Source organism: Diabrotica undecimpunctata, chromosome 6 (assembly GCF_040954645.1).
Source record: "Diabrotica undecimpunctata isolate CICGRU chromosome 6, icDiaUnde3, whole genome shotgun sequence".
NCBI lineage: Eukaryota > Metazoa > Arthropoda > Insecta > Coleoptera > Chrysomelidae > Diabrotica > Diabrotica undecimpunctata.
In genome coordinates this window covers 143174676-143318854 of record NC_092808.1, presented here as the reverse complement: position 1 = coordinate 143318854, position 144179 = coordinate 143174676, and the positions used below count along the sequence as shown (strand labels likewise).

At 33.1% G+C, this 144179-nt stretch overlaps 5 protein-coding genes and 1 non-coding gene across 9 annotated transcripts in view; 3 read left to right on the top strand and 3 right to left on the bottom strand.

The window, feature by feature from the left end:
• The window catches only part of LOC140444024 (uncharacterized), a 53011-nt gene extending 8475 nt beyond the window's left edge, over positions 1-44536 (bottom strand). The window contains exons 1-7 of one of the 2 annotated variants that reach the window (XM_072535606.1): positions 43989-44536; positions 31210-31683; positions 8753-8925; positions 8582-8644; positions 8177-8357; positions 7374-7518; positions 5661-5873 (exon numbers count right to left, since the gene is read on the bottom strand). In XM_072535606.1, the coding sequence (XP_072391707.1) occupies positions 5661-5873; positions 7374-7518; positions 8177-8357; positions 8582-8644; positions 8753-8925; positions 31210-31654 (1220 nt within the window). In that variant the 5' untranslated portion in view covers positions 31655-31683; positions 43989-44536. Of the gene's footprint in view, positions 1-5660; positions 5874-7373; positions 7519-8176; positions 8358-8581; positions 8645-8752; positions 8926-15316; positions 15589-31209; positions 31684-43988 lie in introns of those variants that run through there. The other variant, XM_072535607.1, reaches the window with a different exon arrangement.
• Positions 34904-34975, bottom strand: TRNAT-CGU (transfer RNA threonine (anticodon CGU)). The gene has a single exon. It is a non-coding gene; the product is annotated as a tRNA-Thr (tRNA).
• A 6374-nt stretch (positions 44537-50910) lies between the features above and the next one.
• On the top strand, positions 50911-52619 carry LOC140444655 (uncharacterized). Its single transcript, XM_072536417.1, has 2 exons — positions 50911-51125; positions 51385-52619. The coding sequence occupies exon 2, from the start codon at positions 51387-51389 to the stop codon at positions 52617-52619; it is 1233 nt and encodes a 410-aa protein (XP_072392518.1). The 5' UTR covers positions 50911-51125; positions 51385-51386.
• Positions 52620-58131: 5512 nt separating this feature from the next.
• Cdk4 (Cyclin-dependent kinase 4) lies at positions 58132-70770 on the top strand. 2 transcript variants are annotated; one of them, XM_072535605.1, is made up of 7 exons: positions 58132-58343; positions 61192-61259; positions 64649-64869; positions 66154-66399; positions 67253-67413; positions 70338-70476; positions 70570-70770. In XM_072535605.1, exons 2-7 carry the CDS (start codon positions 61211-61213, stop codon positions 70657-70659), a joined length of 906 nt encoding a protein of 301 aa, XP_072391706.1. In that variant the 5' UTR covers positions 58132-58343; positions 61192-61210; the 3' UTR covers positions 70660-70770. The 2 variants fall into 2 exon arrangements, with proteins under 2 accessions (XP_072391706.1, XP_072391705.1); XM_072535604.1 differs by lacking the exon at positions 58132-58343 and adding an exon at positions 60307-60362.
• A 5506-nt stretch (positions 70771-76276) lies between these two features.
• Positions 76277-106808, bottom strand: LOC140442888 (uncharacterized). 2 transcript variants are annotated; one of them, XM_072533848.1, is made up of 2 exons: positions 106513-106808; positions 76277-77404 (listed from the first exon to the last, which is right to left on the bottom strand). In XM_072533848.1, exon 2 carries the CDS (start codon positions 77390-77392, stop codon positions 76421-76423), a length of 972 nt encoding a protein of 323 aa, XP_072389949.1. In that variant the 5' UTR covers positions 77393-77404; positions 106513-106808; the 3' UTR covers positions 76277-76420. The 2 variants fall into 2 exon arrangements, with proteins under 2 accessions (XP_072389949.1, XP_072389950.1); XM_072533849.1 differs by lacking the exon at positions 106513-106808 and adding an exon at positions 106395-106452.
• An 18546-nt stretch (positions 106809-125354) lies between these two features.
• On the top strand, positions 125355-143111 carry LOC140444022 (uncharacterized). The gene is made up of 5 exons (XM_072535603.1): positions 125355-125869; positions 133587-133804; positions 135982-136209; positions 137542-138125; positions 138399-143111. Exons 1-5 carry the CDS (start codon positions 125573-125575, stop codon positions 138629-138631), a joined length of 1560 nt encoding a protein of 519 aa, XP_072391704.1. The 5' UTR covers positions 125355-125572; the 3' UTR covers positions 138632-143111.
• The last annotated feature ends 1068 nt before the right edge of the window (positions 143112-144179 follow it).

The window sequence follows — 144179 nt, the reverse complement described above, 5'->3', positions numbered from 1 at the left end:
GTTTCTCAGACGGTTATCGTATTTCTGGAGAACAAGATACTGGTACGTCACGAGTGAGGGTAATGTAATAGGCAGATTAAGACCCCGAATTAGAACGGAACCATGTAATGAAACGAATTATTATGAAGTTCGAATGGAATGGTAATTATATGTCCTATAATCTCTTGTATTAATCTCTTGTAATATGTAGGTCCCCCCCTTCTCAAAAAGTGGTACCAATTTTTATAAACAATTTTTTTATAAATAAATTTTCAATTTTGAATATGTTAATTTAGAAGTAGTCTTATCGTAAAGTTACCAACTCTACCTGGAGTCCAAAACCTGAAAAAAAAAACACTGTTAAATTAACATGATTAACAAAATTTTTTAGCAAATTTTTACAAATGGCTCATTATCATGATTATCATCGTATTCCCAGCATTATATTTTGGATACAGTTTCAGAACCTATTTATTCACTGTAATGATCTTCTCTAAAAAGAGTAATTATTAAATAAAACTCTTTAATTGAGTCTTGCATTTTAATATTTTGTTTTTTTTATACTCCATGTTTGGGTGCTTAACCCACCAATACAAATAGTTATCTTAATGCCTAATCACATCATCACCCCGCCCAACTCAATTCAGTTATCAACACTCTTGTTTCCTGTTCCATAAGACTTAACGACAACAATCACAGATCATACGAAATCAATTCAAAAGGAAAACACTCTTACAAAACGGTTCCCATAAAACCCATATCAATAAGAGCATTCAAAAACATCTAAACCCCATTCCATCCAAAAAAGAAACCTTGCTGCCCGATCAACCCAAAATATTTCTTCTTTTATCAAAGATCTCACTGACAAGATCAGTAAACTCTTAACCCTCTAAACATCAAAACCATCACTATTCACTCCAAGTTGTTCAATCTTGTCAAAATCCTTAAAAGACCAAACCTCAATGAAAACCATGGTCTCTACGAGATACCTTATTCCAGTTTCCCACTAACATATATAGAGCAGACAAACAGACGAAGTCACAACCGTATTTACGGCCATTCTATATCTGTAAAACATTCTTCTTCAGCCCAGTCCAACAGGTCACAAAATACATAGATTTCGAAAAAGCAAAAGCTATCGCTTCTATCCGCTCCTTAAAATCGAGAATTATCCGTGAAACGAATAATTCTCGATTTTAGCGATGACGCTAAAAGAATAACCGGGCCAACCGATCCCGCGCATACCTTTCCCGCGCATACTGAGGGTATAAAAACCCAGCTGCACAGGATAAGACGGATCGTCACTCGATACTAACGAGTATGCTGATTAAGACCTGAGTGCCGTTTCTCAGACGGTTATCGTATTTCTGGAGAACAAGATACTGGTACGTCACGAGTGAGGGTAATGTAATAGGCAGATTAAGACCCCGAATTAGAACGGAACCATGTAATGAAACGAATTATTATGAAGTTCGAATGGAATGGTAATTATATGTCCTATAATCTCTTGTATTAATCTCTTGTAATATGTAGGTCCCCCCCTTCTCAAAAAGTGGTACCAATTTTTATAAACAATTTTTTTATAAATAAATTTTCAATTTTGAATATGTTAATTTAGAAGTAGTCTTATCGTAAAGTTCGGTTAAAGTAAAAATACATTAAAAATATTGGACCATTTTTCTATGAGGAAAATTTAAATTCAAAAAAGTTTTTAGACTTGCTACAAGAAGAGATTTTACCCAGACTTGCAGAAATAGCTCCAAATGAACAAGAAATTTGGTTTCAAATGGATGGACTATTTGAGTGGACCTGACTGTAATATTAAGTTGCCCTCGAGATCGGGAGATCTAGCTCCAAACGATTATTTTATCTGGGGGCATCTAAAATCAAAAATCTATTCTGATCAAAAATTTACAGATATTGAAGCATTAAAAATGTTAGACGAGAATTTTAGATTCGAGTGGGATACTGCTTAGTACAAAATGGCTTATTGTTTGAACATTTTCTATATTTTTATGTTTAGAAATTATCGTAAATTATTTTTGAAAATTATAGTAAAACTATATTGAAATGCTTTGAATTGTATAACCTGTTATAGTTTATTTTTATGAACGAGAGAGTAATTGGCATAATTTTAACTGGTAGCTCCGACCACTCCATGGGCGTGCTCAAGATTAATTGAAAAATTACTTTGAATAATTGTAAAAAATAAATGAATTATTTCAGTGTTATAAAGTGTTATGTGTATGTAAACAAAAGTGACCTCTTTTATCACACACTATATTAGAACTGACTGGCCTACATTAAAAAGGGTTTTAAAAAATTCACATTTTTTTTAATTTTTAAAAATTACAAAAGAGAAAAAGAGTTTTTAAAACCGTCTAAGGTATGTTAAATAGATGAATAAAAATATTAATATAAAACTTACAGCTACTTGTTATAAATCCAAATCAGATTCAGAAGATGAACTTTTAGAACCAAGATTTATAATAACTGGCTCGATCATTTTATCAGTAATATTGTCCAGCTTCCACATTTTTTCCTCTTCTTTAATAGTGTGATTTACTGCCTTTTCCCAGTTTTCAGGTTTTACATTATTTACGGCCTCCAAAAACAACTGTTTAACATCATGAATTTTAAAAGTGGTATTTTTTCTTGAAACTTCACTCTTTATCTGTGCCCATACCAGTTCAATCGGGTTTAATTCACAATGATATGGTGGGGATCTAAGTACTGTCATTCCACGATTTTTGGCAATTTCATCAATTTCGTATTTTTTAAATTTTTCTTTATGAAGGGCACACAACGAATAAAGTTCCTTTCTTATAGATCCGGGATGGTACGTAATATTTTTTGAACTCAGCCAATTCTGCAAGTCTTTTTTTAACCACTTGGTTGTGGGCAGTCCTTCTATAAGTCTGGAGTGATAACTTGCATTATCCATTACTATTACACAGTTCTTAGGAAGAAGATCTATCATTTGTTAGAACCATTCTTGAAAGACATCAGCGTTCATGTCTTCATGGTAGTCACCGGTACGAGTTGATTCAAAAGTTAATAAACCACCTTCAACAAAACCGTCTGAACTGCCCATGTGTACTATTATCCGCCTGCGTCCCTTTTCTGATGGTGATGATGGTTAAACCAGTAGATAAGTTATTTACAAAAGCGTGCCTTTGACTTGTAACAGTTTCATCCTGCCAAAATTTATTTGGTGTATGACCCTCGTTGATCCATGTTTCATCAAGATAAAATATTTTTCTTTTTTGGTTTCTCATTTCCTTTATGGTTCTTAGAAAATGTCTTCTCCATATGACAATATCGCTTCTTTCTAATAAAATAGACTTTCTGGGATTCTTTTTCCAGCGGAAGCCTATTTCTTTTAAAAGTTTCCATAACGTACTTCGACTCATTTCTGGGTAATCCTTATCATCTCGAACTGAGACAAGAACTTTATCCAATGTTGGAAATTCTTGTCTAAAGAAGAATTCATGCACTTTCCGAAGTCCTTCTTTAAAATGATATTCTATTTGAAATTTTGGTTTCCCTGGAGCATTACGTGGCATTTGAAAACTACCACATTTCTCTTCTTTAATAACTCTGTAAATCGTAGATTTCCCAACACCAAGTGTACTGCTAACTAACTCAACGGTCTCATCAACACTTTCACATAAACGTTTGTCTGTAAATGATTTAAAACAATTAAATATTAATGTTTTTTCATTAACTGTTAGAGGACCAATTTTTCGGCGTTTACACGGCACTTCCAAATTTTCCATAACACTAGTATACACAATAAATTGCACCTTGCAACTGAAGTACCTACTTTTAGTGAACTGTTAAGAATTTTGAATACGCCACTTGGACCTTCCTATATACAAAATGGAAAAACCCACTATCACATTTTCTGTGGAATAAGTTTAGAAGGTAATTATCTAGTCAATTACTGTCGTAGATTCCTGGAATTAAAGAATTAAATCTTTGATTGTTGAAACCCTTACTTCGTGGAATGCACTCATTTCAGATAAAATAAAACGTTTTATTTTATCTAAAGAATTAAACTTTATTTTGCAAATAGGTAGGTACTTATTAAACTTTTATTGGTTATATATAACCAATAAAATAAACATCTTACATTTCTTGCAAATTCATTAGTACCTGTTAACCTCCATCACTCCGACACTGGCAACCTTATTTAGGGATTAGTAACCCTCACAACTATTGTATTCTATTCTGCTCCAACCTTTATACCTGGTGGTCATACTCAATTTAAAATTGTTTTCCTATATACTTCTGTAAACTTGTTGACAAATATCTGTTTTTCATTGAGTCACCCGTATCAACAGTTTAGGGATTTGCATACATAATTTATTGTTTTATTACTCTCTCATACATAAAAATACACTATAAATAAAGATCTGGCAGTACTCGCACTATTGCCTGAATACAACATTATTGCGATTATTCGTGAACTGAGTAGGTACATTTCATCAACTTTATTGCTTTGTTAACAATATAATTTATTGTTTACAAAGTACTATTTATTGTTCACTAGTAGTAGTAGTATTTGTGAAAATTTGCTGTTTATAATTTAATCATAAAATAAAAATATTGACAATTCGAATATTGTCAAATAATATCAGAATCATCAATATGACCAAACGCAAAATTTTTGTACCGCGTGTGGTGGCCTGAAAAATGTATATTTTTGCAAAATTTTGGAGTAATTCGTAGAATAATTTTAACATTTGTTTTTAATAAAGATTTAATTCCTCTACAAATAGCTTCTTATGACATTTGATGTAAAATAATTAGGAAAGCAGGAATTCAATAATTTAGAATTTCCTATTGGGTTTCCTATGGTCCGTTTGGCGATTCACCATCCGGTATATGTATATATGTATATACATATAACCGAGAATGAATATAAAAGAGATCTCAAAATTAAGAATCACACTAAGTACTCCTTCAAATTCAATAATATGGGCGGTACTAGAGATGTGTTTATTTGACCACCCACTGTACCGTAATAATATTTTAATTAGTTACCTGCAAAGAAGGAGGTTGTGTTCTACTATAATAGCACTGTCTATAAATCTTCGGATTGGTTACTGTTATCAGTAAAGTGGAAAACAAGTTATTTAGGACCAGTAATGGTGATTGATATGTGTAATTAGTAGGTATGATACATTTGTAGACAGTTTTTATTTACGACACCGATAAAACAAGAATATTGAAAGTGTTTTTATATAAATACGTGTAATTTAGTAAATAAAGCAAATAATAAATATATAGTTTCATTTAAAAATTACTTAGTTGTTTTAAAATATTAAAATCACATGCTTCTGTTTTTGATTTCAGTCTGGAAATGGTTTTCAAAAACATTTAAATCTAAAAATTTATACAACTTCGTATTCTGATACAGTAGAAGTTTATAATAGTGAAATTCCTGATAAATTGGCAGAAACTGACGACGAAAACACAGTGGCACAGATAATTAAGACATATCAAAGTTTATTTTACTTAATAAAAATGTTAAATTACAGTTTTTTTCTTAAATTTATGTTTTTTTATGTACTAATTTACCATAGTTTAAAAAACTTTGTTTAAAAAAAATGTGCGCTTTGTCGCTTACGATGTTTTGTTAAAAACCCATAGTCTACATTTATTAAGTAACTTACCTCTCGTTAGTAATATGATTATCCCACGGATAAACCTGTGGACCAGTTGTAATGGATGGATATCGACATTCCTCGCAGCAACTGCAATATGTAGATGGAGGCATGGGAGGGCCCCTTACAGAGCCATGGTTGCTGGGCGGTCCAGAATGCTGTTGATAGAACGATCGGCATCGAAGTTCAAGTTGTTCCCAGTACATTTTCTTTTTCTCGTGACTAGAATAAGTCACAAAATTTACAATAATTAAAAGAAGCTGAGAGTGTTAAAACGAACAACAATATTAAAATGTGAATAAAACAAACAAAAAATAAAAGAAGCTAATGAGTTATCGTGGCCATCAGGAAAATGTGCCGAAGTAGAAATATTAGAAAAAAACATGACAGATTGACATACACAGGAGAATTAAAGAGGCAGCTGGAACATTTAAGAAAAAGGTATTGGAAACATAATAGACAAAAATAACAAAATATTAATTGAAAGTACAGAGAAAATAAATAGACGGGAAGAATATAAAAAGAGCTATTTGAAGACGACGAAAAAATGGAGACAATAGAACTAAGATGAAGAATAAATAAATGAAGATAAATAACGATAAAGTCATGGGACCAGATGAAATGTCTACGGAAATCTTAAGACTACTTGTCGTCTCCGGTGTAATTAATAAACGTATGAAAATGTGTTAGCAACTTGGTGCAAGTTTCCATGTTTATTAATTGTTCTAACTATTGCGCAATATGGTGTAATATTGCGTAGTTAGCCGGTACGCTCTTATTGTGGCATTGTCTTGAAGAGACAATGCCTTTATGATTTTATTGGTGGTGGAAATAAAACACAGTCTTTCTAAGAAGAAAAAAACTCAGCTCCAGAGTCTTAGAAAGTTTGCTGAGCCCTTCGAGCAAAGTGCTCTAGGGACCTACCCTACACGGGTAAAACCATGTACTAGACACTACTGACACTACTCGCTACTGACTTGAGATCCGAAAATGTCCCATATTTAAAGATAAATTAACTTTTATATGAAACTTTTTCATTTCTCAACCAATTAAATTTAATTATAAGTTCCAGAAGGAAGGGCGATGCACATCGAGGTGCGTGATTGGTGGCACCTGGATGACCTAATAGATTAACTGCAGATGCTACATTTATAGCCAGGATAATTAATGAGAAAGCATTGGAACACAACAAACATGGCTGTATGTGCTTTGTAGGTCTGACAAAAGCCTTTTTACTGCGTTAGATTAGAAGATGTGTTACAATCACCTACTAAACTAATAAACCAGTCATATAAATACAAGAGAACAGAATGCTAAAAATAAAAAGACATTAACACTAACAACAAAATGAAAATTAAAGTCGGGAATAACTATCATCTGAAGTAAATATCTTAGGAAACTGACCAATAAATAGCTTAAATTAACTACTCTTCAATCTAGTAATAGATAAAATGAAGAAAAAAGATTTAAAAAGGTAGGAAAAGGACACAAGGTGGATAGAAAACCATTAAAAATCATTTGTTAAGCATACGACGCATATCCTAATCTCAGAAAACGAAGATGACCTATAGTGTATGGTACAAACATTCAAAACTCTGGTTAAGACATAAAATAAATGTGAAAAATAAATTAAATTAATTATCATGTGCAGTCCAGAGAGAAAGAGGTTTAAAAAAATTTAGAAAGCAATCCATCGACCAAAAAATACATTTGTTTACTCACCTTAAAAGCTGGTAGACTAGCATACAGGAAAAAATACAAACTAATATCCCACTAACGGATAATCCAAACATGGCTCTAAGGCATGAGTACAGTGCACCATGGATGACTTCACAATCAGGAGTTGAATCAAAAACATATCTCATTCCTGAAATAAAAATAAAGTTGTTAAGGTATACAAGGTGAGTACAAAGCCTATCAACACTAGGATTACTATCAAAGAAAATTACAAGTGTATTTGTGGAGCGACGGGTTATCGGGCTACTGAAGTGAAGAAAAACTAAAGGATATTGTTTGTTTATTTTGTAGTATGCAAACTCAATTTTAGCAAATTACTGTTTGAATATGTTTTTCATACTATTTTTTATATATTTTTTTAAATATTTGCTTTTTTTTCCATTGACTCAGAATTTATATCAGCCCGAGTGACTGAAGAGATAGGGGCACCGAAATAACAGTTCAATTACTCTCTTATTATGTAAACACGTTTTGTGAGACTGTAACCGCGAATTAATATCTGGCCACTGATCACGGTTATCGACGTTAGCAAGGAACGGTAGTTCCGGTGATTTATAAATCACGGTAACTGAATCACCGGTAGTGAAATCACGCTCCATGACTACTGCCATTACATGTTTGACGTAAATGTCCGCAAATATCGTATTATTGTCTATGAGTCTCCCAAAACAACACACAAAACATATATTGGACTGAATGAACTTTTAGAACTTCCTAGTTGTTTTCATTAATTTCTCCAGAAATCGTTAAGTTAAATCAACAATCAAAATATTAAACATTTTACTTACCCTCATCAGCAACCGCGTGAGCTTCTAACAATACAGAATAACAGGTACATGTTCTGGTCTTTTGAGTGTAGACACATTCTCTTAGCGTTTGTAATCTGTTCATGTGGATGACCGTTGTTGTAATTGTCACTAATACGCAGGTTAAGGCACATACCAAGCAACAAAGACCACATACTTTAATCTAAAAAACAAGGAAATGTATCAGTAAAAAGGCCCAGTGCAAAAATTCTTTATGTAAAGAAACAAACGTATCATCTTAGAACATGATATTAAAAAAAGATATCCTAAGCAAGTACATTCCACAATGGGAATTGAAACAAAAAGTAAAATCGCACAGGGTGTTTTTTTACTAAATCAAAATTTTACCATTACATACATTATTTTCCAAAAAAGAAAAGTACTTACCAAATAACTATAACGATTTTTTCTTCTGGCTAGACTCATCACACAAATTCCTGTTAACATTAACTGAAAAAGAACAAAATATTTAAGGTACACAAACATATAATAAGATATAAATAAGGATAATAGGAGAGAGAGAGAGAGAGAGATTGTAAATAAGATTGTTGTACTTACCATGGTTGCAGGCACAAACGTTGGTATCGTTTCAAAATAACCAAGAGTGGAAGTATAGGACCGAAGAAGAAAATAAACAGCCAAAAATAAAGCTCCCAAAATTGTAGATAATCCTCCGCAGGCACAGCACCAGAAGACATATTTTCTGATACCCCCTCCACCGCCATGATTTGCTAAAAAATACACAAATATACATCTCTGTGACAAAAATAAAGTAAAAAAGTATTTTTTATGTTGGTAGTTGTATTAACTCAATTATGTTACAGTTTACCAAAAACTAGAAGTAGGCTAGTTTTTTGCAATTGATAATAAATAATTTATTTTCTAAGCGCACATCTTTCAAATTATAGCCATTAGACCCGAGTATTATACTTTTTTGAAATCAGCTCTTTTTATCGATCTAAAAATGTCCTTAAATACAGGGTGTTACTTTAAAAAAAAAGTGCCGATGACGTCATCACTGTAATGTGTATCACCTTATGTAATGTGTATAATGAAATTTTATTGTAAAATGTAGAACATTAAATTTAAAAATCGACGTGTTTTAGATTTTTTTAAAAAGGCTTTGCATTTAGGAAATATCGAATTTATTTCATACTTTACGGACACACTGTATATTAGTTGACATGATTATTGTTTTCTTTTTTTAGTCAGGTATTCTACAAACTGTACATAATAGGTGAAGGGTAACATAGGTTAAATTAATTACAAATTGTATATTTTTTTATAACAAAGTAGAGATTAAAGTGGGTTGTACATAATATCTGTGTTATAAGTATCATTGTTTTCGTCTTATTTTCATAAATTAGTTAAAGCAACCATTACAGCAATATAATATACTTTGGAAAGTAATTTACTGGCGCCCACAATTTTCTTTTTAGTTCGTTCTTTATTTCAGTACTCTCTTCTGGTTCAATTCTCCTAAATTATATCAGTCTGTCATATTCATTTCCAGCTTACTGTCTTTTAGAGGCATGAAAATTGGCCGAATACTTCCTGAGTTTAATTGGTCGTTCTCTGGCATAGCCTACTAGCCAAGCTGCCTCACAATAATGTGTTGAAAGCTCTTCTCTTCCATTTTTGTTACTTTGGCCACTACATCCGCCATTTATTTATAAATAAAAAATTAGGATATTTTTGTAAAAAAAGTTGTTTTTCAATAATAAATATTTTTTTCTTGAATTTTTTTATTATTTTCAAATACTCTCTCATTTGGACTTATGTTATTGCAAATAACAGCTTTCTGGGATTAACAAATAAAATAAAATTTAAATAATTAAACGAATCGTTTTAAAATATTTATCACTAAAGCTCGGATTATAGGCAAAATGCCTTTTTTGCCTATTTTGCCTATTATAATTGTTTTTTGCACTTTTTGCCTTTTTTTCGTAAATTTTGCCTATTTGTGCCTTTTTTCAAATTTCATGGTACTACCCATGATATTATTCTATTACTAAACCATTCTATAATAAAATTTTGGGTCAATAATAAAATATCAATGGTTTGTTTATATAACAGATTTCTAGGAAAATGTACCTGATCAAGACTTGAGGGTTAACTATTTGGAAATCCCTAAGCTTTATTAGTTTATTATCTATCAGTTGTAAAAGTCGGTTACTGTATCAGAGTTTAGTCATAAATTGCTATATCCTAGTTTAGTTTTGTTGCGTATACCGAAAAGCAAAGAACACGTTTTAAAACGTTTTAGACATTTGTGTGAAAATATGACATCTAAATTAAGGCTATGGATCGCACCTTATTCGGAACTTTCTCTAGAAGCAGATGGAGCATTTTGTAAACCATGCGGCAAATCGGCAAGTTTTATTTTTTCTCTTTTTCTCTCGTCCCACAACATAACTAAATTCTAAAGCGGTTTTAGAATTCTAATTATTTTTTTTTTAATTCTCAGATTTCGAGTGAAAAAAAGTACTTTATTGACCAGCATTGTGGAACCCCACTTCATAAACGTAATTTGGAAAAATTAAATTCTTCTAAGTTAGCCCAAATATCTCTGCGGGATAGTTTAAGCAGTTCAAAAAAAAGGAGGAAGACGCATTTAAATTTGATTTATGTCAGATGATGATTGCATCCAACATTCCTCTATATAAAGTTAATAACCCTAGTTTTAAATGCTTTTTCGAAAAATATCTTAATAAATCCTTACCCGACGAGAGTACATTGAGAAAACATACTGTGGAAAAATGTTATGTGGAATGTATTTCAAAAATTAAGCGGGAGTTAGAGGGCAATTTTTTGTATATTATCGTGGATGAAACGACAGATGTATGCGGCAGGTATATAGCTAATTTAATGATTGGAATTTTGAACGAAAACTTTGCGAGAAAACCTTATTTAGTTGCCGTTAAAGAATTGGAAAAAACAAACAATTTAACAATAAGTCGATTTATACAAGATAGTTTAACAAACCTCTTTTTATCCAACGCTATACCAGTGAATAAAATAGTTTTAATGGTTTCAGATGCTGCATATATGTTATGTTAAAATGTTATGCTGCATATATGTTAAAAGCTGCTGTTAATTTATAATAATAATAGTCTCCCATTTTATACCGCTTCGCGGCTTTGGGAGTATAGCAGGGTAGTCTGCTATATCTAGGGCCTACGGTATACAAGGAAGGTAACATGGCCAGTGCTACGCTTCAACCGCCTATTATTACCCCTGGTTTTACACAAGGTACTCATTTTATTCAGGCTGAGTCGACTTGGGGCCTATAGACATTTTTTAAAAATGTCTAGTTATTCTTGCCGGCGGTAGGATTCGAACTCCGGACCACCATCGAACTTTAAATTGCTGTTAATTTAAAGATTTTTTATCCTAATTTAAGTCATTGCACTTGTGTAGCCCACGGGGTAAATAGAATTGCTGAAGAAATAAGAAATCTGTTTCCGTTGGTAAATAATTTTATAAATTTTATGAAAAAAGTTTTTGTAAAGGCTCCGTTGAGAGTGCAAATATATAAAGAAAGACTTCCCGGTGTCCCTTTACCACCTAAACCAGTAATTACAAGGTGGGGAACCTGGCTTAAAGCAGTTTTTTTTTACTTTGAACACTGCAATGAAATAGAATTAGTTATGTCAGAATTTGATGATGATATTTCCGAAGCCATTCGAGAAGCAAAAAAAAATATTAAAAAATCCCAAATTGAATCAGGAACTCACTTATATCAATGACAATTATAAATTAATAGTTACCACAATTACCTTATTAGAAAAACAAGAGATAAATTTATGTGAGTCAGTAAAATTAATAGATAATTTAAAGACGAAAATTAAATCGGCACCTGGAAGTAACGGTCAATTAATTTAAAAAAAAAATGACATATGTTTTCGACAAGAATGAAGGTTTTTCGTTTTTATCTAATGTTGCTAAAGTTTTGAATGGGACATTTTCCGAGGAATTTCAAATTATGCCAGATTTATTATCCGCTCTGAAATATGCTCCAATTACATCTGTCGATGTCAAACGTTCGTTTTCAATGTACAAATTAATTTTAAGTGATCGAAGACATAGTTTTAAGACCGAAAATATTGAAAAACATTTAGTTGTTTCTATTAATGATAAAATTTTAAGTGGTTACAATGTTTAATTATTAATTTACAGTTATTTAGTTACTATAGATAAATTCACATTCAGATGGCAGCGTTCCAGAGATAGGCCTGTACTTTCTATATGCCAGAAATAACTACATTGTTGTCAGTTTTTAATCGTACCTACAATCGTACGTTATGGGCCGGCTCCTATAAAAGAATTATAATTTCGGAAATATTTATGAATGTGAAACGGAAAAATACTACATTTTTTTAATTATATAATTTTTCTGTTGGTATTTTAAAAATAGAAAGTTATATTTCGGAAATCTGGTCTTTTCGGAATTATATCTTCTGTTCAAAATTGTTTACAATTCGTGGAAATGAAATAATTATTTGTATTATCCGTTTTTGATCTTAATGTCCTTTTAATGACACACTTTCTCTACCTGCATTTACGGTTACAGACATTAAAAAATAATTTAGAATTAAAAAAATATACCTATTTATAAATTCAAAATTATTGTCTAATGCCAGCAATTATAAATTCAGGTAAATACTTGAGAGTCATTAAAAGAATTTTCAGTTGATATCAGACGTTTGTGTCGTGTCAGTGTCAAAATGGCCGCGAGTGTAATAAAATTCAAAAACGGTAATTTGTTAAATAGTGAATGCAAAAAAATAGTGTTAAATGTTTTTAACTATTTATCAAACAGTAATAATGATAAAAGTGTATCAACAATAGTGCGGGAAGTTTCTGCTATGACTGGAGTCTCTGAGCGAACGATATTCCGATATAGAAGTGAAAGTAAAAATGGTCCACTCGTAACTCCTATAAGAAAAAAAAGAACCGGTTATTTGAATAGTCGTGAGAATAGATATGATGAAGCAACTCGGTCTAGAATAAGACAAGTAGTGCACGGTTTTTTTATGGACAATATTCCTCCAACCCTTGACGTAGTACTAGAAAAAATTAAGCAAATGGAGCATCTTCCAAATTTTTCCAAGAGTACGTTGAGAAGACTATTGCACGACATGGGTTTTATATATGGCAAACAAGGTAGAAATTCAATATTAATAGAAAAACAAGAAATAGTCGCTTGGAGGCGTCACTATCTCCGGGAAATAAAGAAACTGAGGAACGAAGGAGCCAATATCATTTATATGGACGAATCATGGGTTAATACTGGAATAACCAATGGGCAAGTATGGCAAGAACTGAAGCTCTGAAGATGAACTAGATTATGAAAATGAAGATGATTGAAAATTGTTTTTCGGGGGTATTCTTTTCTCAGTAAAGGTAATAAAATATTTAGTTGATCTGGTTGAAATGTAGCACACTTAAATAACTCATTAATCGACATAATTTCAAGTAGTTATATTAGACGTCATTATGCAAAAAATAAAGTTATGAACATTTAATAAATTAGTGCACAATTGAGGCCCCTAGAACACAAGGGGTGTAAGTGCCAAAAACAAAGTTTTGAAAAATCTTTGTTCAAAGTTCGATATAAATTTAAAAACCTAGATAGCACTTTTTCAGTTTTCAGCATGTTTTCAATGACATGTAATTTTTGATGGTGTTATTGTTGTTAATGTAGAAAGTTTGAAGCCAAAAGTACGTGCCTGTTGTTAGATATCAGTTGCTAAGTGATAAGCAACTGCACTTACACCCTTGTGTTCTAGGGGCCTCAATTAGGGGTTTTTTGCAATTATCTCAGTCATTTGTTTATGTATTTTAATTTACAAACTAAAAAATTAAAAAACTGTTTAAGATCTGCAACATTTATTTGAAACATTTTTCTCTAAAATGCACGAGGAACAAAATAGGCAAAAAAATGATTTTTTCCAAACTTCATCTTTCTTTAAAAAATAAACAAAGCAAAATTGGCTGTAATTCTTCAAGGAATTATCATCAGTTATCCCTTATCTACCGTTTAGAACATTAAAAAACCTGTAGAATATTTTTCATATTTTTTTCCCTATTAATTGCGGTACTATGTATGAAAGCATTTTAGGAATTATTACCATTTATTTCATTCACGAATTTTCTATTAACAACTTTAGCTTACCTAAACATATCTTAGTTTACCGTGAGTTTGGCCCTGCTTATTTTACAAAAGTAGCAAAACTTACAATGGCAGTAGAATTGGCAACGCTGTTATCCTATATCCGTACACTGCCATCTCAACGTGACTTTATCTATAGTTTATTTATACTAATGTTATGATTATGTTGTGTAAATATACCTGCCTTAAGTAAATATTACGTTAATTCACTTTGTACAATAAATAATAAGTTATATTCCTTTATTGCCTATATTTTGCCTAAATGTAATATTCCTGCCTTTTTTAATAAAAATCTTTGCCTATATAGGCGCCTTTTTCTTCAATTTTTGTTGCCTATAAATCCGAGCTTTATTTATCACATATTAAACGCTATAAATAAATTAATTTTTTTTTAATTTTGTCCTTTTTGCATTTAGTTAAACAACAAATAGGTATAGACATTTTTACAAATCGTCATTTTGAAGCTTTTTGTATGCTGTAAAAGATGGTTATACCAATAAGCTTTCGAAAGCTTATGTTTTTCAAGGATAAAATAGAAGCGCCAAAAACAACATGTTTTCACACTAATTTGGAAATAAAAATAATATCAATCAATAAATCTCACGTAGGAAATGGTTAGAATATGTTTGTATAAGAAGTATTATACATCAAAAAAACCATTCAGTACCCTGGCTTTTTGAGTATTACCAACAGGGTATATTTTTCCTTATTACGCTGGACTATAATATAACATGTAATTACAACAATGATTAATTTAATAAATCTTTTTTTTTAGACGTCACCTGTCAAAATAATATAGGGTTTCTTTTTTATGACAACATAATCCTATATTAAAAATTATGCTCCACACTACTTCAACTAGGTTCACTAGACAGTTTCAATATTATTCTTAGTTTAACCTTCATCAATCTACCTGTAGATTTATTTACACAGATTTATTTTCTTACCTGCATGGGGTAAATGATGAGGGTAAGGTTGTAAAGTAGGGGGTATGTGGTACTGCACCACTTGCATTACAGGATAGCCGTGCATTTTGTTTAATTCGCATAACCGTTCACAAGAGCATTGCTCCGCGTAACCTAAGACGTAAGGTGCACACTATTATTGTCGCTTTTGTTATTTTATCACAAACACGATAACACCACATTTTATTATTTTTAACAAAACAGCCCCAAAAAAAAGATGAGCTGCGGATCTTGTCAGCTTTTTACAGAAGCTGCGAATCTTATATGAATTTTGATTTTGGAGGGACATCAATTCCGTGTTCAGGGCAGGACTCACATTCTAGCGTCGCTCTTCGCGTTGACACATACTATTCAATAATAATTCTCGAATCAATATTAAATTTTGACAATCTATTAAGACAGTACCTCTTATTTTATATAATACATGCAATATTCTCTTCTCTTGCACTTGAATATTTTGTTATCTGTTGATTTATTGATGCAAGGATCCAGTGCGATAGAAAGGAATACTTAAGAAAATTATACATACAAAAAATATCTAAAGGTTGTGTAATATTACAACATTGTTTTTAACTACAGTAGAAACCCTCAATTCAGAAGAGTGATTTCATAGTTTAAACGCCGAATATCCTCAAATTTAAATGTACACAGCGGCCCTCGAAAACTGCCTGTTTTCTCGATTGCAATTTGGGTTTCCTCATAAGAAATTACAGAATATATAAAGTAGTATATTTATTTGTGCTTCTCTATAGTAGACTTGACCAGAAGTTGTCGTACAGTGTAGCCAAATCTTGTTCACAAGTAGTAATTATGGTCATATAAAACCTGTATTCTTCCACGCAGCGATTATTACCGTCATAAAAATACCAAAAAACATGATTTTTTCAGTAGTAAAAATTAAACACAAAATTGTAATAAAATAAATTTTATTTATATGTTCCGTTTCGTTACGTATTTAAATTTATAAAATAAAAATCGATATTTTAAAACATTTTTTTTCAATCGTTTGGCAATGTTGGAATTAGCGAGGGAACTCGGTTTTACAATTCGGATCCAGACATGCAGTAAAACTAGTTTTTATTATTTTTTGCCGAAGAAATGAACGAAGAAAACATTGGTGTTTCTATGGGTAAATAGTGCATGTGTTTTTGTGAGTATATTTTATGTGATAAGTTTGTAAACTTATTGTTGTCAATACTGTTTTATCAATACTGTATTGTAGTATTGATAAAACCTGTTATTGATAATAAGAGTGTTATAGTTTGTCGTTTTATAGTAAATATTTAGTTATATTGTTAATAACAATAAACGTTGAAAATGTTAACGTCCGAAGAGAAGGTAATGATACGAAACGTTTATGAAGGAATTGTCGGCAGAAAAATGGCATTAAACGTTAGCCAAGCGGTCGACATTTGTAGCAGTTTAACAAAAGTATCCGTTAGCTGTATTTATCGTATACTTAAAAATACATCGGAAAATAAAAAGCAAGAAAAAGGTAAAACTAGAGGTAGGAAAAGCATTGTTTTGGATGACGAGACAAGGAATATTATACGTCGAAAAATTCATTCATTTTATTTTCGGAGTGAAATTCCAACACTGAAAAAAGTTTCTCAAGAGCTCGAAAATGATGATTCTTTACCCAAGATATCTCGTAGGGTCTTAATCAGGACCATGCACGAAATGAACTTTCGATACGTAAAACGCAACAGAAAAAGTATGCTATTAGAAAAAAATGAAATTATTCTGTGGAGAAGAAAATATTTAGAAGAAATACGAAAAATTCGCAGCACTGGATGCAAAATATATTATTTGGATGAAACCTGGATTAACGAAGGTCATACAGTTGGAAAAGTTTGGCAAGATTTAAATGTAAAAAGTAAACGCGAAGCATTTATATATGGCTGGTCTACAGGATTAAAGGCTCCATCAGGAAAGGGACGGCGTTTAATCATCACCCATATAGGAAGTGATACAGGGTTCCTTGATGATGGTTTGCTTCAATTTGAGTCGAAAAAAACAGGTGATTATCATGAAGAAATGACTTCTGAAGTATTTGAGCGCTGGTTTAAGAGAATCTTACCAAAATTGGAATCTGGGTCTGTGGTTGTTATGGACAATGCGCCATATCATAGCCGCAGACTAGAACAATTACCGACGACGGCATGGCGGAAAGGGAGAATTCAAGAATGGCTTACAGAAAAGGGGATTGCATACGAAGAATCAATGCTCAAAATTCAACTACTTGACATTGCACGGTTAAGGAAAAGTGAATATCTTATCTTGTTGTGGATGAAACTGCAAAAGATTATGGTGTTAAAGTTCTGCGTCTACCACCTTATTATTGCGAACTTAATCCCATTGAACTTATCTGGGCGCAAGTGAAAGGAGAAGTAGCACGCAATAACAAAACCTTCAAATTAAACGAAGTTGAGGAACTTTTGATTCAAGCAATCCTCCATGTAACTCCAGAGAAATGGGCTAAATGTATAGGCCACATAATTAAAGAAGAATATCGTATTTGGGAACTTGACACTCATGTCGAAGTTTTACTAGAGCCAATTATAATTACACTAGGTGAAGATAATGACAGCGATAGCAGCACTGCATCTTCAGATTTAGACAGCGAATAATATTTTTTAATAGTTTAGTAGGAACATCAGCATAAAAAAACCAAAAACAAAAAAAAAACGAGAAGAACATAGTAAGTGTGTATAGTGTTTGTGTTAGAATAGAACAATGTTTTGTTACATCCAAAATTATTTTTATTTTGTTTTTATAGAATTTTATTTTGTTTTATAGGATTTTATTTTGTTTTGTTTTATACTGTTTAAGTGTTTTGTTTATTTTATTTAATGGGAAAATATGGCTTTTGGCGAACACCCATTTAAAAAAAAGTAACGCGCCACAAGACATACCTATCGGGTGGTGTGGAAACTGTCTTAAAATTTGTTTTAAAAACATTTCATTGTGTAACTCTTTAAGGGCGGATCACGTCAAAATACGTTTTAGCGTAACTTCCGCGGCAACCAGGTGGCATCAGTAAGCTTTCTGCAAAATTACTTGTTTTTTATAGCTTTTTGTTTGTGGCATTCTGTATTTTTAGGAGACAGTAGGGAATAAGCCACAAAATATTTATTCATAGGTTTAATTTACTGACGTTTCGATCTCTATATAAAGAGATCGTTTTCAAATATACAAATGATAGCAATATTTATTTTTTTTGTGGCTTTTTGCTTGTGGCATTCCTATTTTTAGGGAGAATGTTGGAAATAAGCCACAATACATCTATTTACATGTTTATTTTACTGACGTTTCGATCTCTATTACAGAGACCGTTTTTAAAGTTAAGAAAAAAAAGAAAATAATATAAGAATATATAAATATATAATAATAAACAAATAAAATAAATATAACTATAATTTATATCTTTGAAAACGGTCTTTGGATATAGAGATTGAAACTTCAGTAAAAACCAGATAAATATATTGTGGCCTATTTTGAACAATAATATTTAAACAATATAATATAATTAACGTTGAAATAAAAGTGAGTGAACGCCACTGGATTTTCATACGTCTTTCCCCACTTCTACGCCTTCAAACGATGACTCACTCTCCCAAATAGTGAAATTAGAGTTTAGATAGGACTATAGAGTAAAACAACAACTGAGGGGTGTAAAATCAGAGGCAGCCACTCTTCACTTTTTCTTGTTTTGAGTTATTAACGCCATCTGTTGGGTTTTTTATTATCTGTTAGATAAAACTATTTGTAAGAATCAAAAGCTGTCTTAACTTTATACAAATCGCAGTGAAAGTTCATGTTGGGATCAAAAGCATCAATCTCCATGGCTGAGTGTGTACCAAACACGGCAATCTCCGGTGCAGCCAATAAGAACCACGTAGCGTACGCGCGTGATGATCACATGATTGGATTTGCCGTTACATCGTGCTATTATAATTTGTTTTAGTTTTGGGAGTCGTTACATTGCTTTTGTGCTTTTCCTAAACTTTATTTGTGTCTAAGAAATTAGTTTTATATACAAAAAAAGTATTAATTTTTTATCATGGCAGTTAATGCTTCTCCTGTCACACCAACAAAGGCAAGGAAGCGAATAAGACAACCTAAAAAATGGAAGAAACACTTTGCAAAACGTCTAAGGTGAGTACTTTTGTGAATGTTATGATTCCATTTCCAAGCCGTTGTTGAATTTTGATATTTTGTTTTTCGTTTTTGTTAAAATTTGAACCCATTTCAGTACTTATGTTCATAATTATTTTTTGTTGTAGATATTCTGCGAAGAATATGTCAGAATACCCAACATGTGGTCACAATTCAAAAACAAATAAGTTCTGCAGAAATTTCATAGCTTACTTTATGAGACCAAATATAAAGCGACTTAACATGCCTTTCTGTTTATATACCAATTAAAATGTACTGAATCCCATTACTGCCGTTCAGTGACGAAAATAATGTGTCTTCCATCTGAACTCAGCGTCTCAAAATTGTATTTAATGTACTGCTCATACAATTTCATCGGAGACTGTGGAGAAATCGTGTTTTCGCTATATATTTAACAGAAAATATAATTTGAGCTTTAAAACTACAAGAACTAATGTTTGCTCAAAATGTTTAGAGCTCAGTGAGCGCATTAATTACGAGAAAAATGAACAATCTAAAATTAAACTAATGACTCAAAAACGGCTCCATAAACTTCGAGCGAAAGCATTTTTCCAATTTATTCAAGAAAACAGAGAAGACGTAGTCACTTTGTCGTTTGACTGCCAAAAAAATTTGGTCCTCCCCAAAGTTCCTGATCAAAGTGCTTATTATTCAAGGCAGTTTTATTTTTATAAATTTACTGTTGTTGAAGGTTCCTTAAAGTCTCCAATTTCAAAGGAAAATGTATTTTCATATTGTTGGACTGAGGACATATTTGGCAAAGGATCAAATGAAATTTTCTCTGCAGTCTTTCATCGACTCAATGACACTGATTTTGGCAACATGTCAAAGAAGGAACGATTGGTCGCCGATGGATGCAGTGGCCGAAATAAAAACTCGATAATGATTGGTATATGCTGCAAATAACTAGCCGAGAGCGCACCACCAAATGCTAAATTACTTGAGTTAGTTTTTCCTGTAGTTGGTCACTCATTCTTACCATCCGATAGAGTTTTCGGTCAAATTGAGAAGAATGTACGAAAACGAGAAGTAGTAAGGACACCTGGCGAATACAAGGAAATTATTTCCGAATTTTCTACGGTCATTGATATGAAACAGACCTGTGTTTACGATTGGAAGTCTGCTTTTCAAGAGATTCTTAAACCTGTAGGAGTATTTGAGTTTTCAGTTTAGGGATTCTGAAGGTACATTTTAAAACGATGTAGGACAGGAAATGTTTTAATACGAGGTGAAATTCATTACAAAAACTATTTCGAATCTTTTGTAAATATCACCCGAAAAGGCAATCAGATTAGCACTATCAATCCAAAAAAAACTTATCCCTGGTTGTCACAAAGTAAATAATTTAAAACTGAGTGATGTGCGAAATCTTTTGGCCAAACATTTTGGTTTAGACTGGACACAACTCGATTAGCTTAAAGAGCTTTTTCAACATTATGAACAAGAAGCAAACGAGAACTACTTGGAGAATCCTATTCCAGAGTTAGAGTCTGTCGAAACCTGTGAATATACATCCAAACTTCCGGATATTTTAGTTTAAGTGATATGTATAGAAATTGTTTACATATTATATTTATTGTTCAATATCAAAATATATTTTTTTCACTAAGTAACCGACACAATAATGTTTTATTAGTTTCAAAGCTGGCAATATCCTTATAGATCATTTTCATATCCGTCAATATCCAAGCATTGCAAACAAAAACGGCAATCTCCAAACTAACATATTAAAAAAAGGAAAAGAAATAATTTCTTGAGTTCCCTTTCTAGACATCCGATCACAAACCAAATTTTATATAATTATTCATCAGTTTTATTGTTTTAATTTAATTTTGTTAGTTTCTACAGTTTTTCGCGGTTTCCCAAAATTATGGAAATGTGAGATTGCCGACTTTGATTTTACATCCCAAGACAGGGAGCATAAGATCGAAAAAAGAGACACGAAATTTACTTAGCAAGAGCAGTGTGCGCTAGTAGCCATCTCTATGTGAAGAAACATGAAGTTAAGCTTACTCGAAGCCTTAGGATGATGTTTGGAATACCTTTTATACAATACATAGCAACCACAATATTTTATGCGCCATTTTAACTTTGAATATTCAAAGTTTATGTAAAGAAATTTTGGTTTAATTTCCATTTCAGGAGAGTCGTCCATAAAGCTTTAAAAATGCAGTACAAACGCGTACTTCTTGGAGGGACAAGAGAAGGAAGTATTTTATTCGCTTGCTCCAAAAGTAATATAAAATCTTCAGTTGCGTGTATCTCTGGAACACCTCAAGGGGTTTTAATGTTTCTTTTTTTAATTTATAACTAACTTTGGCCCTAATTAACCAATGTAAAATTTTTTATTCACTAAGTTGTTAATAATTAAAAATAGACGCCTAAATCTCTGCAGAAAACTATAGGTTTTTTTTATATAGCTCTGCAATAACTAAAAAAAAATCAGATACCTGGATTTGTCATAGTCTCCAACAAAATCTTATTTTCCCGAGCTTATATTGTAAAGATAAGCACATACTATATTGCCTCACTTACTGAGATCGCACTTCTATTAAGTGTCATACGAGACTCTTACAATGCTAACTATTATACAAACTATACAGACCAATGATGAATAAATGTATCAAATATAAAGAATAAATCATTTTACAACAAAAATTTTCAGCTTGCGTCTATGACAGAGTATTTTAATGTCATTATCACAGTTATTTAAACAACATATAATTTATAAAACAATGGACAAAAGGACAGTTTACTTTTAAAAATTCATATGTACCTACATGTCTAAAACTGAAAGTCGGAGCAATTTAGACACAGTTTATGATTTCTTTTTGAGACATCTAAAATATATAGTCTTAAGAATAAAATGCATTCATACGCCTACTCACACATCTCCCTTATTGCGACCCTGTTTCAAAAAGCGTCGCTATAGTTACGCTGTCGTCTTTTCTGTCTAATAGTCAATATTTCCTCCCACTACTGCACGGTTTTGTCCCCTTCCAGCCCTTAACTCCTCACTTCTGCATAATTTGATTTACCTCACGATCCGTTAAGGCTATTACATTATATTTTAATCAAAAGTAGTGCCCTTAAATAATTTTCCACTTGTTACTTCGTGGGCAAATAATTAAATTGAAAACCGCCACCTGATCCGTGTCTGAACGTTATCTACAGAGATTCTAGTCATCCATGCTGCATTTTTTTATTTTGGTTAATAAGAGAAATGGCACTTTCGAGTTTGGTAATCTGATAGTGGTAAAAAAAGAAAAGATAAAATGAATAAAAAGAAGGATTAAATAAAGCTTTGCAAGGAAATAGGTATGGCCCAGATCTTCGAAAATAAAAGAGAGAAAAAAAAAGAAAGCAAAATTAACTAAAAAAAAAAGCTAAAAGCTAAAGAAGGAGCACATAAAAACATATATGATAAACTTGACACCAAAGAGAAAGAGGGAAAGGATATATTTTAAGGCATATATAAAAAGGCAGCAAATTATTTAAATAAATTACATGTCAACATCCGAGACAAAAGAAAATAAAATATTTTTAGTACAAAAAATAAAAAAAATAATATATACACACAAATATATATTAATCTTTCAGTGTTATTCCTGTATCATATTTCACTTCTGTATCACATGTAGATTCGTAGAAGCCAATTGGAACTAAAAACCAAATATCAAGAAAAACAAAATTTATTGACATAAAAAAACAGAAATATGGAATATACCGAAGCAAAAGATTTCACAAAAAATTAAAGTAATGCTTTGTAAATGCAAAAAAGAATATTCCTAATAATTAAGGACAGTATTATTTACTATTATTTAAACAATAATAACAATAATTTATTTACAAAATTTCCGCAATAAAATATGAGTAACAGTTCCGTAGTTTAAAAAAATATACAGTCCTCTCTCTCTATAACGATATGCAAGGGACCGGGAATTTTCATCGTTATAAGGAGAGATCGTTATACAGAGAGAGACAAAATTCGGTACTGTAATATTAATAATACTATACTAAATAACCTATTTTAATTTAAAAAAATTATCAAAACGAATATAAATGAATTGACATTGTATTCCACGTAGATTTATTAACGAATAATATAAGCAATATAGTATAAAAAATATAGTATAAAAAAATCTGTCTTCTTTTCCATTTCCATAGAACTGACCTGACCTTGTCCTGAAGACGCATCGAATCTTCCACAGCACTCATATCGTCTTCTTGTTGGATGAAGAATCGATGCAGTACTTTTGCTGCATCCAATGCCTGCTGAGGGGTCGGAGCTGGTTCTGGCTCTGCTTCCACTTCCGAGTCACTGTTTTCTTCTTCTACACGAACTGCTTGCAGGATGTCCTCGTCAGAAAGTCCAGATGTTGTAGCTACATTTTCATCAACCTCTTCAAAATCTGTTAGCTCTTCCGGTCCGTAGGTGATAGTGATAGTCATCTTCATCATCAGTCAATCCTTGATCTTCCAGCCATCCTGAGTGTTTGAAGGAATGTTTTATTGTATTGCTCGTCACCTCGTCCCAGGATTTACTAATCATTAGGATGGCGTCAAGAGTGTTTAGTTTAAGATCGCCATTATTCTCAACCATTTCCATCAAAAGTCTTCTCCTGTAATGGCTTTTCAAACTCTTGATGACACTTTGGTCCATGGGCTGAAGGACACTTGTTGTGTTTGCTGACAGAAAAGAGAGTTCGATGTTTTGAAGGTCGCGCAATACAGGATGAGCAGGACAATTGTCTACAAGCAAAAGAATTTTTTTCCCTTTAAACTTGATATCCCACTTTCTTATCGCTTCAAAAATTTCGGAGGTTATCCACGCGCTCTTGTCTGCTTTATAGGTCACCGGCAGATTTTTTATGTTTTAAAAGCAACGCGGGTTTGTCGACTTCCCTATCACTAACAATTTTCGCTTCACCGAACCTGTCATGTTAGCGGCCACTAAAACTGTAATGCGTTCCTTAGAGAGCTTTCCACCAACGCTCTTTTCCAATTTAAATTTTAAAGTTCTGTTTGGTGTCATTTTAAAAAACAATCCAGTCTCATCGTATCTTCAGTCATATCGTGCCTTCAGTCCAGGCCACACGTTTTCTAGCCAATCATCCGTTACGTTTTTGTTAACATCGCGAGCCTCTCCGCTGATTTGCCCGTAGTTGATCTTGTGCCGCAGCTTCCACTTGCTCAGACAACCCTCAGATACCTTGAAATTCTCAATTCCAAGTTCAGTTGCAAAAAACTCAGCTTTTGTCCTGACCACAGGCTCAGAAAGTGGAATATGGTTCACTGAAGCATAGCGCGATTTAATCTTCGTGCTGAGGTTTCCGCAACTTCTTCCTGCTACCGCCCTCCATCTCTGCTTTAAGCCACTTTTTTCTGTCCTTCCATATCGTAGCCACAGTTGACTGAGACAGCCCCGTCCGGCGAACGACATCCGATTGCTTTTCACCTTACTCTATTTGCTTGAGTTATCGATAACTTTTCCTCCACCGAGAACACTTTACGCTTTTTCGAAAACATGTTGACTGTTGACAGACTAAGATACAACTCAAACTGGAAATGAAAAGTCGTCAATAGATGACAACATCTGTGTGATAACAGTTAGGTACGCCGCCCGAACAATAAACGTAAGTCACTTAATTCTCTGATAAGAAAGAGTAGAATGGGTGGCCGCATTCCTTAAACGCAAAACAAAACAACTGCTGGACAATGACCTTGCCACTCGTCACTCAAGTATTCTGAACTTTAAACACAATAACACATTTGTCATCAACTATTGAACGCTAAAAAGTTATCGCTATAAAGAGAGAACGATATCGGTATAGAGAAAGAATTAATACATTGTTCTTATGACGAACCAACCAACGTTTACTATTTTCATCGTTATAGAGGAATTATCGTTATATAGGGAATCGTTATAGAGAGAGACTACTGTACTTTTATACGGAACACCGACTTTGTAACCAAATGGAAGACGCCTGTACTTTTATATAAAAAAAAAGTTTTTTTCTACATAAAATGAAAACCATATATATATATTTAGGGATTCTACAGTATTCACTGCCTTCCCTCGCTCAACCGTTTCCATCTCTCTCTGTTGTTCCATTCTCCATCGTTCAGTCCTCTCTTACTCATGGCGTCGTCTACTTCGTTCCTCCAGGATTTTCGGGGTCGTCCTCTTTTCCTCCTTCCTATGGGGCTCCATTCGGTTATTTTCTTTATCCATCTGCTGTCGCTAGTTCTTCTTACATGTCCATACCACTTTAGTCTTTTTTGTTCTATATATGTTAGTATGTCTGTTTCTATTGATGTTCTTTGCTTTATTTCGTCATTACTTCTCCTATCCATTCTTGTTACTCTGCAGCATCTTCGCAGGCATTCCATCTCTGTTGCTACTATCTTACTGCTGGTTTTCTTGTTTATGATCCAATTTTCAGCCCCATATGTCATAATACTTCGCACTAATGTTTTATAAATCTGCGTTTTTGTCTTCATATTTAGGTGTCTATCCCACCATACTGAGTTAAGTTGTCGGATTGCTGTTCTTGTTTGTCCTAATCTTTGTGTAATTTCTTCCTCTGTTGTTGCCTTTTTCGTGATTATAAACCCCAGGTATTTGAATGTATCCTTTCCTTTGATTGTTACGTTGTCATCAATCTGTAGATCTTCTATGTCTTCTTCACTTGTAGATAGGTACTCTGTTTTCGCGAGGTTAATATCTAGGCCAGCCTTGGTATATTCTTCTTGTAGTTTTTTCATCATGTAGCTGAGGTCGTCTTGGTCTTGTGCAATCACTACTTGATCGTCTGCAAAACTTAATGTATATAGGTATTCGTTCCGTACCGGTACTCCCATGCCTTCGCATTTTCTTTTCCATGTAGTCAAGGTCTAAGTATATTTTGAATAGGGTTGGAGATGTGGAACAACCCTGCAGGAGCCCTTTTGTTGTGGTGAAGTCTCCTATGATTCTTGTTCCCATTTTAATGGACACTTTATTTTCTTTATACAGAGCTTTTGTAGCTTCTATGAGTTCCGTCTGTATTTCTAATTTGTACATTGCCTCCCATAGTTCTGACCTTGGTACAGAGTCATACGCCTTTCTCAGGTCCACAAATGCCAAGTGTATATCTCTATTTTTTGCTTTTTTCTTTTCCAACAGTTGTTCCAGTGTGTATATGTGGTCTATGCATGATCTTCCTGCCGTGAAGCCTGCCTGATCCTCTCCGATTTTGCCTTTTATCGCTTGCTCTATCTTTTCTCGCAGTATCTTCCCATATAATCTTCCTATTGATGATATTACGCTTATTCCTCTGTAGTTTTCGCATCGTTTTCTATCTCCTTTCTTAAATATAGATGTCATATATGCCGCCGTCCATTCCTTTGGGAACTGTTCTCCATTTATGGCTTTCTGAAATATCCATTGTATCATCCGGTGTAATTTTTTTGATCCGTATTTTATAAGCTCAGGTGAGATGCCTCCAGGTCCCGGTGCTTTCTTATTTTTGATTGCTTTTATGGCCGTTCTCATTTCCCTATCTGTTATTTCTATTTCTTGTTGTGGGAATCTGCTTCGTCTTCGCCTGTTTTCTTTTCCAATGAATTGTGGTCTTTGTTCTGTTAATAGTTCCTTGTAGTAGTCCTTCCATTCTTTGTCCTGTATATTTCCCAATTTAATTTTTTCTTTTGAGTTTTGTTTCAATCCTCTCAGTACTTTCCATGACTCCGAAGTTCTTGTACCTCCTATATATGTTTCAATATTTAAGCAGATTCTTTCCCATTCTTCATTCTTTTGCTGTGTTATTTGTTTTTTCACTTCTCTATCTTTTTCTCTATATTCTTTATAAACTTCATCGTTGTTTGTAGTCAGCCATTTTCTGTATAGTTGCTTTTTTTCTTGAATTATTCTTTTTGTTGGTTCATTTATTTCATAATAGTGCTGTTTATTTGTTATATGTTCTTTTTCCCCAAGGGCTTCGAATGCTGCTTGCTTTATACTCGCCTTTATATGCTCGTATATTTCTTCGATGTTGCCGTATCTGAATTCTATTAATTTTTGGTCTAGACGTTGTTGGTATAGTTCTCTTATTGATTGTTCTTGGAGTAGTTCTATATTGTATTGTTTTTCTCTTATATTGTTCAACGGTTCTTCTGTGGAGGGGGTCTTGTTATGTTTCCAATTAATGCTCATTTTTGCTGTCAGTAGTCTATGGTCCGTTCCGCATTCTGCTCCTCTTTTGACTCGCACATCTTTGATCTTTATTGTGGTATCTTGTTTGATTATTATGTAGTCTATTATCGATTTCAGCTTTCGTGTTTCTTGCGTCCATGTATATTTATGAATATTTTTATGTCTGAAAAATCCGTTGGTGATTTTTAGGTTGTTTAGTTCGCATAATTCAATCAGGCGTTCTCCGTTATCGTTTTTTTCATCCTCTCCAAATCTCCCCACTACTTTATCGTTTTCTATTCTTCCAGTTCTGCCGTTAAGGTCTCCTGTTATAATTATCTCCACGTTCTTTTTAATTAGCTCTATTTGATTTTGGAGTTGTTCCGTGAAATGTTCTTTTTCTACTCTCGGAAAATCGTCTGTTGGTGCATATACTCCGAGTATCACTGTCTCTTTACCGTATATGTCTATATGCATTTTAATTATTCTCTCGTTGATTGGTTCCCATGTTCTAACCCTGTTCTTCCACTTATTTTTGATTAGTATTCCCACTCCTGCCTTTGCTCTACATTCTTTATTAACTGCGCTCCAGCAGTGGATATGGTCTTCTATTGCTTCCGTTCCATTTCCTTTCTTTTTGGTTTCTGTTGTTACTAGTATGTCGATGTTGCTTTCTTTAAACTCTTTGATCACTTCCGTCGCCTTTTTGTTCCATCCTTGTATATTCCATGTTGCACATATGAATGTTCTATCTTTTCTTCGTTTCGATTTTTGGTTGAGCTTTGATAAGACTGGGTCTTCCGAACTCTTCGCAACATTGCCCCCCCCCGTATCCGATGGGGCTCCCTCTATCAGAGGTGTGGATTTCCACCCGGGGATGTGTTTCCGTATTTGGCTTTTTCATCTTGCGACTTTCGTTCTTCTTACCCTTATGTTTTTCTGTGTGTTAGGTTGCTAATTCCTAACGCCACAACCCCCGTTTGGAGGACCTTTTCTTCAGCCGCCCATTCTGGATCAGACGCTGTTGGTTCTTCCGCCCTCTTGACCATTGTGACTTTTCCAGCCATCCTCTGCTCTCGAGACCGTTGACCGGTTTTCACCTGTACCCCAGGCAGGGACCCTAACAGGGTGCTATCAGCCGGGTCAGCTGAACCCTGGTTTTTTTTAGAGGTGTTACTCCTCTATCCCTCCTCTTTTATCCGGGCTTGGGACCGGCTGCATCGGTTATAGAGCTACTCAATTCACCCCACACCAATTCAGGCAGACTTCCTGATAAAAAAACAGTCAATGTCTGGCCTCTGATAAAAAACAATTTTTTTTCAAAACTTGTTCCAAATATATTGGAATGAAAACCGCAATCGTTTGCCTCTTTCGCATTAAAATCAGGATCATAAAATTCTCGAATCACGTCAAATAAGGAAAGCACATAACCTACAATTTATCTCCAATTTAGCTACCTTCAAACTTCTCCAGGACACGTAGAAACACTTTCACTCAACTTTTTTCTTTTTAATCTATTAAATAAACTATTAAATACTACATTCTGTAAAGATCTCCGCCAAATGTTTTCCTAAAATATACCACCTTAATCTATATTTAAAATTTATTGGCGAAGGATGATCATTTGCACCACGAAAACACCACCAAGAAAAAAAGTTCTCTTGCACGTCTTGATTCAAACTAGAAGTTAAAATATAGTCAACGTTGTATTTTGCTTGTGGGTAAAAAAGTAACTCTTTCAGAGATCTATTAGTAAGCAATATCCATTTTTAAAATGGAATAAGTCCTTTATGTTAACCAACCCGCATTGAATTGACCATTTCTGACATTTCATCCAATAGACGTGGCTGCTTATCTAAATCCGTACCATATGCATTTCGTATTGGAGAATTGGCAACGAACTTACATCGAGAATTTAATAGATCAATCCAAGCATTAAATAGCTGAACAATTACAGCAGCTTCTTTCCAGAAACTATCTTTTGGCATAAATCCATTTTCTCCAGCATAACTAATAGCTTTTGCTACAGAATTTTACACTACTTGAACTGCAGGTCTCACTCTCTGGCCGTCGTGATTCTTCTCGAGCCCGATCCTCTTCGTCGTTGGTAAATTTTTTGGACCATACAACGACTTACTCCAAGCTGCCTGACCACTTCTCTTTGACTCATTCCATTACCAATCAAAGTAACAATTTGAAAAGATCTAGCAAATTTTTCAGCCATAGTTTTTAATTTAAAAATTGCACAAGTTTACTCTTTGAACAACTGTACACTAGCGAAAGGTTTTTGAAAAACAGAATGGCCATATTCCAAGAAAAATAAGGTACACACAACACGTGCATTATCCGAAGTCGTAAAACTGATATCAATTCTGCAAATGTATTACCCTTAATTCACCTGTCGGCACCGTTTGTCGCTGCCTAAAAGACGCAAAAAGTGTTTCTACATTGTGGGAATTTAGTTACAATAGAATAAATTGTATAAACTTAAAGTTATTGAAAAATTCTTACAAAATTGTAGGTGGCCCCTTTTTCGTGACGCGCAGTGTATAAACAAAAATGTAATATATGATGAAAAGTATGAATTTGATGGTAATACAATCTTCATAGATATCGGCGCCGCAACTCATATTTCTTTGTTAATAAGATTGTTTAGATAACATGAATCATTTTTAAATGATACGTGTGGATGAAACCTTATTTTTCGAATAACAATATGTTTTTGCAAAGGCATAACTTTAATTATTCGGTAAACCTACATTATCCGTTCACATTCTGTATGAATACGATATATTATATTCCGTAGTTCCTATTTCAATAAAATAATGAATCGAAAACTTGTTGAGCAGCGCTGATTGACACGACAGAACAGTAAAATTTTAAATTTAATAAAATAAATTAGATTTTCTTCATAATCAGAAAAATCTCGTTCCGAATCACTGTCTTTTAAAATAATGACAAACATTTCCGTGTTATTTTTTATTGTTGATTGTTGAATCAAAAATTATTGCTCGCATTTTTTGATTCAACAATCAACAATAAAAAATAACACGGAAATGTTTGTCATTACTTTAAAAGACAGTGATTCGGAACGAGATTTTTCTGATTATGGTAGAAGGGAAAGTGGCAAAGAATTGTTCACATAACTCTTTTACATTATTTATATTGAATGTAATATTTTTTGATGCTACATACGATTTTAAGCTGGCTCAGACTCAACTGGAACAAATCTGGGTGATATGGAGGTAATCTTAAAATTTTATGTCCCTGTTTTATTGCGATCTCGTCTATTGAGTAACCAAAATACGCTGGTTTATGCATTTTTACTAAATCCTACTAAAGCCTTTAGCATACTATTTTTTGTTGGAATATTTCTGGGCTCTAACCATTTCTTTATTAATTCTTTCGTTGATGTTGATGTTGGTGCCTTGTCAATTTAAAGGAAAACACCTTGAAAAGCACCTTGAAAGGTGCCTTGTTAATCAACACATTATTTAAAGGAAGATAGTGTAGTACTTACATATTCGCGATCTATACCTCGAACTAAGACTTCCATCATATCTAGGTCTAGGCGGTGGTCTCGGTGGCAAGGCGGGCGGAAGTGGTGAAACTTCTATTCTATCATCAGCCTCATTTTTTCTCCCCTGTTCCGTCTGATTGAATTCTCCTATATTCTCACAGTCGTCCTGTATATGGCATCTACAACTAACGCTTTTTACTTTGGGAGCGTGCCCTATCTTTGGCGAGTGACTATGTGCTACTGCATGATTAATATTTACAATTTGTTGTAGACTACCGGATCGTACACCAGCATGTACGTGAGTATTTTCATTCTTTGTGTTCTCGGTGGATGGTTTATCAGAACACGTGCAAGTATGGACATGAGCAAGCAAACCACGGTCGCTAGTTTCGCTGGATTGGTAGGCAAGCTCCCCCTTTTGGGGGTCCGGAGAGGGAGTTGACATCGTTTACTATAGATTACATGTCTTCCAGTCTGAAATAAAGTCAGTTTTAGATAATTCAGTCATGGTTTACTTAAAATTTGTAGTAATTTAGACACCTAATTAATAATTTGCTTTGAAAAATGAAAATATTTCAAAAACTAATAAATTTAGACAAAGGGAATATTAAATAAACATTAAAATTAAAACAAATAAAAAAGTATTGTAATGGAACTTTTCGCTAGTGACATAAAATACTTAAAATTTTTAAGAAAATAATGTACTTGCGTTTTGACTCGCCCTGTATTCGATATACAGAAAATTACCAATATTTCATCATTTTTGAAAATTTTGACAACCAATAAGAAATATAGCAACAACAAATCATTGTTTCTGTGCTTCTTTTTAATTATACAGGGAGTCAGTGCCGGATTAAGGGGGGGGCTATGGGACTCTTAGCCCCCGGTGGTAAATTTTGAGAGGCGGTACGTCGCTCCCATCACGTTTTAATTCTATATGTGGATATTTCAAATTTATGGGGTTTTGGGGGTTATGGGGTTTCAAAAACAATTTGTTTTGAATTTTTGCAATTGCTTTCGGACCACATATTAGAAGAAATTGTAAAACAAATTCATTGTGGCAAATATTATTCAATCAGTGTTGACTCTACGTCTGATATAACACGTACAGATCAACTGACATTCATTATTAGGTATTGCTCGGACACCGGAACACCTGTTGAGAGGTTTATACAGTTTTTAGACAACACTGGCCACAAAGCCGAAGATATGGAAGCCAGCATTGTAAAAATTTTGTCCAACCTGAATATAAATATCGATGACTGCAGGGGACAATCGTATGACAATGCTAATAACATGTCTGGCGTTTATAGCGGTCTCCAAGCCCGAATAAAATCTAGGAATAGTTTGGCAAAATACGTACCATGTGCAGCTCATTCCCTAAATTTGATTGTGCAGCATGCAGCAGAATGCACTATGGAAAGTACTTCTTTTTTGTAGTTGCTGAAGAAATTTATGTTTTTTTCTCAGCTTCAACTTACAGATGGAAACTACTCACTGATCTATTGAAAAATTGTGGCCATACAACATTTGTTCCAAAAAGAGTTAATGTGACTCGATGGTCAGGACGATTTAATGCATTAAAAGCTCTTAATTTATGCTATCAAGATATAAAGCAAGCACTTTTAGAGTTATCCGCTAACGATGACGAGAAGATGCCAGTACGCTGTCAAGCAAACAATTTACACGAAAAGATGGCAACGTTAGAATTTGGTATTTATGTTGCCTTTTGGTTCGAAGTACTGGAAAGAACTGACCTAGCCTAGCGAGTAAATCTTTACAAAGCGCAAATATGGACTTACATACATGTTCGTCTTTGTATAGCTCATTACAATATTTTTACGAGTCTCTTCGTGATAAATGTAATATATTTGAACAAAAGGGGCAGCTTTTATCACAACAAATGGAATACAGCAAAGAAATTAGGAGTCGCAAAAGAAAATTACAGTTTGACGAAGCAGATACAGAAGAGAACCTTACACCGCAAAATAAGATTAGAACCCAAGTGCTGTATAAAACAATTGATTATTTGGCAAATAATCTGAAATCTAGAGGAAAAGCTTATGAAGATCTTGCCATCACTTTCTCATTTTTATTTTCTCTACCTCTTTCAAAGGATAATGTGATTTCAGACAAAGCGTCGGTATTAGTGAATATTTATTCGAATGACTTGGATACATCTCTACCAAGTGAGTGTATTCAATTAAAACATTTTATAATGTCACTACTAGGCCAAGTTGAGTATAAAAATCCAACAAATCACAGTGCTACTTTTGTGATGGAGCTTTTGCATAAAAATAATATAATTGCAACCTTCCCAAACTTAGAAATAGCACTAAGAGTCTTCTTATCGTTGATGGTTACTAACGCAAGGGTGAAAGATCATTTTCCACTTTAAAACGGGTCAAAAATTATTTGAGAAATTCGATGACGGAAGAAACATTAAATTCGTTCGCTGTTAGCGAAAAATTAGATTTTAATAAAATCATTGACCTGTTTGCAAGTAGGAAGTCCAGGAAAATTTGTTTGTAAATAATTGTTAATTTACTTTATAAGTTGTGAGTTTGTGTCTTTGTGGCTTTTTTGTATATTTGTAATAAATTACGTAATAATATTAAAATAGTTTTAATGAATTGTTAACCTAAGGCAAGGCGCTCACCAACGTGGCAACCAAATGGCGTGGCAATGGCGAGCGAGTGCTGTGGTGTCCCAGTGGCAGATAGAATTGTTAAACCTTTATAAACACAATGTAGTCGCACGTATCGAAAGGTCGCACGTGCGACTACATATGTTTATACATTTTACCTGCCACTGGGACACCACAACACTTGTTCGCCATTGCCACGCCATTTGGTTGCCACGTTGGTGAGCTCCTTGCCTAAGACGCATCTATACCTACTGGAGACTCTGGAGAGTGGCGGTATAGTATGACTTAGCCCCCGGCGGTCCATGAACTAAATCTGGCACTGCAGGGAGTTGACCTTGTTACGATTTTTATAGAAAATTGGTTATAACTTTGTAAAAGATTTCGAATATAAAATAAAATACAGGGTGTTCAATTTGAAAAAACACAAGTTTGGTCTGCCACTATGTCATCGAACACCCTGTAACATTCTAACTAATTTTATAATTTGAAACTCAAAATGATCTACAATTGTGGTTATTAAGGTTTATTCCTATCTATTATTATAGCGGATCTACTGAGCTGTATCACACTAATCAATCACCCTGTATATACGAGGTGAGTTTTTAGTGCGACATCGGTAGATCATCCTTCACATCCTTTCCACCTTTCAGTCTTAAATGACACTTTAATTTAAATAATTTAATTTAAAATTAGACGTTTATGTTTATGTTTCATTACATAACTCCATTTAATATTGCTTGTTGTCGCTATTAGTACAATACTTACAGTTCTAAACGTTGTGAAGCTATTTTTGTGGCACCTTATTACAAATTACTATTTTTATTGGGAATTAACCACAATTCTATGTATATTTGGACGTTTCGATTTCCACTTCGAAAATAGTTTATTGAAAATTCCCAACAGTAAATTCTAAACGTTGATTTTCCTAGAGACATAAACTTGAATCGTTAACTGAAATATCTCACGAGAAATTCAATACATCATTTTCATCACTGTATTACTGTTATTATTCCATATTTCTAAAATAATTCTGAAATTAAAAAAGCTTGCCTCCTGTGAGGATTGAACTCACGACCCCTGGTTTACGAGACCAGTGCTCTACCACTGAGCTAAAGAGGCAGATGCCTGGCCTTGGTTATAATTGCTATTCACTAAGTAATGTTTTTTGAAATAATATAAAATCATTTTTTATTTAAGTTATATTTATTTTTCATAAAGTATTAATGGTAGTTATATAATAAATATATTATTAATATTATTTCTTATTAATTAGGTATGAATAATATGTTACTCGCAAGATATTCAAATGTACATTATCTTTCGTGAACCTTGCAGATTAGTAGAACAAAACGGATTGAAATTGGAAGTTTAATTACCGTTGATATATGAACAGAAGGCCAAAAAGATATAGACGATCTAGAACAACTTAGGAGAAATCAAAAAAAGATAAAAGAAAGGATAGGATACACAAACGAAAGAAAACAAACCATTAAGGGGCCTAAATATATGTACCTACCTACCTTAACAGGGAGAAAGAATTCAGAACATTCTATAAGAAATTATTAACATCAACAGAAAAGAATTGAAGGCAACTACAAACCTGTCCAGAAGTATGAATGGCGACTTCTGGATTGGTCCATCTGGATGGCGCAGTGGCGCACCCAAGGGGGGTTTGGGGGTTAACCCTCCTCTAGGGCACTATTCCAACCACTCTTATTCACAAATTTTCAGGACTCAAAATAATGGAGGTAGCATAAAAAAAATTTCGGTGCCTAACCACAGGAAAATTCTAGGTGCGCCACTGGGTTGGCGTCTAAATACTATAGAGGAAGAGGAAAAAAACCCGGAAGACAAAATAAATGATGAATGAGGAACAGACAATTCATGAAATGTGGAAGCCTGGTTAACTGATAACAACAGCAGATAAGTCAGAAGAAGAAATAACTAAGTTCTATAAAGATCTGGAAAAAGCAATAAGACTAACAAAGAAAGAGGACATAAACATAATAATGGGCGACTTTAACGCCAAGGTGGGTAAAGGAAGATATGAAGACATAATTGGAGAGTACGGCCTTGGAGTTAGAAATGAAAGAGGCGACCTGCTGTGTGAATTCTGCCAGGAGAACGGTTTTGTCGTCATTAACACATGGTTTCAGCTCCTACCTCGTAAGTTATATATTTGGAAATCACCAGGAGACCGTCCAAATCGAATAATTAGAAACCAAATTGACTACGTTTTAATAAACAGAAGATTTCGTAACGTTATCAAAAGAATCGCAGCATATCCAGGTGCTGATATTGCATTAGATCATAATCCGCTAATAGCAGATGTGAGGTTAAAACTAGCAAAAATTAAGAAAACAAATACAAACACCAGCACGCCTATAAATACAAGAGAACTGATGAGAGACGAAAATCTGAAGAAGAGTTATGCAAATCAATTAATGAAAGAATGCGAATAATAGAACAAAATGATGATATCGAAGAGATGGTCAATGATATTAAAGGAACGATTCTGGCAGTAAACAGGGAAGTTAAAACACAGATCAGGAAGAGAAAGCATAACGAATGGATGACGGACGAAATTATGGATCTAATGGAAAAGCGAAGGCAACATAAACAACAACGTAATCAAGACAAATAGAAACAGATACACAAAGAAATTCGCCAGAAAATTAAGAAAGCAAAAGAACGTTGGATGGTGGAAAGGTGCAACGAAATAGAACAATTGCAGGAAATAGGAGATAGTTTTGGACTACATAAGAAGATCAAAGAAATATCGAATATACACAAAAGCCACCACAGAACAAGAATACGCAACGACAGAAACGAATACATAGAGTCAGAAGAGGAGATAGCAATGGCGTGGAAAGAATACGCAGAAAGACTTTTTAATGACGAAAGACCAAGTGAAATAGAATATGCAGTTAGAACCACAAAGATGCATAAAGCAACAGGTCCAGATGAAATTAATATAGAAGCAATAAAACTACTAGACGAGGGGAATATCGAAATCTTGGTAAAGCTGTTCAATAGAATTTATGTTACTGGTTACATTCCGCGAGAATGGCTGCAGTCATCCTTTGTGATGATCCCAAAAACAGCTAATGCCACAAAATGCAATGAACACCGCTTAATCAGTTTAATGAGTCACTTGCTGAAACTCTTCCTTAGGATATTACACTCAAGAATGTACAAGATACTAGAAGAACTTAGCGGGTCAACACAATTCGGTTTTAAGGGAGGACTAGGAACAAGAGAGGCAATTTTATGTTTGAACACTTTAATACAAAACTGTTTAGATCAACGAAAAGATGTCTACCTCACCTTCATCGACTACGAGAAGGCATTTGACAATGTTAAACATGATATCATGATGGAACTACTACATAGGGCCAACATTGACCAGAAGGAGATCAGAATCTATACTGGAACCAAATGGCAAAGGTGAGGATTGATCAAGACCAATATACGGACGAATTTGAAATCCGGAAAGGTGTCCGCCAAGGCTGCATACTCTCTCCGATGCTTTTTAATTTATATGTTGAAAATATATTTGCGGAAGCATTAGAAGACACGGAATTAGGCATTAAGGTGAACGGCATACCAATTAGCAACCTACGCTATGCGAACGACACAGTGATTATAACTGATAAATTGGAAGATCAGCAGTTATTACTTGATAGCGTGAATAGCATAGGTAAAAAATATGGCCTCAAAATCAACATTTTGAAAACGAAATATATGGTCCTTAGCAGAAACCCTCCAGAAAACCCGATAATATGCATAGGTGACGATCGCATAAAACGCGTGAAAACTTTTAAATACCTTGGCACCACAATCAATGACCAATCGGATCCACAACAAGAGATAAAAACCCGAATACAAATGGCAAGACAAGCTTTTGTGAAATTCAGACCGCTCCTATGTAATCAAAACCTACATTTCGAAATACGCTACAGAATGGTCAAGTGGTACATATGGTCCATCTTGCTTTATGGCATAGAAACGTGGACTTTGAAAAAAACATCTATCAACAAACTTGAAGCATTTGAAATGTGGTCATTAAGAAGAATGATGCGCATACCTTGGGTGGATAGAGTTCGAAACGATGACGTCCTTAAGAGAGCCGGCGGAAAGAGAACTCTTTAAATTAATTAAAAAACGCAAGATTGGTTACCTTGGGCACATATTGAGAGGAGCAAAATATGAAATACCACAGTTAATCCTACAAGGGAAGATCGAAGGTAGGAGAGGAGCCGGCCGCAAACAATTATCCTGGTTAAGAAATATTAAAGAATGGACAGGAATACACAATACAGGCGAGCTGTGTCACGCCGCCAAGAACAGAATTCTAGTAATGAGATAGTCGCCTACGCACTTTGGTGTATGGCATGTTAAGAAGAAGAAGAAGAAGGTTAACTGAACTCGGGTCAACCGAAACCCGGGTTAACCGAAATCATCGCGAATCGAAATTTACCTACAATAATATGTAAACAATGCATGAATCATTGGGATTGCTAGTAGCCTGACCTGGACGCTTGTTTTTATATGTACTCCCGCTTAATCATATTCCCGCACCCACTCCAGTAATCCCTCAGTCTTGACTCTTGACAAATATGTCCAAGTGAAAGTGCTATTGCGAAACAAAGTATTGTTTTTGATGCTCTGAAGTGGTCTGTGTAAGACGGCTTTCAAGCGGAAGCCTGTTGTGATCTCTATTGCCGACAAATTACCTGCTATCAAAGAAGTTGAAAAGGGGAGTTTACTAAAAACTTGCGACGAATTATAGAGTTGGAGTTTCTACTGTTTCAGAACGGTAAAATCTATACTTCAAGTGCAAGCCATAAGAAATTTTGACACAAAAACACTGAAGACACCAAATTTTAAAAAATTAAAAGAAAAGCTGTGTATCTGTGGTTCACACAACAGAGAAAATACGGCATGCCGCTGACAAGTCCAGTACTGTAAAAGAAAGCTAAAATGTCAACGAAGTCATTAGGTAAGGAAGGAAAAGATTTTTGTGCTAGCTATGGCTGGTTAGACTGATTTAAAAATCGTTACAGCGTTCAAAAACTGAACTTGCAGCTGTGGAAAAAAGTTATCTGCTGATTCAGACGCGATAGATGTTTCAAAACAGAGTTTGAAGATTTCGCCCAAGGCTATAGTAAGGTCCAGATTTATAATGCAGACGAAACAGGAGTAAATTTTAAGATGTTGCCTAAAAAATCCCTTGCTTCAACAACTGAAACGGCTGTACAGGTCACAAAATGAAAAAAGAACGGATAAAGTTCACCGATGTGTGTTGGCAAGTCAAAAAAACCACATACATTAAAGTATATTCTGCCCAATGTCTTACCAGTTTTTACAGAGCGCAAAAAATTGCGTGTATGTCTTCTGAATTATTTGAAGAATGGTTTTAATAAGTGTGTGCCGAAAGTTGGGAAGTTTTTGGCTGGAGAAGGTTTCCCAAAAATGTTCTTAATTGATAACGCGTTTTCACATCCCAGTGAATTAAAAATTGGTAACATTGTTATTTGTTTCATTCCTTTAAATGTTACTAGCCGTTGCGAATCATTCTGCAGGATTGCTAAACACGTGATATGAATGAAGCGCTAAAGTCAGTGAAAATGAAGGTGCTGGAGAAAACTGTACGACAGACTGGAAGAAGAAGGAACAGAAAGTTTTGCAAACTTGACAGAGATGCTTCATAAAATTCCTGGATGCGAAGACTTGAATAAAAACGACGTGAATGAATGAATCCTTGCGGATGACTCTGAAGAACTCACAGACCAATACATTGTAGAAGCAATTTTGCAGACAGCTAATAACTCAACAGAGAACTCCAATGCAGACAGCGTGAATGACGGATCGGCAAAGTGACTGCTGACGATGGATTTAATGCATTAGATCTATGATCTATATTAGAACAATGCAAATAATTAACAGGAAACTATTTGAAACACAAACAAAAATCACGCAGTTTTGTTAAACTGATACTTTTTAATACATGTGTGAGTTTAACTAATTTGTAAGTAATGTAAATATCGTTCAAAAATATACTTTACAATTAAAATAAAAACAAAAATAGCTCTTTATTAATAAGCACCACTTACGAAGGCCATTTTTAAATACTCATGGATTAAGCGAAAAATTCGTTATCCGAAGAAAACTGTCCCTGGTTTATTTCAGTTAACCGGAGCCCTATTGTATTACAAAATTTTATTTGACTGTGCTAAATATATTATTGGAAAAGAAACTTATTATCCGTGATGCTCAAAAGAACAATAGTGTTGGATCGTAAGATAAGCTGATTTAATTTTATCTTTTTTTATTTATTTTTCTTTGCATCTTTTACTGAAAATCCTTTAAATTCTTCTTGAAATACCATCACACAAAAGTAATAATTTTTGCAAGAAAACTAATCCCTCGTTTTTGTTAAAAGCACAACAAAACAACTTTAAAATAGATATGCTTCCCTCATGGTGCATTGAATAATTTGAAAAAACTATTATTTACCTAGCTACCTGAACCAAAAAGACATAAAGAGTGGTCTACCTGTTACTGTATAGTGGGTGTTACACAAAAGGTAAGAGATTTGGGAATATATGACCACATTCAGCATAACCTTTTGACAGAAATGATACCTTTTTTAACATGTTTGGGTTATAATTATTTATTTTGCTATAGCCTGCTCTACAAAGGGGCCCATTAACAAATTTATTTGTCTAATGAACAACGAAATAAATTAAACAGACAGTCATGCTGTCGATCATAACATCAATATTAACATATTATATCTGGGTAACCATGTACACAAGAAGATATGATAGCAACAACAAAAGAAAAGAGATAAGATAAGCGAACCGCAAGAAATTGATTGTCGAAGTTTTACGCCAAGAAACATTTTATTGTTGCACCCGTTTTCGAGAAACAATGTATACGCTAACTTTACGGTAAAGCTGGCATAGTCATAGCTATATCCCGCCAATCTTAGCGTCATATTTTATTGCTAATTAATTGCTGTTGATTGGTACATTGACCACTCCCTAAAATTACCCCTAGCGCAAAACTCATCCCCGGAAAAATCGAGATATTGACCAAAATTTGCGTTTTATTCTATCGACCCATGCTAAAGTTACTGCAAAAAGTTAAATAATGCACTTTTTATGGAATACATTCCCATACGATGGTTGATGTATATTGCCTAAAATAAACAGTACTGAAACTAAAATATAGATGTCTCTTTGTGCGAGCTGTCAAATTCAAATTAACTAGTATAGACCTATCAAGTAATCCTTAAACAATTAATTATTAAGGCCTAATTGTTAAAAATGTTGTTAAGTACAGAGGAGAAAGTGTTTCTTGTTTAGCTCATACGGAATCGGCCGACATAATAGTGCAAGTCTGCAATACGTGTGTGATCAATTCACACAACGGTTTAATAAACGTTCTCCAAGTAATGCTGTAATTTTGAAGGTTGTTGAAAAGTTTAGAAATACGGTTAATGTATTATGCCAACGAAAAGGAAACTCAGGGCGTCCCAGGACAGTTAACAACAACGATAACCATGAACGTGTTTTTGAGCGAATCTTGGAAAATCCGAAAAACAGCCAGACAAAAACAGCGTTGCATCTTGGCTTAAAACGGACCTCCTTGCAAAGAATCCTGAAGGAGCTGGGTGCATTTTCGTATGTGATTCAGGTACATCAACAATTACATCCCAGGGATTATCACAGTAGAGTGGAATATTGTGCCAGATTTCTTGCATTACCGTATGAAAATCCTGAATTTTTGAAAAATGTATGGTTTTCAAATGAAGCACATTTTCATTTGTCACGCCATGTAAATCGTGGCACAAATCGATTTCTGGGCTTTGCCAGACCAGATGAAGTTCAAGAAGTTCCTTTACATAGCGCAAAAGTGAGTGTCTGGTGTGCAGTTTCGGGACACGGAATCATTTGTCCATACTTTATCGAAGAAAATGTTAGGCAAGTCACACTTAATCAACAGAGGTACATCGAAATTTAAACATGCTTTATCCCTGATCTACGTCAATTTTGTCGTCCACGTAATTTGGCATTTCGAGACGAATTTTTTAATTTTTGTTAAAAAATACTTCGGAGTAAACTAGAACATTTTGTCAATTTAAATAGTGGTGGTTAGATTGACCATATATGTATGTTAGAGTGTACCGTTTTTGAGACGTCTGAGATTACGGGTTAAAGTTAGAGTTTTGGTAAATATATTTAACTTTTTATTTTCAAATGAAAATACTTGTACTAAAAATAATAGTGGGAAACATTTTAATTTGTTTATGTAGGGTTTCCAACCATTTCTAAACTTTTTATCAAACATAATTAAATTACAATCGGCATTCCTAATGATCATTAGCCTAATTTGCTTAATGTGTTTAGGATCTTAGTAATGTGGATGGAACAAAATGACCGAGCTAGAAACACGCTCCTTGATAGACCTATTGGTCAGAGAAGGAGAGGTAGACCTAGAACAAGGAACAAGGACCTAGACCTAGAACATTCTGGTTGTAAAGCCAGAATGACAATGATGATGATGATGTTTAGGATCTTTGTAAGCGGATATATAATATTTTATCTCTCAAGCACAACAGTTAGAAAACAGACCAGTCATATTGATCTAAACTCAGTAGATTGTAATTCAAACGTATAGTTTTAAGTGACCATCATGCCTAGATGTAAGTTGGATATTGATGAATTAATTGCAAATGTGCATAAATACTTTATCATTAAAAGAGAAATTCAGAAGAGTGGACCTTTAAAGTCATTATTATCTATAAATCAACGCGTTGGTTATTTTTTATACTCGTACAACGAGTATAAAAAATTGGTTAGTTAAAAATAATCAATTTTCCGGAATACGCCTTCAAATCTGCGTTACTGGAAATTTCGAAACGTAATGAAAAACCAACAGTTTATATAGTTAACCAAATTGTATAAAGTTATGGACATCAAGTACGACGGTTACCGCCGTATCACTGACAGTTTAATCTCATCGAACACATCTGGGGTATATGTAAAACTTATTATGATAATCACGTTGGATGAAGTGAATACAGTGACGATGCAGTTAGGGAAAAAAGAAGCTCTTAAAACTTGAACTCCAGAAATAAGGGTCAAAACTGTAAATAAATGTAAAAAAATTAATAGAAGAGTGGTGGATATGGGCAAGTAAAATTAGTGAAATTAATCCAGTGATTATAGATTTACATAATGATAGCGGTAGTGAATTTGGTGACGATGATGATGATTTATAAATTAAAATAATCAGTAAGGACACTCTTATAATGTTATTTACAAAATAATTGTACAGCAGATTAACCATTATATTTATACATTCATTATTAGCCAAATAAACAATAATATTTAAAAATTTTTGAATTTTCGCTCCTCATTTTATACAAATTAACTCTAACTGATAATACAGGCAAAAATATTCTAAACAAAGTAATTAAAAAGATTATGGAGAACTCCAGTGCAGTTTACCGTTTATACGTTTATTGTAAGTGTTACCTGTTTTCTTTTACTAGTGATATTAGTTAATTCTTTAATCTTTTTGTGTTTGTTAAAACTATCATGTTTTCTAGTATTTTTCCACTCCATTGTAAATTATTATGTTTTGTGGCGTTTTGCTGTCTAATTAAAAAATATAAAAAGAAGTGTTAGAGAGAATTTGGAAATTATTTATAAGCGTTCAACAACAATTTTATTTAAATATATTTCTATTAAAATTACGAATATAAAGACCATATAGGTAATATAAATGGAGTCATGTATGTAATAGAATAATACAAATTTAAAAATAAATAAGAACCAAGTAGTATAAGTTAGTAAAGTGTATTTCGAAAAAATAAGGACAGAAAAAATGGTCATACCAATCAGCCACTAAAAATCTTAGAAAACGATATACCAAGACAGCTCTTTAGATTATAAAAAATTCTCTAAACGCCTTTCATGTGCAATTAGCCTTAGAAATAGAGGCGGTAAATTCTTATTATCTGAGATTATCTTAAATTACTTAAAACTGTAATTATCAAATGCATCACTATATACATAGTCAAATACACAATATAAATCAGTGAAAATTGATTTGTTACCTGTTCTGATCGATCATACAGATCACTCTGCCACTTCACCATCCTCTAAAGACCATATTATAAAATAATCTTGTTTTTATCGATGAAAACCGTTGTTACTGCAAAAATGTAGCACATCAACAACTGTCACACACGATCAACATAAACATACAGTCTGCAAGACGGTACACGAGTTCACGGAACCTTAATTTAACCCCCGTTTGTTTGCAGTTGCTTCCGCAATGCAAAAAACAAGAGTTTCCGTTGACATTCGGTAAAAATTCACACACTTATCCCGACAGGTCCTTACCAATGATTACAAAATATTCAGCCACTTGGGGATGTTTAAAGTGGACCACCAGTCGTTTGTTCTTTTACTTCAATACAAGAGACTACAAGAACCAGAAGGCTGTGATTACGTGACAGAACGTTGAAAAAAAACAAGCAATTATCGACCGTAAGTGTATCTATACAAGGGTATAAATTGGGTTCTTACGAATACCGGTTTATGGGTTCTACTGCAAAATGCTAGATCAAGAAAGCACAAGAAAGACCTTGGCGGAAGAATGTTATCCCCACCATTATATTGAATGTAAGATCGGTTCTCTTACTTCAACGGCTCTCGGTATTGCAAGCGTTGTTGACAAATCAGTACAAAATACTGAATACAAGCGAAAATGTACAGGGTACTTCAGTTTCTATAGTTAATTGACTATCCTCATCATATATTTTGGATGGATTCATACATTCTGATCATGCAATAAAAATGACAAATAATGTTTTATTTAGAGTGTGGCATACATGTTAATAGAACATATTTTTAAAATCTAGATTGTATATAATAATACCTATAGTCGGTTCGCTATATTTACGCGGGTTTCGGATTAACAAAATTATGCTAATGACTCATTGATAACCAGTTGCAGTAAACGACTTCCCAGAAAATTAGGTAAAAACTGCATTAATGGTCATATTTTAAAATTCATTAAAATAACATTAGGGTAGGTATAAATTTGTTACAATATTGCAGTTGAATTGATTCTTTGCCAGTGTTGACATTGTATGTTTGGTGAAAATATTTAAAAATGCCTAGACGTGTGTTAGATGTAGATAGTCTAATTTGTAGTGTACATAAGTATTTTACGGATGAAAAAGAAAATGGCGGTCCTTTAAAATCGGTAATGTTTGTTCAACAACGCGTATGTGATGCTCTAGGAATTAGTGAAACCAAACTAAGAGGAGTATTACAAAATCGCAATAATGAACGGCCGAAAGAAGATCACCAAAAAACTCGCCTATCATTGAAAACGAAAGATATTCCAGATGGAAAAAAATTTGAAATTCGTGATACCATTTATCGAACAAGGAACATGTGACCTTAAATACAATTCTCTCGGAATTAAAAGATAGAAAACTTGACGAAATTGGCAGAACAAGTCTATGGCAAGTGATACATAATTTGGGTTTCAAATTTCAAAAGGAGGATAACAGAAAAGCCCTTTGCGAAAGAAGTTCTGTTAAAGTGTGCATAAAAGAATTAACTTTCTAAGAACATATTCTAAATTAAAAGAAGAAAGGGCAAATTTTATATATTTAGACGAAACATGGATATTTTCTAGGGGTGCAACCAAGAGAATATGGCAAGATGATAACGTAAAGTCTATCAAACATACTGATGTAGAAGGGAAGCGACACATAATTTTACATGCAGGAGGGAAATCGGGTTTTATAGAAGGTGCTGATTTAATATTTTCATCTAAATCAAAATCAAGTGACTATCACGATAATATGAACACAGAAATGTTTGTAAAATGGTTACATGAAAAACTTCTCCCAGGTTTAAGTGAGCCCAGCGTAATTATTTTAGACAATGCACCTTACCATTCTGAAGTATTAAACAAAAGTCCAACGAATTCTTGGACTGTTAATAAAATTAAAGAATGGTTGACAAAGGAACATATACCATTTACACAACATGTTTATTGAAAGTTACGGTCATCAAGTTTTACGTATGCCACCGTATCATTGCCAGTTTAATCCCATCGAATATATATGGGGAATAACAAAACAATATTATGACAACCATATTGGGCCTAACGGTTATAGCGACGACGCAGTTCGGGAAACTTGGCGAAAGGCACTTTCAATTGTAACTCCAGAAGTGTGGTGCAACTGTATATTCAAGTGCGAGAAACTAATAGAAGATTGGTGGACTCGTGAAAATAAAATAAACGAAATAAGTCCAATCATAATAACAATTAATGGTGATGACAGTGATGATGATGACGATTATGATATTTTTGATGATAATGACTGATTTTCATTTTTGTTGGCAAGTTAAATTTTTTTATTTTTCATTAGAAATTCTCTCCATGGAACAAATATACATAGACCATATTTTCTGTGTGAAGTGTAATATAAAATTATTATTAGGTTTATATTAGCCACATTAGACTCCATTAATGAAGTAATTCTCCTTATTATACTGTCAATTATATAAAAGATTTTCCATTATTATTTAATTAAAAAAAGTTATGGTTATTATTTTTCATTTCATTTGACCAGTTGATATTTCCCCAAAGAGCAGGTAATTAAAACTGGGTACTTACAATAAAATTTTTAATCCGAAACCCGCGTAAATATAGCGAACCGACTATATACAATTTTATTTGACAAACTTAATTATCTTATTAAATAAGTATAAATAATTAAGTTTAATATTTTTACATATATTACATACTTATATATTTTTTGAACAGATTTATAGAATTTTGAAAAAAAAATGCATATTTAAGTGGTAAATACATAATATTTACATATTTTCGTCACTTTACTCAGCGATGAAAAACCCGAAAACCATTAAGATTAAATTATGCAGGGCCTGTCCGTTTGTTTCTAAGTACTATTTACCTGAGCTCTTCACAATTCTTAATCTCCGAGTCGAATCTAGATATAAATCAACAATGATCAAAATATGGAAAGTTATACGTAATAATTACTTTTATGTTATTGTGGACGAAACGAAACAGACGCCTGTGGAAAATATATTGTTCATTTGCCAATTGGCGCACTAAAGGAAGATGGTCCAGGTAACTCATTTTTAATATCTTCAAAACAACTTAAAAAGACCAACAGTTTGACCTTTAAACGATGCATTCAAGACACTTTGACACACTTGTTTTTGTCAGGTGCCATTCCATTAAATAAATTTTTCCAAAGAAAGACCAATGCGACTTGTGTGAATCATTTAAAAATGCGCTGACGAAGAAAAAGAAAAATTACAATGTCAGTCTAAGTCACATCAAGAGAAAAAAGAACTAAGTAGAATTGAGAAAGCTTCAGACAAAGAAAAAGAAAAAGAAGAAGGATCAAATACAGTTTTCGTAATGTACGATCTACAAGCTGTCCTGCCAGTACCTATGAGACAAACATCAGCTTTTTACTATAAATCAAGATTAAATTGTTTTAATTTTACGATATCAGAAATAAGCAATGACAAGACATCCTGTTACTTCTGGCATGAAAGTCTGGGACACAGAGGAGCAGTCGAAATTGGTTCGTGTCCTGACATTTCTTGAAGGAATCGCTAATCCACATCCTTAATCTGACATAATTCTTATTCCTATAACTGCTGTGGTCAGCAAAAAAACAGATTTGTTCTTGCAATGTATTACTACGCAATTAAGAAGTTCCAGTTAAATTTCATAACACACAACTACCTCATCCGAGGTCATACACAGAACGAAGGTGATGTAGTCCACAGTATCATCGAAAAAGCTATGAAAGGAGCAACGAGTAAAAAGTCAGGACTGATATACGTTTCCGATCAAATTGTGTCGATTATTAGAAACGTAAAGAAAAAATGAAACCCTCTTATAGTAAAAGAATTAAATTACAATGACTTCATCGATTTGAAAACGCTTGCTAACGACATCGGCTTCAACTGCCAGAAAAATGTACACGGCGAACAAATAAAATTGTCAGATATTAAAATGATTTGATTTGAGAAGGAAAGTGATAGTTTCTTTTACAAAACCAGCTACAAACAGGTGGATTGGAATCAGGCCTATGCTATAACTGTAAAAAGTAGACGAGTGACAAGGAAAAGAAATGTAGAAGATGTTAGAAAAAGACCTGCATACATTTCAAAAATTCCGATCTCTGAAAAAAAGAAAGGGGTCCTAGAAAATTTATTATCAAGTAATATAATTCCCAAATATTACAAACCTTTTTTTAATGGCTTGTTTTGAATTGTGAGTGTTTTTGTAAATTTTTTAAAGTTGTTCAAAAAAGAAATGTTACTTTTTAGTAATTCTGAGTAGTGTTTTTGTTATTTTTTATCATTTTGAGTAGTTTGTATTATTTACTGACAATAAAATTATATACCTAAACCTTTTTTTAAGTTTTTTTAATGTTACTATTGTAGACCAACTCAAACCGATTCAGAAACTATTTTAAAAATATAAGAAGAACAATGACGCAATTGGGAGGCTGCAAAGTTCTGAGACCTGTGTAGACTCAATAAGTTTATATTATCAAAACACTAAGAGTGTCATTTAAAAGTAGTCTAAATTTGCCATTAAAAAAAGTTATTTCAGTTTCAAAAATATTCACTTACACTTTCACTTGTTTACTTTTATGTAAAAATATTTTTAAAAGCCAATTTTCCAGCATTTTAGTAATGTGTACTTGCGTAGATGTTGCTCCGGAGAAGCGATATGCAGCTTTTTCTGAAAGTATTTTACATAATGAATTTATTCCAAAACATGGCTGCTACATACTCCTTGTCACACACCATACAAGTGTAGATAAATTTCCTTAACTAGTTCACCGGATACTACAAAAAGTTTCTGGAAGAATTATTTTTATTGTCAGGAATTACAATTAAAATTTTATTTTAATATAATTCAAAGAACTCTCTCAAAATGTGGTATCGACTTGGCAACAAAGCAAAAGAGTCGGTCAGAGGCAAATGCACCGGTTGGTACCTCGATGGGAAAATTTTAATTATTTATCTTGAAGGCAAAGAATGCGCGTTGCTTCTCTTCACCTTATCGATGTTTCTGAGCATAACATGTATTACAAGACTCATCAGGTTTATTGTCCAAAAATTAATAAATTTAGCAAAAACTACTTTAAGACAGTCAAAATGTCTATCTTTATTTTATTACAATACTACCGGCAGTAGTTAGTTTTACATCTTTTTAACAAATGGGCTTTAATTAATATCTGCAGGTGGTAATTTATGTAGCAAAATACATAAAATAATAGTCAGAACTTAGGATGAAGAATAAATCTCGGAATAGATAGACGGAAATTATTTGTTGCTCAAAAAGGTCACCAATTGGAATGCAGAAATTATATGGAAATAATACTCGTTAAAATAATATTTTCACACAATATTTTCTAGAGTTCTATGATCGTTTAAGTACATATTTCGAGAAGGTTCTCAGAGACTGTATGTATGTAAAATTGTATGAAGCTTTAGCATTAGAGAAGTGACGATATAACAGGAACTGTTATTAATAACTGGTTACTGACAAATAACAGTGACTAATAGTTATCCAATAAATAAGTTACCAGTTATTCAGTTATTTTTTATATCAAGTCAGTTACTTGAGTAAACGATTATTCTGCTGTTAATAGTGTTGCAACATACCGAGCTAAGTCCGGTATTACTCGCTTCTTATGTCTAATTTCCGCATTTTAACTGCCTGAATAACCGTCTACCAGTGAATAACCGTCTACCAGAGAATAACAGTCAATATTTTAACCATGGACGTATATTTAACGCTAATGTACGTTACTGGAGTAACTACTAAGTAAGTTACTGGAAAGATTAGCGTTAGCATTAAAAAAATAGCCAGTTATTCTGATAGACGGTTATTTTGGTACACGGTTATTTAGACAGTTAAAATGCGGAAATCACGTATTACGTTTTAGAAGCGAGAGTAAGAAATATCCGAGATGTTGATACCTACGACATATTACACAGTAATTATTTAGTGACCACTTATTTGTCTTTTTGGGAGTAATGTATGTACCTAACCTAAATACTGTTTATTTAATTCTGCACTTTTTAACATTATTGAAATTTTAATGTTTAGACATAAATAAAAAACATTAAAATTTGTTTTCGTTATCAATTGCTTTAATATCTGACATAGTAACAATTTTATTTACAAATTTGGTTAAGTACCTGATTTACAAAAGATACATTGCAAAAGGTAGAATTCTAAACAATTTCCGTATTCCGAATGTAATTCAAGGAAGGATTTTATTATCATTTTCTTATTTCGAAATCAAAATTAATGTCAACAAACAATGCAAATTCATTATATTGTTATATGATGTCAATAATAGAAATAGGGAGAATAACAGGCAATGGATGAATGGATTAGTAATTTTTGTTTGTACCACTCTGTAAATATTTAAAATAAAATAACACGTAAACACGTTATCAAGGGTTCAATTTTAGTTATTTCTAAAATTTTATAAATATTTTTACCTAGAGGTATAAAAATAGACAAATTTTGTATTATGGCCCTTATTCAAGGGCAAACTCTAAGCCGGTTATATCAATATTGGGACTTCCAAGAAGAACTTGGTCAGATTTTGACTTGAATAACTTAAATAACTGATAACTGTTTAAAATAACAGTTATCCGAAAATAACTTCCACGGTTATAACGGTTATTTAAAAATAACCTCTAAGCACATCACTATTTAGCATTTCCCTCCAACAAACTAATGCGACTTGGATCTTGGATCTAGGGATCCCACCTTAAATTTTTACCTTTACCATGCGATCTGCGCGATGCTCCATTACGCATATTATGATTTTAAAATTTTGGCTTGTGATTTCAAGAAATAATAAATTGACAATTTATTTGAAAACTAGATTTAAGCTAGATATTTAATTAACCAATTATAATCTTTCATTTATGTAGGGGAAGTGTGCCTATGTTGGACCCCTGCCTATGATGGACCACCTGCTGTAATTTCAAATATGGCGCGGTTACATGCACATCGCTGGTTGCCGCTTGCGCACGAAGTTTGTAGTTTAGTATTTGCAAAGTTTCAGACCCGTGGCGGTTATAACAGTAAATTTGTGAAATAAAATTAAAATTTGGTGTTGCTGATCTAATAAAATTTTTTGGTAAGTAATATTTTACTGGTAACATACGTTAAGCTAAGTGTTTCTTTTGTTTTGTATAAAATGACTACACTTTCTTTGTCAAATACTATACTTTGTTTTAGGTTAGAATGGTCAAAACAAAAGTAACAGAATTAAATTTACTGTCTTGTCTATTTGCCTATGATGGACCCCTTTGTTGTTACCTATGACGGACTAGGGGTCCATCATAGGAAAAAGGAAATAAGTTGCTACTTAACGATTAACATAATACATTTTACAGGGATGGATCCTCATAAAAGGCAACAGTGGAATGAGAGTAATATGCAGCAAGCTTTAAAAAGCATACAAGAAAAAACTATGGGGTTTAAGTTGGCAGCAAAAACATTTAACATTCCAAAAACGACTTTGAAAAGGCGCTTTAATAAGCAGCAAGGAAGTACCAAAGGTGATTTGGGAGGACGAAGACCAATATTTTCCACTGCTATTGAAAAGGAAATTGCTGACCATATCACCATGGAAGCTCGTTTTTTTGGCCTGACCAGTAAAGATTTACGAAAACTTGTATACGAAGTAGCTAAAATAAACAATATTAGCCACAGTTTTAATAAGGAAACCAAGATGGCAGGCTGGAAATGGATCAGAGGCTTTTTAAAGAGAAATCCACGATTATCATTACGAACTCCAGAAAATACTTCGTTGGCAAGGGCTCAAGCTTTTAATAAACCAAATATATGTGCCTATTTTACAGCATTAGCACATATATTAGACGAGTTTCAATTTCCACCGGAAAACATTTATAACATGGACGAGTCCGGTTTGACAACTGTGCAAAAGAGATCGCAGAAGATTTATGCTAGTAAAGGTCGCAAACAAGTTGGTGCTTTAAGTAGTGCAGAACGCGGTCTACATATTACGGTCGTATGTGCAATGAATGTAATTGGAACATATGTTCCTCCTGCATTGATTTTTCCTCGACAGAGGAAGAAAGACGAATTTATGATCGATGCACCTACTGGAAGTGTAGCCTTCGCTCAAGAAAAAGGATGGATGACTTCCGACATTTTCTGTCTCTGGCTGCAACATTTTTTAAGGTATTCAAAGGCTTCTAAAACCAACCAAGTTTTGTTGTTACTCGATGGTCATGGTAGTCATAAAAGTTTTGAAGCTCTCCAGTTTGCAAAAGAAAACGGTATTATTATGTTTTGTTTTCCTGTTCACTGCTCTCATCACGTTCAACCCTTGGACGTAGGATTTTTTAGACCACTTCAAACTTACTACGGCCAAGAAATTCAATTATGGCTGCGACAGAATCCAGGTAAAACAGTTACCCAATTTAAAGTAGCCAGTATGTTTAATAAAGCGTATTTAAAAAGTGCTCTTCCATCAAATGCAATACATGCATTTAAAAAGACCGGAATAGAACCGTTCAATCCAGATGTCTTCGAGGATTGGCAATTTTTGCCGTCTATAACAACAGATAGAGAAAATTATGAACAAAACTCACTACCAGGCTGATCTGACGAGAACTCACTACCGGAACATCGGAACCAAAATGTTTCTTCGATTGAAGGTTTATCAAAAATCACTGATCAGAAATCAACATCATTGTCAGTCCTAAACATCTCGGTCGAAGATATTTGTCCTCCTCCTTTAGCTGGAGTATCTGAAGTAACTCAGAAAGGGGTAGAAAACGGGGTAAAACAGGATATTTAAATTCAACGCCAGAAATTGATGATATAAAACAAAAAATTGCAGAAAAAGAAGCAAAAAAAGTAAAAAGGCAAGTTCGTGTTTCAACTACAAACAGTTCTGAAGACGATTGTGAATCTTTCTTTGAAGAAGACGACTCGGACGATGCAGCTTGCATTTACTGTAACGAACCATTTTCGCATTCACGATCCAAAGAAAAATGGATTCGTTGTCAATTGTGTAAGAATTGGTGTCACAATAAATGTGCAGATGTAAATCCTGGACGTAAACAATTTGTGTGTGAATTGTGCATGTAACTTTTTTCTTAAAAATACCTATTTGTAATATTATTTATCGTTTCGAATATCTTTTGGTTTAATAAAATAATTTGGTATTTACTTATTTTATACAAAATGCAACGGGTCCATCATGGGCGTATCAAAGGGTCCATCATGAGCGCATATATGCCCATGATGGACCCTTAACACGATTTTAATAAACTATGAATATCTTTTGTCATCTTAATTTTTATCAAAATTTGAAACATTTGCATATTATCCAAATAACAAGACGTTATGTGGTCATATCTAAAGCCTGCTAAGTAAATAATTAAAATTATTAGGGAGCTTTTTCCTTAAGGGGTCCATCATAGGCACATTTCCCCTAATCTTATCGAAATTATGATTAAAATGATGACCAGCAAATCTCACAAATAAAAAACTTACAACTAATTCTTAATTTAAAAGAAAATTTTATCCTTCATATCATTCATAATATATTATCTTAATTTCCAAAATTCTTTCTTTCCTCTTTCAAAAACCCTATTTCTTGTTTTATTTGACAAACATTGAATACTTCTACTGGTTTTTTGTATGTTTCTTTACATTTTATTCCCACTACTAAATAGCAAAATCTTTTACAATGAAACTTTTTTAAACTTCTTTTTTAATTTAAATATTATGTTTATATGGGATTAAGCCACAATTTTTTGGTTGTAATGAAAATCACATTTTTTAACTAAACAAAGTTTGACGTTTTGAAATCGTTCTCAAAATATTTATAGAAATTTTGAACAAACTAAGAAAACGGCCAAGGATGGACCAAGGTTATTTTTATTGGTTATAATATTATGATGAGCATTGATCTCCTTTTTTAATCGGTAAAAGATACAGGTTAGGTTAGGAGAAACAAAAATGTCAAAGTCTTAAAATCATCTGCGCAATGGTGCATAGCGCATCTCGCATGGTAAAGGTGAAAATTTAAGGTGGGATCCCTAGATCCTTGTACTAATGCGTGAGTGGCAAACTTTCCGAATAACAGACGAACGAATGATCTGCTATGAAGTTAGGTTAGAGAAGATTCTGAGGAACATCATAGAACGACAACAAATATTTCCGATAATAATAAAACTGCACTTTTGGCGGAATAAAGCACCAGTCCCGTTACGAGTCTCGTCCCGCGTCCCGTCCTGTAACAAAAATCGCTGTCTCGTCCCGTCCCGTGGCGTGAAACGGGACGTCTCGCGTGCATCCAGACTTAAGACTACTAAAAAAGAACTATATTGATGTATTAGTAATGGGTAGTAATGATCATGGGAAAATTCCGGAAGAATGGTTATTATTTGTGTTGAACCCAGACCCAAAAACCTAACGATCAACATGATGAAGCATATTTTAAAAGTCTTTTTGAGAGTGATACAGTTAGCCAAGGAGTTAGTCTAAGGACGGGGTGTCTATTGTTGTGACTACAGTATAAACAACATATTCCTTTTGATATATTTTACCATGAGCAACCTCTTCGTATTTTTATGGTGCCATTTCACAGCGGAGGTTAGCAATCATAATATTTGTTTTTAACATTAATGTTGCAGTTCTAAACAACTCAATGGGTGATCAGCTAAATTAGGGCATATATGTTTTTTTCACATTACATGCCAAAAATAAGTTTCTATTCTGGATGGTAAGTATTAACTCACATGGTTTCTGACATAGGCTTCAAATATGCTTATTTTGTTTAAAGTTTACTCCAAGAAATCTTTAACGAGATCATTATCATCAATCAGCCTTGATTTGTCAATTATTGAACATAAGCCTCCTTCAGATATTCATCTATGAGTAGAACTTCCTCTAGAGATCCATTTATTTATCTCATTTATTTATGTCCTATGTATGTAATCCGTGTATCGTGTTGGAGGGTCTTCCCCGGCTTGCTTGTCAGCCTGTGGTCTCCACTCAAGCAATTTTGTATCCATCTACCGTCTTTCCTTCTTGTAACATTCCCAGCATGTCTCTATTTTTGCCCTGTAACAAATTAGATAATGAACTTTGATCAAATAAAAGGCAGATATCGAGCACAGTTTACTAATTAAATCTTGCCCAAGTACTTTCGCTTCCTAGAGCATCTTCAGGGGCGTTTCGTCAATTTTGGCCTATCCCGCAATCAAAGAATGTCATAAACATAAAATTGTACATTACACTACACTACACAAGGACAAACAGTTTAAAATTTAAAAAAATAGGCGAAGCTACATTGTGGTTGGGATCAGGAGAGAGAATGAAATTAGATAATACCTTCCACTCCGGTTTGTCTTCGAACTTCTTCATTTCTTAGTCTGTTTCTTAAGCTTATTCCAAGTATTGATCTCTTCTCCATTTTACGTGGTGTCCTTTTAAATTTTTCTGCTGATGTTTTCGTGAAAGCTAAGGTTTCTGTTCCGTATGTGAGAACTAAGATGGGACTAACAATGAATATAGATAAACCCAAATACATGGTGATACCGAAAAGCCCTGTTGACAAAATACATCTGCCATTGGAGGGTATACCGTTAGAGAGGGTCGACAAGTATAAATACCTCGGAGCAATTATAAGCTCACAGATCAAGATGAGGAGATAAAGATCAGAATTGAAATAGCTCAAAAAGGATTTATAAAATTCAATGTTTACAATACAGGGCCGCCGCTAAGGTATTGGCCGCCCGTGTGCAACTTAATATTTGCCGCCCCTCTTCCAACACTTTAGACATACATACTATTATTCAAAGAAATGTGCAGAAGATGCATAATATAACAATAATAATTTGTAAATAGGTAAATACTTACTTGAACATTTAGACTAATCTCTATGATCCAACGTCCATATATTATCCTAATGTATATCCTATGTATCTCCTAATATCCTAATATCCTAATTTAAACGTCCTTTATCCTAATTTGATAACCATGATCCAACGTCCAGAGTGTGTATATCCTAATATCCTAATTTAAACATCCATTTAATTAAAATAAACCGTGAATAGAAACATAAACACATAAAAAAACTAAAAACGCACTTTTCGGGCTTTCGTCTGGGAAAACTTTTTGACAATATCTTTAATGTCCAATGTCACACACACTTCATGTTCTATAGATAACATTGCTAAAGCAGAAAGTCTATCTTGCTTTATTGAGGATCGCAAATAGTTTTTAATAATCTTTAGTTTTGAAAACGACCGCTCACCCGTAGCTACAGTAACAGGTAGAGTTAGGAATATACGTACTATTATAGTTAAGTTGGGAAATGTTGATACAAGATTATTTTCGTAAATATATTCAAGAATATCACTAGGATTTTTTCTGCGGAAAAAAATGGTTGAATAGCTTTAATTTCTTCGTATAAATCGGTTGCACTAATGTCACTATCTGAGCTGTTTATGTCTGTAAGGGCTTGATTCACTTTCTCACAATTTGTTTTAAGTTCATCATCGTTTTAAACTTTGGTTATGCCATATATTACACTAGGAATGTCTGTATGCTGTTGAAGTAATTGGAACCGTTTTTCAATTGCTTTTATGGCAACCAAAATCTTAAAATAAAAATTTATTTTAAATGACAATTCCGGAGATAATATAGGTTAATCAGCTCCTTCATACTCAAAATGCACCTTCTTCAATTCATCGAATTCTCAACTAAGACTGAACAGAAGACATATTAACCCATCTATAAACATAACCATAGAAACAATATTATAACAGAAACTTTACAACCACTTGCCTAAATTCTTGTAAAGTATCTACGTGTGAAATCCCAAATAACTGAAGTCCAAAAGCCGCCAGCTGCTTTGAATTAAAAAGTATTCACGAAACTGCTTTAAGACCGTACCTGCAAAAGGGCGGCAGTTCATACAATAACTAATATTTTCTGACATTTTTTTAGACTAGGATGAAAAAAAGAAGTATACATGATAAATGAAACGCATTTGAGTATTATCACGTACTGAATAATTATTATTGTTTGGAATATTAGAGTTGACAGAATTATCTAAATCATTACTATTTAATTATTTGAATTTATTTTCGTTTTAAAGAAGTATTATCATCAGTGGACTGCTTTGGCCGCCCCTATTGTTGGCCGCCCGTGTGCGATGCACACTTGGCACACATGGTAGCGGCTGCCCTTCGAGATTTGATATCATTTTTGTTTTCTCATAGTTCACCCTTAAACCGGCTCTCTGTTTTACCTGCTGTAGTTGTTGTAGTATAAGGCTGGCGTCTCCGAAGTTGTTTGTTGTGAGACTGTGAGAGTAATGTCATCGGCATTTCGGAGATGGTTTAATTTTAATCCATTGAATTTAACACCCTTCTAGCCCCACCTTAATCGTTTAAATGCGTATTCCATTACAAATATAAGGGGCGTCGGGGTAATATCGCATCAAAAAATGTAAACATTAAATTTGTCTTTCTAAACAATTCTAAAATAAAAATTAGGCATAGAATTATAATAATATCCATACTATACTAACAAGGCATATTCTATACATCTACAAGATTAGATTTATAGTTAACATAAATAATAAAAATAATATATAGTCAGTGTCCTATCTTTTACCTACTTATGGGGCAATATGGAACAGGAGGTCAAAATTATACAGAACATTCATTTGTCCCAAAACGGTGTAAGTTCGAATTCCGTTCTTTCCCAGTGAGAAAATAAATAGTTGTGTCAACAATGACAGTAATTTAGTATTTTTATTTAAGTTAGTAGGTATATACCATAACATAATGCTTATTAACAAAACTGTGCACGAAAGTCCTATACTAAATGTTAACTACTAATACGCATCAATTTATAAAAACATTTTAAAAATTAAACAAATATTTGTTAGTTATAAATATACTATTTAGTATATACTAAAAAGCATAGGTTAGATAAGTATCCACTACTGATTAAAGTACTGTTCGCCGATATGTGAATATCTAAAAAAGAAAAAAATGTGCCACTAATTTAAAGCGCAATTTTCAAAATGTTAACAACCCACGAATATTTCTTGCGTCAACTGTCAGATGTCATGTATGGAATAACAAACAACAAATGTCGTTGGTGGTTAGACTGGTTAGACGTTAAGGGTTAAAGAAATAAAGAATTGTTTCTTTTTGTTTATTTTTTTTTTGTTGGGTTATAATAGTATTCATCATATTTAAATTATATAAACAAATTAAAATAACCTGATTAAGTCGATAGAAAGATTGTTCGGAGCTATAGTCAATTTAAATCCATAATTCTTCTTGTAAAAAAGGTAAGTAAGCAACATGTGTTTTCATGGAAGTTTTCGATAATAAATAACTTATTTTAGATATTTTACTAATTGTTTGTGGATTGTATATTGTTTATAGCCGATATTGATTGTAATTATTGTCTTTTGATTTCACTGCAAACTTATTTGTGTATCTTACAATGATTATTGGCTAATGAAAATAAAGACAATACAAATTTGTTAAATAAACATACAATAAAATGACTGGTTCCAGTATAATGTCTACTTTTTGGTAGCTTTATATAAAAGTTATTTTCTCTCATAAATAAATCAATTTAAAAATTATGTTTATGCTATAACCACAAAAATTAGTTCTTTTCAATATATTTATTTAGCACATAGAGCTTATTATAATTTTTGATCATTCTGGCTTTACAACCCTACGTGAGTTCTATCCTCCTCAAGAATTTCTCTTTAGTCCTATCCATTGCCTTCCTCCTTCTGATTTTTGATAGTCGATCTAATAATTTCAGCCATATTATTTGTATTCTGTAATAAATATTTACATGCTAATTAATTATGTTCAAAATTACTACTTTCAATAATTCTGTAATTTAGCTTGGCAATGTGAATTTTAATTATTAAAAATTTATGTTTCTTAAGATAAACATCCATGGTCGAACTCACTCTTGATATTTTTAATTGTAGGAAACATAGATAAAGTTTTATATCATCTGTTGATCTTAAAATACTAACCTACGGTACTTCTGAGTATATTAAGTTTAGATTAGATATATTATCTTATTTTTAACATAAAAAATAATTGTGGAATGTAATTATATAATAAATGTGATCTAAAAAAACCCTTATGCCAGATTTAGCAGTATTATGATGAATTTTTGCCATTGATATATATTTTAAGTAATTCTTTATTCACAAAACTATTTTAGTGCACAATGTTAAGTATGCTTTAGTAATAATTAACAGATTTAAAGTTAAAATTTAACATTAAAAACTTAAAACTATAATTTGTTTTTTCAGTTTTAGAAGTATATCTTCTCTCCTAGAGGAAAAGTGTATTAATATATAGAGATTTTGTTAACTTGTTCACTGATGATGTCAAGGATCCATCACATGACAAGTATAATGGAGTGATCTTGTTGTGGATCCATGACATCTATATATTTGAATTCAATACCAAAGAATATAGACGCTTATAGAAGAGCAGTTCAAATGGGTGATTTGGTTACGGTTTATACTTCAAAACACTCCTCCTGAGGGTGGCTGCATAAACTCAAAGCGTGGCGCCGTCAAAACTGTCACATAACTTTTTATTATACTGTTTTTCTGCCCAGAAATTAATGAAACGTTTTTAAAAAATTTCAATTAAAAAAAAAGTATTCAATGAAACTTTTTACTAAATTTATGAAATTTTCCATTTCACTGAAACTTCCAATCTTCCATTTCATCCATAATTTTTTAATAACAACAAAAAGCATTCCTGATTTATTTTTGAAATATTTAACAGTACCTTTCAATGAATAGTATATGTGAAAGTTTTTACGCTGTATGGGTACTATTTAATCTTGTTTTAAAATAACAACTAGTAGTATCTAAAACATAATTTTCACAATGAATGAGTATTGGTGAAATTATTACAATATAGTCTTAAACTGATTTATACTTAAGATTTGTACATATTTAAATTAAAAATTTGAATCATAATAATTTTTCTAAAAAGATTAATTTATTAAAAGTTAAAATAATATTATTTTCTCTAAAAAATTTTATAAAACACAAAAATTTAATCCTATTCTACGACCACGCAGCATCTACATATAAAATTATCTAAAGTTGCATTTATTGCCCCACTCTTTCATATTTTAGAAGCAATAATAGAGCTGACATGACTGCTCCTTAGTGGTACCACGTGCGTCCCACCCTGACTAACCTTTGCTGACTTTCAAAAATAACAGTGAACAATTCTTCTATAAGCGTCTATATTCTTTGTCAATACTGTAGTGCTAATTGGGAACTGATGGTGTACACTACAGCTGAGAAGTAAGCACTGAATGTGTTAAACAAAAAGAGGTTATGAATGCAGCATGTTTTCTTATAAAAATTATGAAATAATGTGTATGTGGTAACTAAGGCTCAATGTAATAGAAAATTTGTGGGAGATACTCCAGTATACAGGTCAAACAAAAAATCCATTTCAGATCACTTGCAGAAACGTTAAAACGACAAAAAAATCCAAAAAGAAGGAATGTGTGAATGACAATGCATAATATATACTCTAGGAGGTAACTAAAAGAATTGTGGGAAAAATACTAAATAATAATTTAGATAAGTAGGTATTTATTAATGCTGGTAAAATGATGCAGAGATATGCAATAATGAAATCAGGATAACATCTACATAGTGTGTGGAGAAAACAATTTATACAATAACAATGAAATGAAATAAAAAAAGAAGTAGAGAAAAGAGGGTCTTAGTTCCAACAGTGGACAAATTTATGAGCTAAATCATGATGATCTCATTTACAAAACCAGAACAAATTTAAAGGGTGGTTTTAATTTAAATTTTAAAAGATATCTGCATTCTATCAACAATAATTGGTACAAAACAACTAAAATAATGTTTTATTTTTAACTAGTACTAATGAAGTTAAAAGGAATATTTTATAATAAAGAAACATGTATAAATTAATAAACTTGTGACCAATAAGGTATCAGCTAAATAATGTTGAGTGAATCTTAAAAAATATGAATTTCATGGGAAATTAAGAGTTTTAAATTCTTATTTTGGACTTGGGAGCAACTGTCCTGCTATTCAAGCCATCCAACAGCATCACAACTATGAGATATTAAAATATATGTTTTTTTTTCAGGTATAATTTGTTACACAAAATGTCAGCAGATGAACCTTCATATGAACCACTCAATAGAATAGGAAGAGGTATACAATTATATTATGTATTTTATTCGATAGCATGTCACTAATCTGGCACTATTAAAAACTAGAGAGTGCCAGATTACTGAATTGTATAGAAAAATTCATAATAAATAAAATAAAACATTTCATAAAGAAAATAGGTACAACATATGCATTTGTGTTCATGTTCTACACATTTTGAGGTTGTTCTTTGTGAAACTTGTAGTCCTTGTTCAAAATTTTTTTATTTTTAGAAGATTTATAATATCTTTAGCTGATACGCCATTTTCTTCAGCACATGTACGCAGGTATTAAATAATTCAATGCTGTATCTGGTTTTACTTTTACAGTTCTAGTAGTTGGTGGTTACAATATTTCTACTAAGCTTTCTTTTTCTTGTACTGCTACACACATTTCTTTATTTATTTGCTCAGTAGAATTTGGTGTTTCTTCAGCCCTTTCAAACTTTACCTGTCTCGAGTCCTCTTTCTGATAAATTTTGAAACCAATCGGCAACAAATACCTAGTCCTGCCACTGATATAAGATATTTAACTAAAAAAATTAACTACTGGTTTAATTAGAAAAATTTTTACACATTTTATTACTGGTATAATGAACTACAAATCACAAAAAAAAATGTTTCAAAATATTTTTCTTCTAAACACAGTACATAAGTCTTTTTAGGCTATCTCTTAGGAAAATTGTGCATAGCTTCTACCAGCGCCTGCTTCAATGACTTCACATTATGGTGACATCTTGTACAGATCATGCCCTCTAAAACTGATCACAATTTGTAGTCAAGTAGGTTAAGTTTTTTGCAGGCTGTAGGTACATGCAGGTATACTGCAACAAACTTAAGTTTGGGAATATGACTCATACTTCGACGATGCGCAGTGAATCGTGTTTACTAGTGTTACCATGGAAACGACCAGTGTACTGCTTGCCAGTGTCGTAGTTTGAGAAGTACGTGTCGCAGAGAGTGTTTGACATGTTGATTTGATCGTGTTGGATATTTTATTAATTTTTTTTAGATTAGTGCTTAGAATATTGGTAGTAGTAATTAGTGAATTATTAAGTCATTTAGGGTATCTATAGTGTGTTTATTTTAGTTATTAATAATAGTTACTTAACAATATGGCTCCTAAAAAGATAGGAACAAATAAAACCATCATACTTTTGAATAGATACTCTTCAAATCATCTAGAACAAACTGCAGATGGCGAAAATCCAAAGACAATGCGAAAATCCGAATAAAATAGGAGTCTCCTAATGAAAAGTTATGATATTCGTTCAAAACGAATACAATATTTAAAGCAGCTAATTAAATTTGATCTGAGGGTAGAACCATAATTTATACCAATGAAAGACATATAGGTACACATCAGCCATACTGCACTATATCACTGGCCAGATCAAAGTGGAAAAACTTTAAATAAACCGATTTCTAAGGGCAATAGGCTGATTATTGTTCAGGCTGGATTTGTACCTAACGCTGTGTGCGTTAATATGCGTGTGAATTTTTAAATCAGGTGTTTATACTTAAAAAGTCAATTGTTATAACAATGACAGTAATGTAAGCAATAATTACTTTGAAAGTTTCATAATAAATCAAATTCTATTTTTGACAAAAATTTCATAAAAAGCTTATTAACGACTGTCTACGAAACTAATGACGAGTTAACGGTCGTTCAACAAAAATATACAATGATTATTTTTATTTTAATTCGACGAAAAATCCTCTAAAATAATTTTTACGATAATTTTAGGACATTTTTCCATCTGTATATGTATTATATTTTGAGCTTGAACATCATGGACATCAAGGTCTTCACTTGCTTCCCTATCATCCGGAGTTAAACCCTATTGAAAAAATATGAGCTTTGATAAAAGGTAGAGTGACAACTCCTAATACAACATTTAATATAAATGATGTTGAAAATATAGCAAAAACTAAATTTTCAGAAGTGTTATTAGAGGAGTGGATTAATATATGTAAACACCCGCAAAATTATAAAAACATTTAAATCAAAAAAGAACATTTCTTAGACACTACGCTGGACCACTTACGCAATTTGTTGTTAATATCCAAAGAAAGCATTTCTGAGGATGAAGATTGTGATTCAAATTCAGGAATAGAGATCTTAGAACCATGCGAGGAATCATAACTAACTAACTAACTTCTTGTTTAGGCAAATAAATATATTACCTAATTAGTTAAAATAAACTACTTATTTTTTTTGTATTATTGAAACCCTTCCTTCGGGGTAATGTTAATAAATTGTAAGTATTGAGGAATTTGTTATTTATTAAAGTACTCCTAATATTTTACTCATTATTTTTCGAGTGCAACTGACTTTAAACTTCATAATGATTAAGAACTATGAAAATAAAAATTAACAAATCATTGTTAACTTAATTGGATATACTTGTGAAAAATTATTTTAAATCTACCTGTTCCCCCTTCCATTGGTAGAAACAGTCCGCCCACCTGCGTTAAACACTACGTCACATTCCCAAACTTAGATTTGTTGCACTCTACATGATTTTCAAGCCACTGTTGAGTAGTTTTGGCTTTATGCGCAGGTGCAGAGACCTATTGAAATATCCACAGGCTATTTTGAAATATAATGGCTTTAGTGGCTCAACTAAAATTTACTAAAATGTCCCGTTGATAATTTCTCGCCACAAAAATATAAACCATCAATGAGGCAGGATAATTATGCTCATTAAAAGTTTTTTCTACAGTAAAAATGTTTTCATCTGTAAAAAGGATTATATAGGATGGACTCTGACATGACAAAAGTCATATGTGGTGTAGGAAGTGGCGAGGGAAGCATGGGAGGAGGTTGCTGGATTACTAGACATATCAGTTTATTGAAGTGCCCGAGTAGTGAGATTCTACTTTATATGTATTTTATTCTATTATCTTACATGTACTTAAAAATTAATTTTAAATTACTTCCTGTAGCTATTAATGCTTTTTTTAAATTTATGATATTTATCGTCAATAGACAATCACCAAAAGTTAAGATGATATTGGAATATACATTGATTATTTTAATATCTTTAGAAATTCTTTTACATAATATACATTTATATACATACATACGTATTACATAATATACATACTTATATTATATATTGAATAATTCTTGGTCTACTAAAAAGCAAACCCTCACAGCTTGTTGATGGTAGTATAAAGTGGAAATATTCGTTTTTTTACAGGACCAAAAACATTTTGAAAACATTTTTAATCCTTTTAGATAATTTTAAATTTTTTATAATAAAACATCATACATCAGAACTTGTTACTTTATTGTAAGTTTTTAAACTATGGAATAAAGCCAATCACTGGAATTTTCCCTATTTATTATTCTCTTATCAATACAAAATTTAATTTTAAATATTATAGGTGCTTATGGAACAGTGTACAAAGCTAGGGACAGAAAAACGGGAAACCTTGTAGCCTTGAAACGAGTATGTGTACATTTAACAGAAGATGGCATATCATTAAACACCTTAAGAGAAATCTCCTTACTGCGACAAGTAAACTCCTTTGATCATCCAAACATTGTTCGTCTTTTGGATGTGTGTCATGGACAACAAATGGAAAAAGAACTGATAATGTATTTGGTAAGTTTTTATTTGCTCAAACTACCTCAAATATCCAATATTCTTATGCACGATTCATATGTATATATTGTAGAGTTCTACACTGGTCATACCAGAGTTGTCTTTTTAGTTTTACATATAGCCATACAGACAAAAAATATGTAGACTTAAAGTACTTTATTGCTTTTCAAAGTATGCCCCACCAAGATCGATACACTTTTGAATATGTTCAAAACAATTGGTAAAACAGTTATTCCAGTGTTCAGTTGATACTTGCAAAATCGTTGTTTTAAAGGCACCGACGGTTTCTTCTGGTGCATCTCGGCATTCGTCACATCTGCTAAGAATTTACCCTGTACTCGAACTCTGTTACGAATAGGTTTTAATTACACCAATAAGGGCGAACCTTCAATATAACTTGGCAGCTTCAGCAGAACTTAATGCTACTATGAGAAGATTCGATCTGGCCTTGACACAAGAGCCTTGGATATACCAGGGCAAAATAAAATCTTCCCATGGCAGCATTAAGTATTAAGTTCTGCTGAAGCTGTCTAACTATACTGAAAGCTTGCCCTTATTGGTGTAATTAAAACCTATTCATGAGAAAGTCCGAGATCAGGGTCAATTGGTCAATTCTTTGCAGGTTTCTTTTAAATTTCTATTTGCAGAATCAGAAGAGTTACTTATTACTGAGCCCCTTTTTGGGCCATCTGTTTTTTTTGTGAGTGTCTTGGATAGAACACAAATCCAATCTGTCAATTCTGGAAGAGCTTAATACACAAGCTATTAAAAACAGTTCATTGAGGAATGGAATGAGGCGGAGGCCCAGCTCAACCTAATTCTTCTACTAATGTCATGTTCTTGACGATATATGAATTCACTTTCTGCACTTCCTGAGCATTCCTTTCTAGCATTCTCTTAATTTCTATTTCTTCATGCACACATAAAATAACGCCCCCAACGAACCTCAGGTTATTGAGTCTTTCTTATGATATGTTTATTCCCAGGTTGTCCCATTCTAATTCTTTAAAAACATCCTCAAGTGTGAGAGTGAAGAGTTTAGGAATATTGTATCTCCTTGTCTTACTCCTCTGTGTATCGTAATTTCTGCTGTTCTTAAAATCTCTTTAATTAGATTGATATATCATTGATCTATTCTGCCATTTCGCCATTAGTGTCAAACGCCTTCTTGAACTTTACAAAGGTCAATCACAAAGGTATATTATACTCATTTGTCTTTTCTACTAGGTATTTGATTGACAATAGTCATAGTAATAACAATGTAAAGTACTTTTTATGTTATAGGTATTTGAACATGTGGAACAAGACTTGGCAACATACATAGAGAGACATCCAAGTGGATTCAGTTCAGTACATATCAGAAATTTATGTAAAGAAATACTAATGGGTGTGGATTTTTTACACAGCATCCGAGTCATCCATAGAGATCTGAAGCCTCAAAACTTGTTGGTCACTCATGATGGACATATCAAATTGGCAGACTTTGGTTTGGCCAAGATCTACGATTGTGAAATGCAGCTGACGTCAGTAGTAAGTAAACTGTTTTGAATAGAATTTGAACATTTTAACTAAGTAATTAGAACTTCTGCACCGAGATTAATAATTAATTGTAATTTATTTTGTAATCAAAAATTATTTTATTGAGTTAAACTTTTATTCACTCAGTTGAAATGTTTAGACGATTAGTTGACACCGTTCTAATGATTGAAATCAGGAAAAAAATGTACTCTGCACGCTACACGTTCGATTTTAGTTATTTTACTTTTAAAACAATAATTAAATTAGCAAAAAAACTTACTATTTTATTACCTTTTGTATCTTTGCGTCTCTATGGTTCATCTGAATACCTCGATCACCAGAGGATTAAATTTAACTGTTTGTTTTACTACTTTTCCCTCAACCTCATATTCACATGGTATCAATTTTTCAGAAGTGATTATACATTTTGTTTTTTTTGTCGTTGCTATTATATATTATACAGTGGAAACCACTTCAATCAGAGTTCGGGACGAGTTTTACAGCAAACGCCAGTTAATGAGTTAATGAGTTTCCCTCAAGATCTCCTGACCTTACCCCTTAAGATTTTTTTTTTGTGGGGGTCTTTAAAGAACATCGTCTACGCTAATCCACCAGCCACAATCGAAAAGCTGAAGCAAAATATTCGCAACGCTATTAACAACATTCCAGTGAATATGTGTGAGCGCGTCAATTTGCGATCCAGACGTGTGATTTAAGAAATAAAATCGCATGTTCTGTGTGTCTATTTTTTTTAATAAATGTTTTTCTAACAGGTTCTGAAACAGAGTTTTATTGATTTAGATACTAAAATCTACTCTGAGACACCCTTTATGTAGTGAGAAATTTTTAAAATCTTGATTTTCAGGTGGTTACGCTATGGTACAGAGCACCTGAAGTTTTACTGGGTCTGGCTTATGCTACACCAGTAGACATTTGGTCCATTGGTTGTATTATGGTGGAACTTTATAATTTGAAACCACTTTTCTGTGGTACTTCCGATGGCGATCAGCTCAGCAAAATCTTTAGGTAAGCTTAAATAATGATCTTACTTTTATATTCTTATCAAATAGGAATAAGGTTCTTACTTTGAATATTGTGATATACGAAGTTGTATCGACAAATTGAATAAACCTCTTAATTTGATAAATTTATTAACAATGAACCTACAATTTAAAAAAAAAATTATGTTGTCCTACAAGCCAGACCTCTACAACTTCTATCATCTCTTCATTAGAAGAAAATTAATAACTTTGTAGACTTGTTTTGCTAGATCTGGAGAATAATAGTGATGTGTACCTTAAATCACGCCGTTTTGTATGGTAACATTGGCAGGATCATTATCCTGCAAAAACAAAACAACTTTAAATAACTTTCAACATCTTTTCTCCATATTTTTTCTCGATAAGTGGTTCGTGACGTTGAATAGATTTTATCAGATATAGATTTCTATTCTTATCCAGAAAAATAATCATGATTACCTCCTTGGCAATCACATAAAACAGAAACTAGAATATAACATAACATATAACAATATCTTTATTTTTAGAAAATAATATACATTCCGTGAACGTAAAATTATTTAAAAAAAACAGTGTCACAAACGAAAATATTATTTACTTATTCCTAACCGTTACATATACAAATAGTCCTCCACAGAATATGGCTCAAGAGCTACCAGTAATTTAAATATTTGATGTTTATACAAACTTAATCTTTCCTCCCTCTTAATAGGTTCAGGCAGTTTATTCAACAATTTGATGCAGCAATAAAGAGCGTTTTTTTCTGTTATACTTAACCTGTGTATTGGAATTTTATAATTATATAACCTGGTATTTACTATACTATTGGGCTCAAAGTTCCTAAAGAGTATTTTATTCTTATATAGAAACAGTAAGCATTCTTGAATAAATACAGCGTAAACTGTTAAAATATTATTACTCCTAAATTGCCCTCTACATGATTCCCTACTTTTTAAGTCAAATTATTATTTTTTTCTGAACCAGAAATACATTATTTATGTCCCTACTGTGGCCAAAATTTATTAGACCATATCTAAATTTTGCTTCAAAATTAGCATGATACACTGTTTTTAATGAGTTACTATTCATGTATTTTTTTAGAACTCTAAAGCTATAAATCACTTTACTCAAAGAGATACATAACTGGTCAACATGTTTATCCCAACATAAAAAACTGTCAATATATAATACCCCTAAAAATTTGGTACTGCTGCTAATATTTAAAGTGTCATTATTTACAATAATACTGTTTGGCATATCTGAATGTGCATAATTTGTCTTAAACAAAAGAAGATCTGTTTTATTTTGATTTAAAACCAACCTATTCATAGAAAACCAGTCTTTAGCTTTCTGGAACTCTAAACTAGCATTAACGCTTAGAACAGACATGTCTTTACCACTGACTAAAATGTTTGTATCATCTGCATAATTTGTTATGCTGGAAGTAGTATTAGCCACTAGACCATGAAGATCATTGATATAGATCACAAACAGTAAAGGACCAATCACACTTCCTTGTGGTACTCCAATATTGATAGTGCTTTCAGATGAGATGCCTATTTCAGTGTTTTTATGTATTTTTACTAAATGTCTCCTATTTGCCAAGTAGGACTTAAACCAGTTCAATGCTGGTCCATGTATACCATATTTCTCCAATTTATCAAATAATAGGTCATGCACTAAACAGTCATATGCCTTTGATACGTCCAAAAAGAGACCCAAAGCCATATGACCAATCTCAGTACATTTCAAAATATCCCAGACAAATTGAAAAATCGCAGTCTGAGTTGATTTTCCCTGTTGATAACCATGCTGATTTGCACTAATAATATGACATTTTGTTAAAAATTCTGTTATCCGCCTATACATAGTCATTTCTAAGATTTTTGAAAAGGAACATAGAAGGCTAATTGGTCTATAGTTATTAATTAATTTAGGATCACCATTTTTGTAAACAGGTGTTACTATGGCAGTTTTCAGGCATTCAGGAAATACACCAGATTTTAGTGAATTATTTATGATTGTAGTGAGAGGATTCACTATCTCCTTTGTACAAAGTTTATATTAATATTTATATAATTAATATTTATATAATTATAATATTTATATTTTAAAGAATATTTTTCTGTATCTTAGGTGATTTGATGTTTAGAGTCCAAGATGGAAATGGTTTCATCGATATGAATGTTGGTGAATAAAGAAACAATGTCAAAACTAACTAGTATATCTTGAGACTGAAATAAAAATGTTTTTCAGAAGATTAATGAAATGAAAAGAGTTTTTGGCAAAGGACGAGGCGTTTTCAGCTAATGGTTGTAGGATAAGGCGAGATGTTTTGCCAATTTCTAAGTGGAGCAGTTGTATGCACTGACGATGGGTCTTAGGGGGACATTGGGCTTATGGATTTTTGGAAGGCCGTATATTCTTGGAATTCGGGATGATTTTTCTCTGGATATAAGAGGATTTTTGATGTCTGGAGGTAGGGTAGACTTGACATCAGACTCTGAACATCAAATCCCTTAAGATACATTATCTATTATAAAACACTGCATGTCTAATACATACTTTTCATTCCAAAATCATTTTTATCGTAAAATCAAAGGTGCCCCAACGGGATCACTCTCTCCTGTAATAGCTATAATCTTAACTGTCTTTTTCTTTTATTTTGGTTTACTCTTTATGATTACAAGAAACCAATTCGCCGAGTATTTTTGCTTAAATGAGCAGATATGTTGTGGAATGCTACTTTTAGATTCTCCATATCTTTCTTACATCTTTAGCATCGTCTGTTTTGCCTTGCAATTTATCAATGTCACACATTAAAGCAAAAATCTGAATTTTGGTTTCGTCAATAGAACTCTCCGCATTTCTGCTTTGACGATTTAATTTACTAATAATTTTTCTTACGTTTAATTATAATTTATTTTGCAGGGTGATAGGTAAACCGTCCGAGGATGAGTGGCCCGAGGAGAGCGTTTCCATAAAATGGGAATCTTTCAATGTTATAAATCAAATTAGGATTGACCAAATATCACCCACTATGTGTGAAACTGTATGTGATTTGATAACGGTGAGCATATTTTTATATACTTTATTTTCTGAACTGTTTTAAGAACGACGGCGTATAGTGTTTGATTAATAATAAATATACGATGTGTTTCAGAAAATGCTCGTTTTTGATCCAAAGAAGAGACTGACTGCGTTGGATGCTTTAAGCCACAAGTATTTCACTGAAGAACCGCTAAATACGTAACTGACACAAGTTTTATTGATACTTTATGCTAAGATTCTTTAGTTTTAAGTGTGATTTAGTGATTACACTTTACTTATTCTTAATTAAACAACAATATATTTTTACAAAGTATTTTTGTATTTGTATTTTCCCTTCTTTAACCTCAACAATGCTTAGGAAAATCAGAAAATTATACTATACTTAAGTTAAAATAAACATAGTCTTCGCTTACTGTCGGGGTATGTTTTACATGAAACCCCTTAAATAGCAGATTACTTTGGATATACAGTGTGGCCCATTTAGATTGGAAACATCTCTATAAAGTTTGAGTTGTTAAAATAACATGTAATAAAAGGTATACTTCGGGAAAATTGACAATGTTCATTAAAATTTCCGGGGCATAGTACGATACTTTTGCTTACTCAAAATGGAGAATTTTTATTAGCAATTTTGTTGAAAAAAAATCCTACACCACTGGATTAAAAGGGGCTTCAAAAAGCTACGACAAAAATGTTATTAATATATTTATTAGTTTATGGCAAATTAAAATTGTAAACTCACTAAACCATAAGTCACCAAAGCACACCCTGTATCAACAGATACAGTTGAGTCCGTGGTTCTCTACCCGTGCGTCATTAATAAGTACCTGGAGATATAATACACATACTTATTCCAGCAGGCAACAATCAATAGACAAATCGATGATGAGGTTCAAGGGGCGAAGTAGTTTACGCCTATATATGCCGATGAAGCCCATAAAAAGGGGTTATAAGGTATGAGTAATAAAAGATCTTACAAGAGATTTAGTTGGAAAACATGAAGTTTATTTCGATAACTATTTTAATTCTGTTGCATTACAACGCGACTTGCTAAAAGACAAGATCTAGGCAATTAGAAATGCAAAGACCGCAAAATCAGTAGGCCCAGATCAGATACCCATTGAGCAAATTAAATACATTGACGAAGAAACACTGCATATACTTTTAAATCTGTTCAGCAAAGTATATAAGACAGGAGTAATACCCGAAGATTGGTTGCTGTCCACGTTTGTAACACTACTAAAGTCTGAGTCAGCATGTTCTGAAGCTATTTTCTTGTGGCATTTTAAATTAATTACTATTTAAATGGGAATAAAATTTTGAGAAAGATTTCCGAAGTGGAAATTGAAACGTCAATAAACGTATTTTAACCTTTAATTGTGGCTTATTCCCATTTAAATAGTAATTAATAAAGAAAGTTGGAATCATTTGAGATGTGGTGCTATAGAAGGATTTTGAAAATATGGATCCAACGAGTTACAAATACAGAAGTGTTAAGAAGGCTACAAAAGAATTGCGAGGTCATAAAGCACATCAAAACAAGAAAGCTGGAATGTTTAGGCCACCTTACCAGAGGTGCGAAATATGAGATATTAAGGCTCATAATGCAAAGTAAAATCAAGGGTACAAGGCATGTAGAACAGCTCGAAAAGATAGAAAGGGTTTTCCAATTAAACTTAAAATAAATAAAAAAATGAAAAGGGCTGACTCAAACTAAAGAATGAGTTGAGATGCCGTGCTAGCTTTGCAATGGATGTATAAAAAACCCATTCATTTTCTAAGCAATTTTCACAAACCTGTACAACAACAAATGTATGGGCTTTGTAGATATGTCTGATATGTTAGTATATTAATACGAAATGGATAGACAATCAGAATTTTTTTCTATTTTGTTGACCTAACGTTACTAAGATCATATAATTTTCAAACACTCAACAACTGGTATGGGAATGTCTTTTGAAAGAATTTAAACTTGCTGTGGCCACTGTTTTGACTGGAGCAGTCCCCAAATGCAAAAAATTGTTTAAGACGAACCATGGACAAACCAAGCACCAGTAACAGGTTCAAAAAACAAGTTACTCTAGAAATAAGAACTGACAAAGCAGTCCATATGGCTCAGCATGGAGCCAAAGTACGTTGTACATACTGCAGTACCAAAGCAACTCCTCATCGCACAAGGTGGCACTGTACTAGATAATATGATGTAGGTTTATGCCTACGTGAAAAAAAAATGGTAAATATTTTTTTCGTTGTGGCCTAGTGGTTCCACATGATACCACCTTTTTTTAATAATTACAAGAATGAACTATAAAAAACCTTTATTTTGTCTATTTTTTACCCTAATATGTCTTAAAATCAAATTATTCACCATTTAATATGAACAAAAAAGTCCATCCGCAAAGGAGGAAATGAGACGGCACTTAAAGAAGAAGAATAATGTTTCCGCAGTAAGTCATGCGCATACACCAGAAGAGTGACGTTTATTTATAGGCTTATCCAGTTAGCCTTAAGGCTGCTTTATCAAAGAATATAGACGCATATAGTAGGACAGTTCAAATGGTCGATTTGATTACGGTTATTATACTTCAAAACACTCCTTAAGAGGGCGACTGCATAAACTCAAACCAAAGAATATAGACGCAGATAGAAGGACAGTTCAAGGCATTAACTCGATTGTTCAAATGAGCGATTTGGTTACGGTTATTATACTTTATACTTCAAAGCACTCCTTAAGAGGGCGACTGCATAAACTCACACCGTGGCCATCGGCTTAAAACCATCGTGAAATATGTAGTTAGGGGGAAGTGGGAAAGGAGTACGAGTATTTATTTAACTTATGCATCCACGCCTATAATAAATTTCGATGAAATTGTTTTGCAAACTATCGTTTTTTTCACAATAAAATCTTTATTTTTAATATACAGTAGACTCCCTCTATAACGAGAACTGAAATGGCACAAACCATGATACTATAGTATCATGGCACAGACTAATTACCTCGTTATAAGCCCATCTCGTTATATCAAACAACAATAATACTGTGCATTCATATGTATTTTTCTAAAACATTAACTTCCTATAGTGAAGCCATTCGAAGCCAATATAAGATGCTAAATATTGTTTGAATGGCGTTTTAAAAAAAAAGTTGTTTACTTTTATTGTCAATGAAATACATTAAAGCAAAAAAGAGTTGTTTACTTATTGTCAATAATTTATGTTAAAACAAAAAATCTGTACTTAATATAAAGCGTATTTTCAAGGATAACATAAATTATTGCTTTTGCATTTGGAAGAAGTCTGTCATTTTTGACTGCTTTATATTGTCCAGTATCATTATCATATTTTCTAAAGATGTGAAACAGTTGTATGCTTCTTCATTTACGTTTTGTCTTTGGATAAAGTTTTTTACAACGTTTAAAACACTGTCCACATATTGTCTATTAGGACCTTCTTGCTTAGATTCACTGCGATTGTCTTCTCCATCTTCATCACTTTCGTCACTGACGATAACGTGCTCCGCCGGCGGATTTATTACTTCCGCGATAATTTCACTATCCGTCGGAAGATAACAAACAATGACGTCATCATCAATGGCAATGAACTCAGCAAACTCGTCATCATTGTTCAGTTGGGTTAGTTTTTGACCTTGCTGTTGTAACCTCAACCACTCTGCTACAGGATATTCATCTTCTTCGTTTTCTACTTCAGTCTCTGTCCATCCAGCATGACAGAAACATTTTCTGATGTTTTTTTTTATCTACGAGTGTCCATGCTTTGTGATGAAATTTATGGCATCTAATAAAGTACAGGGGATTCACTACGGTTTTCCACATTATTCAGGATCCGCTTAACTAAAAGTTTTCCGTAGTGAACTTTAAAGGACCTTATGATGCCCTGATCCATCGGTTGCAGAACAGATGTGCAATTTGGTGGTAAAAAAAGATGTTGAATGTTTTTTAAACCGTTAACTTTCAGATAGGCTGTACAATTGTAAACAATTAAAAGAATCTTTCGATATCCCAACTCTCTGTCCCACTTCAAAAGTTCTCCCAAAGATCTAATGTGTATCCGCCTTATACGTATTTCGCCCTAATAGGGCTCCTCAGAGACAGATATTCAAAGTCGCTCTGAACGTGGCTTCGTATAGACATAAGAGGACGATGGACGAGGACGAGGAACCCTATTAGGCGAAATACGGTGGATACACAGACGCACTGTACGTGAAATCAAATCTTAACTGTATTTTTCCTTTTATTCCGATATACTCTGTACGAGTACTAGAAACCAATTCGTTAAGGATTTTTGCTTAGTTGAGGAGATATGTTATGGAGTTATGTGGAATGAAATTTTTTAGATTTTTCATGTCTCTGATAACATCTTTATCAACGTCTGTTTTGCCTTGCAATTCTTAGAAGGCACAGATTAAAGCAGAAATCTGAATTTGGTTTCGAATTAGTTTACGGATTTTAAAAAAATTTTCAAAATTTATTCAACCAAAAATTTTATTTTCTTGCGACTTTTCATTAAACTTCTTAGACTATTTTCAAAATTATTTCAATAATAATTAAAATTAAAATTAATTTTATGTATAAATTTATGACATTTACTAAGATATAATCTTTATAACTGATTTTTTTTATTCATATATGAATGAATGAATAAATTATTGGTTTCAAAAATGAAACCAAATGTTTAGCCAAACTTAGTATTTAATTACTTAGTAATGTTAACTTACTATTTATAATAGTATATTTAACTAAATAATATTCTTTTTATTATATATATTGAATCTAGATACTACCGTCGTGCTGATCTGAAAACTATCTCCTTCATAATTCCTCCCTCTACGACCTTTATCTTTATTGTCGTTCAGTCTCTGGAAAAGAGATCACAACCAGTGTTCTGTGTTTTTTTTTTGCTTAGACTTATCACACATCATACAGCCAGACACAAAAGGACTAAGACAGTCATCATTATAATGATTTACCTAAATGCCCTATCAAAATAAAAGATTATTACATCGATATTAGGAGAACAGGGACACATTCTTCTCGCCTAGGGACCTATCAAGGCATTTATTTATATTTATTTATATAAGACACAACAACACTAGGTCACGGAGAGGAGGAAGTTATACAAATGGTTTAAAACAAAGGTAACAAGATTAACTAATTAATTTTTAGAGAATTATAATGATAATTTGCTGTCTTTTAAAAATTTAATTAAGGAGTTGTAAATATCTACAGAGCCAAGTGATAATAAATATAGTATATTCCAAGGAGCTGCTATTTTATCTTTTAATAAATCATTTATAAGTTTGGATGAGTAGACTCTGTTTTTAGAACAACCAAAAAATATATGATCTAAATCACTTTCCTCTCCACGTCTTCTGTGTTCAAATCAAGGTATTGATTTTGCCTCTTTAGACGGGTCCTGAACTGATGGTTTCTTCATCAAGCTCTTTCCTCATCAAGTGCTTGCTTAATGATCAAATTTGCTTGAGCCCGATCTACTTGAGTATCAGGATGGTGTCTGTGTACTACCACCATTCTAAATACTTTTGTCACGGTGCTTTATGACCTAGTCTGCTCGTTAGAGCCTCTTGGTTTCTTAGCAACTCTGTTACGAGGGGGGTAGTGGTATTCTCCCGAAGTCTCTTTTTATCCTCGGGTGTTGCTGATTTGGTTTTCTTGGGATTTGCTATGGTCCATGTCCCTACCAGACATTTTTAATAGATAAGGTTTTTTGTATTTAAATAAAAAGTTTTCTAAACTAAATGATGCGAAAATTAAAAAGGGCATCTTTGTACACCACTAGATAATCGTAAGAGAAATAATTCTTTGCGAATGATGAATTTACTGTTTACATATTAAAGTCATTGTTTAATTACATACATCTTAAGAAATATCACGTTATAAAAAAATAATACTTTTATTAATTTAGCCTTAAAAATAATTAAAATTCTATGTATTAGTATCCGGCACTTCAGAGAGAAATTTATTTACTCGTTGTTGATATTCTAGTGTACTTTCAGCCTTTGGTAAATTTCCATTTTCCTTCTTTGGCAAATATTTCGTTAGCTTATCTCCAGAAGGAAAGTGTTCGAGGATGTCCGGCGGGAAAACTATTCCGGATTTGTTTCCCTTATGTTCAACAGAAACTTCCACGCATCTTCCTCCTCTATTAAAAACTATGTCTTCCGGATATGAAGATCTCATTCCTACGAATGCTATTTTCGAAGCCAAAAATGACCAGATAATTCCAACAGTTGACAGAATTACGATGTTCATGGCTAAGCTGAAGGTTATTGGTGATTTGCTAGTTTCGTACACATAACTGTCATAATCAAAGTTAAGAATTAAACATGTTATAAGAGAAAGAAGCAATCCAATAGCCGCAGTTATCACAGAAATTGAAGACGCTAAAAAGAAAATTTTGATGTTGTGATCGATGTACCATTGCTTCCAAGCGAATATACCGGTTACGGCGGCTACGGCAAATCCTATCGCCATGATATAGCAACCTGCGCACATTAATATTGAGATGTTAATAATATTTGTTATGTTTTCATCATCTATTGAGTTTTGGAGGTCTTGTAGGCTTTGAGAAATCTCCTTAAAATTATTATCCATCGTTTCATATAACTCTGCCAATGCAATGGACACATTATCTTTGTCAAAAGGATAAGATCTGAGTATTTTCGTAAAATTATTGGTGGAATTTAATTCAGTCTCGTTTTGATAAGTCACGTTGGAAGAATTATGTACAGTCATTTTGTGAACTAGGAGTGTTCCCATCAATATTGAAAATAAAAACAGCTGCATATACACCACACTTAATCCAATAACGATCGAAGCAGAATATCTTCGTTCGGAGGGATACTGCGACTGTGGAACTCTATCTGTTTTCATCTTGATCTTGAATGTTCGTTCCATTTTCACCACATTCTGAAACAAACATAAAACGTTAGTGAAATGTCTTGATACGCATAAAATAATTATTTATGTGATTATTCCGGTCGTCTAACTGAGTCGTCTCCTGAATTAGTATATTTTTCTCAAAAACTTAACCAAATATTTATTTAAAAAGTATATGAGTGAAATCAATATAAAGTATTTTCCACTTAAGAAGACCGCTTTGCAATTAAATGCTGGTAACTTTATTACTAGTGGACCAGATAAGCGGCGATATATTTTACAATATCTTTATGAATAACATTTTACTGCTCTGTTGTTTCAATCAGCACTGCTCAACAAGTTGTCGTTTATTGGTTTTAATATTTTATGGGAATAGTACGAGTACGGAATATTTATTTAAACAGTGAATTTATTACATGTTATTTTTTTTAAATTTCTTCTGACGTATCGTATAATGTAGGTTTACCCAATAATCAAAGTTATGCCTTTACAAGAACATATTATTTGAAAAATAAGGAGTATCATGTGTCATAATAATTGTAATCTCCTTTATACACACTTTAAAAATTTGTTTAGTAATGTATTTCTTAAATCCACACAATCCATGAAAAATGATTCATGCTATTTTAAAATATCGTTCTGTTAACGACACTGTTATCGACAAAGTAGATCAAATCCAAACTTGTCATCATATTACACTTCTGTTTATGGTTAAAAATTAATTGATGGTCGTGGGTTGTATTGATGTTATTTGATAATTTAGCAAAATACATAATCAGTAAAAATTTTATTTAAAACATGCGAACGGTTTTGCAATGACAATCAATGCAGTGTTTTTGTCTGTTTAGCATTGGCTGTTACATAATTTGTGTTCGATTGTTTCGTCTGTTGTACAACCGTCGTCCATGAGTAATTTGGAAGAAAATAAAATACAGTTGAAACGTAGAGTGTTATCTCCAGAAGAACGGCGTTTAGTTTTGAAAGTCGAAAGTTATTTCAATTTGGAAAAAAATAATATGGGTCCATTGACATCTGTTATGACAGTTCAGAAACGCACATGCCATGCTTGCGGTATCTCAGAGAGGACATTCCGAAGAATTAATAAAATGAGTGAGGATGAAATAAATAAAGTAAGCAAGAGAAATCGTCGGACATCCAAAAACTTTAGATTTGCACCAGTCAATTAAACTTACAATTAAAAATATTATATAAAATATGTATAAAGCCAAAGAACATGTAACAATTAGCGCTGTGTTACAAAATATAAAAAACAAGGAACTGTGTGATATTAGTTTAACAAGTTTGTGGAGAGTGCTGAAACATTTAGGTTTTTGATATAAAAAGACAAATAATAGACAAGTATTGTGTGAACTCTCTGATGTTGTTCCAAAACGGTGGCATTTTTTAAGAAAATACATGAACAAAACGTCTGATAGTCCGAGGCAATTTGTATTTTTAGATGAAACTTGGATTTTCGCTAAAGGAAATATGTCATAATCATCCTGGCAAGATGGCACCACGAAATGTTATTCTTCTAGTCGTTCCGGTAATGGTAAACGCTACATTATACTTCATGCTGGAAATGATGAGGGTTTTATTCCTGACGCTAGATTAATTTTGTCGACAAAGAATACAGGTGATTACCATGGAAATATGGATGCAAATATTTTTGAAGAATGGTTTGAAGAAAATTTGTTAAAAAAATTGGAGCGACCATCCATAATAGTGTTGGATAATGCATCCTACCACTCAAGAGTAGAAGAGAGATTTCCTTTAAGCAGTTGGACAAAATAAGAAATAAAGTTGTGGTTAACAGAAAAGAAAATTTATCACAGTGACATATTTTTAAAAGTCGATTTACTTCAAAGGTGTGGAGAGCACAAAATTCAAAAGAAATTTGTTACTGACCGGTAAGATAGTTATAGATGAGTTCCGGCCTCTAATTATTCGGATAAACAATTCAGATAATGACGACTCTGATAGTGAAATATCAGACATTGAATAGGACAAATTGTTTGCTAAAAAGAAGTAACAAAAAAATGTTTCGGGAATTCAATTCGGACTTTGTGGTGTGTTTTAGTTAAACGATAAATTTACCTTCGGTCTAATTACTGGACTGCATACTCTCAATAGCTTTGGTATTAATTACTGGACTACACGTGTTTAAACCCTTTCTTTTGCTGAAAACTCGGAAGTGATTTAGTGCTAATTTGTTTCAAGGTTATATTTAATACAGTGTTTGCAGAAAGTAAAGTATTGGATGTATTTTATTCAAATTTGGACATACCAGCAACTTGGCAAGTATTTTTCTATATTACTGCATGCAAAACCATTCGTATAATTTTCACTCTACGCAAAATAGAGACTTATAGAGACCTTGATGAGCATTTGATGGCGACAAATAATTTCGAGTATTCGAAATATTCCACCAGACTTCTTTTAACACGCCCTGTATATACATATTATATTTATTTTATTTGCCTTTGATACAGTAAAATCCAATATTATTACTGGACATAAAATACAGGAAATTAAATATTTTTACTTTTCAAGCGATCGGAATTAAATATTAACGCCATAGTGTTTGAGGCCCACTGATCATATCTTAACTGCATATCGGCCGTCATAGGGTAAAAGAACTTTAGTTAATGTGCTTAATTGTGCTATAAATCATAAATGTCAGTATCATTTTTATAAATCGATCAATACTCTAACCTCAATACCGGATATCTAACAGTACTGACACAGAATAAATAACAATCAGAATGCCCACTCCCAGATGCCGCCTTTGAAGTTTGTCAGTACGCGATCGCCATATTTTAAAAGGAAAACATATACTCGAATTGAGAAATTTGTGACAAGCTACGACAGAAGTGTAATTTAAATTATTAGAGATTTTTTAGAGAATTTAATCTATTCTTCAACTAAAAGTACGAATAAAATAGTGCATATTATGTCTATAGTTGCCGTAAATACATTAAACCGCGTTAATTTTTCTATGCACACCAGATAAAATGTCACTGAACAGCATTGGTTCCGTTTAAAACATGGCTCATTCCCTCTGCTCGAACGAGATGCGCGTAATTATTTTTTCAAGCAGAGTGGGCATTCTGATTGTTTATTATTCTGTGGTACTGACAAGAATCGCTGTTTTGTTTTTACCTCTTGTACTTTTTATCTTCTAAACAAGAAATTAGTAATATTCTGTCAAATGTATATTATGTTATGAGCAAAGGCAGAAATTGGACAATCATAACATTATACGGAAAGTATTATCCACTTCTAGCAATGTACCCCCAAACAGTACAATGTCCGAAATGATCAAAATTAAAAATAATTATCGAAACGCTCATCGATTCGAATCGATTATTATTGACAAGCGACACAGTATAAAAAAATCCTGAATTAATTTTAAATCAAATAAGTCACATAATTATTGCAAAAGTGGATTATACAACAAAACAAATTAATATTTAATGTAAATAAATAGAAACAAAACAAGAGTTAAAAAATAATCTTGTTAAAACACTTTGAGACGCTTGTATGCGTCGTATAAAGATGTAAAATGGAATACTTAAACAAAAACAACACTTTTTTCATTACTTACTAATATTAGTCAACACCGCAATTGTCAAATAAATGTTACCAATTTATGCCAAAATATCACCTTCGTTCGATTACAGTTACAGTGTGTTCCGAACTAATGTTCTTCATAAAAACGCTTTATAATGCTTTTATACAAATTAAATGAAACATATTATTGTGTATTTCTTTAAATTAACATTAATAGAAATCTTTAAACACTATTTCTACGCGTATATAATACAATATGTCTAGTGGCTGTAATGCCAGTATACCCGGCAAAGTGATTCTAAAAAAGAACACACCTACCGCCTAAATATTTCGTATTGATATCATGTGACCTCACAGGCTATGACGCGGATGACGTGCAACGGTAAGTAAATTAGATGAAGTATGTTTATATATTCGCGTTTTCAAACGACTGTGCTGCCAACTGTTGTCAAAATAGACAACTAATAAAATAGGGATAAGTGTCAAAAATTTGAATAAATTATTAAAATTGGTATAAATTTCATCAAATTTTAAAAATATTGAGCGATAAGAAGAAAAGTAATCCGAAGATAATAATCTAATACAATTAAAGTCAGAAAACTGCAATATCTGGAACATGTCATGAGGGGCGAGCGTTATAACTTGCTGCAATTAATAATACAAGGAAGAATACAGGGTAGAAGGAGTCGTGGAAGAAGACGCGTCTCCTGGTTAAACAATTTGAGAGCTTGGTTTAATTGCACTTCTGCTGACCTTTTTAGAGCAGCGGTATCGAAAGTGCGAATTGCCATGATGGTTGCCATCCTTCTTAGAGGAGATGGCACATGAAGAAGAAGAAGAATCAGAAGATAAGTAATTCACTATCAAATTTACAATGTCAACAAACGATATCCCTATTTCGTTTGCCATCTTTCCATCGAGCAAAAAGACAAAAGAGGGAATGTAAAGGTAGTGGGGGCAAAAATATTGTTAGACAGGAAGTGCCATCTTGAGAGGCCAAATTAAACAAGGAAAGAGAGTCTTTCCTTGTTTAACAAATCAAATTTAGTTGGGTTATGTTATTATTTGTCCCAACTGTCACATGAAATCTTATTTATATTGAAGTTTTTTAACAATTGTTTCACATTTTAGACTGTTATCGTTAATATTTAATTAAAATTTTCTCGTCTAAGACACATTCTGAAAACTATTTTATAGCTACTGTTAATAAGTGTCGGAAAATTTAAATTTGGCGCATTCGCATTTCCGGATATGTCCGCCATCAGAGGCCACTTTTTTGGTCGCCTTTTCATAACGATTAGATTCCCTCTTTTGTCTTTTTGCTCGATGCATCTTTCAAAACAAGTGCTGCCACCTATATAGTCGTTTGAGAACGCGAATAGAGTTGTTCTTTTTCGAATCAACAATGTGATTAATATTGTGTCAAACTAAAATATAAATAATATCAAGAAATTGTTTTATAATAGAGTGATAATGTTAGTGAAACATTTAAAGAGATAGATACATCACTATTATACAGGGAAGATGTTTGTGAAACATTTCAGATTTTAAAGAGATGTGTAATGTGTAATTTAAAATAATTGAATCCTACAACCTAGAATTCAGAAGTCCTAATTAATTATGGATTTATAACCTCATTGATGTTTGTTTGTCTTTAATAACAAATGGGGAATAATCGTTAAAATCGATATGAATCGATATCTGTCATATTCTCCCAAACTTTGACGCATGGCTACTTATTAAAATTCGAACATTGTGCAAAGGGTAGAACCATAATTTATACCAATGAAAGACATATAGGTACACATCAGCCATACTGCACCATATCACTGGGCAGATCAAAGTGGAAAAACTTTTAAAGAAACCGATTTCTAAGGGCAAAAGGCTGAATATTGTTCAGACTGGAGAAGAGACTGGATTTGTACCTAATGCTGTATGCGTTAATATGCGTGTGAATTATTAAGTCAGGTGCATGTTTATAATTAAAACGTCAATTGTTATAATAACAGTAATGTAAGCCAGAATTACTTTTAAAGTTATAATAATAATGTTATAATAGCAGTAATGTAAGCCATAATTACTTTTAAAGTTTCACGATAAATCAAATTCTATTTTTGACAAAAATTTCATAAAAAGCTTATTAACGACTGTCTACGAAACTAATAACGATTTAAAGATCATTCAGCAAATATATACAACGATTATTTTATTTTAATTCGCCGAAAAATCCTCTAAAATAATTTTTACGATAATTTTATGACAGTTTTTCCATCTGTATATGTATTATATTTTGAGCTTGAACATCATGGACATCAAGGTCTGCACTTGCCTCCCTATCATCCTGAGTTGAACTCTATCGAAAAAATATGAGCTTTGATAAAAGGTAGAGTGACAACTCATAATACAACATTTAATATAAATGATGTTGAAAATATAGCAAAAACTAAATTTTCAGAAGAAGTGTTATTAGAGGAGTGGATTAATATATGTAAACACGCGCAAAATTATAAAAACATTTAAATCGAAAAAGAACATTTGTTAGACACTACGCTGTACCACTCACGCAATTTGTTGTTAATACTGGTTTATCCAGAGAAAGCTTTTCTGGGGATGAAGATTGTAATTCAAATTCAGGAATAGAAATCTTAGAATCATGCGAGGAATCATAACTAACTAACTAACTTCTTGTTTAGACAAATAAATATATTACTTAATTAGTTAAAATAAACTACTTATTTCTTTTATATTATTGAAACCCTTCCTTCACGGTAATGTTAATAAATTGTAAGTATTGAGGAATTTGTTATTTATTTCTTCTTCAAGTTCCGCTCCTATCGGAGATTGGAAATCATTCTGGCAATTATAATTTTGTTGGTTACACGCCTGAATAGTTCAATTGAACTGCATCCAAACCATTCACGGAGATTGCGTAGCCACGAGATTTTACGTCTTCCTACGCTTCTTCTGACTTTGATTTTACCCTGCATTATATTCCTTAGCAGTTCGTATTTTTCACCTCTCATGATGTGCCCCAAGTATTCCAATTTCCTGATTTTTATGGAATTTAAAACTTCGCATTATTTTCCTAGTTGTTCGAGAACTTGTTCGTTTGTTTTGCGATCCATCCATGATATTTTCAAAATACGTCGGTAACACCACATTTCGAATGCTTCGGAAACCTAATGTCCTAATGTTATTTATTAAAGTACTCCTAATATTTTACTCATTATTTTTCTAGTGCAACTGACTATAAACTTCATAATGATTATGAAAATAAAAATTAACAAATTCATTGTTAACTTAATTGGATATAACTTGTGAAAAATTATTTTAAATCTACCTGTTTCCGCCCGCCACTGGTAGAAACAGTCCGCCCACCTGCGTTAAACATTACGTCTAAATGCTATAAACGCCAAGAATAAATGAAAAATTGTAACGTAAGTTTAAAATACAAGATTTTTAGTTTATATTTAAGTTCTACTTATACATATGTATATTTTTAACTAAGTACATATTTTTTTCTCGCATCTCTTACTACAAATTAGTAATTAGACTAACTCGCACTGATTTCACACCCTGTATAATATTGTTTATTATTTAAATAATGATAGCGCCCTATACAAAATTTGCTCCTCTTCATACTCTTCCCGTCATTGTTTACAAAAATTTCCACCTCCATACCACACCCAGTGTTTATAATGCAAGAGACATACCTAGCATTTTATTACACATTTTTAAGGTAAGCGCAAGTGGTCGATTATTAATATGAATACCTCGTTTTCACCTTCCGCCGCGGTGTAAACGGAACGCGTTCCTAAAAAAGGGGTCGGCTCGTACTTCTTGTTCTACATTTGTGCTACACTTCACATTAACAATTTAATTTGAAGCCCGTCAGAATATCCTACTGCCGAGCCACTGAATCATTATCTTATTACACAACGGTGTTCTATGCGAATTAAACTACACTAAAAAAATTACATAGAAAGAAAGTTTTGTAATATACATCTAACAACGATTAGACCATGTCTATATAATTAGCAAAGCCGATGTCAAAACGTGAACAATGCGTGGCGAAATGGCTGAGAATTAATTTGTATTAAAAAATAATTTACATTTCACGATGTCCTATTTAGTTAAACTAAGACAGTTATTGTTTTTATATGATATAAGGAATGCTGCACGGTTTTTATTATTGTAATCGGTTATCGACTTTTCTGTCTACTGATCGTGCGATGTAAAGTACATTTCATGAAATTGCAACTATTTTGGATCAGGGATGAAAGCTTGACTTACGGTCCGCTGTGCTCGAAAGTTAATAGCAAATTCTCCGGTGTTGATATGAGAGCCGATGATCTAAAATTTTTGGGTGAGATGGTATTATACCCGATATTACTTTTAACTGCGTGGAATGGCATAGAACTGACAAATACTCCACATATAAGGTATCTTTCCCTTTCGATAAAATTGACGAAGTCTACAGTCCTAATATTTGGCCCAAAGTAGTTGCCGTTAGGAGGTTTAACTTAAAAAGGAATTTTCAGCACATAAAGAAGACGGAGGGAGAAACCTAGGTTCTAAAAACTTTTATCAAAATAAACTAATTCGACAAGGTACAGTAAGCATGTTTCATGTTAATTTGCAGTATATTTCAAATAAAGTCGATATGATCGATGCTTTTCTTGCGGATCAAAATTTATATGAGGTATATGTTTTTCGGAGCACTGGAAAGTGAAGAAAATTTAAAATTAGTTAGCATCTCCGGCTTTTAATTAACTAATTTCTTTTGTAGGGTAAAAAAGAAACAAGGCGGAGTTGCAATTTATGTAAAAGAAAATATAATGTAGAGCAAAGTTCTGAGTTTTGTGCAATTTATGTACCTTCAATAAAAACCAATATTTTAACTGTATACAGATCGGGTAAGGGTGATTTTGACTTGTTTTTGTTGAATTTTGAGAACGTCGTAACGTCCTTGCTTAGTAAAGCAGACAAACAGATCGTACTTGGTGATTTTAATATAAATTTTAAAATCGAATCTGACTCTTTTTTTGATATTCAAAATCTATTAACATCTTTTGTTCTAAAAGTAACTATAAACGATTATACTAGAATCACATCCCAGTCCAGTAGTTACATCGACAAGATTATGACAAATTTTTCTGAAAATATCTACAGAGTGGGCGTATTTGAACCTTGCTTTTCTGACCATCGAGCTCAATTTTTATTTATTGACTCTGGGCATAAGGTTGTTGGTAAATATGGACTTTTCTTATGATATAAATAATGATCCTGATTTTTTGACAGTCTTTCTTACCGAAACTTATAACAATTTAATATTAAAGTATTTTCCACTAAAAAAAGTACGACAAACTGCTGAAAAAACACCCTTGCAATGGTTTAATAATGAATTAAGCTCTTGCAGATCTAATTTATCTCTTATTAAACACCTTGCAGATGCCACTAAGGATCCCGATTTGTTCAAAGTATATAAACAACAAAAATTTGAGTATAATCGGCAATTACAAATTGCTAAAAAGTCAGCTTACTGTAATTTTATTACTAAGTAATTCCAATAATAAACCTAGAGACTGCTGTAAAAGTAAATTTCGAAAGAGACAACACAAGATTCAGTTCGGTATAACCTGATTTACCTTTAGACGAAATAAATCATTTTTTTACTACAATTGCAGAGAATATAATTACATCTCTTCCCACTATTACTATCGATGTCCTCTTCAATTATAGAAATTATCCTTCCCCAAGCAAGTCTTTTTTTTTCGTCCCGTTGAGGAAGAAGAGGTCTGTCAAATAATAAAGTCTCTTAGTAATTCTAATTGTAGATACATTCAGGAAATTAATAGCAAAATTTTAAAAGAAACTTACAGAATAGTTTTAACACCTTTCACTCATCTTATTAATTTAATTCTATCAACTGGAGTATTTCCAGAAGTACTAAAATACTCAAAAGTACTACCAATCTACAAAACAGGTGATTCCTGAAAAACTGACAATTACAATTCCATAAGCATTGTTTCTACTTTTGGGAAAGTGATTGAAAAGGTTATCAAACAACAATTTTATTCCTATTTTGAGTCCAATAATTACTTTAACAACTCACAATATGGATTCAGAATTGCTCGTTCGGTCTTAGGACCTCTTTTGTTTATTATTTATGTCAACGATTTGCCTAAATTCATATCTCCATACAAAGCCATACAATTCGCAGATGATCCGACATACGTTATATCAGGAAAAAATAATGATGATTTAAAAATGTCTTATGAGGAACTTTCTACTAAATTTAGCTCATGGTTTGCTGCAAACAAACTAAAACTTAACTCTGATAAAACGCAAAATTTGGTTATGTCTGCAAGTAATTTACACAATAATCCAGATAACAAAGAGCCGCATCACTCCGCACTCCATGCCATTCGCCAGATGGAAAGAGCTCCCTTGGAAGCAATTGAGAGGTCTGGAGACTTATCCCCTAGACAATATGGGTTCCGTAAGAATGTTAGCACGACTGATGCAGTGTTAGGAGTTTACCGAGCGTTAAATATAGAGGCCCGCGACCAAAAATGGGCTGCATTGCTCCTACTAGACGAACGCCTTCAATTCACTGCAATGGGGAACAGTGACGAGAGCGGTTGAGGATAGAAACTTTCCTAGCTACTTGAGGAACCTGATCTCGGACTATCTATCTGAGAGAAGAATCCTAGTTGAGAAGGGTGTGATTGTGGATGTTACGGCTGGGGTGCCACAGGGGTCCGTCCTTGGCCCAAAGCTATGGAGCCTGGCATATGATGGGGTTTGCGCCTTGAATACGGTGAGTGGGTTACCCCCTTCGCATTCGCGGATGACCTTGCATTGCTGGTATGGATGACCACGGAAACGCAAGAATGTTATATTTGAGTGCGGTGGTGCGGAGATCACTCCAAAAAAGTGCGTTAAGTACTTGGGAGTAACTCTCCACACCAATGGGAGTTGGGGCGAGCATTTGCGGGTGGCGACGCGCACGGCTGCACTGGGAGGGATAATGCCCAACGTAGGCGGGTCCATACCTGAAAGAAGAAGGGCTCTGCACGGTGTGATGAAATCTATCGTTCTTTTACCTCTACCGGAGACTTTTAACACGAACAGACAGAACAAGCCTGTTACGCGTAGCAAGCGCCTATAGAACTGTTTCTGCAGCAGCATTGTTGGTCATCACTGGCTGCATGCCCTCTCACATCTTGACATGAGAGGACCCGTTTATTTAATCGTGCTCGTAATACTGGTGTGACTGAGAGTGCAAAACGTAAACAGAAAGCCACATCTATACAGATGTGGCAAGCCGAATGGGAGGCAACTGTAGATGTGCCACAGCTGTGCAGTGGACCAAGTCACTTATACCGAACGTAAAGAGGTGGCTGAAATGTGGACACCGGCGTTTAGATTATTTCCTGTCGCAGGTTCTCACGGGCCATAGGTGTTTCCGCTTATTCCTCTTCAGGTTCAAGAAAGTGGCTACAAACAGATGCCCTTACTGCGGTTTGGTCGACGCTGTGTCACATACACTGTTGGAATGTGTAAGATGGAGTAGAGATAGATAAGAATTGGAGAGAAGGAATGGTGTTCGTTTCGATTCCGTGTATGATATGATTGCGAGGATGTGTGAGGATGAAGACACGTGGGGAAGAACCCATGCATTCGTTAGAAAGACGCTCCAGTCCAAGGAGACTGAAGAAAGACTGTTGTAGTCACAAAAAAAAGTTTGTTGTGTTAAGTCCAGCGGTGAAGCGATATTTAACGAGACGTGAGGCGGATGTAGTACTAAAGATATGCCGCTACCAGGGCGAATCCCTCGCGGATCACAAGCGTGGTTGAGAGGACGAAGGGGTTTTAGTGGGTAGGTTCTCGCCCCGGTTGAGATTGCGGTTGAGCGTGTCACATGTGGTGGCCTGGTATCTTACGAAGATTTCCCACCCACCTCAAAAAATATGAAAAAGAGCCTGTTAAACTATTGCGAATAACCTTAGATAATCGACTTAACTGGTCGGCTCATATCTCACAACTTCATATTTTTCTTTATTCGAGTCTGATCTTCGACACGATCTTCCTTTTTGGGGTTCTAGTACAACTGCCCAATCTAATGTTATTTTTAAATTACAAAAAAGAGCAATACGGTATCTGTTTGGCTTCAGAAGAACAACACAGAAGCTACATCAAAAATCACGGGATGTTAATGCTTCCCTTTTTATATATTTTAAAAACTGTTTGCTTAATTCGTAAACACCTACATGTTTTCCAGCAAGACCTAATCATGACTACTCACCAGAAATTATTTTATCTATATTTGGATGTCATATGCAGTCACTTCAACTTACTAGTTCGTAAGTTTTTATTACGAAATTTGCAATTTATTTAAATTTTGCAATGGATTGTTTATTTGATTTTCTTTTATTTTGTGATATTGACAATTTATATAATTTCAGTAAATTTTAATTGTTATTGTTATTTTCTGACTTTTTGTAAGCTTTGTCCATAAAGTTGTACAATTTTCAGTGACAATAAAGCATACTTCTATTCTTTTCTATTCTATAATAAAAAATTTGCTGTTGCACCAGCTGTAGAGTTGCTCCTGACATCGCCCTATTTACCAACTATTTTCATTGGGAATTAACCACAATTGTAATTTAAAATACGGTTATATTGAAGTTTCTATTTCCACTTTGGAAATTGTTATTTGGAAATACTTTTGGAAATCTTCGACATATTTTTATTTTGAGAACGATTTCCGAAATAAGCGTATTTTAAACTGATATTGTGGTTAATTCCCAATAAAAATAATAAATAATATTAAAATGACACGAGAAAATAGCTTCAGAACAATATTCTTCTTAATATTTTACATTTGTGAGTAATATTTGCTGCAATGTTCCTCATAGCACGATATTTTTTATATTTTTTCTCTTTTAATTTGTAATTAAACGGATTTCATGCTATTTCGAAGAATCGAAGCATCATTTCCGCTAAAATATTAAATATGTTAAATGTCTGTGTTACGGTCGACAATTTAGTAGACCCATAAAACAGTTCTTTGAGTTTGTTTTATTATCCACCAACTGGAAAGAGTTGGGTCAAAAAAGATCAAGTCGATTTCTAATTTTACTGTGAATTAAACATTTTTAGACAATTATTTTTACAGTTATGTTAATCAGTTACTTTTAATTTATACATAATCGGATGTAATAAATTTTTTTAGAAAAATTGAAGTAACAAAAACAACATTTGGGAAGCCGGGAAGATCTCTCAATGAAGCAAAAAATATTATATATTTTATATTTTTATTATGTATTTTTCTCAAAATCCTTTATCGTACACCTAAATATATAAATAAACACTGTAAATAATTACCATTTTCTTTCATTTGAATGCTTATGTCCCTCCAATATTTATCAAGTACAGTCCGGTTGCAATGCAACTTCTCGCTTTTTTTCCAAATAGGGGGTCTTGCAAAAACGGAAGCAATAAGTGTCCTCTTATCCATGGTATAACAACTAAACCAACGAGTACTAAAAGCCGAAATTAAACTAAATTCTCGTCTTCTTCCTTTTTGTATGTAGGCTTTAAAGCCTGTTTATTTTCAATATTAGCATTCTAAATTGTTTAAATTATGGCACCAACTTTTTCTTGGTCTTCCAATACTTCTTCGTTCATTTGGTGACTCATCTCGTGCTAGTCGTACTATCCTATCCTCTGCCATTCTACTAACGTGTTCGTTCCACTCCTGTTTCCGTTTTGTCACCCATCTGTTTCTGTCTTCTATATTATATGCTCTTCTTTTGTTTTCGCTTCTCCCCCTATCCAACAGAATTTTCCCTGATATTCGTCGAAGTATTTTCATCTCTGTTGTTTCTAGTAGTCGTCTAGTTTTAGATGTGTCAGGTCTTATCTCCGCGTGTATGTTAATATAGTTGTTTTTGTGTCTTGTCCTAGGTGTTTGTTCTTCCAGATTGTGTCATTAAGAGATCCTAATATAGTTGTTTTTGTGTCTTGCCCTAGGTGTTTGTTCTTCCAGATTGTGTCATTAAGAGATCCCGGGGATTTACTTGCTGTTAAGCTTTGTTGTCATACTTCTTTTTCAACATCTCCGTAACTAGTTATATATATTCCCAGATATTTAAAAGTTGCTTCCTGCTTCATTATTTTCCCATCAATTTCGATTTTACATCGTAGTGGGTATTTAGATGGTGTCATACATTTGGTTTTTTCTGCTGATATTATCATATTGTATTTTTTGGCTGTTGTATAGAAGATGTGTGTTAATCTTTGGAGCTCGTCTTCTGTCCTCTTTGTTCCTCATTCTGTAACCATGACCTTTACGTACTGCTTGTATTATTTCGTCCATTATTATATTAAAGAGAAGTGGGCTTAACGAGTCACCCTGTCTAACTCCGCTTTGTATCTGTATACACTGTGTTAGTTTTCCATTTATCTTTGCCTGTACTCGATTATGGAAGTAGATGTTTTCGATGGTTTGTATAATATTAATTGGTTTGTTTCTTTTATACAGTAGGTGAATAGTAATTGTAGGAAATATGAAAACGAATTGGTAAATTTAAGATTGAATTTCAAATAATATGGTTCTACAAGTTATGCACAAAATCGCTTACCTTAAATTGGTGTTCTTTAGGATTTGGTTAATTATGCAGACCCAAATGTGATTACTCAATTCATCACTTCAATGGATTCCTTCCATGAAATTCCTGTTGGAATACCGCCAGATACGTAAGGTCCCGAATTCTTAACCTTTTTCGTTGAAGGTTGGAAGCTAAGTCGTACCTTGTCGGTTAAAATCTACTCATTGGAGCATGTCCATTTGGATACATGAGCGATTGTGTGCGTGGAAGTAAAATCATATTATATCGCGCTTTTGAATGAAATGCGACCAATAAGCACATAAGGTTATTCTGTATCATTTCAAGGAAATATAATTATTAAAGATCTAAATCTTATTCTACCCGAAATAAATTAAATATTATAATAATATTCAATATAAAATAAAGAAATAAGGATTCCCGAACAGTAGGTGTAAGACGTCTTCAACATATGGATGCGATCGACAGGCCTTAGTCACGTTTATAAAACATAGATATGCTGGTGTATTGTGCTCGATGGCGTTTTCTGTGATTTGTCTTACAAATACGGCGTCTATGCAGGATCTTCTGGATCTGAATCCTTGTTGTTCGTCATACGACCTGTTCATATGTCTTGCTAGTGATCTTTTTATATTGGGTTCATGTGTTTGTGCCCATTTTGCGATTATTCATATCACCAGACCCAGGAATACAGTTTCTCTTAAAGTATCCTCATTCTTCAAATTGTCTGATCTTTTTTATCTATGCATTAAACTTATCAAAAATAGCCACCTGAATATAAAAACAGCTTTTTCGTCAAATTGTACAACTGACTTTTTCGTCAAATTGTACAATTGAACTACTTTTAATAATTCTGATGTTAAATTAATAATCTCAAAATATAATATTCTTTATAAATGTCTTAAATATAATATATATTACATATCTTCTAAAATACCCATGTATTATGTAAATGTTGTTAAGATTCTTATATAATAATCAAAATTTAAAAGATTCAAACGGAATTGCCGGATATGATACCATTTCTAAATTCTTGCAGAATTTTTTAGCAGTGTCAGATAAAATTACCATTTGTGCGTATATGCCTCTATATTCTAGATGTAATTCTTTGAGCAACGGAGCATCACGAATCCATTTACAAAGAACTGTAAAAGGAATATCTTCTGTATCGTTTATTTTTATCCACAGGATTGAGCAATAAGATAACCTGTTCCATCTCCTGCATACTAATCTTACGCTGCGGTATAGGTCTATTTGCGTAATCATGGAAAATATGTATAAGAGTATTTCGTCCGGCAAACTTATTGTGTAATCAAAGTATCTCGATGTTTTGGAGACGTTTGTCTCAGATATTGATGGTTCACAAAAACTTTTCACAGATAAATGGGACATTTTTAGAAGTTTAAGTCAGTAAACTGACAGTAGAACCTTTATTTATTTAAAGAAAACTCAAATGACATTGTATGTTTTTTTTACAGAAAAGCTTATGACAGTCAATACAAAGAAATAAAATCAAGGCGTAGAAAAGGTAGACTTAGGCGTATAAAATTTATTCATTATAAATTCAAAACGCAAAAATCGATTTATTAAGAATGTGTACGCCGTAGAAAAAAATGTTTTAAACAAAAAATGTAGCTGATATAATTTTGAACAAAAATGTTTATTTTACTTTTTATGTAGAATGAACCATTCTTAAATTTGTGTCAACTCGGTAAAAATTCGATCTTTTGATCAAACTGTCCTATTGACAATAATCAAAATTCGTTTTAAAGGTGAAGAGTGCAACTTTCGTATGCAATTTTTGTATTTTACCGCAAATGAAGTCTACTCTTCTTCTTCTTCTTTTTATATATAACTATGTCTGTTTTTCAAAGTGTCTCCAGTAGTTGTCGTTCCATCGTTTTCGTGGTCTTCCTACTGATCGTCTTCCTATTGGGAAGCCGTCCCTTGCCATTTTTACTACTCTATTTGTTGTCATTCGGCTTGTATGATCGTTCCATTCTACTCTTCTATTTCTTACGCAGTTCTTGATGTTCTCCACCTTGCATTTACGTCGTATTTTTCTGCTATAAAGTGTTTTCATCTCTGCTGTTTCTAACATCCTTTTTGTACTCTCTGGATACTTATTATTGGTTTGACGACTCTTTTGTAAATTCTGCCTTTCGTTTCTTTCCCGATATTTTTATTTCTCCATATTGTTTCATTTAGGCAGCCTGTGGCTCTGTTTGCTCTATTCACTTGATCTTCCACTTCAGTTTCGAGCCTTCCCTAACTAGATAATGTGATACCTAGATAATTAAACTCCACCACTTGTTCTATTATCCTACCTTCCAGCTCCAATTTACATCTTAGTAAATTTGCTGTTGTAACCATGCATTTTGTGTTTTTTGGAGAAATTAAAATGTTAAATTTTCTGGAGGTTATACTAAATTGGTGCAGCATACGTTGTAAATCATCTTCACTTTGTGAGAGTAGTATTGCGCCGTCTGCACAGCAGATTATTTTAAGTTGCTTTTCTCTCATTTGGTATCCCTTTTTTAGTTCTTACTTTTTTATTATTTCATCCATAGTCAGGTTGAACAATAGAGGACTCAGGGAATCTCTCTATCTTATCCCATTGCCAGCTTTAATAGGGTCGGTTAGTTCTTCTACTTTTACTTTTATTGTGTTGTTTTGCTGGATATTTTCAATCGTTTTGATTATTCCTAGAGGTATCTCCCTTGCGTACAGTAAGTGGATAACGTCTTTTAATTTGACCCGGTCAAATGCATTCTTAAGGTCCACGAAACATAGATATGCCGGTTTGTTGTATTCTAATGATTTCTCTTGCACTTGCCTCATTATAAATATAGAGTGGGTGCATGATCTTCCCGACCAAAAACCTTGTTGTTCTTCTGCTATTGTTATAATTTTATTCAGTTTATTTGTTATTACTTAATGCTTCCTTTATCTCTTCCTCCTCAATATTTATTTTTTCGTTTGTCAGCACCTCTGTTCCAGTTCTCCATTTTCGTTTTTGATATCCTCGTTACGTTTTTGTTTAATTCCGGGGTACAGCTACAGTAAGGCTACACCTTCTTTGGCCCTGTTTCCTTTTGCTACTCTACTGTAGATTAGTATATATTCACCTAATTTTGATTGTCCTTTTTTTTTCTTTTTTGCTTCCTGTAGAGCACGAATGTCTATTTCTTTCTCTTTCAGCACTTGGATTATTTCTTGGTCCCTTGAATTGAGCGATCTGATATTCCAAGTAGTAATTCTCATATGCGTTTTGAATGTTTTTCACTTGTCCTTATTTCTTGCCGAAGTCGTCTTCATAGTATCAATCCGGTTTCGAGATTGTACATTGTTTATTTGAGCAGCATTTGTTTTTACGATTGGTAAGTTGCTAACCTTGCCAATCACCCTCTACATTTTGTACGGGCTTTGGGCCCAGCTGTAGTAACTGCAATAATAGTAAGCTACTTAATCTACCCTGCAATCACACCAGGCAAATTAAGTCAGTTTCAATAAATCTGTTCAATAAATAAACGTTGCGTGATTTTTGCCATTGTTTACGATTCTCGTGAGACCAATACAATTTATCATTTTCATTGACCGGTCGTAATAAAATTTTGATTTTTAGTGACCAATCTTCAAAACCTATAACATGAAATTTCAATTTTTTAAGTTGTGGCAACAAATATTGAAATATGACTACAAAACGCAGAATTTAAGCTGTTACATTACAAACGATCGCACGTCACGGGAAATGCCTCCAAGAAGACGGTTTTAAATGTAATTTGTAGCAGAAGTTAAGTAATTTTATAAAACATATTAAAGTAATTGAAAAAAGCAGTTTTAACCGTTTTAGATCGTTTGTAATGTAAAAGTTTAAATTAAGCGTTTTTTAACCTTTTCACTGCGGGAACCGGATATACACGTAAAATAATTTCGTGCCCGTACAACGGGAACCGGCTAAATACGCGTACCCTTTTTCGGCATTCGCTGCGGAACCCGTATGCATCAGATACTGCTTACGTATTGTATGTTGCCTATAGAAAAGAGTTAAGCATATTATATCAAAATTTACAATACATTTAAAATTTTATGCTTCACTGCGGGAGCCGTACAAATCCGCACCTTTTTACACAGGCACGCACTACAGCAATTTACTTCTAAAATCTTAGGGTTCCCTTTCGCCGTATTTATGTACGATAGTTTTTAGCAGCGTATTTTAATTTATTTTCTTTGAGAATTTAATTGTGTGAATTACTACAGCTGCTGATAAACCTATTTGAAAAATAGGAAAAAAACTGTCGAATTATGAGTTTTAGTAAATACAATAGAATTGTTATCATATTTCACAGAATGGTTAACAGGTAAGAAATATTCAAATTGAAATAATTTTATTACCTATTGCATTAATTAGCTAATAGTAAAGACGGTTCGAGACCGCTTGTCATATTGTAGGGTATTGTTAAAAGATTTTTATTTACTACTTGAAATTTAAGATATAAATATTTTAATATTATTCAAGTTGGACCGAAATGAAAGACTTATTGTTGTCAAAACATATTTTTTGGATTAGTACTATAATATAAAGAATTTATAATACTTGACCATTTGAAAAACCTTTTAGGATAATAATATTTTATGAATATTCAAAGAAGACGTAAACTACAGACTTGATAATGTTAAGATTATTTCTTTTAAGCCACAAATGAATTCTGCATCTCTCCTCCGGTTTGCGTGCAGCGTCTATTTCTGTTATGATCATAGTGTTGTACACCATTTTGTACTAGTGGTGTATTTTTTTTACAAAAATAAGTGGGTGCTTCTTAAATTTAGATTTCTTATACATTTTTGACTGATAAAAGCAATTGCTGAGTGAAATGGCTCGTATACGAAAATATCTTGCGAAAGTGAACTATATGAAATTTTAATGGAAAGTGACAGTGAGAATGAGTGTATTCTTGAAGAATCTGATGCAGAAAGTGATGAATCTGGAGAAGAAAATGATAATGAAGAGACTCTACCATCATCAACATAGGTTAGTGAAAATAGTGCTTTAACTTTGGAATCTACTTCTCTTCAACAAGCTAAACGTCGTAAATGTGAAAAGATTCCGTTATATAAATGGGAAAAGGGAGATCTACAACCAACAGTTCATAATTTTAATGACAATACATCATAGTGTTTGAATGAAAATTTAAAAAGTAGTCCAAGTGTTTTAAGTAGTTTCAAAACATTTTTTGCTTTGACTTTTATGAAAGCAATGGTTGTTGAAATTAACAATTTTTAGCTTTGTCGTTCCTTACATTGTCGTTGTTACGTTTTTCAGATAACAATAACGTTGCCAAAGAAGACTCCCTTTTTAAGCTGCGAATCGTTATAGACCATTTAAAAACCGTTTTTCGTAGATTTCTATATCCAGGCTAGCATTTAAACAGTATATACCCTCTAAAATGCACAGATTTGGAATTAAATTTCACGTTTTATGTGACTGTGAGGGAGGCTACAATTTGGACTTTATCATTTATACTGGGTCTAATACTGACATTAAAATCTTCGATAAAGACCTAAAAAAAGGCATAGTCTGTAAGCCTTTATGCATTACGCCATGTTTTGAAAAATACCATTGTATAACAAATTTTAAATTTTCCTTTTAATGTAGTCAAAACTTTTATTTGTATTTTGCATTTGAATGTTTTGTGTACCATTTGTTTGTAGTTTTTTACCTTGTTGCTACAATTACTAATAATAAATAAAATAATGATAATTTTTCAGTATATTTAATTTTTTTTATTTTTCAAAAATCTAACAGCAACAAATTTATAGTTACTTGTTACTTCTACTAAATTGTAAATACAGTCCTGAATAGACTATATTGATACACTGCGTGAACCGTATTTATACGCCATAGTACTTCATCGACTGACTGCGACAACCGTGTTGATCAGCACAGGCATGAAACAGCCGTACCAGAAACCATACTACTTTTATAACTAGCCGCAGTGAAAAGGTTAAGCATTATTTCAAAGCCTCACATTTATTTCCAAAACTAAAAGCTAAAATTTCATGCTAGAGGTTTTGAAGATTAAGCTCTAGTAATTGAAACTCTATAGTAAACTGAGTTTACTTGCGGCAAAATACTAAAACTTTATATGAAAACTGCACTCTTTACCTTTAAAACGCATCTTGGTTTTTGTCGATAGGATACTCGGATCAGAAGATATCAAATTTTTACCGTCGAGCTCATACAAATTTTATTGAACATTGATTTCACAGATGTTCAGTGTAACTGACATTAAAAATCGCCGATCACTTCAAGCGTTGTTTTTGAGAGAACGGTTATTTCTACACAAAAAATACTAATAAACATTTTTGTTCAAAATTATCTTAGCTACATTTTTTATTTGAATTTTTTTTTCTATGGTGTAGAGATTCTTGGTAAATCGATTTTTTTCCATTTTAAGTGAAAGCCCGGGGGTAAAAGTGGTAATCTTTTTTGGGGTCTCAAAATTTACATTCTCAGCCAAATTTAGCTTGTTCCAATGATTTTTAGAGGTTCAGTGGCATTTTCGTCTCTGATGACTGGAGTATAAGATCCCAGCGAATTCTTAATTAATATTTCTCCCCGAAAGCGCAGCTGCTAACTATACACACTTTAAAATGTATAGATTACCAATTTTAGAAAGGCAGAAAGGATTTGAACCGTTTTTGGCCCTCATAATATACAAGGTGAAACAAAAATGCTACACCCTAATACATTTGTAATAGTAGTACTTCTAATTAGAAAAGTTTATTTGTGTATTAACAGCGGAAATGGTGCGACGTGTTTTAGTCATAAGTAATATATAATTTGCACGCCTCTTTTACAGCTGAAAAGCCAATGGAGGTCCTTCGCAACCAGTTTAATCCGTCCATAAACGTGTGTGTGATGTATTGTTTATTAGGGAGTCAAAATGCATACAATTTATATCAGATAGACATACAACCTATATCAGATAGACATACAACCTATATAAGCACACAAAACCCCTTATAACCTCTGATTAGGTACGCCTATGGTACCGTTATTGGTCTTAATAAATTGTATGGCAAAAATTTAGAATTGATGTTAGCCGAAACAACATGTATGTCAAATAATAGTATAATTTATATACAAATATACAAAATAGAAAATAATTAATTACATACCAAACAATTTAAAATTAATTTTAAAAACTAACAGTCACAAGTCGTTTATATTGTTTATTCCTATTCGCTTAATTACTATGACTTCATTAATTACTACTCTGTTACAACATAATGTACAATTTACTACAAACTGATAATTAATATTGTTTTTGGATTGTAGTATTGGTTTTAAATTATAGTTTGATATTTTCTATGATGACTAATATTACATAAAGAGGAAAACATTAAAAATTTTAACAGATTAAACAAACGCAGTAGAAAGTAATTTATAACCAAGTAGTTCGTAACCAAATAAGTTTCATATTTATAAAAATAAATCCTTTCGTTGTAGTAAAAGGGCACGGTAAACTGCACTGGATTTCTCCATAATCTTTTTAATTACTTACTTTGTTTAGAATATTTTTGCCTGTATTATTAGTTAATTTGTATGAAATGAGGAGCAAAAATTCAAATGGAATTTTAAATATTATTGTTTATTTGACTATAAATAATGAATGTACAAATATAATGGCTAACGTGCTGTACAATTATTTTGTAAATAACATTATAATAGTGTACTTACTGATTATTTAAATTTATAAATCATCATCATTATCACTTAATTCATTACCGCTATCATTATGTAAATCTATAATCACTGAATTATTTTCACTAATTTTATTTTCCCGGATCCACCACTCTTCTATTAATTTTTCACATTTATTTACAGTTTTGGTCCATATTTTTGGATTTGCAGTTTTAAGAGCTTCTTGCCACTTTTCCCTAACTACATCGTCACTGTATCCACTGCATCCAACGTGATTATCATAATACGTTCTATATATTTTTTGCAGCTTGCAGCCCTGATTTTGCAGGATCTAAATTTTACAATTGTTTGCCACTTAATATAAGAAATGAAAATAATATTCAAAAATTCAAAAATAAATTAAAGGTATGCTTAATCCAATTATGCGTTTACAACCTAAATGATTATTTTGACTTAATAAAAGACTACAGGGAATGAGGACCGACGCTCTATATCGCATATCTTTTTTTTTATATATTAATCTATATTTTATTGATTTTGTTTTATGTAATTGTCCTATATAACTTGTTGATCATGCTTTATGTACTATATGACTTGTCCTATATCACAATGTGATCTGATGGGATTATTAAAGAATATTCTATTCTATTCTATAACCCAGATGTGTTTGATGGGATTAAACTGGCAGTGATAGGGCGGTAACCGTAGTACTTGATGTCCATAACTTTTTATTGTAATTTTTTATGCTCGGTACGTTTATTTTTATGTTCCGCTACTGTTTTAGTTGTTTCTCCAAAATTTTCGAATGGTAAGGTGCATTATCTAAAACTCTAACTGATGGTTCACCTAGACTAGGTAACAGTTTCTCCTCAAGCCATTTAACAAACATATTTATCTGCATTCATGTTTTCATGGCAATCAGCAAATTTTTATTTTGAAGAAAAAATCAAATCTGCGTTTCCTCTAAAGCCTTCTTTTCCTCCTGCATGAAGAATGGTGTGTCTTTTGCCTTCGCTATATTTTCCAAAGGCTAGTCGTCTTAATTTCAGCAACTCGTCTTTCTCTTATTTTGGCCAGTAAAGTATCTAAACTAACATGTTGTTTGTTTTCATGTATTCGATACAAAACATTGCGAATTTCAAATTTTGTCTCCATCAGGTAAGTCAATGCTCCTAGAATGTTGTTGTTTTCTTGTCTTCGGGATACTCAGTCACAGTAAGATCTTCTTGAGAATCTCTGACTGTCTTCATTACAGTTTTTAGCTTACTTTCACTTATCCCGAGTGCGTCACAAACATGTTGATTTATACATAATAATGACTTTAAAGGTCCACCATTGTCTCTTTTCATGGTAAAGTATTTATGCACATTTGCAATTAATTCATTAATAGCCAACTTACGCCTAGGCATGATGGTCACTTGAAACTACACGTTTGAATTACAATATATTATGTTACCGTACAATAAACCGTACATAAACAAATTAAAATGTTTCCCACAACTATTTTATTTTTAGTAGGTACAATTATTTTTATTTGAAAATTTGAATTTTTGTTGAGAGATTTAGGATTTAAATTCAAAAAAGAAAATAATAGGTTACTTTTATGCGAAAGAAGTTGTGTGGTTCACAAAAAAATTAAATTTTTGAGAGAATATACTAGACTTAAATTTGAAAATGCAACATTCGTATACTTAGATGAGACATGGATATTTGCAAAGGGTGGAATTAAAAGAATTTGGCAAGACGACAGCATAAAATCAATATAACATACAGATAGCGAAGGCAAACACCACATCATTCTTCATGCAGGAGGGAAAGAAGGCTTTATAGAAAATGCAGATTTGATTTTTTCTTCAAAATCAAAATCTGCTGATTACCATGAAAACATGAATACAAATATGTTTGTTAAATGACTTGAGGAGAAACTGTTACCTAGTCTGAATGAACTATCAGTTATAGTTTTAGATAATGCACCTTACCATTTGAAGATTTTGAAGAAACAACCAAAACAGTCGTGGAACGTACCCAGTATAAAAAATTGGTTAGTTAAAAATAATATAAATTTTCCGGAATACGCCTTCAAATCAGAGTTACTGGAAATTTCGAAACAAAATGAAAAATCAAGTTATGGACATCAAGTACTAAAATTTACCACTGTATCACTGCCAGTTTAATCCCATCGAACACATCTGGGGTATATGTAAAACGTATTACACGTATAATCACTTTGGATGTAGTGGATACAGTGACGACGCAGTTAGGGAAATGTGGTAAGAAGCTCTTAAAACTCTAACTCCGGAAATATGGGCCAAAACTGTAAATAAATGTAAAAAATTAATAGAAGAGTGGTGGATACGGGAAAATAAAATTAGTGAAATTAATCCAGTGATTATAGATTTACATAATGATAGTGAACAAAATAACTCTAACTGATAATACAGGCAAAAATATTCTAACAAAGTAAGTAATTAAAAAGATTATGGAGAACTCCAGTGCAGTTTACCGCGCCTTTTACGAATTCCATTAATCGTTTAGAGGTGTAAGTTGGTTGAATGTACTATATAAAATTTTCATTGTTAGATCTTAATCTTCAAAATCTATCAACACGAAATTTTGATTTTGGGCTTTGGCAACAAATATAAGGCATTTAAAATATGTTTAAAAACGCTGAATTTAAACTTTCACATTACAAACGATCTCACATCACGGGAAATGCTTCCACGAATACTGCATTAGACGGAGTTTATAGCTGAAGTTGTGTAGTTTTGAAAAATGTACTTTAAATGTATTTAAAAAACGGAGTTTTAAACGTTTTAGATCGTTTGTAATGTGAAAGTTTAGAATTCAGCGTTTTTAGGTATATTTCAAATGTCTCATATTTGTTGCCAAAACTCAAAATCGAAATTTCATGCTATAGGTTTTAAAGATTACACCAAATTTATCTTAAAGATGCAGTAACAGTAAACAAACCAACACACGTTATCAACATTATGAATATTACGAGGAGCACTCCCAAATCACGATTTACAATGTATAAACGTACATAATATCCACCTCATAAACTATATAAATAGACATCGTATACGAAACTCAGCATACCATATCATTTAGTAGTCCTTGTACGCGGAAGATTTGCTATAACTTAATTGGACCACTGTTGTTCTAGTGATAACATTTTAGCCAGGGCGTGCGTCAGGGTATTAAAGTGCTTGAATTTATTCATTTATATTTATAATAAATGTTATCATTTATATTTTATGATCAGAAGAATAACAAAGATAAAATTAAATTAATAAATGTTAGAATGAGGTTTTCCAACAACATAATATGCGAATTCGTTATTGTAATGCATTGAATTAATAAAATTAAATTAAATATGTAAAAATTGTTTTAAAATTAAATGTAATATCTAATGGCGGTTTCCCACCAAACGGACAAAATAAAAACAAAACAAAACACAAACTCGTATCCAATAAAACAAAATAGCAACTTTTCACAAATTTTACTAAAGACTGGCGTGTTTTGAAACAGTTCGTTTTGTTTTCCGAGTCCCGAGTTTTTGAAACTCGAGTCTGTTTAGTGGAAACGGTCAGTTGTGTTTATTAATGGACTACCTCACCTCTGACGTTACAATGGGCGGGGCTTCGAAAACCTTTCTAAACATTTCTACACTAAATACAAGATAGAGCTGCAGTAAGTATAAATAAACCGTCAACAGTATGATTGTTACGAGGGGCACTCCCACATCATGATTTTAACGATGTATAAACCTATATTTTCCTGTATTATGAAATACATATGAAAATATGAAGTAGACATCGTAGCATAAGTCGTTCACAGGAATAACAGAACTGAAAATAACTGAATAAACATGTTAGAATGAGGTTTTTCAACAACATAATAACGTGAATCCGGTATTGTAATGCACGGAATTAAAATACAATTACATTAAATGTGTAAAAATGTTTTAAAATTAAACGTAATATTTAAGGTTGAAACGGAGTTGCCCCTCGTGAACTGAGCTCTTAATGGCACTCCATTCGTTGGTTTAAGGAAACCGTAATTTCAAAGCAAAAACCTATGCAAAGATCAGAAAAATCTTGTCAAAAATAAAAACATTCAACATATCTGAGTAATAAATAAAACAAAAAACTCAAAGTGTAACTTAGGTAATATTTTACTCAGAATCTACCTCAAGTGCCTGTGAATACCTTCTTTTTTCTTTACCCATTTCATCTACAATATGCTTACAATAGTGTATTTTTTTTATGTTTATTCACAATAGTCAAAAGCTCGACTTTAGAACTGAATTGTCAAAACTTTTGATCGCAGCCACTTTTGAATATCCGCTTTCTTCAACTCGGTTGTCGATATATATTAAACGGGGAGTATATAACGAATATATTAAGATAGAAAAAAACATGGCGACTACCAAAATGGCACTACACAGGATCTTGATTATATAGAACGTATAGTTACGTACGAGATATCATAAGGCACTATGAATGAAAATAAATTTACTATAGACAAATTTTGATTTATTGACTTAAGGAAGGCCTCTGGCTGAGTTCAAAATAAACAACTGATCGAAACCTAACATGCGACATAGCAAATGAAAAGGGACGATATAACGAATCTATTAAGATGTGTAATTGATTTTCTATCTTAATATATTCGTTATATCCTTCCCTTTCATTTTCTATATCGCGTGATAGGATTTGATCAGTTGTTTATTTTGTACTCAGCCAGAAGCCTTCTTAGTCAATAAATCAAAATTTGGCATACGGTTTTGCTTTCTTATTAAATTATTAAAACAATATGTAAAAATACAGTTTTGTTTACTATGAATAACAAATATAAAATATGCAATGTTAGTATGGTTTTCAAGGAAATCCAATGCAGCAACTTAAAATATTTGTCATAAACGAAAATTTTATATTAAAAAAATTATACTAAAAAAACAAAAGTTAACGCTGGTTTAAATTGTGAGAATTGCGACGCCTATGTTAATTAGTCATTTTCTATTGATTTTACACAATTTACTTTAAAAAATAAGTGTATTTGATGTTTCGATTTCGATCGTTTAAGTGTCAAAACAACGTTGCAATTACTGCTTTATTATTTTTGTCAAAACATAAGTTTCTTTTTATTTTACAGTAGTGAAGCTAATTTTGAATTTCCTTGAAAATAATACTAACATTTTATATTTTATCTTCGTTGTTCATAGTAAACAAATCTTTAATTGTACATACTGTTTTATTAATTTGATAGGAAATATGAAAGCAAAACCGCACGCCTATGGAGTCTTACGTAGCATAGCCTGGTTTTGTTTACTTTTACTGCACGTCGAATTTGAATGATGTGTAGGCTCTAACAATGAAAATTCCATAGTGACCGGCCAATCGAAGTTATACATTTTATTGATCTCATGAGAATCGTAAAAAATTGCAAAAATCGCGCAACGGTTATTTGTAGAAGAGCTTCATAGAAACTGACTTCATTTACGGCAAGATGCAAAAAATGCATACGCAAACACTCTTCACCATTAAAACGCGTTTTGATTTTTGTCGATAGTACACTCTAATCGGAAGATATCGAATTTTGGTACTAATGTAGTAAGACAAGACGGAACGATGTCTACGGGGATGAAATTTATATAAATGAATTCGATTTCACTTACTGATGATTGTACAATGATTTTTATTCTCTGGAAAACGTTCTTTTTTTATCTAATTTCTATTTAAAATATGCCTTATTTTTAAAAGCCACCGCCATTATCCGCCATTATTTACCATCAAACAACAAGAAATGACAACTAATTCTTATGGTCATGAAGGGTAATTCTAACCAATGTTGCCATAGCTATACAAAATATGTTTTCTTATGAAAAATGAAAATTTTTAATTATATTATTTTTACAATTATTCTTACCTACTTTTAACAGAAAATGACTGCTTTTTTACCAGGGTCAGATTAGATTTGGTTGAGTTAGGTTTATTATTATTGGTTTGCATTTTTAATAAAAATATGAAATTTTTCAAATAATACAAATTGTGAGCTTCCAGTTTGATTTTAAGTTGATTGGGTTATATTGTTTTACATTTTTTAATTATAAAATAGCGAATAGATATGAAATTTTAGGCTAATAAATATTGTGGGATTTCCAGGGTGATTTATGTATATATTATACATATTATTTTAATAAATCAATACTGTTGGATTCCCAGACAGACTTTTAACCGTTGATACAGAATCTAGGAATCAATTTAATATGCTCTGTGAACGTATACTTGTGTAATGCGCAATATCAAAACGAACATACCCGACTGCGTTGCCGTGTAGACGATAAAAGACAATTTAATTTAGATTTGCAAACATCTAAATTTGGCAATTGTGTTATTATTCGTCACCACAGAAAGTTGTAATGGAGTGCAGTATGTGTATACTAAGATTTATTGAAAGTTTTGCGTTGTACATAAAAGACAAAATAATGTGTCGAGATGCAGCAACCAGTTGCGAATAAACGCCGAAAGTAAGTGTAATAAACTTTTCCCAAGACAGAAAATTACACCCAAAAGGTGCGGATTTACTCTATCGGCAAATAAAGGGAAGCGAATAAACTGCCGATAGAGAAAATATTTATGTTGGTGGCAACTTTATTACATTTAAAACCACCTAGGCAAGAATTCGTAAATGACGAGTTTGGGATTTCCACAAGTCCACAAAAAATTGGGCATTTTTGAGGCGATCCGTCTTACTAAATAATTACCCGAATTTTTACCGTCGAGTTGATACACATTTTATTTAAAAAAATTTATACTTAATATAACAAGAAGAAACTTACCAAAATAAACACCTACAAATATAAGGAATAGAAACAAATTGAGCATTGAAGCGGTCACAATAAGTAATATCGTAGAAACAATTGTAACTAATTTTCGTTTTTGGAGCGACTACCCTTTACAGGTGAAAGAGCCGACATGGAAAATTAAAATCCCTTGACAATTTAACAATAAAAATCATTCATAAATACTAAAATTTTTCAGCCACCCTGTATTATTAGTCATTTCATTGTAACACAAAATTGTATGATGATTCTTACCTGACAGTCGACAATAAGCGTCAAACTGTACTTTTAATTCTTTGTTTCTTGGTATACCAATACCTACTGTAAACCATTCTTAAACCTACAAAATTGGTTAACATAAATAATTACTTACCCAGTTTAAGAAGTATCCAAAGTAAAACTATTCACACAATTATTTCGGTCATTGATTGGAACAACATTCTCATTGCATAATAAACAACAAACCAGCCACTAGATAAGTACTTTAACAATCTCTGATCTGATGGTACTACTTAATCGTGAAACTACCGATGTGTATACGAAATACGAACTGTCTTGCTCACTACCTCTACTACTCCATGCACGTGTTGTTCAATGTTTACTGTTTACTAACTTTCCATTAGTACCGGACCGCATTAATCCGCCGCATGGTCGTACCACGAATTCTAAACAGTGGTAGAGGAAGGTATGCCCAGCAACAGTAAACGTAGCGTTGTTGCCAATTATAGAAAAGTCGCTTGTTTTAGAATTTAAATTATTTACTCCAGTCGTCAGAGACGAAAATGCCACTGAATCTCTAAAAATCATACGAACAAGCTGAATTTTGCAGAGAATATTAATTTAGAAATTCCAAAAAAGATGCAAGAAAGTTTACTACTTTTATCCCCGGGCTTCCCCCTGAAACCCTACTCGTAGGGGGGCAAAAAATCAAAAATATCGATTTACCAAGAATCTGTACGCCGTAGAAAAAAATGTTTTAAATAAAAAATGTAGCTGAGATAATTTTAAACAAAAATGTTTATTAGCACTTTTTGTGTAGAATGAACCGTTCTCTCACAAACAACGCTTGAAGCAACCGTCTATTTTGAATGTCAGTTACGCGCTCGGAATGAATGTTCAATAAAATTTGTATCAGCTCGACGGTAAAAATTCGATATCTTTTGATTCAAGTATCCTATTGACAAAAATCAAGATGCGTTTTAAAGGTAAAGAGTATAGTTTTCGTTTGCAATTTTTGTATTTTGCCACACATAAACTCAGTTTTTATAAAGGTCAAAAGTGTTAAATAAATTAACGTTGCGCTGGCTCCGTGTCTACTTGCCAATATCCACTTTTTAACTCGAGTGTGGATAACCAACGAGAACTAGAGAGAGTATCTAATATATCGTTTATTCTGGGCAAAGGATAACTATCGTTCTTAGTTACCGCATTGAGCTGGCGGTAGTCAATACAAAAACGCGTTGAACCATCTTTCTTCTGACTAGAACTATTGGTGATGTCAATGGACTGTTTGATGGTTCAATTACCCCTTGTTTGTTCATATCTTTGATGATATCTTCGGCTTCCTCTCTTTTCGCAAATGGAAGTCGTCTAGGTTCTTGTCTGATTGGCTGAGCGTCTCCGGTATTAGTTTTATGGGTTACTACGCTTGTTTTGCCCTTATCCTTCTTATCAATGGTAAAAACATCTTGAAATTCTTTCAGCATAGACTTCACTTTTTTTAGTTCGTTCATCATCAAGATCTTGGCACGTTTTAATCACCATCTCAACAAGCTCTTTTGGATACTTAGATTTCGATTGTGTCTAATCAGTATTCATAGAACAAATTGAAGCCACGGGAACACACTGTCCGATCAAAGTTCTTTTACTTAACTTAATAGCAGTTCACTTTAAATTTATAAATCTTACAGGAACGATATCTCGAATTCCCACCACAGCTTTTGCCGTTAGGAACTCGGCATTGTCCACATCTTCGACCAACCTTAAACTTCCCTCTCGGCAGTAACCATCAGGTCTGGTCATCAAAATTTTTACACTATTACCGGGTATTGTTACGTCACAAGTAGTTATTAAGCTGATAACATCTTCTTTGTCTTCATGAAACGGCTACTGTTCACCATTGATCTCGAGAATTCCATTTTTGACATTCAATACAGCCCCAACTTTTCTTAGTAAATCCATTCCCAATATGAACTCGTCGGAGATCTCTGCAATTAATACTCTATGTTTCACTGTAGTCTGGCCAATGAATACTGACATATTAGCCCCGCCATATGTATTAATTAGCTGTTGCTGTTCTAAACCTTACTGTTGCAGGCGATAATTTAAGATGGCCTCGTACTACTTCTGGACGTGCAATAGTTCTTGCTGCACCTGTATCTACCAAAAACGATCTACGTATATTATTGATACAACTCTCGATGTACAAGCTATGAATTCCACCGGAGGACGTAATGTTAACAGTTACTATGAGAGCTCGTTTCACGAGGTCGGCAGTGGCCACTTGGTGTCGACCAGTTCTAGTTTTCCGACTGTTGTATCATTTTCTTGCAATTATGGTGAATGTGACCTATGTCACCACAATTCCAACATCTGGGCTCGCGTCTCTTCGGCATAGTGTTACGAACTACTTTTCGAACCATTTCGTCCAGACGTTTCATCGAATCTTTCATCATTTTTTCTAGAAGTTTCTTCAATCATTTGGGAGACATTTTCAAATTTCTTATCATTTTTTCTAGAAGTTTCTTCGATCATTTGCGAGACATTTTCAAATTTATTATCATTTTTCTAGAAGTTTCTTCGATCATTTGAGACACATTTTTTATTTTCGTTAACACTACTTCCTCTGCTGACTGGATGTCTCTGGGTCATCTCCATTTTTGTTGAGAAAATCCTTCAGTCGTTCTTGAAGGACCTTCTTGGGCCCGCTGCAGTCTTCATCGCGTTCTTCTAGTTGCTCACGTAACTGTTTTACTGAAAGTTCTACTAACAGCATCTTTGGTCAGGCACACACGTACTTTTTTAAATGTTCTTTCGTATAAAGATCACTACCGAACTACGCTGATGTTCCCGACAAACAATACTTTTCAAAAGTTCAAATGTCACTGCTGAATTTATTTTTAAATAAATCAATTAACTCCACGCCTGACACCAACTGTACCGTTTTTAAATAAAACGAGCAGTTCTAATTTATATAACTATATTTATTTATAAGTTTACAGCACGAGTATATCTTATCAACTAACTTTAACTCCTAAAAGGTCTGCTTATATATACAAGTTATTATGTACTAGAATATTCTGGAGTAGTCCACCTCTAATCCGTTTGTTTGACGGGTCGAACTCTCCAGCGGTCGATAGTTCCGGTCGCTTCTAGAAGGACAGATCATCCTCGTCTATTCGTAACAATATGTTTATTTTGACATTTCGATGTCCACGTCGGAAATCGTTCTTAAAATACAAATTCTTATTTTTAAATTTAAATAAATCAAAGTGTGTGAGATACCATCAACTTTTTATTCATTTAAAAGGCCTCCCGATGGCGATATTTATGGAATCATCAACATGGCATCTACACTCCTAACGTAGTGATTGTCGCCCTTAATAAGGCTTACATTTTGGTTTTACAATTGGTTGTGTCACTTGCATCTTCTACAATATTTCTCCATTGTTTCCTGTTTTTGCTTATGGTTTTCCATTCTCTAATTCCCATCTTCTTAAGGTCCGCAATTATCTGGTTCTCCCATGTCGTTTCGGTCTTTCTCGTGGTCTGCCAGATTCTGGTCTCCATTTGGGGATTTTCTTGATAACTGCTTTTGGATTTCTCTAGATCTCTGGATCTCTTCTTTTAAAAGTTCTCTTACTTTAGTTCATCAGTTTTCTAAATTCATTATTACCTAAGTTTAGTGGACCTGTTATTCTCCGAATGATTTTTCTCTCTAGGATCCTCAATCTTTCTGCATATTTCTGTGTAAAGCACATTACTTCATCACCGTGTGTGATTACTGGTCCAATTGATTGCTTCTCTGTAAATTATCAGTTAAGTCTTCTGAGAAAGCTTTGAGGAAGTTATATGTTTACTAAGTTAGCTGGTATTTATTGTATATATTATGTCATTATGATATTTATATTATGATACAAAATAAGCGGAAGCAAGTTTTCGAATTATTTTTTAATGTAATTTAACATATTTTTAGTATTTTTGTTGTGTCGTTGTCTTTATATTGTCTTTTAAATTTATTTGCCAATTATAAACATAATTTATATACTTTTATATGATCAAGCTTCCTTTTTAAAAAGGTCTTGACCTCCAATAGAATTCATAGCTATATAATATTTTTAAAAACCACGACTAGGAAGTTTTTATGCAAATACATACTTCCTTATACTTATATTGTTATTATGCGATACGATTCACAGTTGACCCAACAGGTTTTGCGAAATTATTAGTTTTTAAATATTGATAATCTTGAGAAGAAAGTGATATATGGTAAACAAAAAACAACCAAATGGTAGGATTCGTATTCTTAGGAAATCTACTAGCGGCGTAAGCGGGTGAATTGAGTAATTCAGCAGGCATCCGGTGCCAAACTTGGATAAAGTACGAGGGTGCTTTAGTACTACAAGTGGAGGTACAATATGCGTGGGGGGGGGTTCCTATGCTGTATAGAATATCAAAGGCTAATAGAAGACGTATTTGGATATGTTGGACAATAGAACAGGTGTAAATAAGGTAAGACCAAATACTCGTGGATGAACAGCTGCTATATAATTTGCTGTATATTTGCTTATTTATTGTAATTCATCAGACAACCACACCACTCAACTCGTTTATTATACGGTAAGATTTGTGCTCCGACTACTACGATCCCTAAATCTGAAGAATAACACCATCATGTCTATTGCATACATGACAAAGGAGGAAAAGTGTTGACTAAGTGAGACAGACACCCCCAAAGAGCTAACGAACTCTGGGGATTATAGTCTTGGCATGGTATAGGCAAGTACTGTTATTCTTGGTAGTATTTCGTCCCAATAGGTGGGAATAAACTGTATATTTCGTGTAGAAGTTTCCAAAACTCCAATAATTGCCATTTGGATCGTCAACATCGAAAGGAGACGGTGCAATATAAAGAAGATAGAGAAGAGTGGCGACAACTTAGGGAGACCTACGTTCAGCAGTGGACAATTTATACTTATTTAATTAGATAATTTGATAGGTAGAAAGAACATTCTCTTTTCCGTTATATCACACGATTATGTATGCCAGCGTATGACTATATATGTCTATGGTAATCGAAAAAGAAGACGCAAATTTGATAGAGAATGTATTTTACAATTTATATAATAATCTTGTTTAAGGCTTTTATAATATGAATTTAAAGTCTGAAATAATCAAACACATGCTTACTTGCTTTTTTTGCTCTAATTATTTTTCTGTAATGTTTTCTATTGTTATTAAGCTTCTAAGGCAATATTTTCATTGAGCCGCCGATATCGCCTAATGTTGTGTGTTCTAATTTACGCCACCCCTGAATAATACTCTTGACTCGTTCCTTTTTCAAGGGCTGTTATTTGTGGCAGAAGACACGTGCCATTAAAGAAAACATCTGCCCAGCTGCTCCAACAGCTGATGATTCACGTTCGGCTTTAATGACGTTTATATTATAATAGATTACGTGACATCGATTGGTGTGAATATGATAAGTAGAACATCGTTGAAAATGTTTCCAAATTCTTATATCTTTAATAATGTGAGTAACTTAACATTTTTTCCTTTTGATGGCCCTTTATATAATTAACTAAAACTAATATAAACCCTACAAATCTTCATTATAGTTCTGATGCTACGTTCTTGTGGCATTTTAAGTTTTAGTTATTATAATTTTTATATAGTTATTATTTTCATAATATATAGTTGTGAAGAAGTCAAGATGTGATCTAGATCTTCGTCTTCTGTGGCTGTTTCGCCATATAGTGCTATTGAGGCATCCTGCCAGTCTATTTGCTTTTTGTATTTAATCTCTCACTTCTTTTTCCAGGTCTCGATAAAAATTTGAAATAGGAGGATTTCATAAATCAAAATAACAAACTATGGCCAGTTTTGACATTTTATATACCTAACGGCCACACTCTCGTTAGGTACACAAATGGACTCTTCCGCTGTGACTGTATAAATATGAAAATGTTTAAAATGTTTTACTAATTGTATTTATATGTAATTTTAACTTTGTTATATATTTTGATAGTGCATATCTCATTATTCGTTATTGAATCTTCTTCTTCTTCTTCTTCAGCCTTCATTTATCCATTGTTGGACAGGTCTCCTCCAATTGCTTCCACGCTTTTCTATCTTTTGCAATTCTCATCCACTGCTTTCCAGCTACGGCTGTTATATCGTATATCCATATCTTTTTGGGTCTTCCCACGCTTCTTTTTGTTGGTGTCTTGTCTTGCTACATGTGCTACCCATTGCTATTTCGCTTATGTCACTTATTCTATATTGAATATGCTATATATGCTTCTTATGCTATATTGAATATTTAATATTAACTAATATTCATAGATAATTCATAATATCCAAAAAATGGAAAGCAATAATGCACGATGTGAGATCATATAGAGGAGCAAACGCGGACACAGACCATTTTCTAGTAATAGAAGAAATCAAAATTAAGATAATTAAAGCAGAGAGAACAAGGCAAAACAAAAGAAGATGGAATCTGGAGAAGTTAAAAGTACAGGAACTAAGAGAACAATATGAGACAACCCTAAAGGAAAATCTAACAGAAACAAATAACACAGAGGACATATGGAAAACTATAAAAGAATCCATTTTAAATTCAGCTGAAGAGGTGCTAGGACAGAGGGAAATAAAAAGAAGAAAAGAGTGGTTTGATGCAGAATGCGAAATCAAAATCAACCAGAAAAACCAAGTAAGAGATAAATGGATATCAACTAAAGAAGAACATCATTGAAACGAATATAAAGAAAAAAAGAAAGCAGCGGATAATTGTTGCAAGAACAAAAAAAACTGTGGATAGAAGAGCTGTTAAAGGACCTAGAAAAGAATAGTAAAGACAGCGCCAAACTATTTGGATACCTAATAGCTCAACAAAGAAAACGCAGACCAGTAGTTAAAATTGACAATAGATCATGGGAAACACACTTCACAGAACTATATAGATGCAAAGAAAGCCCGGAAGAGGAAGTAGGCGTAATGGAAGACATTAGAGATAATGAAATAGGGATACCAACATATGATGAATATTTAGACATCATTCAAAAAATTAAACAGAAAAGAAAGAACACCCGGCCCAGATGAAATTCCCAATGAGTTGATTAAAAACGGAGGGGAAAAGTTATTAACAAGCATCTATAACGTAATAGTTAGAATATGGGAAGCAGAAGAAATGCCCGAGGAAAATTCTAACAGCCCAAGCAAAAACTCACTCAATTCACAGAGAAAAAAATTGTGAACTACCAGCAAGGATACAGAGAAGGCAGATCCACTACAGATACAATCCACATAGTTACACAAACAATCGAAAAATGCCACGAACACAACATAGAACTCCACATCCTCTTCGTAGACTTCAGACAAGCCTTTGACTATATTGGAAGAAATAAATTATTTATTGAAATGAAAAATCAAGATATACCAGCAAAATTAATCAAATTAACAAAAATGACCATGGATGGAGCTCGAGCTAAAGTAACAACAGAAGAAGGTAGCACAAAATCAATTGCAATAGAAACAAGAGTGCGACAAGGCGATTCCCTGTCAACCACATTATTCAACATAGCAGTAAAAGGAACAGTCAAGGCCAGCAAAATTAAAGGAACTATAGCCCACTCCTCAACACAAATAGTTGCATATGCAGATGATTTAGTTCTTATGGGAAGAGACAAGGAAAGATTAAAAGATGCAGTAACAATCCTGGCAAAAGAAGCACGGAAAAGAGGTCTAGAAATTAACGAAGGAAAAGCAAAATATCTACTCTGCTCTAGAAAAGAAGATAAAAGGACGAGAGAAATCAAAATAGAAAACTACACTTTTGAAAAAGTCCAACAATTTAAATATTTGGGAGTAATAGTGAATGCCCAAAACAAGAGAAGTGAAGAAGTAACCGAACGAATACTAGCAGGCAACAAAACATACTGGAGATATCATAGGCTCATGAAGGACAAGAACTTATCCAGAAATACAAAACTGATAATATACAGAGTTGCAATCCCACCAGTAGTTACGTACGCAGCTAAGACAATGTGCCTCACGAAAAAAGATGAAGAAAAATTGAGAATTTTCGAAAGGAAAATCCTCAGACGCATTATGGGCCCGATAAGAATGGACAACGGAGAAATGAGAAGAAGAATGAACCATGAACTAAGAGACATAATGAAGGGAGAAGATATAGTTATATTTATTAAAGCACAGAGGCTGAGATGGCTGGGACACATAGAGAGAAGGAAAAACGACCTACTGATTAAGAAAATCACCAGATGGAAACCAGCAACTGAAAGACCAAGGGCAAGACCCAGAGAGAGATGGGAGGATCAGGTCATGAGAGATATCAAAATTCTGGAAGTGAGAAACTGGAGCGAACTATGCACATATCGAAATGAGTGGAAGAAAATTGTAACGAAAGCCAAGTCATACAACAAACTTTGACAACATACAAGTGGAATGCGGAGTGATTCACCGCAATAACCGCAAACCACAAACATTCCACCCGGAATGAAAAGCTCTGATGATGATGATGAATATTCATATGCAGTCTCTATTTTAAACATTTTTTAAACGAAATCGATTAACTAAATAGTAAATATTTTATTATTTTTGCGTATTTATTATAATTAGGTACATGTTTTGTTTAATTTTTAACATAGTTAATCCATTACAAGTAGGACTTAGGTTAGTAAGACAGTTCTCATGTTGTTTTTGATAAAAATAATTTGTTTAGATTTGGTATATTTAATTATTCTATTGATTACTTTATTTGATTACCGTATTTGATTCTAATCTACCAGAACTGAGCTACGGTGCCTTGGAGCATATTGTATATCGGTGTTAAAAGTTTAATTATTTATAATTTACAAAATTAAAATAATTAATGATTTTAGGATTCATTTATTTAGGCATGCGTAATGCCAAGGTTCAGGTAGTTTTATGTTAGAGCTGGATCACCAACAATAATGAAACATCCACTACATCCACTAAATTAAAAAAAAAAAAAAATTGTTCTCAAAATTATTTCTACAAAAACAAAATATTCTGTCAGCCAGTGCCTGCGTTGCTATCAACATTGAGATTTTGATGAATTCTAATAACGGAATGCAACCAGCTCGTGTATATTTGCATACACGTGATAAGTAAACGTGATAACACTGCATGTGTATTGTGTATAGTGCTTCTATTCAAGTGATTCCTGATGAAACGTACATTTGAAATGTTTATCTGCTATAAATTTCGAGAAAAAAATTTATTGCGTCTGTTATATTTACTGACGTTCCTATAAACTGTGATATTTATAGTTTAACGTAAAAAAAACAATATAAATTTTTAAATGTCGAAATTTTAAATATAGCTAAAATGCGGCACAAAAAATTATTCTTCTCATGACATGAAAGGTACATATTTAAGTAAAGTATATACAGGGTGTGTTAAAATAAGCGACACTGCGAATATTTCGCGAAATTTACATCGGATCGAAAAACTAAAAAACACATGATCAATATTTGGGAAACACTATTTTTTATTGCAGATTTGCAACCTTCATGAAAAAATAAGTAACATTTGTTCGAGACACTTTTTAAAATTGTTGATAGATGGCTCTATAATGGAAAAAAATTTAGTCTGTTACCCTAGAAAATGAAAATGGTCTAATATCTAGAAAAATACACTTCCAAATAAAGAAACCAAAAACAGATGTTTAATATTTTTCAAAAATCTGTTGATTGACATCAAACACTGCCCTCAACCCCACTCCCAGGGAATGAGGCGAAAGGCAACTTTAAAATTTTAAATAGAAAACTTCATTTTTATTACAGATTCGGATTCTACAAGAAAAAATAAAAAAGTTGTATCTGAATTTTTTTTTTTTCGATTCGCAATGATTCGCTGTAATAATTGTAGAAAAATAAATGCAGAACTAATGTATATTTTAAAAAGTACTTACCAAACGGATGAAGCACAAAAAATTACAAGTGGAAAGAATAAGAAGTAATTTGAAGGATTTTATTATTTTAATTTAAGTAAACCATGATATTTTTATTTTGAAAACTAAAAATACTATATTTTTTTAGGTTCCCTTGCCTCTTACGATTGGCGACAATAACTCATTGGAGCAGATGTTCAAAATGTCCACCTCCTAGTCGATGCTAAACAGATTCAATGGAATTGTTTAAATATTCTGCAGATATTTGGCCAGCTACATCAATTAATCTCTGACGCAAATCATCTTAATTTTAAGGCTATGTTTCGTAAACGCCATTTTTTATATAACCCCACAAGAAAAAATCAAGTGGAGTTAAATCGGGTGACCTGGCAGGCCATTCGATTAAACCTCTTCGTCCAATCCAACGATCAGGAAAATTTTTATCTAAATAATAACGAACGTTCCGTCCTTGATGAGGTATAGCACCATTTTGCTGAAACTAAACGTGCTCTAAGTTATTGCCCGCAATCTCCCTTATTTCTGGAGTTATATGCAAGTTGTCTAAAACCATATCTGCTGCTGGATTCCAGTCACCACCAGAAGTTGATCGAAAATCTCAGAACAACAAATGAAGCTGGACCTTCGAGTTCCCAAATGCTACAGGTCAATAATGCACAAAATCATGCTTTTGTAGAAAAGAATGGGCAAACTAATATAACTTATAATAATTGTACATTTAATATTGTTCACAAATAAATAAAGATTATGTTTCGTTGATATGGTGCATTAATTGTCTCGTGAAATAGTCTTGTCGAATATCATTCGAGAGAAAATTATTTACCGGCAAAATTTTTTAATTTTATTTCAGGTTTGTTGCCTTTCGACAATTTTCGCTTATAAATTTTGACAAAATCACTCGACTGACGTCTTGTCAGTCAATCATTTAACTCTCAAAATTTAATTCGCGAAAATTGCCAGGCAACAAGCTTTCATACCAGTCAAAAATATTACCGGCAAAATTTTCTCTCTTATGATATTATATACAAAAAAATTGATTTCCTCTTAATTATACCTCCGAGGGTGGGTGGGGATGGAAATTATTATTGTACTAAATACAGAATCCCAATCTGCAATAAAAATGGGGGTATAGATATAAGATTTTAAAGTTGCCCCTTGCTCTATCCCTAGGGACTTATATCACTTTATTAATTATAGCAAAGAAAATATAAAGTAAAAAGAAATATTTGTTCATCAAAACCATATTATGTTTCTGAGAACAAAATTCCGAATTATCTACAGTTTAAACGGATGTGGAGATGATATCGTATGTTAATAATTTTTGCACCTGGTCAAACAGTAATGCACTAACTCCTATGTACTTTTGATAAAATTCTTATTGGGAAAATATTATTTACATAAGTTTATAAACCTAATGTCTGTGTCACAAAATAATCTGTAATAAAATAATAAATAATTTCATATTTTTTTCTTATGTGTTCTTTGGTTTAATATACAGAATAAACTCAAGGGCTGAATAAAATGTTACGTTGGAAGATACTAGTGAGTTGTGTTTTGCAACAGCTTACAACACAATAAAATAAATAACTATTATATTATTAATTTAAATAAATAAATAATATTAAATAATTAGAGTAGAACACGTGTATACCTCGAATATAAAATGGCTCCAGGAAATGGAAGAGATCGTCAAGAACGATCTCAACAGAAAAACAATTGAAAATGTAAGTATTATACTACGTATATTTTGCATGTATAATTAGTTTATAATTATTATATTTCATATTATGATTATCTAATCATTATGTCCTGTCATGAAACAGCACCTGCTCCACTAAAAAACTGAAGAAACTTTATCTCGAAACTCCCTTGCAAGTCGTGCTGACTGCTTGACATTCTGTTCAGTGATAGATGGTAGGGCACATATGACTTCTCTTCACCAAACAGCTTCGGTAATTGTTCCGGTATTAGTGTCTTCTTCGTCAACACAATGTATGGAAATTGTGAGACGTAATCATTTATGGAGGGCACACGAAGCTCGAATTATTTTATCGATTGTTTTTACATAAGTTGGTATGAGTTTTGAAAAATTCTAAACCTACTTGCCAGTATGCCGAATCCATTTTCAACGATTCTATGTGCTCTAGCCAATCTATAATTGAAAATTTTCTGTATTTTTGTAAGATGCATTCCACTGTATGGTTTCAATAAATACGTTTTCAACGGAAATGTTTCGTCTCCGACCAAAAAGCCATCTTTTGGTAACATATCATTGTCAAGTTGGTAAGTAAAGAGCTGTTTCTAAAAATTCCATCATCAGAGTTTCTTCCATTCACACCAATATTCACATAGCGAAATCAATAGTCATGATCAACAACAGCCATCAGAACAACGCTGTTCGAGCTTTTGTAATTGAAAAATTCACTCCCACACACATGTTTGTCATCAATAGCACCGAGCAACCAGAAAAATTCCACCTAGTTTTAAAGCTATGTTTTATTTTTCCCATTCTTCAGTATTCTCCGGTACCTGAAACAATAATTTTGATTTGTTATAAACGAATCAGCCAGCCAACGAAAATGATGATACTGAATAGAGTGCTTCTACTTTAGATTCCCAAATTATCGCCAGTCAACAAGTGAATAAAGTCAAAGACACGAGTACCACGCCCACAACTTCTCAACCAATCAGTAACAAGACTGACACTCCTTTGCGAGGGAAGAAGAGAAGCCTAGATATAGGGAAAACTATATCTGATCTGAAAACCCTACATGAAGAGGTTAACTCTGCAGAGGAAACGCCATTTGACATGTTCGGAAAAAGTGTTGCAATGAAACTCAAAACTTTTTTGACGGAAAATGTTTTGCTAAGCCAGGCCAAAATTCAGAGCGATCTGACCGAGATTGAGATACACCACTATCGGACAAGGACCGGATACCTTTTCTTTATCCCAAATTTTAGTAGTCCGGTACCATCCCCTTCAGCTTCAAATAGCACTACTACAAATTTTGATGAACATATGTCTACCAATATTACTGATACCTGATACTACTAATATTATAACATTAGTTCTAAACAACGCTTACAACTTTTGATATTACAATGGAGTGAATTTATATAAAAATTTTGAAATGTATATTTTTCCCCTATTAAAGGCTCAGTTATAAAGACTTATAAGTTGCATTCATTACTTCTGGTATAATTAGTGATATTGAAGTACGAGAAATCCGATAAAAGGCTTGTAGATAACGATAGCTAAGCCCAGATGCCAAATAGGTTAATGCTACTTGTAGTGTAATCCTTGCCGGTATGGCTTCCCTCATTACAGTATCATTGGAGTTATACCTTTCAACAATATATTAAAACGTCCTACTTCCATCCTAAGAAGTGTTTTAAGTTCATGTGGATCTTCAAACTGCAGTTCACCGAAGAGGGTATTTCTAGCACCGAAATTTGGTCTTCTTAAAATCCATTCTTTAGTCCAAAGACGCTTACCGCCACCGCCTTCTCTTAATATATCAGTCAATTCTTGTAAAAGAAGTGGTATAAGCCGCTTGATATACTTTTTAATGTTAGCTTTACGATGCATAATAAGTACACTACGTTCTTGTTTTTTGTGAATCGAAACTGAACATATGACACTTCATTCCGTGCAAGGACCAACTAAAGGGTGCACCAGAAAACTGTAAGGTGTAGTAAATAATTTTATTGTAAACGAATTCTTTTTTCACACCTTTTAATACAATAGGAAGAACGAGAATCGCCATTTGAATTCCAATGTAAAAAATATTTTTTGATCGAGTCCGTCAAGAGCAAGCTGAAGTTTTGCGTAAACTCTTTGTAGCATTATAAGGGATGTAAGGGTCTTTCTTATAAGAGGAACTGAAATAGTTTTTAAACAAGTCTCTTTATCATAAAAAATAATATGTTTATTTCGTTTTTTCTACACACGCTGTTTGTTAGGTGTTTATTAGAACCTCAAATCTATATAATAGATAGATTGAATATATTAAATCTCCTGTAGCATTATTAATATAAAATAATGAATTTAACGGGTGTTCTCAAAAAAATTGACTATGGTAAAATTTCATATCTGTTAACGTATTAACATAATAACTGTTAAATTATAGGATGTCGACTGTATTTGAAAGAAACAATTCTGTAACAATATTTTCAAACAATTGTTGATGTAGACTCTTAGATTCAGCCCAATATTTCATTCTATCTTCGAGGTCTAGGTAATGTTTGAGCCAATTAAACAATTCAGAACACGTATATACTATTTGTATGCAAAGGAAAGCTTGTTCCTGTCTACGTACCACCGGGAATAATTATATTGTTGTTGTCCCTATTCTTTTCACTAAGTAGAGTCGTTTTGGTGCGTGCTATTCAGTGGCGTTCCTTAACTTTTAAGACTTTTAAGAACCAATATTATCTATTTAATAAATGTGAATTATGTTTTTTAAAACCAAATTTAAATTTTTAAAAAGTCGGATTTTTTTAGTCGAAATTTAGTCTACCCTTAGGAATATGCTAAGTAATGAAAATGAACATCGTTACTTAATATGCTTTTCGTTCAAAAAAAAAAGAAATTTTAAGGCTAAAGTAGCACTGAAGCCTTTATATGGAAGTGATAATAGCTTGCAATTGACAAGGCATGCTTTTGATCAGATTTTGGATCGAATTCTAAGAAAGATTGTCCCATTCCTGTACGAATAGATACTTTCTAGAATTTCTGGGGGCCGGCACATATCTCTGTAAACGTCTTCCCACCTCATTCCAAATATATTCTATGGGATTTATCACATCCTATTATCAGCACGCCATTGTGAGCAAAAGATGTGTTTCAATATGCCGTAATATACGGCATATTGAGGCATATACGGCATATCAAAATACGCTTGAGCGCTTCTCTAACCTGATCGTCGCCACACTTCTATTTGAGCTTGTAAGATAGAATCACGATTCTTCTTCTTCTTCTTATTTTTGTGTAGACATGACTCTATAGGTTTTTTAATGTGCCTCCAGAAAGTTGTCGTTCCATAGTTTTCGTAGTCTTCCTACTGATCATGTTCCTATTGGGGAACCGCCTCTCGCAGTCTTTTCTAATGTATTTGTTGTCTTTGGGCTTATATGATCGTTCCATTCTACTCTTTTATTTCTTACCCAGTTCTTGATGTTCCCCATCTTACATCTATGTCGTGTATCTGTACTTCTAGCTCTATAGTAGTGTTTTACCATCAATGTTTCGAAGTGTTTTCATTCCTGTTGTTTCTAACATCCTTTTTGTCCTCTCTGTGTCAGGTCGTATTTCTGCCGCGTGTGTCATTATTGGTCTGATGACAGTTTTGTAAATTCTGCCTTTCATTTCTTTCCCGATATTTTGATTTCTCCACATCGTTTTATTCAGGAATCCTGTGTCTCTGTGTGCTCTATTCATTGATCTTCTACTTTTGTTTCGAGCTTTCCGTAGCTAGATAGTGTGATGCCTCCAGTTCCAATTTACATCTTAGAAGATTTGCTGTTATACCCATGCAGTTTGTCTATAAGGGGAAGCTAAAATGTTAAATTTTCTGGGGGTTATATAAAATCGGTGCAGCATACGTTGTACATAATCTTCGCTTTGAGAGAGTAGTATTGCTTTGAGAGAGTAGTATTGCGTCGTCTGCATAGCAGATTATTTTCAGTTGTTTTTCTCCCATTTGGTATCCTTTTTTAGTTCTTACTTTTTTTTATTATTTCATACACAATCAGGTTGAACAATAAAGGACTCAGGGAATCTCCTTGTCTTATCCCATTGCCAGCTTCAATAGGGTCAGTTAGTTCTTCTTCTACGTTTACTTTTGTTGTATTGTGTGTTGTGTTGGTAGATATTTTCGATCGTTTTGATTATTCTTAAAGGGATCTCTCTTGCGTACAATAAGTAGATAACGTTCTTTAGTTTGACACTGTCAAATGCCTTCTTAAGGTCCACGAAACACAAATATACGGGTTTATTGTATTTTATTGATTTCCCTTGCACTTGGCTCATTATAAATATAGGTTCGGTGCATGGTCTTCATGACCTAAAACCTTGATGTTCTTCTGCTAGTGTTATAATTTTATTGTTTCGCGATTTATCGGAAAAAAATACAAGACTCCTATTCACGTTTGTCCAAGCCAAGTGTTATCGTGCAAAATTCTATCTGGCAACCCGATATTTACGGTAAAGCAGCAGGTCAGAAGCTTTAATTTAAGAAGATAATCCAGCAGCATGTAGTCGCCTCCTAATTTTCCATTCACTTATATTTGTATTTCGCACTTCTTGTAGACGATTTCGAAGAAAAACTGATGTGACCGTTTGGTTTGTCCAAGTACTAGAAATCGGAAAGCAACCATATCCAATTGTTTTAGTTCTGCTTCGTCCTCAACCAGGACTTCGAGTGAATAGACCAGTTCCTTCGTTCTGCCGCCATACTCATTGCACACTCGAGAGACTTACGCCAACTTTTGCCTACTGCTGTCATCTTCTAAAGCCATTCATAATAAACTAACAATGACAATATTACATAACTATTTGCAATTGAAAGATAAAACAGAAAAAACTATTCTGATAATGGTTTTAAAAAATTTAGGTATAATAGCCCTTTTTTGTTAAACGTTTATTTACTATTTTTATCGGGAATAAGCTACAATTTTACTTTCATCATCATCCAGCCTCAAAAGTCCACTGCTGAACACAGGCCTCTTCATCGTATTTCCAACCCCATCTATCTTGCGCAGCTCTCATCTAGTTTTTATTTAGTCTTCTTAAATCGTCAGCCCATCGTGTAGGTGATCGACCGACGCGTCTCTTGTCTTCCCTTGGTCTCCATTCCAATAGCCTCTTTGTCTGTCGCCCATTTGTCATTCTAGCTATGTATTCTTCCCATCTCCATTTTATTCTGGATATCCATTCGATGACGTTAGTCACCTTGGTTCTTCTCCTGATCGCTTCGTTTTTTGTCTTGTCTTGCAGAGTTATTTCCAACGAATGGATCGCTCCATTCTCCTCTGTATGACTTTCAGTTGGACAGCCGAGGCTTTTGTTAAGGTAAGTGTTTCTACTCTGTATGTAAACACTGGGAGGACGCCTTGATCAAATACTTTTCTCTTTAGGCATATGAGCAGCTCACTTTTAAAAGTTTCCTTTCCTTAGTTTCCATATGCTTCTTACCCAAGACCGATTCTTCTGAATCATAATTTCATTACTAGGTATTTACATTTATTTACGAGTTATATGACTTAAAAATGAAGTTTCCTCATTTGTATCTCAAGATCTCTATACTTGGCACTCTTTTTGTTGTCTTTAACATGCAGATTACTGTTTTTAGGTATCTTTACATCAGTTATTGTTGTTTTTCTAGTTAGTTTATTAACTATTAATTGTATGTAATCACAGTACGGTCCCAGTATAGCTTGCAATTATTGTTCTTTTCAAGCATTCTGTCAGCGAAATATTGATAATAAGGGAGATGGTCGATTTGAAGAAGTCCCATTTTGTTAGCTAGTTCTTCATGAATAATCTTTCCTACTGAGTCATGGTGTTCTTTATAATCAGTACCGACAAACGCCTGGCAGCCCCCGGTAAGATGTTGGATGGTTTCTTGGGCTGGATATCCATATCGGCATCTGTCGTTTTGGGCCTGAGGGTATTTGACAATATATTTGAGTTAATTTTTGGTTGGAATAACCTATTCTGAATGGCAAGTAGGAAAATTTTTGTTTTGGGAAACATCTTTCCTGATATCAACCAATAATTTGAGGTTGTGTTGTCGAAATGGTCTTAACTAGTCTCGTTGAGTCACCTAGGCACTGGTTTACCCATCCAGGTATATATTTTTATTGCTTTTAAAGATGGTTCATGCGCATCTTTTGTTTCCTAAGTTTAAGCGGTGTCACCAACTGCGTAAATTGCGCTATTTAAAGTAATATAATTAGAGAGTTTTTGTGCAAGCAAATACGTATACATAACGTATCTTTTTCACATATAAGCATGCGCATTAATGGTTGAACTAACGTATCTAGATACGTATTACCTAACTTAACCGGCTGGTTCGTTACGTTCATAGGCATCCCTATCGAGCCGAAGGTAACTGAATGCAGAAGGGGATCTTACCCGATTACCAAAATTTCAACATCCACATTTCATAAGCACACGTGGTACGTGTTTTTTCACGTTTGTGGTTTGTTTATGATCAAGTATATTTGTTCGACTTCACTTCAGCAATGAAGATGATTTGTTCTTGTTGAAGCAAGTCGTAGGCAAGAATCTTTACGACCATCCAGAAAGGTGGAATTTAATCCAAAAGTGAAAAATATTTTTACATTTTATATCAGACATGGTATCAAAATTAAAGCGGCCGTATACCTAGTTGTACAAGATGTGGAGAAGAAGGGCATCTTCTATGTCTTCGTCTTCTTCATTATCAATAAAGGCACCTACATTTAATATCGCGTCCATCTCAAAAATTAAAAATTGTTCAAAAAAATATTTGTTATTTATTTTGAATATCAAAAATAGGGTTAAATGACAAGGACAAGACTGGCACTGACAATTTATTAGTTAATCACTAATTCGATGAGGGCAACACTATCGTTACGTTTCGTGCAGAATTTTAACTCTCAATTTAACGTTCATCTTCTTCGATACGTTAGTTCTTTACGTATAAGGAGATACGTTACGTTAGGTAGTTACAAAAACTCCCTATTATTATTATTTTTATTGCAAACTTCCAAATAATACTAACACGAGTATTTTTGTAAATACTAATTTGTTTTTTTTTTAATAAATCCTAATTTAATACTAAAGAAATAAACAGTAGATGCATTTAAATTGTATTTTTTTTCCAAGATAACAGGATAACATTAATAATAAGTTTAGTTATCAGTTTGAAGTCTAGCGCAAATATCTGCAAATAAAAAAATCGGGAACAAACAAATTTTGCTGATAAGATACGCCTATGTAATCTACCCCATCCTCACACATGACGTTCGGCATATGCAGCTGTGTCCCCCTTATTCCAACCGTTACGCTCTAGTGTAACCACCAGTCGCACTTTTACCTTTCTATCTATCGACGGCCCTTTAAAATACCGGCAAAATAACCGTCAAAACATCTACGCAGTTATAAAATATTTTTTATTAGTTTTTGAACAAAAATATAAGTAAATTTTTCAGTGAGTGTAAAGTGTAATGTTTTGCATTTTGTTAATTATTCTATTGATGAAAAGTGTTAAGTATGGCTAAAAACCCAAACTCTTATTTAAATCCCGCTTTTTGTCAACAAAGTGAGTACCCCAACAATTATCCCCCTCGTGTGTTAAGTCCCAAAAGTGTGCGGCATTCCCCTGTTGGTGCTCAGTGCATTCCCCAAAATGTTGATCAAGCGGGAGGACGGAATGATATCCAACATATCGAGGAATGTTTGGAGGAACAGGAGTTTTATGAGGAGGTTCTAGTTGATGATAAAGGATTTATAACGGATAAAAAGTTTGTTGTTGTAGCACAGAATAACGAAGGAAAGAAGTATATACAGGTAAGAATAATGTTTGAGCTAAAAATTGCCTTTTACATAAATCATTTTTCGATATTTCGTAACGAAAATAATTCATTTTTCCTTTAAGCTTTTTTAAACTTTATTTTTCGTTTTAGAAGAAATTATTTAAAAGATATTACTAAGATATGACTGTTGCGTATTACTATTTTGTTTTTGTCCGAAAATCTCGTAATTTCATATAATGTTCTCAAGGGTATTTATTTCAAAAGCTTTTATCTAGTATGTACACTGAGCGACAACGGGACGACTTAATATCTATTAGAAAAAGAGCCTAAACCAAAGTTATCCCTTAAAAAGTCACAGTAAATTACGAAGTCAATGTTTGTTGTATATGTTTATTATTTTATTGTTTAAATTTAGTTGTCTCTCTATTTCTCCAGTGCCATCCCTCCTTATGGAGTATTGAATGTTTGTGTGTTTCTTAGCCAAAAGAGTAAGATCAGCTGGCTGGGTCAGAGAATCTTCTTTCTTATTACTTCTTAGAATAAACTTTGTACTAGTTTCATGTCTGGAAAGTAGGCGTATCCATTTTATAAGACCGAATTCAGACCAACACTATAATTTCTTACGGAAAGAAAACATTATTGCTGTAGCCGTTTGAGAGAAACAGTGGATAAGAAAACTTTACGGTAAAGCTAGTATAGCCATAGCTATACGTCAGCAAACCATCCAAATCAAATCAAATTATCCTCTAGCTCAAAACACACTCCCGGAAAAGAAATAATTTATTGCTGCAACCGTTTCCGAGAAACAATGATTAACTTTACGGTAAAGCTAGCATAGCTATAGCTATATCTCGGCAAAGAAAAGGAGTACAAGACCCATCTTGGCGGCATATTTTATTTCTGATTAATTTCTGTTGATTGGTACATTTACCAATTTCCAAAAAATACCCCATCATCCTCATATCGCAAAACTCATCCCTGCAAAAATCAAGATATTGGCCAAAAACGTTAAAACCAGAAATGTGACCCGGTATGAATTATTTGCTAATTTATTACTGAAGTTTTATGCCAAAAACCACTTTATTATTGCAACCGTTTCCCAAAAATCGACACCTAATATGAAAAAAATTGTAACTCGCTTTTGCTTAGTTTAGACCAATTTAAAAAAATGTCCACATTTTATTTTTTTACTTCGTCAGTTTGAATATTTTTTGTAGTTTTCTTAATCCATATTTTATAGCTTTTCCTCAGATTTTCACTTTCACGTATCGTATTGTTGTTAAAATTACTGGTCCTGATTTAGGTTGAATTACAATACTAAGTTTTACAAGAATTTTAGGTGAAGATCATTGTAAGTGGTTTATACAATAAAAATTTTTATTTCAAATCCTTAGTAAAAGGTATATAATAAAATACCCCAACGGGCTATATCACAAATACATTACAGAACGTTTTCGGAACGTAAATTCCATCATCAGTGTAACCTGAAAGTATATAACCACTTTAATTAAAAGAACGTATGTAAAATTTAAAATGTTGACTAATGTTATGCACAATGTGGTTAATACTTAAAAATTATACATGCTATGAGCCACTAAAATATATGGTGAAAACCCTTTAAATGTTGTTAATTTATAGATATGTTACATTATATGTTATTATAAATTAGGATGTTTAAGTTACCGTTGGAATTGGTAACATGGCAACGTATGGCTCTACATCGGTTACATGGTCCTGAAACAAAGTGTCTTCAAGGACCTGTTGATAACAACTGATAAAAATGAAAATATTCACATGTTAGGACGGATGTCGGAACAAACCAGTCAGTGCAACTTACGGTAGTTGTCTAAAAATGACAGAAGCCAGCATTATTTAAAATTGAATAAATTAAAATTATACCTAATAATATAACAGTATCAAAAATCAATGTTGTAGTCTGTAATGTGAATTTGTCCTATATTTATGTTGAAAAACATTGAAAACATTTGTTTTATAAATTGATTTAGGTAGACTGGAGTACATGAAATTTTGTATGTATCGATAGGCAACCAACTATACATGTGTCTAAATTTGTTCTTAACTAAAGATTTCAACAACAGTTCCTGTATGTTATGAAACATTTGCGACCTAGGAAATAGTAAAAAAGGCATATGTAGGAAGATGGTTCTATAAAATTTGTTGATGAGGAGTGATATAGTAAATGATATGTTTGAATGTGCTGTAGAGATGAAATTTGAATATGAAAAGAATGTTTTTGTAATGTAATGTTCATGTGTTGCTTAGCTTATAACTTAAGCATGGAAGGCCCTCTATGTCAGAAAACAACATTTGGTACCTGGTAAATATAATAGATTTTTTAAGTTATAAGTTCATGAACATAAATTACTGGTTCGGTGTGAAGAATAAAGATGGTAAGTTGTTTTGTGTGTTGGCCAGTATGCAAGATAAACAGAAAATTGATGGCTAAAAGGTGGTTTGGTATTGTATTGTTCAAACATTGCTCAAGTTAAAGCGTTGCAAGGCTTGTAGCGACCGTTGATTTTGAATGTCAGTTACGTGCGCGAAATCAATGTTCAATAAAAATTTGTATCAGATCGACGGTAAAAATTCGATATCTTTTGATCCAAGCATCTTATCGACAAAAATCAAGATGATTTTTAAAGCTAAAGAGTGCAACTTTCAAAGAGTTTTTGTATTTTGCCGCGAATAAACTCAGGTTTTATAAAGGTGTTAAATAAACGTGGCAAGAATTTTGCCATTTTTTAAGATTCTCGTGAGATCAATAAAATTGATCACTTTCATTGACCAGTCATTTAAAATATGAACAAAAAACCCAGAATTAAATGTTTTACATTTCAACCAATCGCACATCACATGAAGTGCCTCCAAGAAGAAGGTTTTGGGTGCAGTTTATAGCAGAAGTTTATTTCTGTTGAAAAACGTATTAGTTTTATTAGATAAAAAAAATTTAAACATTTTAGATTGTTTGTTATGTGAAAGTTTAAATCCAGTTATTTTTAAGCATATTTCAAATTCGTCATATTTGTTCCCAAACCCAAAACTAAAATTTCATGCCATAGGTTTTGAAAGTTAGGCTCTAGTAATCGAAACTTTATAGCCGGTTTATTTTGATGGACCTAATAATATCAGGTTTGTCATACAGGCGGTAAAGTTTGAAATTATAGCGGCTACGTCATAATCCGCCCTCCTGTACTCCTCCATAGATATGCCGGAGGATTGTGCATTCAAAGCATCTTAAACGTTCTTTATCGCTCTTTGTCATCGTCCATGTTTCCGACGCGTAGGTGAGGATGAGCTTAATAAGAGTTCTGTATATCACCAGTTTCGTTCTTTTTGTAACTAGGCTTGTTGTTAAAAATTTTTTTAATCCATAATAGGCTCTATTTGCCAGATATATCCGTCTGTTAACTTCTGCACTTACTGCATTATTCTGAATAATTTGTGAGCCTAGGTATATAAACTCTCTTATTCCTTCGAAAGTATATATTCCGATCGTTAGATCTTCGGGTTGTGATGCTTGTATATAATTTGATACTTTCATATACTTCGTCTTACTAGTGTTAACCTCTAGTCCCATTCTTTTGTTGCTACTTCAAGCGCCTTGAATGATTCGACCACGTCCGCCTTTCTTCTTGCAATAATGTGGATGTCATCGGCGTACGCTAGTAATTGTACGCTGCGATTAATAATAGTTCCTCTGGTTGTTATTCCAGATTCTCTTATCGCTTTGTCTAGTGCAATATTGAATAGAAGGCATGATAGGCTGTCTCCTTGTCTAAGTCCTATCTGAGACTGGATTGTTCTTGAAACTCCGTTCTGCACTCTAACTTTACACTCGACTCTTGAGAGGGTCGCTTTCACCAATTTTACTAAGTGTACTGGTATGCTGAATTCTATCATGGCCTTCATCAACAAACAGGTGATGAGTATCAATGCTATACTCATCAATGTTTTTTCCAGAGCTTGCCTTACAAGGAATATTTGATCGGTCGTTGATCTTTCTTTACGAAACCCACACTGATATTTACCTATTATGTCTTCACAATATCCCGATAGTCGGTCGTAAAGAATATATACCAATATTTTGTATGTTACGTTTGGGAGGGTTATTCCTCTGTAGTTGTCACATATTGTTTGATTTCCTTTCTTGTGGATAGGTACAATTATACCTACATTCCAGTCTTCTGGCAACTTTATTTGCTTCCAGATCAGTTCTATCAGTCTACATATACAGTATGTCAGGTTTTTTTTGTCATGCTTTAAAAGTTCTGAAGGAATGCCATCTGCCCCAGGAGCTTTGTTTTCTTTCAATTTTTGTATAGCTTGGATGACTTCTACCTCTGTTGGGATCATCTTTCTCTCTTTCGTCGTCAATGTCCTCGAGTTGGATTTCTGATTCGTGGAGCCCTGTCTCACCTCTTATATTTAGCCTTTCCTCGAAGTTTTCTGCCTATATTTCTAGTATCTTGTCCTTATCACCAATGATCTCCTCTGTTCTATTTTTAACGATTGATAATCTAGGTTTTAATTCTTTCCTGTTCTGGTTAATCCTCTTGTAGAACTTTATCGTTTCTGCTTGTGCCTTATAGTTCTCTAGTTCTTTGAGTTGGCTCTCTATATGCTCTTTCTTCTTTTTTTTTAAGTATTCTTTTTGCTTCTCGTCTCAGCTATACTCTTCCTATGTTTGTCTCGTTCTTCGCCCTTGCAGTCTTCTATATGCCTGATTTTTTCTTTCCGTTGCTTGTGCGCATTCCTCATCGTACCAGTCTGACCTAAATTTTTTACGTTTCTGCTTTCCGATAACTTCAGTTGCCCCTTCTTCCAATATGGCTCTACACTGCCTCCAATAGTTGTTAATATCTTCAACTATAACATCCGTGCAGCCTTCCAGCTTGCTTTCGAGACTTTTCTCGAATCTCTTAGCTATCTCAGGGTTCTTCAACGCTTCTACTTTAAACCTTTCCTCTTTAACTCCTTTTTCTTTCTTTGCATTGGAGATTCTGGCTCTTAGTTTAGCTTGTAGTAGGTAATGGTCCGTGTCTATGTTCGCCCCGCGTCTTGCGCGTACGTCTATCACGTCGCTGAAATGTCTTGAGTCAACCACTACATGGTCGATTTGGTTTACGATGTGCGGTTGTCGATAAGACACTTGAATCAAAAGATATCGAATTTTTACCGTCGAGTTGATACAAATTTTATTGAACATTGATTTCGCGCACGTATTTGACATTCAAAATCGACAGTCGCTTCAAACGTGTTTTGTGAGAGAACGGTTCATTCTACACAAAAAGTAATAATAAATATTTTTGTTTAAAATTATCTCAGCGACATTTTTTATTTGAAATATTTTTTTCTACAAAGTGGTAAACTTTTTAGCATCTTTTGGGATCTCAAAATTAATATTCTTGGCAAAATTCATCTTGTTCGTATGATTTTTAGAGGTTGAGTGGCATTGACGACTGGAGTATACTAACAAGAAGTAAATAAAATAATATCTGCAAGATTCATTTATTACAAAATGAGTATTTGCAAATTATAAAAGAGTTTATAATATTTGCATAACAGTAACCTTCCGCAGATCCAATATCAAAGATAGTAAAATTATACACTTTAAACTTCTTTTTATAATAAAACAATGATACCTCTGATTGGGGTAGTTATTATTTTTTGCAAATCAAAGTAGGCAGTTACAACTGTTGCTGTTTTCTTAGAAATCTCTTTATCACGATTTTTGGCTTCACGTGCAACAGATTTTTTTGCAATATATCTCTCTCTCTCTTCAATCCTGACCCCCCGGAGGGAGTGTAGTGGTCATCGTGATTGCCCGTCTCCAAAAATCGCTGTCTTTGGTCATTTCTTTTAACTCAAGCATAAGTCTTTTGCATATGCCTATAATTTGATCGATCCATCTTGTTGAAGATCTTCTTCTTGGCCTTCTACCTTTCCTTGGGTAATAAGTCTTTCCATATTTTCTATGTCTGCTCTCATAACATGTCCAAAGTATTTTAATTGTTGGAGATGAACTTTGCTGGATGGCCGTTTGCTGACTTTTAGCTCATTTAAAATTGAATTATTTGCCCTTTGGTCGGTCCACGGAATTATTAACATTTTTCTCCAACAGAACATTTCAGTGACGTCTATCTTTCTTCTTTCCGCTTGTCGTATGGTCTTAGATTCACATCCGTATGTTTGCAATATGTAAAGCATATTCCTTTTAATCCGGAAACTAATTGTCGAAATCAAATCTTAACTGTCTTTCCTCATATCCCTTTTCTATTTGGTCTTTCTCTGCTTTAGTGTTATGTAAATTACAAGTGAGACTGATTTTCGATGCAAAACGCCGATATTAAACTCAGTATTGAATATGCGTCTACACTGACTTTTGATGGCTGGCTTATCGCATGGGTGATTCTCTAACATCCATTCATTAGACAGTGAATATAATTTGGGAACATTAAAGACTCATCAAAATACATCTTAGTTGTTCTTTTCTTGCGTAGTGGGATTATTGTGCTGGAATAGTGTTTATATGCGCACGAATGGAATTTTTTCATCTCCAGCATTTGCTCTGTTCTTATGGCGACCAGGCATATCTACAGGTATAAAGCCCCCACCTTCCTGACTATCAATTTTTTTGAATAGCGTAGTTAACCACATATCTGTTATGATAAAAGTGCCAAAAATGTTTTTTTACAAACTTATAGTCGGTGTTCTGCTAACTGCAAATTATATTCATATGTCCAGTTTCTTTTGGACTCTTTTAACTTTTCAACCTTTCTCTCCTGTCTGAGAACATATCTACATAAGTATTTGCTCTGTTTGTCATGATCAGCCATTTCGCAAAATTAAATAGATTGACTCTATCATTTTTAGATAATTTCGATTTACATTTTCTGTTACATTTATCGTTACATCCAGGTCCCAATTATTTCATTTTCGTTACTTTTTCAGTTTTACTAGTATTTTCTTGGCCAGAGTTCCACAGCTTTTTCATTTTCCAAACACTTTGATCACTTTATCTCTCCCTTCCCAGATTTTTCTTCTTTGGGTATTGTTTTTTCTTAACATACGTATTTAATGATGAATTTATACCTTTGGTGTATGTAGAAGATTCCACTGTCCATGTATCTTGGGTATGTAATGCACTGTCAACATTTGTTACCTTATTTTTACCAGTAGAATTTAGTTATTTTTAGTTTAGTAGTAAATGATATATGTAGGTGCTATTATTTTTATTTGAAATTATAAACTAGTATTTTCACGCGAGTTTTTAAAATTTAAGACCTGATCACTATGCTCAGTAGTTAATAATAAAGAATTTACTTCTTGTCTGTCATCTTCCTGATTAGAAGAGCCTGTTAAATTAATTTGAATGTTATTTATAGTAATATTCCACTACCTTGCTTTCTTGTATCACAACTTACAATGAAGTTGTAAAAACTTACTTAATAAATTTTTCGAGAAAACATTGTATACAATGTTACAATGTTATTAAAAAAATATTGATCAATAATAAAATTTTTCAATATTGTAACATTGGTTATAACGTTTTTTTCCACCAAGTGATTCCAAATTTGCACTTACAGTGAGGTTATTTTGTTAAATAACTTTATATTTACATAAGATAGGATAAAAGTAATTAGATCAAAATCAAGATTATCCTTTATAGATATTATTTAATCCATAGTTGAAATATATTGTAAGTAGAGTTATAAATCTACCTGCTACAGATTCCGCCAAATGAAGATCGATATGGTAGTAGATATGGATTTTCTCAAAGTGAGGAGCGAAAAGGAGCAAGATATGGATTACCTACCCCAACCAAACCGAAGCTTACTAGAAGCCAAAGTCAACGATATGAATACATCCAAATGCAAGAACAAAAAATAACCCCTAAGAAACCTCAGTATCACGAAGATGTTGAGGTGTCTCCAGGACGAGTACACAGGTTTGTATATACTTTCACATAGTGTTAGAATTTCTTAGATTTCCTTTTGAAAGGTGTCTGTTATAAACCGGTTATACTGCGGTCAGTTTGCTTATTGTAAATATTCCATTCTAAAATTCGGGAACCCTTTACTAGGTCCCCAAAAAGTGTTTGCCACCTGCTATCTAATGTTTAGCAATCTTGTAACATATGATAGACTATTTTATGTTCTCTGCTACAAAGTCTGTAGCTTACGTCTTCATGAAACAGTCTCATTGTATGCAGGTGTTTCTTGACTGGCGCATGTCTAGTAAGGAACCTAAAAGTAAGGGTTACAAGCCTAAGGGATGCTCATAAGGATGGCTTTTATACCTAAACATGGCCAAAATCAGACAGGAAAAAGCTAGGCTACTGAGTCATGAGTCACGAGCTAGGAATCGGCACAGAGCGGAAAACCAAGATCTAACTGATTAAAGCTAGTTTATTGGCCTATTTCTTTTTCCCTCTAAGCAGTCTAAAATTAAAGGTTAAATTATCATTTTTTTATAATTATACCACATTATCAAGCATTAAGACATGTGATGAAGACATGAGAAATATGGAAATACGTGCTTGGCGGAGGAAGGCGATGGATAGGGACGACTGGAGAAAAATTCTTGGGGAGGCTAGGACCCACACAGGGTTGTAAAGCCAAAATGATGATGATATCAAGCATTAATCTTTATACACAATATGGATAATTTCTGTGAGTTATCGTAACTAGGACCTTATGAACCTAGTCTGTATGATAATGGATCCGTCTTAGGAGATCTAAGTATCTGAAGGGCTCATAAATGGGCCTTGCCCCGATCTCATTATCATCATCAACCTGTATGCGTTCACTGCTGGACATAGGTCTTCCTCAGCTCTTTCCATCTGTCCCTGTCTTGTGCGGCTTGCATCTAGTTATTTAACATGCTTCAGGCCGTCAGTCCATCTAGTTGGTGGGCGTCCTCTGCTCTGTATTGCTTCTTGCCTTGGTCTCCACTCGACAATACGTTTGGTCCATCGATTGTCTGATAATCTGGCGACGTGTCCTGCTCAATTCCATTTAAACGACGCGATTTTTTTGATGGCGTCAGTTGTTTTTATTCTAAGACGTATTTCATCGTTTGGGATTCGGTCTCTCAGAGAGACACCCAATATCTGGCGCTCCATAGCCCTCTGAGTTATTTAACTAACATGTCTGGTTATCTCTGCCCAATCTAATTCCATGACGTAAGTACTTATACGATGTAGTTTGCACAATATCCCTTCCATCAAGAGCAATACGAGTATTTTGATTTAGCACCAGATTAGTCATTATTTGCGTCTTGTTTATATTAATCTTTAGTCCGACCTCAAAGGAAGGGTGATATAATTTTTCAAATATTATTATTGCATCATCCGTACAATCGGCTATAAGGATGATGTCATCTGAAATCTCAAATGACTGAGCTTCTCTCCATTTATGTTGATACCTTGTTCGTTCAGATGTGCCTTCTTACAAGTATGTTCTAAAAGCGTTGTGAATAGCTTTGGAGAGACTGTGTCTCCTTGCCGTACTCCTCGCTGTATACAGAATTTATTTGTTTCTTGTTCAGATAATCTTACGCTAGCTGTGGCATTTTGGTAGATACATTTGATTGTGTTAGTGTAAGGATGGTCTATTCGGCATTCTGTCAATGGTTTTAACATTTTCTGATGGCTTATGATATCGAATGCCTTCTCGTAGTCGATAAATATCAGTGCCAATGGTTTGTTGTATTCTGCAGGCTTCTCTATCAGGTTCTTTATCACTAGTAAGTGGTCGTTAGTGCTGTATCTTGATCTAAATCCAGCTTGTTCTCTAGGCTGATAGATGTCTAATTTGGCGTCCCCAGATTTACTATAACCATATTCATGGATTATCGTAAATCTGCAAGAACGATATGCTGTCCATATATATATACATAGAAAAGAAATTTAATCTTTGCAGATAAGTTAAATAGTAAACTCTTAAATATTGGGGAAATCTGCAAGATATATATATATATATATATATATATATATATATATATATATATATATATATATATATATATATAGTTACTACAAACAATCTATTCATTCATTTTAGAATACTAAAGTAGTACTTAATATTATTATTATTCCTGGACTCTTAAATATAAATGTTATAGGTATGCCGTAATAGAAGCTGAAGAAGAAACTGAACTGTCTTCTCAAAGTACAAGATATGCTCTAGTTCCTGTAGACCACTTACCATCGATAACAGCTACCCAACAACAAATGATAACTCAAAACAAAAGTAGATACGAATATATTCAAGAAGAACCTCAACCAGTGTTACCTCAAAGTCCAACTCGATATGAGTATATCCAGACATCACCTAAAAAACCTCAAACAAGGTAACTAACTTTATTTATTACATTATTTTTTTATAATGTATGAGTATGAGTTTATGATCGTAGTCATTATCATTTTAGCAGATGTGTTGTGGTTCATTATTGAGCTTCAGCAACTCGGATAGTTTGATTAATGATATTTCTCCCTGGTCGCGGTCATCTGTTACGCGTACTGCCTCAGTATATTATTTGTTTAGAAGTTTTTTCGTAAGGTCTGTCTATCGATGTGGAGATCTGCAGCATTGAAGTTCCTAAATGAAGTTTTCTCTACAATATTTACTCGATAATGATGTTTAAAGAAGGTGTCTAAATCATTGATAGTCGTTATTAAACATTAAGTTCAAAACGTCACACGAATTTTCAATTCAAAAAATTATCTACGGTGTTTTTGGAACGGGTCATTATCTAAGTTTCCAGCGCCATTAAGTGGCTGTTATTTTTTACCATCTGATCTTTATTGAAAGTTGCCTGTCAAAGGTCGATCAGGTGCGTAGCAAGGGCTGGCGTAACAGTATTTTTATTTTGATTCGGTCCATCTTATGTCTCCATTTTTAAACAGTATAGTTGAATACATCATAAAAATTATTATAATTGCTTTGGTAAAGTCTTTTTTACTTAGGCTTTAAGCATTTAGTCAGCTGCATCAGGTTACTTCTTCTTCCTTTTTATAAGCAATTCTGCTTGTTGATTGGTGGATTAATGGAAGGTTGTCACTCCATCTTTTGAGCGGTCGTCAGATACTTCTGTCGATATGTGATTAATCTCTTGCTATTTTGATGACACGGGTCTCCCCCATTCTGCTTATGTGGTTATTCCATTCTTTTTTTTTCTATTTTGTGTCCATTCATTTATACACTACGTTACATTTTCTTCTAATGTCTTCACTTCTACACTTCTCCTTCTACTTGTTCAATACTGATGCCATCAATTTCTATTTTACATCTGGTTGGTTCCTTGCTGATTACTATTGTTTTAGTTTTCTGAGATGAGATTGTCATATTATTATTAAGTAACCATCAATATGATCAATAACCATCAAGTTACTGCTCAGGTTAATTAAAAGTTATAGAAATTTGATTTTTTTTCCTACCAATAAATGTTCTGTTTTGTATCCATTCTTTTCTTAATATTAATGTTCTCTTTAACTGATAGACGTATTTCGTCTGTTTTTCCTTCGCTGGTTATTATAGGGGTTGCGTTTCAAGCTGACTGTTGGATTTTTGTCATTAGGTCTTCAACCGCTGCGTCAAAGCTATAATCAAACTATATTTTGAAATTATATTTCTAGTTTTCGTCACCTAATCACACCACTTAACTTATTTATTTATTTTTCAGTTGGTCTCATATTCAACAATCTCCGAGACCAGCTAATCCTACAGCTACCCAAAAACTGCACGAAATTCTTTCTACACCAAAGAAACCAACAAATCAACTACTGTTGTCTCCACAATCTGCAAGAAAACTGATGCCACCTCCTCTTTCGCCGATTGCCAAAGAGTTCCAAAGCAAAACAGCACAAAGGATGAAAAAGCCTGCTCCCAAAGCTCAACAGAAGCTTAATTACACTTTAGCTACGAGACAAATAGCTCAAGACAAAAGACACACAGCAATAGTAGCTCCTATGTGCTCAAGTCCTATACAGAGCATTTACAGCGAAACAACGTACTCAAAATCCGACTCCTGGTCAAATTTAAGTATAAGGAAAGCTCCTGTCAAGGCAACTTTGACTTTTTCTGCTATTATGATGGTCCTCTGTGGTGCAGTTACGTCTGGGTTGAGCTTTTATATGATAAAAATTATGGACAGACAGTACTTTCTGGATTTTGGAGTGGTAGCTGGATTTACTTGTTTGATATTAGGATTATTAGGATTTAGAAGTAGGAACATATATTGGTTGCCTAACAGAAACTACATTTCTGGTAAGTTAATTTTTCTTTTCATTGATAATTTTATTTATTATTTATATAATAATTTAAGCTGAAATTATACTAATTATAATGTATATTCAAGTACTAGACGTACAGTTAAAAATAATTTCACTCAAATACTATTGGTTTGTTTGTATATTCTACATTATTGTTTAATGTTACCTCATCAAGCATTTCTGCTTCTGGACTGTGTGTTTGTTTGCCTTACCAAACCTAATTTCCTAGCCAATAATATACAAACTAATTTGATATTATTTTTTTTAGGATACATTATTCTCAGCGTCTTCAGCCTCTTAACCTGCATGGCTTTATTAGTGCTTCTAGTAAAACAACCAAAACAAGGCACACCTCTTGCAGATATGACATCGGGCGCAGTATGTGGTTTCTCTGCGCTTTCGTTAGTTCTCGCCGCACTGGGAATCGTGTCGAGTTATTGCTGTAAATATCCTCCTCCGGATAATAGGGTTCAACACTGTGCACAAGGATTCAGTGTGTGACACACTATTAACATTTCAAACACGTTCATTCCTTTTGTGAAAGACAATAAACTACGGAAAGTGTATAGAGAGTTGCCTATTACTCTTTGCAGTTAAAATATTTTATCAAAAATAAAAAAGTGCCTTTCAAATGTAAAGTGACTGTTATAAACTCTTAGAGAGTTTCTTAAAGCTTTTAACATTGTATAATATATTTATTACATTAGACATATGTCTATTACACAGAAGTGAGAAAATTACTGCCGCGAGCGAGCGAATTTAGGAAGTGGGGGAGATGGGGGAATGGGAGCCACCTAAAGAAAAAATTTTTTGAAACCATATTATTAGCTGTTAAACAAATTTAAATATTGATATAGGGAGGTTTACATGCATATTTTTGTTATATGTAACATTTTCTTAAACAATACTAATTATAATAGAATTTCTATATAAAAAAAAGGATTTTACCCCATTGCCCTATCATGCGGGTAATGGGACACACCAGCTATTTTAATAGTTAAAGTAAGGATAATGTCTAATAAACGCCATATTATATAATATATTAAATTTAAGGAAAATGTTAAAAAAACAAGAACAAAAATGGTACAAAAAACTCTAATTTTGCTTGTCCAAACAAAAATCACAGGCATATCCTTTAGGACTCTCTGCATCCGAACATTCAGAATGTGCCCAAATTCCGCAACTAGTGCACCGATACCACAATGTATTTTTTCCAATATCGTCACAAATAATACATCAAATTCGGTCATTATTAAGATCGTCACATTCATCGTCATCACCACAATCCTGTTTCACTTTCCGAATTTGATGATTAGTCGGAAAGCGCCTTTTTCACTTTTCGTTTGGGCTTTTTAGGTTTCTGTTGGGTTGGGGTTTTAATTTATTTCTGACTTTTTTGCTTGAAGTTGAATATGATTAGCATTTTATGGTGATAAAGCAAGAATCTTTAGATTTTTCTTTAGGGGTTTTATCATTTTTTTGTTGCTCTTTTTACTAATTGTTTGATATTTTCCTTTTCTTCTCGTTCTTGTCTTTTCTTCAAAAAATAGTTTCATTGGGGTTTCAGTTTAAATATTTTTGGATGCTGGTTTTGTCTTAAATTATGTTCTTTGGCATTTCTGGATCGGGGGAAATCATTGAAATACTACTAGAAATTGATGAAGTCTTAAGGCTTCTGTTTGTAGTTTCTTCATCCCATCTTAAACATCCGGGTTAATGCAAATCTGGAATGGCTTCTGGTGGTGTCTTTTTTGTAGGAGTTCTTGGGTGAGTTCTATGAGTTGAGATGTTTATATCTGCGTTATCTTCAAGATTATCTTGTACATCTACGCAAAACTGGTGGTTGATAATCGTCTATAAAATCTAAAAATATAAAATCTGTGTCAGTAAAAATATTTGGCTGAATCGGAAAAATGCCAGTGCATTTAAAACGTAATATTGCTTTGTCTATTAAGGCCACTCTAATTTATGCTTTATCAAAGATACTTGTAACATTATAAGATGTTATCTGAGATAAATTATTCGATTTTATGCATAGATCACAATCCTTATAATATGCCTTTTTCAGAGTTCCAAAAAACGTGACGTTTAACGGCTGCACTTGGTGAGATGAGTGCGGCAATAGTGACAGCATAGCTATATAATTGTTCCTACAATAATTATAGGCTTCAAGCCATATATATTCACCAATTTTTGTGATATTCAGCATCAAAGAACCCGCCTTTAGCTAGTAATGGTGAAAATCGTTTCCTTGGAAACAAAAAAGGGTGGCAAATAAGATCCAATATGGTGCAAATTACCGTAATATTTTTGTCACGTTCCCAACTAGTTGCTGAACCTATTCTTTTTTGTCCTTTTTTGCTAAAATAGTTCCTGGTTCTTAAACCGTTATAATTCCGGTCTCATCCATATTATATACATTTGACTTTTGAAATGTATATTTGTACAGAACAGCTTAAAGATTTTCGAAGAACAGTATGACTTCTGGCTTGTTGAAACCTTTGATACAATTAAAACTTATGGTTTCGAGCTTACGGACGCTAATGGTAGGATTTCGTTTCAAGAAACCTTACAGCTAGCTGGAAGATGGGTATTAGAAAGATGCTTTATCTTAGGATTTTCTGCGCATCTATAGACCAGGCGACAAAATAGCCACCTTGATAAAGCATACAACATGTTGTGAAGCTTTTAATTAGATGGGCAGCTATTTCTTTTTCTTGATTCTAAAACAAGGACGTCTGTCTAGTTGTACCGGACATTGCAAGTTGTCCTTCTTTAATCTTCTCTGTAATGTTTGGTAGAGGATATTACATTGATGGGCTGCTTTTCTTATACCCATTCCATTAGATATCAATCTAGTACCACTTTGGAAGTTTTCTGATGTCCACGAACCTTAATCGATTTTCCTTTTCCATGTCCTGAGCATTTGAAATAAATTTAAAAATGGGTCCACTAGATAATGATCCTCATTATCCAAAGGTGTATTTTTTATAAAAAATGTTTAAAATAAAAACGACATTATTTAACATAAAATCAGATGTGATGCAATGAAACTTTTACTATTTTTACGAATGTATGGTGATCAAATAATTTGAATCTCACAAAAACCAGTAATACGTACGGAGCCAATAGTTATCGCGTGTCGCTAGAATATTGCACAATTTCACTCAACTCTGGCCAACAGTTTAAAACGAGCTGATATAACCGCGATACCTATGAGCCATTGCAGCTCAAGGTCAAGTGTAGAGTGCGTTCAGCAGTTATATTAAGACGTTCCAATCCGTAATAATAAGGTGACTCTCATTACCCACTGGCTATCATTCCCCCATTGCCTCTATCTTAATTTGAAAGAATGCATAATACGCCTATCGCAAGAGTTGTGTACTATATTTTTCTACGAACTATATTTTTTAAACATTAAACAAAAAACATAATATACAAAGTGTGCCTGAGACTGGGTTTAAATCCACTAAACACAATTTATAATTGTGCAAAAAAGATGCAAAAAGTTTACCACTTTTACCCCTGGCTTCACCCTAAAACCCCCTCCGTGTGGGGGGAAAACGGAAAAAATCAATTTAATAAAAATCTGTAGAAAAAAAATGTTTCAAATAAAAAATGTAGCTAAGATAATTTTGAACAACAATTATAATAAGCAGTTTTTCTGTAGAATAAACCGTTCTCTTAGAAACAACGCTTGAAGCGACCGGTGATTTTCAATATTAGGTACGCGAACGAAATCAATTTTAAATAAAATTTATATCAACTCCACTGTAAAAATTCGATATCTTTTGATCAGTGTGTCCTATCGACAAATCTGAAGAAGCGTTTTAAAGGTAAAGAGGGCAGCTTTTGTATGCAGTTTTTGTATTTTGTCGCAAATGAACTCAGTTTCTATAAAGTTGTTAAATAAATAAACGATTTTTACAATTTTTTACGATTCTCATGAAATCAATAATATTTATCACTTCCATTAACTCCGTCATTATGAAATTTTCATTTCTAGATGCCAATCTTCAAAACCCCGAAATTCCGGTATTGAGTTTTGGCAACAAATGTGAGGCATTTGCAATATACCTAAAAAACGCTAAATTTAAACTTTCACGTTACAAACAACCTAAAACGTTTAAAACTGTTATTTTTTTATTACAAGAGTATGTTTCTCAAAACGACACAACTTCAGCTACAAATTCCTTTTTTTTGTGCTTTATTTGTGATGTGAATGTTTAAATTTAGCGATTTTTGAGCATATTTCAAATGTCTCACATTTGTTGCCAAATCACAAAATTTCAGGCTATATGTTTTGAAGATTGGGCTCTTCCTTTATAGAAACTGACTTCATTTGGGGAAATATACAAAAATGTAATATATAAAATGAAATATATAAAAACTGCACTTTTCGCCTTTAAAATGCATTTTGATTTTTGTCGATAGGACAATCATATCAAAAGATATCGAATTTTTACCATCGGGTTGATACATTGATTTCGTGCGTAAATCTTGGTAAATCTATTTTTTCGTTTCCCCCCGTACGATAAGGGGTTTTAGGGGGAAGCCTCGAAGTAAAAGTATTAAACTTTTTTGCATCTTTTTTGGAGCAAAATTCAGCTTGTTCGTATGATAACGTCAATAAACTTATTTTAACTTTCAATTGTGGTTTATTCCCATTAAAATATTATTTACTTTAAAATGCCACAAGAAAATAGCTTCACAATAATATTGTTCGTATGATTTTTAGAGGTCAATCCTCTGACGACTGGACTATAATATTAAAATGAATATTAACGTGAGTGGAAAAGTAGAAACATTCTTTTCTTTTTATTTTTTTTTTTATAGTTGTATATGTGTAAAATGTATAATATATAAAAAATATTTTTATTTTTTAGTGATTTAATCAGTTTTGTAGTCATTCTTTGATATTTATAGTATACATTAAATTTGACATCTGTAGTTAATTAAACCTTTCGCAGCTAAATGCTAATTGTCGTGTTACCAGTGCGCAAGAAATTATCATTTGCGAATAAATCTGCTTTGATAGATAAATAGATTTAGAGAGGTGGCCTTTTGGCCTATTCCACTGCGACCTTTTCAGATCTATTGTGGTCCTCTAGTCCTAGATAACATTCTCTAGCCTGACTCTTTTTAAAAATCTAATAGCTTCGAGACTGTACCTTCCCTGTAGCTATTTGCTGGTGGATTTTCTTCTCCTAATGCAAAGAACCACACATTTGCCAGATTGTCACACTGACATAGAATGTGCTCTGCTGTTTCTTCTTCGAGGTGACAGAATATGCACAGGTCGTCATCTGATAATCCCATCAGCTTCAAGTGCCTATTCAGCTGACAGTGCCCTCTTAAGAGAACTACTATGGCTTTGACTGTTTTTCTGTCTTTGTTTATTAGGTCTGCCGTAAATGTTGGCGAATGTTCTGTAATTAACTGTTTCGCCTGTCTTTGTCCTGGTGAATTTCTCCACCACTTCGAAGATTTGTGAGGTACTCACTTTCTTGTAGCCGTTCTTGTTACTGTGTTTGCAACGCCGCAGAAGGGTCCCGGTCTAATGAATGGCATTGATGAGCCTTGTTTGGCCATTTGATCTGCTTTTTCATTGCCCTTATGACCCTCGTGCCCCGGTACCCAGACTACCGTAACCTTGCTACGGTCTCGTAGTTTATTTAGGGCGCACACACAATCCCATAATAGCTTAGAATTGACCTCTACAGAATTGAGTGCCTTAAGTGCTGCCTGAGTATCTATGAAGATGGCAACTGAACGGAACGTTCTTTCCTGCCTTTTTATTTCTTCCACACAGTGATGGATTACCGTTGGCAATCTATAATCTTGGGTTCTATTAATGTCTTTTTCCAACTTTCCAGCTCCTTGTTTATTAGCATTAGTGCTCTTTTACATTCCTCGTCGAACCAGTCTTCTTCTCTCTTCGCTCCTGTATTGCCTAAGCAAACATTAGCTGGTTCTGTCATTAATATTTCGATTTTTCATTCTTCTTCCAATGTATCAGATATTAAGTTGTCTTCCTCTAATCTTGCGT

Excerpts from the sequence above, each read along its gene's own strand:
- LOC140442888 (XM_072533848.1), bottom strand. The coding sequence starts at position 77,392 with ATGGAACGAACATTCAAGATCAAGATGAAAACAGATAGAGTTCCACAG.
- LOC140444655 (XM_072536417.1), top strand. The coding sequence starts at position 51,387 with ATGGATCCTCATAAAAGGCAACAGTGGAATGAGAGTAATATGCAGCAA.
- Cdk4 (XM_072535604.1), top strand. The coding sequence starts at position 60,340 with ATGGTGTACACTACAGCTGAGAA. Across the intron at positions 66,400-67,252 it reads AAATGCAGCTGACGTCAGTA|GTGGTTACGCTATGGTACAG; the intron begins GTAAGTAAACTG and ends CTTGATTTTCAG. Across the intron at positions 67,414-70,337 it reads CAGCTCAGCAAAATCTTTAG|GGTGATAGGTAAACCGTCCG; the intron begins GTAAGCTTAAAT and ends TTTATTTTGCAG.
- LOC140444022 (XM_072535603.1), top strand. The coding sequence starts at position 125,573 with ATGGCTAAAAACCCAAACTCTTATTTAAATCCCGCTTTTTGTCAACAA. Across the intron at positions 133,805-135,981 it reads TCTCCAGGACGAGTACACAG|GTATGCCGTAATAGAAGCTG; the intron begins GTTTGTATATAC and ends TAAATGTTATAG. Across the intron at positions 136,210-137,541 it reads CCTAAAAAACCTCAAACAAG|TTGGTCTCATATTCAACAAT; the intron begins GTAACTAACTTT and ends TTTATTTTTCAG.